The following is a 137455-nucleotide window of genomic DNA, read 5'->3' on the forward strand; positions in this document are numbered from 1 at the left end:
ACAATAAATATATAAAATTGACTCGGAATGGGTCGCTGTATGGTTTGATCCTAAGTGACTGGCTGAGATATTTCAATCTATAGTTGAAACAACATATAAGTTCAAATGAGCATTTTCAGTGCAGCTGTCAGGAATCGACCGTGTGAACACTTTATGTTCTGACCTCATTAATTACTGTCTTCAATTACAGCATGAGGCTGTAATGGAGAAACGCATTAAAACATGCTTCCTTTGGCCGCGTGTCATCTTTATTTTCATTTATTTTCATTTTCCCAATCATTACTTTATAAACCTGGCGTGTCTCCTCAATGAAATGTTATTGTGAAGCGTTGACAGGAAGTCGTATGTTTCCCTGTGTGTGTGTGTGTGTGTGTGTGTTGTGTGTGTTCGTTGTCAGTGGAGGGGCTCTGGATGGATCAAAGGCTCTCTGCGCTCTCTCTCCAGCCGTACTGAGCGCAGTCTGCTCTGAGTCTCCACGGACGCGCCTCTGTCATCGCAGGCTGTTTCCCCCTTTTTTTTTTTTTTTTTTGAAACTCTCTCTTTGGATTATATTCATCTGATGGTTTTCACCTCCAACTCAATGCATAGAAATGGGTAAACTGCACTCGAAACATGGTAAGGTTTCTTATTCCTGAGAGAAAAAAACACAGCTGTAGTTTGTCCTGCTTGGTTCTGCGATACTTTGGAGTAACCGTATTCATTGTCTCCTGTCTTTCTTTCTTTCTTTCTTTCCTTCCTTCCTTCTTTCTTTCTCTCTTTCTCCCAAAAGCCGCTATTTGTAAACCGAGGGAGAGCCCGGAAGGTGAGCGCACTTATCTTTCTATCCTATAAGAAACACTTTCATATTTCCTGAGCATTTTCGGCCAGTTTTTGGGAAGAGGCAGAGCAGTTTTTTTTTAGAGTGAGGCTCTCGGCTCAGATATTACTCCTTGAAGATAGATGGACCTCTAAGTGTAGAGAGAAAGGAATATAGTTTTATACATCAGCTGTAATAACGCGCTCCTTTTGTTTCAGGCGACAGTTTTGTAGTCAATGCCTGTTTGGCGAGGAAGGGAATCGACGACTGGCTCGTGAAGCAGAAATACTACTGCACGAGCTCTCGCCTCGAGCAACAGGACTGTCACCACAAGAATAACTGCGGTTTGACTGCACGGGTGAGTACGACGCTGTCCACGAGGTCCACCTATTTATGGAGAAGCAGCGCACTTGAGCCGCTTGTTAAATTCACATTCAAGTATTCTGTAGCCTCCTCACAGCGTGTGCGCGCATTTTACATTTCATTGAAAATCAGTTTCTCGATTGCGCGCGCCTTGAATTCTCACTTTCTATGTAGTTTGCGTTATACATTGAGTTGTCCAGTCCGCTTTTGCCGAAATCTTTACTCATCTAATCCACTCAAAGCTATGTGAAGACTCTCCTTAAGCTTTTGGTGGCCAGACTTGTAACAATTGAGGTTATCTACATTACCTTTTCTGCTGTTAAGAATTTGCAAGTGTCATCAATCAGTGATGCAAGTAGAAAATGTACACACAACTGCAAACACTCTTGTGTCTCTTCTAGTCTTACCTTTGTCTTTCTGTTTCCTTTTGACTAAACAAAACAATCAGTGTTAACAGTCCTGTCATAGAGGGATTGGAACAAATGTTGCCCATGCAGTGATCTGAAGGTGTTTTTTTTTTAGGTAACAATAGATCAAGCCTGAGTTGAAAGCATTGTAGTGTGACAGTCTGGTGACAAGTGTGGATTGTAAAAAGCTGGGGAGAAATGTTGGAGGTCATGCTTGTTTTGTATTTTGGCATTGCCGTAAACAGTGCTGTTGTTGTCAAGTGGGGAAACCCTTTGGAATTGCTTCAGAGGAGCCTTAAGCCTCTTTGGTTAGCGATGCCTTCCTCAAAGGCAAGGCAAGCATGTTTGAGGAACTGGAGCCCATCAAGACAAAAAATAAATAAATAAAAAGAAAAGGAAAATCGGTTCCTCCACCCACAATCCATGACATTCTGAGCAGAAATACATTTATCTATCGAATGCAGCCGAGGATCCAGGATTGCTGGCGTTTAGAACACATTACAGCACCCCCCCTGTTTGATATCCTGTTGTGATGTGTGTCATGATTCTCATTTTTAAAACTGAAAGTTCCTTTAGTTCATCACAATTTGAAAAAATAAATCCTATCATCAGTGGCGTGGAGGCTGCTTTGTGTAATAAACAGTCAATCATATTTGCTTGTCTCTTTCCTTCTCATTTGCTTTTTGACATTTTGCTCTTACAGCCTGCAGCAGTGCTTGTGTAAAGGTTATGTGGTGCCATGTATTTAAACTGATTATCATGCAAGCAAGACACAACCTCACATGCTGTGTTCTTGGAAAAATGTTGCCTTGGGTGTGAGGATTTATTGGCACGCTGGTGAGGAGAAGGGCAAACATCAAATATGAGGTGGTGACTCTCCGTCTTAGGCAACTAAAATATCTAAAAATTTGAACCCAACTTAGGTCTAAAGTCCACCATTGTTCTGTCTTCTTCCGCAAGGGTAGCCATGGTGTTGCATGCTCCAGTCTGAGGTGAAGGGAGTAATTGAGTTTTTTTTTACAGAGTGCTGGGAGGAGGGCACTGGCTTTACATGTTGCACCCACCTGGTGCCAAAGTTGCTAATCCTGACATGTGCCCAGAGCTGCAATAAACATCTTCATATAGTAACAGGACGCCACTGACTTCAGGCACTGTGTCTCTGGGACATTTTTTGGGGGGATTGGTTCTATAAGAGACACCTGAAACTTGGGTCAGTTTTGCAGTTGCATGTTGATGCTGACTGCAGCAGAAAATATGTGCCATTTACACGGGTTGCTCGTGTGTTAAGTGGGGTTCATAAGCTTTATCGCCATGCAACTACCATATATTATTACCACAAAAACAAACATTCATTACTTTGTTCTTGGAAATATGCATGCACGTCTGTGTAAGTTTTGGCCCAAGATGGAAAAACAGCTGCTGAAAGAGTTGGATGTTTTTGAACAATTTGGAGTTGGCGGAGTTCAGTGTGTATAAATAATTCAAGTCTGGGTGCCTAATGGCTTTTATAGCTCAAAGGGAAAATGAATAAAAGAAGAAAGGTGTTTCTGACATCAATATTTATTTGGTTGCTTTTGTTTTGTGATAATATAGTGGATGCAAAATCTTTCATTTTCATTTCTGAAGTTTAAACAATGTGTTTGTGTATCGCTGTGGTTTGCCAGAATGCATTGAACATATTTATATCATGTTTTTCGACATTGCAACAATCAAATGTCCAGGATTTCTCAATGTGATGATTCCACGTTAAGTCTGTTCTGACATGAGAAATATATTGTCCATAAATGGTTGATTTGAACATTTACTTTGTAGTTGGAAGTTTGGGGCTGCTGGGATTGCCAACATTTTGCACTGCTGTGTAGAGGATTTCTCTCACACCACCATCAATTTTCAATGCACCCCCCCCCCAGCCACACCTCAGTGCATTTTCTTATCAACTTGAACATCAATCAGACTGATGGAGTGCACAAAAAGGGTGGAGTATGTGTGGACGTGCACAAAAAGTATAATTTTGTCATCAGATTTATCAGTAATATGTCAGTGGCTAGTCATTTTTGATTTGTCATAACTGGCAAAAGTGCTATATAATAATATTATAATTAAAATATTTATAATTCCTGAAACAATGTAGGTGTGTAATCAAAAAAAGGAAACAACACAGTAATCATTATAGAAGTCTTAATGTGCCGTGAGAAGTGTTTAAAGAGGCTTCCCAAAACAGAAGCTAACCTCTTAGGTGAGAGAATGCGAGTCAAGTCTCTTAGCTTTAAAAGCTGTTTATATTGTATAGAATACCTGGTGAGATGTTTTTTTTATAGCCGCTGTTCTTTGAGCCCCCCCTCCCAGCTGAACCAGGGTCCCGGAGAATGTGGGTCGGGTGTCAACAGTAGGGAGTCCACGCTTGGAATTCTTTTGATCCGATCCTTTCCAAACCATATTCCCTGTAGGAACAAAGCTGAGTTTTGTTTTTTTTTTATTATCAAAGTCATTGTTTTGTTGAGCTGCTCACATTAGCAGTTGGTGTTAATGCAAAGATAGATTGAGACATGATGGTGTACTTGAAGGCTTAATGATGTTATCTCACAGACGTTGAAGCCATTCATGAGTTCTTGCAGTCAGATATGCTGGCAGTCAGTGACTGAGTGGTGCGGGCAGGTGGATCTGCGGGTCTCAGCATATGAGATCCGGGTCATGTGAGTCTCAGTACACTTTCTCCCATGTGTAGACTGGTGTCCGCACCTAGCCATAAACTTGATATGTTATGTTCGCCCTTGAGTATTATGTCGCTGACACAGACAATGATAGGGCTCAAGGTTTTCACAACTCATGACTTGGAAGTTCAAATTTCTGTTGGCTAGTTTATTAGGTTTGCTCCTGATGCTTCTCTTGGCACCAGTTGAAAGGGAAGTCCAATGTTTTTGTTGCGTGTTAAGAATCACTCCAATAAGAATTTATTTGAATGCTTTGCTAAAACAAATGAGATGATTATTTCCACACCAAGCCATCCCGTTCTATTCTTAAAAATCCTCCGCCCTCCCCCCACCCTCCCCCCACCCTCTCTTGAGTCTCCCTTCTCCTCCTTTCTCCCCTCCTAGACTCCATCTGTTTCTTGCGTTTACCCTGTGGCCCTGTGTTGGTTGTGGCTGATGAAATGAGACTGCATTTGAAGTGGAGGTGTTTGTAGTGACACTGATGGCTCCTCCTCCACCGTGAAGCCCTACCCTCGGTGTAAGTCAAAGGACCCCCCTCCCCCCAACTCACCTCCAGCCCTCCCAAGCCACTGCTCCAAAGCTTACATTTTTTTTTCGTTAACTTGTATGGGACAAAAAAGCAAAGGTGCATCTGACGACAGACTGCAACTCAAAAGTGAATCGCAGTGGAACTTCTGCCTCCAACCCCATTGTCTCGCAGTTGGTTGCCATTTCTTTGATTTCTTCCTGTTTTTTTTTTTTGTTTTTTTTTTAGCGAGTAGAAAAGTTTTTTTGGAAGTACGTAGGCCTGAAGCTTTCAAATGCATTCCCTCAGCCTCCAAGTCTGATAAAAGACATGGCAGGTTTTTGCGCCCCCTTCGTCTTTCGCTTCTGCTGTTGTGCTTTTTCTCTCCTTGTCGTTTTCACAAAGCGAGGGCCCTTGTGTAGAAGCTGAAAGCACCTTTCAAATGCAGACTCCTCTTCCTCTTTCTCTCCTTCTTTCTGTCTTCTCCCTGTGCGTTTTCTTTTCCCACCGGCTGGCCTCTTGTGCGTGCTGTGTGACGTATGCCCCCTCTCCCGCCGGGCTCTACCCCCTCTGTGCTCCCAAGGGACCAAGGGCCTGTTGTTGCTCTTTGAAGAGGCTGGGAGAAAAGTTTGGAGCCACACTCTAAAGAGAAGAAAAGCCTTAGCCTTTGGGGAGGAGGGGTAGCACCTGGCCATAGAGGGGCTCTGTGATTAAAAAAAAATGTTCCCATGAGAAGATGGGGTGGAAGTCTTTAGCTGACGTCAACGTAGCTGGGGGACTGGGAGGTTGGAAGACATGCAGGTGGCTTTAATGTCACATCCGGCATTGTATGTCACATAGATTACTAAAAGCTGTAGGAGTTTCTCCTGTGTGACAAAGCACAGCGGATAACACAGTGAATGGTGCCCTCTGGAAAGGATTTCTGTAAAAGAATGATGGTGGTTTAGAGTAAGGCAAAGCTCTAGTGGCATGTAGACATTTGATCAGGTTTATCCACCTTTTTTTCCTCCTCTCCATCTCTCCAACGCACTGATTTTCATTAGAAATGCAGGATTGAGATTCAGTTTTAGGTAACTGTCGCTTGTAGGTGTCGTTAGAAATAAGACTGTATTTGTCATATTTATAGTAGGAGTGAAATGGTGCGCATGTATGTGCAAATCTGTTCATGCGTGTGCATGTAAGTGTGCAGTGTGTCTGGAGTCAGCTGTCCGGATGCACTCCAGAGATCAAAGGCTTCTGCGGGAATGTGCTCTGAATCTCAGGGGATTAGCAGCTGAGATTGTGCTTTGTTTCCCCAAATATATGCTCAGTTTGCAGCAACGGATAGCTGTTGATCAAAGTGTCTCTCACCAGCTCTTTCACAGTTACATTTAGGCTGGAGGGTTTTGTTCCACATGTGAGGGTGGCATTTATTTCAGAATGTTTAGGATGTTAAGATATTTCGGATGCCCTTGTTTTGATACTGGACTCAGTCTCACATTGAAATGGCTTGCAATTGATTAACGTGTGCATAATAAATAGTATAAATAGTGTGACACTGCAGGCAGATAATCCGTCTAAATATAGATTTCTTATAACTGACATCATTATCTTGCTGAAATGCTCACTTATATTCAACCTTTTGATCTATGTGTATGCTTCAGACATGCTAATGTTTTTTAAAAAGCATCAGGAAAATGTTCCTTCTCCTTATGACTTGAAATATTAAGTTCAAAAGGAGACCAGTTAAGTGATAAATATTACAGTTGATAATGGCCAGTTTCATTCAACCAATGCGATTGAATCCAAGTTATGTAAGAGGGAGTACGTGACTCTATACTCTATATGACTTGGAGCGCATTCAGCTACATTCGAAAACCAAAGTATCTATCACAAGTGCAACAATTCTCATCATTTCCATGTTGACTGTATCATAGTTGGAAAAGCACAGGTGTAACTTATAACATTAACAATGGCTCAGTTCCATTTAGCATCCCAGTAAGCCGAGGATGGTGATGGTGATGATGTTCAGTTTTGTTCTTGAATATGTCATTTTAGTTAGTTAGTTTGGTTAGTGATTTAAGGGGTTGTGTGTGTGTATGTGTGTGCGTGTGTGTATGTATGTATGTGTGTCTAAGTAAATGTGTGGGTCTGGGAGGAACTCTAGGTGACTTAGGCTCCTGTGGTAGCGCTGAGCTCCTCTGAGCTTTCTGTAGGAGCTCAGTGCCCATTTTAATCACCCACTTAAAAGGCTCTGCTGAAGTGGGTGTTTAAGTGTTTAAACCCTGAATAATTATCTCTTGTTTGTTTATCAGGTTCCCCTGCGGGTTGTGCTCTGGCCCGTGCAGTAAGTGCTGAATAATTTGACTGAGCGCTCAAAAGTGGCTCTCAAATAGGACGAGATCAACATCTGCATAAAACTGCTCTCATGAGATGGTGCACATGCACAGGAGCGAGCACACCGCGTGAACCATGAAGCAGGCAGGCACTCACAAATATATACTAGACACACATTACCAATTTGTCCTAATATGTGAATCAATTTATCACTGCTAACAGACACACAGTCGCTGCATGATTCCCGTCCTCTTGTTTTTTCTTCCAAACTGGACGTAAGGAATCACCAGTGATGCACTCCACAGCTTCCATGAGCCCTGCTGTTGTATTTATCGTCCTTGTGTTTGAGAGCTTTGGTGACCAGAGCCCTAAGGCCACCTGAGGTAGAGGGAATGGAGGAAATGGATTTAGGTAAACAGAGCCGGGAGAGCATTGTGCCTCCCACAGACAGAGGTTCCAGGGCTCTTCAGTTCTTCCTGTGGCGCCAGGCCTGGAGGAGGTCTGGATTGTCTGTTAGGGGATGTTTTTTGTGGAAGGAAAACTAAACAGAAGAGCGGCCCTGCTGAAAGGAAAGCTGTCCTCCCCTGGTGTGTTTATGCTCCACAGGTGCCACAACCCAAAGAGGACCTCACCCTGTAGACTCAATGAAGTAGGCCAACCCTGTGCTCCCCAAAGAGCCATTTGCCCTGTCTGTCAAATCCACCACTCCCCCACCTAGTTTTACACTCAAGTTTGGAAAAACAGCAGCCCTGATAGGTATAGAGTTTTAAACTGGATAGGTCAGCGTTTTTTTAAAGTCTTCAGGGGAATGCAATAGTAAATGTAAGCCCCATAAACCTTGCAATACGATACTTGGCTTATAAAATTTGAGTTACTTTGGACTTTTCTCAAAGAGTATGTGAAATAAATTTCTGGTCATAGATGTCTGTTTGTAGTGTTGCTATACCTCTATTAATACATATCAGTGTGTTCTCTCCACACAGTAAACTTTACCTTCCCTAAGTTTTTGTCTCATATGACACAGAATATGTTAAATTTGATCATGTTTTTCTTTCAGCCTTTATTTGCTTTTGTAGATCTAACTTTTTACTTTTTACAGTGTCATACATGATATTAGGTATACTTCCTACTTCCTGTATGCTGATGATATGATTATTTAACTTATAATCAAGACACAATATAGTGAAACCAACACAAGTGATTTTCATTTTAATTGAATTTAGAGATTTATTTGTGAGATCGGACTGGTTCTAACTTTTTTCCTGGTTCTCGGTTTGTTTTGTTTTTGGAGTGTGTAGGAACGTCAGTAGTGGTAGCAGTTTGGTAGCAGTTTGCTCAGCAACTAAGTAACCTACTGTGCTGCAAGTTCATTATGGTGAGCAGTGACACAAGCCACTAATTCCAGTCAGCTATGAATAGAAACGTGCCTCTGGCACCAATGTACTTGTATATAGTAGTTGAAGTGTCTATTTCTGCTGCTGTGTTTACTTGCTAAGTTGAAACACTCTCTGTAATTACCGAGATTTTAGGTCTACAGTTAAAAGGTCAGATGTGACGGATGTTTGGAGGTAGTGGCTTGTGGCTGGCAGGATGTCTGCTCCAAACATGCTGTGTGCATGTGTGAGTGTATGGATATTTGTGTGAACCGGCAGAGAGGAAGAATGGCCACCTTGGTGTTGAGGTCGCTCCCATCTGGTCAGCATGCACACGTCAGAGGTTTTTAGAAATGGCCACCTACCGCATGGAACTTCGCTGACGAATGCAAAGACAAGGTCTTGGAAATAACTGTGGACAGGAACATTCTTAATCCTTCAGATTTTTAAAACAATGGTAGATATTGTGGAAAACATTAAGAATTAAAAATAATATACATTATTTTGGATAGAAATCCTAAGGCTGTAGCCACTGACATTACATGTCACATTAGTGTTTCTTCTCATTTGCCTGCGCTGAAAGGTTGAAGTGCCTGTCACTTTCTCACTGCCCTCAAGGTAGACTTCCTGACTAAAACCCTGTTCCTCCCACACGTTACACCACTTGAGTCTGGCGTCTGAAGGCACCCAGACGACTGAAGGACTGTCTCTCCTCTAAGAGAGCTTTGACTAATTGCTAAGACCCTCTAGACACTGTGTAGCGCACTCCTGTTAAAACACAACACTCAGACACTTAGGCAGTGAGGCAGGCATGTTGCCAGCCATTTGTCTGGACTGTATAATCCATACTCTTTATGCAATCATGATTGACACACGTGCACATGCTCCATACACCCATATCACCTCAGCAGGGCTGCTCTGCCCTTTTTTGCAGAGGAAGTTAAAGGTTCCAGAGATAATTAATTTCCTTCAGCGAGGGTGAGATATCCAATTGCTGCACAAACCGCACTAGCTTTTGGAGATGAGGTGTGTCATTTTGCATAAGACTCCCTCTCTCTTCTCTTTTTCTCATTCTTTGGAACTGAGCTTCACTGTGAATTCGGAGGGCCATAATGTTGTGATTTGTTACTCTTGGCAGGCGGAGACCACCTGTAAATCAAGTCCAAGCGACAGGCTGTCTCCATTCCCTTCCAAACCACAGCTTCCTCTTGGGAATGCAAGGTCCCAAAGTGGAGTTCATTGGCTGGTGGAGAATGTGTTTTAAGGATTCACCTCTAGATCAGATTCCCTGTTAACCCTCTGACTCCTGAGGAAAGTTTAGGATAAAAACAGAAGAGGCTTGGCTGCATGCGTGTGCTTATAAGCCCAACTCAACAAAAAATGGCAAACATTTCACTCAAAATGGCAACAATTTGTCATGTGTCATTTTTGTGAATCTGAGATAGTGCTGCTTATTTGTCTCACTCAATATTTACAAACTACTACAAGAGGAAATAAGAAACCATTTGCGATTGAGGCCTGATGTCTCTCTGATTTTAGAAAATGAAAGCACTGACAGCAAGTGGCGTCTCTAAATTGCTGGAGGGGCGATCATGCAGTTTGACTCTTGATCTTGACACCTTATATCCCCTGTTCCTCTCTTGTGAGATAAGGCTTTGATAAACAGTGTGATAAACGTTAATTGTAGTGGCTATATATTTTTCAAAAGCTAATAAAGGCTGTTACCTTGAGTAACAGGTAGGGTTTAGTGCCTGAGGGGCTGGCTGGAGTTGTAAAAGCTTATCTTTGCAGGTGTAAAAGTTTTGTAAATGGGTCATTAAAGTGTTGGCCAACTTCACACATAAAACACCAAAAAAGGGAGAGAGGGGGAGGGAGATTACTTCAGATCAGCATGTTTCTGAAGCGCAGAGATGAGGGCTGTAAATCTCTGCTAATATTCCACTGAGCCTTTCAGGAGGCAGCCTTTGATGTGGGTGAGGTAATGTGACCAGCAGTGTTTGCAGTGTTAATCTGACGTGGAGAAATGACTGGTGGCTGCGCACTATCGCTCTACAAAAGGAAGGCATCCAATCATTGCACTCGTGGGTCCTGTAAAAAAAAAAAAAAAAAAGAAGAAGTGAATTCAGAGAGCAAACAACACACGCACAAATATTCAGATTCACATGAATGTACACACACACACACACATACACATACACGTGCATGCGATCACACACTACACAGACACGTTGACTTTGCAACCTTTTATCTGGCAATGTCAGCAATGTTCATTTACACAGACGTAGTGTATAATTTGACTTTATATACAGCACGCGGAGCACAAGTCTACAGAGCCACACCTCCTCAATATGTGTGCCTTTAAAAAAAAAAAAAAAAAAAAAAATCTCTCCTCTCTCCTCCGTGCATTTTTGTGTGTGTGGAGAATCTCTCAATGATCTGTGTCACGAACTAGAGTTAACACGGTAAACCCTCTGGTATGCGCAGCTTCCTCAACCCCCCCCCAGGTGTGGTGTTGCTGACCGTGCACACTTTAATCATAGAGCAAGCTTCCTACAACCTGTCTGGTGATGGATCCTAACAATCGTGGCTATGATTTTCTCCCTGGGGTGCAGGAAGTGAAGTGGGTGTGCCGTGACGGAAGGTTGTGGAGTGTGTGACCGCAGAGTCTACAGAGAGGATGTCTGTCTTTGATGCTCCCTCTAAGATGTCAAGTGACACATTAGCCCTCCTAAGCGGGCTCAGTTAAAGACTTTCTCATGATTTATCCAGATTTATCTGCTCAATTCAAGTATTACTCTTTCTTTAGACAAGGTGACAAATGAAAGCGGACAGAGCGGTTGAGACACAGGAGAGAAAGCTTTGGTGGGTTTTGATTGCCGGCCAGCTGCGGCCTACATGTGGTCTCATAGTTGGGTGTTGTAACAGCCTGATAATATTTGCACAATTTTGCTGTTATTTCCCATCTGTCCAAGCCTCTGAATGTGGATTTGGTAATAACTCTGTTTAGCAGTGTAATATTTGCACTGAGAAATAAAACTTGTGCGTTAAATGTACTGTAAGGTGTTTGAGATTAAAGGCGCCCACCAGATAGCAGCTTATGTTGTGTTAATGGTGTATGTGAAGGGCTCAACATCAAAAGATTTACAGTCTGTGACCTCTGGAAAGGCATTAAGTTTCTTATCAAAGGCATAAAATTGCATTGTGAAGCACAGCAGATATGACTTCCTCTGGGCACCGTTGATCAGTTTTATGCATTTTGTTGCAGTTTGTTGCAAGGCGCAGACATTTTAAAAGAACCCAAGCATCTGTTCTACCAGAGCAAATTCAATAAACTACCTCAGTGCATCATGTGATGATGAGCCCTGATAGTCCCTGTGTAAAAAAAACAAAAAAAACACAAAAAAACCAAACAGATTTATCTCCTTGTCTACAGAGAAATGTGGAGATATTCATTTGCCATGGCTCTCAGTCAGGAGGTGTTGTGTAAAAAAATTGGCCCCGGCTTCCCTTCCTCCATAAATGGGACCGTCTCGCGTCAGCTTTGCTATGCTATATGATTATCTGAGATCTTTATTTCATGTGTGAAAACTGATCCCCTTTGAAGCCACACTGAGAGGCAGTGCACTGCTTCACTACCTCACATCAACACCCTCTATCTTGGCTCTATCTCGGGGCGTCATGTTTTACTGCTGCGTGGTGCTTTGAATGAGGTTGTTTAATGTTTGCTGGAAGGTGCACGGACTGGACCCGGGTTTAAACTGCTCTGTCTGATGATGACGGATGGTTCGTTTTGTTTCAGGGTTTTTTTGTGCCTTCCCACCCCCCACCCCCCCCCACCCAACGGCACCACCGCACTTACCACAGATTGCAGGACGGGCGGGCTCTGCTTCAGATAGATTCCTGGAGTTGCTGCTTTCCTCTTGTGTGTCTCAGTTTACTCTTTGGGATAGTGGAGGGGGATGGGTATTTCCTCTCTTGAGTAACACTACATCTATAAGCTAATTTGCAGTTCTAAAACTAATAAGAGTTTTTTTTGTTAATTTAGTTCTTGGTTTTCAACTTAGGCACTGTGTCTGCACTGGAGATTTTGAACATTCCCATGCTATACAGCTGTTTTCTCCATTAGTAATTCATCATCTTTAGTTAATGGCAGCTATCCAAGTTATACAGAATCATTCAGAATCATTTTATTCACCAAATGCACTAAATATATAGGTCAGAGTACAAAGAGACACTCAATTGTATCTTCTGTATTCTGGTACAAGGACAGCGAGACATCACATACAACCCCACTCAAAAGTTTGGACACGCTTTCTCATTGATCTCATTGATATTTCCTTTTGTCTACTGTACCTCTGTATATGTTAAGATATTCAACATGATGTCACTGTGAGAAATGTATGAGATTAATAACTTCTCACCCTCTATAGTGCTGGGTGGGTTATATGTGAGTGTCAGCGATGTCAGCTGTCTCCAGAGGTAGCTGACATATACTTGGAGAAACACCACCACTACTCCCACATTCTCCCTTGTCTCTGTCACTCTGCCTGTCTTGCTCACTTGGCTAAATAGCCTTTCATGTGTGTCGTTCCCCACTTCATGCCGGCACCACAGCTCCCAACGTTGCAGTCCTGAAGGTGTTTTCTTGAGCCGGGTGAGGGACAAAGCAGGAGGCACCCAGCCGCAGTCCTAATGAGATTTTTCCTGGGTTTTGATGGAGTGCCAGTAGCACTGCCATTGCTCCAGAGGCCTGCCTCCACTGAGCCCTGGCGCACGATCAGGGGGAGCTGTCGTCGGCCGCATAAATTGTCAGCCTGTGTGGCGGGTCGTGGAGGCAGACAGCATCGAGACCAAAAAGCCTTGTGGGACTTTCCCGCAATCACATACAAGTACATATTACTTGCACTTTAATGTGCCCTTTCGCTTTCAAACACAGACTCTCAGAAAAAAAATTGGCCCAGTGGGTCCATGTCTGCAGTGTCAGAGCAAGGATGACGCCAGAGGCAACTTTCTGTCTTAACTCACCGCGCTGGTTCTGTGCCAGCATGCGCTCACTGTCTTCCTCACTTTCTCTAACTCACTTGCTTTCTATCCTGGGGAATAAGATAAAAACATCCTCATACAATATGGACCCTGAAATGGCAAAAGCTGTTTAAAAAAAAAATGTAAATCTTGTTTTATTCAGCAGCTCTAAGTCAGTTCAGGATGTGCACAATCATGAATCTATTTTATTTACCTTCATGTTGAATAAAGATGAGCATCCAAGTGATACATTGGCACGGCTGCCATATTTGACTCGCTAGGCATTATAAAAATGCCGGTTTTAAAAGGAATGCAGCATTTTTATTACGTTTCCTTCAGTGGACTCAGACTGACTGTGACTATATGGATGTAAGAGTCAGCCTACAAGTCATCCATTTACGATGCATCTTGAGATGTTTTCACATATGAACTCTGAAAAATATCTGGAGAATCAGGTCTGGACATTTTTTAGAGTTGCCCTTTCACACATGTAACACTGCAGGAGGTTGTCCATGTGAGATGCAGATCTCTGGAAATACACAATACAAAAAGTACCCTGCAGTTACAATTCTTATAATTCTTATTCCATGAGAAATTCTCCCATCAGTGCTAGCTTCACAGCAGAGCATTCAGGTCCAGTCAGTACAATGCAGCTGCTATAATCCAGCGCCAGTCACATGTGTAAAATAACGGCAATGGTTGAGAAGTGAGGTGACATCTGGAAGTCAAAGATGTTCGATAAATTGCTCGTTACTGCTGGATTTTGTTGTATGATAGTGAGGAGTTGTGGCATGCTCACTGAGAATTCTCTGGAGAATTCACTGCTGTATTCACACATGAGCTCAATTGGACATCACACAGACTTTGTACTCGAGTGCTGGCAGGGTAAAGTCCCTTTAATGTCCAATTCGACTGATTCTGACATTTATGTTCACACATATAACTCTTCTCAGTCCAGAAAATTGCAGGGTTGTAGTGCATGTGTGAAAGGGAATTTGGTGAACTCCAGCCTCACTCATGAGATGAAATTACAATAAGTTTGTAACTGCAGTAAAATGCATTGAATTGACTATGTCATGTCCACAATATATATACTATTTACACACACAATGTAAGAAAATTTAAAGCAATATCAATTGAAAACCAGAAAGAGGACATGTTTAATTCAATAAGTCATCTAAATGACCCTGCTTTTTTCAATTGATTATTAGTTTGTTATAAATAACTGTTAAGGTAAAAATGGATTGTTCAAGGGACTATTATAATGACATTAATAAGAAAAACACACTTGATGGAGTAGAATGGTCAACTGGATATAGTCTTAGTAAATATTACTATTCGTAAATATGCTAATCTGTTTTTGGCAAGTCCAAATCCATATTCATAAAGTGTGCCATTGATGCGGTTTGCCAAATAGTTCCAATGGCCAAACCAAACAAGCCTTTAGGCCAGCGAGAAATGTAGATGGGATGTTGTAATGGGGCAGGCACACTGTGTTCTGTGTTGTAGCCCAGCAATAAATCACTTTTGGTGAAGGGGCTTGAACAACTTTAAAACACACAGGGGCCATACAATCCCTTGTCCTAGAGGCCCTGAAGACGCTCTGAAGGACCTGGCTGCTGTTGAAAGCAGAATGCTTTATGCTCTGGTTTCCACAGAACATTTAACATCATGTCTGGAAAATTGTTTTAGCTGGTCCCAAGTGCACTAAAGAGATGCTTGTTTGTGCCCCAAAGCCCGCACCTCTGACCGAATCCTGCAGAGACTCTGGGAAGTGACACCTCACTGTAAGCTTTCATAAAACTGTCTGGACCACAAGCTGTAAAACCGGACTATTCAATTACAAATCCAATTGGACCACATTTTAAAACCAGGAAATGTAGATGGTTTAGATATTTTCAGCAGCCTATTTAAAAACCTTTTGTTTTAGCTTTTGGTGGTGACAAATTTTAAACAAATGCAAATGAATGTGGTGAAAATAGCAACGTTTATTCTTTCACTGACCCAGGCACATCACAAAGTGCCGAAATAGAATAAAAAATTCAAAAGAGAAGTCTCACGAGAGTTTAGATGTTGCAGGAATAAATAATGAGCTAAATATTCAGCCATGACTTTGAAAACCTTTCAGATACCAATAAGCTATGCTTTCTGTACTCTAATACAAACTCTTCCTCACACTCTTCTCTTCACTCCTTCCTGCAACAACTGAACTCTCCCGAGAGCACAATTGAGTGTATGTGATTTGTCCAAGTGGTGTTGCTATACCTACTTGGACAAGGGAGGGAAGGGAAGCCCATCATTGGCTCATTGATTGACCAGATGAGATTGATGGCTGTTTTGTGGTTGCCACTTTACATATAATTTGGTCATAGTGCACACATACCATCTGTGCTGAAACTAGACAGGGTTTTCTCATTGATGGCAATGAGCATTCAGATTCACTAACTTTATAAATGTTGCATCAGTCGAGCCTCTTCTTTACTCATTAGATGAGCAATCACATTAGAGAGGGATGACCAGCATCACGGTTTGAGTAAATCCACTTTGAGCTCTTTCATTTCAAGTGGAACTGAAGAAGTGAGATCAAGCCTTTATTCTCTATGGCTTAATAAACTGGACTGACTTTCTCTCTTGTTTTATGTTTAAAAGCAGCTTCTACATTCATTTAGTACTACTGTTATAACTACTGTTCTGACTTTTTGGTATTCCTAGAATTGCAAATATCAGGAAATATGACTGTAGGTATGTAATATTTGAGCTCTTTACAAAATATATTCACAACATTCACAACAAAATTTTATGTTGTCTTCAGTATCTTGAATGGCATCTGCAGACCTTCCTGTCAAAATCGATCTACAGCCCCCAAAACCTCTATTTTCTAGAGCTGAACAAAGAAATTTGCTTCATTGTTCCCCTGACCCATCGGCTGATGGGAACACAGGAAACCTAGAAGAAAACACAGTTTATTTTTAGAATGCCTGCATGTTTTTTTTTTGGCCCACAATGATCTGATCAGTCATTGGGAGCAACTCCCTGCCAAAGCCTGAAACTAGAGGCCGAATCTTTAAAGTGGTAATGTCATCAGGTCAGTCAGTCTGGAGGTGCTCCACTGAGACTGTATCATTACAGATTATAAGGATGGGTAAGTGAGCACAGTTAGGACCAGAGTGATGGATGTAGTTTTTACTAAAAAGCTATATCATTGGCTGTAGATGTTTGTATTTGTTTTAATGAAACAGGTCTAGATTTGATGGTTCCTTAATCAGGTTGCAAAGATTTAAAAGCAAGTTCCTGCTTCTTCCTCTGCTTCCTTGTCATCTTTTAGAAATTTTGCATGAGAGGACGAGGAAGTGCTCTTGTGTATGTGTGTGAAGTTTAAAAAAAGCATGGGATATTTTTTCTTAACACTGACCAGAGCAAATCCCAGAGTAACCCCAGCATACTAATAATAAGGCTCCCATCCATCACCAAAGACAACAACCAATTAGCACATTCCTCTTCCCCCGTTTCTCATGTTCTTGGCTAACCCCTCAATAATTTTGGATCATACATCAAAAAAACAAAAACCAAACAGAAATACATTCAAGATGGTGTATCTATGTGTGTGTGTGCATATATCTGTGTGTCAGGAATTAGGGGAATGTTGATTGTGGAGTGCTTTTATTTATCTAGGGTGCTCTGTGGAAATGGAGGCCAGTGCTAATGTTACCCCTTTCAGATGGTCTATCTGAATGAGACAACCCGACCATCCTTTTGACAAGGCTGCTGTGCGGCTTTGGCGAGCATGCATATCTGGTGAAGAAGTTACTAAAAATGTATAATTTTGATAATAATACTGAAGTTTAAAAGTAATTTAACCTCATATTTAAAGAGAAATAGAGAGCAGCTCATGTAGCAGCAGTGAAGCAGGAGAAAGGAGAGCTACTTTGACAATGAATATTAGTATATAATATTATTTAAAGCTTATTTTTCTTTCATTATATCACAGTTTATGTGAAAATGCAGAGTTGCCAAGTACCAAAAACTGTATTTCATTTAACATGCCCTTTAAAAATGATGCATTAAGTATGACTGTTGATGGTCAATAGCCATTTATTGATGAGTTGAATGGTTTACTTACGCTCAACATCTATCAAGAAAGCTAATTTCGTTAAGCATAGAAGTTCATTCTTAACCGTGCAAAGGAAAATGAAGTGAAGTGAAACATTCAGTTTTGCTTCAGTTCAAGTAAAGTTAAAGCTGCCTGCATTCTTTTTAGTCTGGCATAGACACCTTTATTTAGCAGTAGACAGACAGGAAACATGGGAGAGAGACAGGGTGTGACATGCAGTAAAGGACCTCCCGGCCGGGATTCGAACCGGGGTCGGCTGCGTATGTGGCATGCGCTCTAATCACTCGACCACCTGCGCGCCAAGCTGCCTGTATTCTTAAGTAACCCTATCGTAATCCTGCAGTTACCATAGAAACTACTTGTGACCCTTTCATCATACCGAAGCTGAGCAGTGTCAGACCTGCATTAAAACCAGCTCAGGATTGGGGTTACGAAGCCGGGCTGGAACGCGTGTTGACCTGTTCATACCAACAACAAACACAGGTTGATCCCGGGGTCCCTGCTTTGGGGTATCAGTCAGTTAGTCCAGTGGTTTACTGCCTTCTCTTCCTCAGGCCACCCACAGCGCTGCAGCCTGACCGGCACTAGTTTGAGGAGGGTCGGATCACACCATCTGACCTTCTACCTCTCTGGATTATACAAAAATCCGTCTGTCATGCTGTCACAGCTTTGCCTCTGTATGACACACACACACACACACACACGCACACACGCACGCACACACACTTATCTATGAGCTTACACGCATACATCCAATAAACACTCACATCCAAAGAGGCACTTTACAAGGTTAATCATTAATGATCAAGGTTGATAAGGTGATAAGTGTGTCTCATTGTTCTCTACTTCTGTTTATATATTCTGGCTCTTCTGGTGAATCTGTGTTTGATTTGTCTACTTTTTGATGACTGAGAGAAATGTTCCTGCAGTGGAAAACTTAAAAATGACACCGTGCACTGATCTTTGAATTTGTGTGTGTATGTTGCACTATGCGTGTACGGATGTGGGCATGTGTACGCATTTGTCAGCTCGTGAGTAATGGTTTTTCAGCCAGATGACTGCCACATGGATACCTGAGCCAGACTTTTCCACAGTGAAACCCATGGATCACATGTCCCTCCAGTCTCTGTGGTATGCACTGACAGACAGAGCTGCCAGGAGATGGGGGCCCGGGTGAATAGAAACAAGCCTCCGAATGTATCGCTGCAACGATAGCCCGCCACCGAAATAGCTCTACTACCAAGCCTCTTTCCCAGAATTCACTGCAGGACAGGCGGCGGTGATTTAGATACTTATTCTTTTTCATAGTCTCAATTCTGAGTGCCAGGCTTGTGCTCAGTTTGTTTCAGTCCTGCAATTACTATCCTCTTAAACTTTCCACTGCTGTGTAAGCTCTGCACGCAGTTGTCAAACTTTGTTCATATATAGACATTTAAACGCTGTAATTTTGACTGGGGCATATCACTCTGTGTTGGAAAGCCGTGCTGTGGATTTGCACCGTTAAACTTGTTTGTTTTTATGTGACAAAAATATGATGCTTCTCCATTATATGACTTGAAACAGTGATATATGAGTTTTCTTTCTTTCTCTCTCCAGGAATCCATGGATGAAGCGTGCGCTGAGCGGATTGGTGATGAACACTACCGTTTAGAAGGTAGGCTACCGCTCATTTGAATGAAATCCTGCAAACACACGTACACAAGTGCATTGCTTATGTGGTTCTTTTTTTTTTTTTTGTTGGCCTCTTTTCCCCTCCACTCCACACCCACTCTTTAAGCCCCAACAATGTGCTGATGAGGTCCCCTTTACCTTCCCTCCTGCTTCTGCACCTCCTCCCTCTCAGATCCGCCCCTCCCCCCACCAATGCTCTGCAAAGTGCCTCCATTCCTCCTGTTTTTTCCCTGCTGTGATGTGATCCTGAATTAAGAACTCTAGTAGGAGAAAGTCTCTCCCTCCCATATAAAGACAGGATTGGACGTGAGGTGCAGGCTGAAATGTAGAGTTGAATGAGACCAGCCCAGAATTTGGAAGCGTGGCAGAAAACTCACTTTTTATTTCACTTCAGCCTTACTGGGTAACAGACAAAAGAGACGAGAGATAACATGACTGATAAATGGAGGCTGGAATGGTGTTTTAGTGAGTGAGATGAACCTGAGTCAGGGCTGTGGCAGGGGCATTGGCTGGACTGTTAACCATCAGCCCAGATTTTTTTCCATCAAAAAACTTTACTACTACCATTATTACTAGTCCTCAAAACCCATATTACAAAGACAATTTCATGAATCAGAGTTACAAATGGGTAACTACTCAAAGTGACTGAGTAAACGTTCATAATTTGGTTGCAAAATCATTGCTAATGAGCATCCTTGATATGAACCACAATTCTCACCATAATGTTGTAAATAATAAAACATGAGAAAATACTATTATCTGTGTATTATCTCCTTAGATTTGGCCTATTTCAGTATTTTTCCAGGCTGCAATATAAGAGGGGAAACAGACATAACGGTGAAGATCTTACACAAGACTAAGCTAGTTTGGTGTTGCTAGCCAAGGGGAGGCACGACGAAGCTATCATTGCTAACGGTTTGGCTGGCCACAGTGCAATGCAAAGTATGTTAGCTGTACATAACTCTGCTCATATCATGTTCACATAACTTGGAACTCATACAGACATTTACACACTTTGTTTTCCTGGCTCAGCTTGAGAGGATGTTTGTACCACTGCTTCAGCTTTAACCCTTTTGCTGCTAAATGATTTTGTTATGTCTGTTTTCCTCACACTGACTGACTGACTGAGTGAGCTCGTGTTTGGCAAAGTACCCTTTTCCTTATAATACATAACTTCATGTGTTTTTTACTGTTAAGCCTCTCTGATTGGTCTCGCCTCTGTTCCGTTTGCTGAAGATTATGAATTACAACAATGCCATCTTTTTAGTGACCAATCACTAATTATTCGGGGCTAAAGAATGATTGCCCAGGCCAGACAACACCCATGGGTTGTGGTTGTCCTCCCTTTAAGACAGATGTTGCTAATTAGAAAATGCTGCTCTGGTCATTCTCTCTGATTAACAGGAGAAGGCATATGTAATTTGCTTCAATAAAACATTCTGTAGTTAAGTTAGGGAGAATTGGAGAAGGTTTGGCTCACCATCTAGGTTGTGGTGAGTGGACAGAAACATCAAATCTTGATTACTTCACGTTCAAGAAATTAGGAAAAGTAAAAAACAAGGTTGCATTTCATGCCTACAGGCTTCTTTCAAGCATCATACCAAAATAACATTGATTTGAGTTTTGATCCATGTTATTCTTTCTTCCTGAGAATTTTTCAAACGTTTGATTTGTAGCCACTGCATTATTGTCCTTTTATAAACTACTTCTAATGAAAACAATTTGTTACAAAATGGTTCTTCGTTTCAGTTTGGAATAAATTGTCCTCATGTTCACATAGCAAGCCATTTTGTACCTCCTCAGGCACACTAAGACCCAAATAAAGACAGCTGTGGAGGATTTATGATGTCCGCTGCATGAACTGCATTTAGTGCAGTGATCACATCCATTGTCCATGGATCTAACAAAGTGGAATAAAGCAAAAGTGAGAGAGAAAACAGGGAGAGCAGAGATGATAGGACAACCGGTGCACTTGAAAGCCTTTCTTTCTCTGGGTTTAAAGAAGCTCTTCCAGTAAGTTTTCTGGGGATTAAAAAAGAACTTGCTGGCAAAAATTGCAAAGGAGGGAAGAAGGGCTCAATGATGAAAGTGTCTTTAGGGTACTTGACATCGCTACTGCAAGCATGCAAGAAGAATAACATAAATGGGTTTATTATTCAGTTCTTTTAACCTTTTGTTACCAAGGGAGGAGTTTACTGATAACAGTCTTGCTTCAGAATGACATGTTAATGTTTTCAGTGCCTTGCTCGTGAGCACTCCATGTCTGGGAGGGGGAGGGTCAGCCCAGTTCTATGTGATACAGTAGCCAAGCTAAGCTGGGTGTGATTTCTCCCAGTATGTGGCAGCTTTCCTGAACTGCCAGTGTTCGCGCGTGCATGTGTTTGTACGAGCGCATGCACGTAAGTGTGTGTAGCTGCAGGAATAGGCTCGGCTGCCCTCGTCTTGCCCCGCAGATCTGATGTGCAGCCAATCCCCTGGCGGCAGTGTCTCTCATAAAGAGCCGGCTTATGTCTGTGGTGGTGGGGGGGTCAGAGGGGGAGGCGGGTGATAGCAGATTACTGTTACTCCTCCCGGCATTTCATTAGCTCCGAGATAAGCATCTCGCCACCATATTGAGCCTGCTACGGAACAGATTTGCCCTCGCACACAATGTTCCCTTTGAGCACCTCAGATGATCAAACAGCAGGACCCCAAATGCTGCTCCTCTCCAAAAAGTTGGTAAAAGCTCCCTGGGATGATGCCTTTCATTTTTGGCATTTTCCCCTACCCAGGGATGAGACAGGTCTGCTTTGATCTACTTTGGATCAGGAGGAAAGAAATTGTGCTGTTGTGTCTGCTCCGTTGGCGAGCAAACAAACAGTGTTTCAGATTTGACTTGGCTTAATTAATTAGTGATTCTGTTTTACAGCCGGTCTGATCCTCTTCCAAAAGGTTTGAGAATGGAACTTCAAAGTGTGGCGGGAGGAGAGAGGAGGAGGGGGGTTGGGGGGTGGGGAGAGAGAGCGGCGTGGTCTGTGTTGGTTTTATGGGTGTGTGTGTGTACGCGGCTTGCAGGGCTGTGATTGGATGGGGTGGGGGCCACTCATGTAAAATGCTAATGCTAAATGATACGCTCATTCCAAATGTCCCGAGGCGAAACATACAAGAGCTGCAGTTGGTTAAAGGCTGCAACAAGCTACAAAAACATATCAACATTTTTGTGTAGAGGTGGATTCTGGGTAACTGTAACTCACAGTGGCTTGCAAAGGAGCCGACATGTACACTCCCCCCAGCCCCCCCCCCCCCTCCAAATCTCAGTTACATGTTGTGTGTAGCTGCGGTCTCATGTGTCAAACAAATGCTGGTTTTCAAAGCAGAGAAGGATATCCGGTTGCATTAGATCTGGGCTAACATCCAACTCTGAAACTAAAACATCGAACCAGACAGTGACAGTTATGTTATTTTTGTCCACCAGTGTGGACCACCTTTCAATACTATGCAATATAAAAATACATCAGCACAAACTGTGGCCTCAAACATTAACATAGTGTTGAAATAACACCCGTCAGGCAGTTTCAACATATAAATGATCAGTTAAAGCTACACTATTTTATTGTAAAGTGTTTTTTGTTGTGTTGTATGTACACCTGTCGCCTTACTCCACAGAGTATACTGTATTCAATGCTTACAGAAGCATGGTAATGGATTCAATTGAAAACTCAGTGTTGATGCATTCATATCAGTGGCATGTGATGCTCTTTCCTGGCTCACTCTCTATGTGTTAAACTAATATTAAATTCTGACAGCTTTACCTCATGAGGACACACTCAGTTTGCATCACATCTGGGAAAAAAAGGGTAGAGTAAAAAATATCATCGACTTCTACAGTTTATCAGGAAGTGGTGTCTGGTTTGATGCAGGTGGGTCTGACCGTGTGTGAGTACCACGTTAACAGGCAAAGTGCATATGACAGATTAGTGCTCCCTGTGGACTGTCTGCCTTTTCTGTACATGTGGATGGTAATGCACGGTGAATGTCATTTCATACAATGATGAGCTCTGCTGCACTGAGCTGGGGACTTTAGGCCTTTTGATGTTCAGGTGCTGTTCCCGTTCCACCATTTATATTTGAATGCAACGTAATATTCTATCGTGTTTTAGGCATGTTATGGCATTCAGTTTCATGTTTGACATTCCATCTCTGTGTGAACCCACTGGGATATGTATACTGTAGCTCAGAGCTTAAAAACTATTACCATATGAGTGAGTGACTGAAGAGCTTTTGCCATTTGAGACTTTGCGCTGTTGCAGCTCTGACATTTTTTTGTTCTCAATTGACATTTTAGATTCTAGTTCCAGACTTCGTTTTACTATACTGACTTTCAAACACTGCTGTTGAATGATGAAACAATGAAATTCTTACCTGACACGAAACTCTGCAGAATAAGCTATTCTTTTAAAAGTTACAACATAGTACAATTTGTCTAATCTGTATGCATTTTCAGTACTCATACAAGATAGAGCCTGAAAATCTTTTTTTAACCTCCCAATTTGCTTCTTACAATATATTTGACATGCGATTTTTACAAAGACTGTGAGAACCAAACTCTGCCACCATTAAGCAATCACAAATACCATGAACAGAACCTAAAAGTTCAGTGCGTTTGAACAACCGAACCCAAATTTAAAATGCTAGTTCTGTGAGCGTTACTGTGTATGCGTCACATATGCGAAAAACACATCAAAGCTCAGTCCTGTCTTCAAGAATATTACATTAATAAATATGATCATATTAAAAATACAATTTCAGAACACACAGGCTGCGAAACAAAAACTGAGAGTTTGGCTGTGGAAGTCTATTTCCAACCAGGAGCACTTGAATGTGTGACACATCTTAATTGCGGCTGCCAAACTCGGAAGTAGGAGCTTACAAGGAACACTTGAAGGCGACGACGTATCCTCAGGTTATGACTGCACCCAACGATTCCATCCTCAGGCTCACTCTTTTATCTTTGTGTGTGTGTGTGTGTGTGTGTGTGTGTGTGTCGCTGCAGTGGCTTTACCCCCGGAGAAGACAGACAGCTGCTGTGTGGAGGAGAAGATGCAGGAGAGGGACAGCCAATCTCCCGCAGGGCCACAGAAACAGCTCCAGTTTGAAGTGAGTGTCAACACTGAACAGGACGTTTATTACTTTCCTTCTGGTTGAAACTAGGGCAGTGGCAGGACACACACATCCAGAAATACGCTCACACATGTACACACTGTATGACATTGATCATCGCTGTGCTGTTTCAGGAGTTGGAGTGCGCTGTGTCTGTGGAGGAGGATAACAGGCAGGAATGGACTTTCACCCTCTATGACTTTGATAACAACGGAAAAGTCACCAGGGAGGTAATGATCTTCTGCCATGAGAGGGTTTAAATACTGAGAAATAAACTGTTAATGAATGACTGAATATGTGAATAAATACAAAACAATAACTGCCAACACCACACATTTGTATATAGTAGAAATCATTTTATTTGAAGCATACTCAGAGAGAGTGCGTTTTTTCCAATTTCCTCTTCTTTTTTTTTTTTTTTACTGCATTTTGAACTGTTTCAAAAGAGTACAGTTTTTACATTTTTTTCCCAAACTCTGGTATCACCACACCCCTAAAAGAAAGTGAGGATAGAAGTTAGAAGCCTCTAACCTAATCTGACTCCCAAGAACCGAATCCCAGCAACGCCTGTGTGTTCCTGCTCCTTGGAGGTACCTTGTGGCTTGCGTCTGCCTGGTACAGATCTGAGAGAACATCCAGAAAGGCCCGTGTTTTTTGAGAACAACTTGAAACAGCGCAAAGAGACTGAGAGCTGTCCTCTGTGTGGTTGGCTGCGCAGTTTTTTTGGCATTGCCTGTGGCTCCACGGCTCATGAGACGACAGGCGGGCGGCTTGGAGGGGGGGGAAGAAGAGCTTTCTTCTCCAACTCTGTGTTTTTTTTTTCATCCTGTCACACAAATAAGAAAGAGAAGGAAACCAAAAATGACACAGGAAGCTTTTATTTCATTTTCTTTCTTTCTTTCTTTCTTTTTTTTCTTTTTTCAGTCTGAAACCAGTATATGGAACCAGTCCCTTTAGAATTCATAATAGCCCATTTTATTATGAGTCAGAGAAGTATAGTTAGTGAAAATCATGCTATTGGAGCCTTTGTATGCGCTAAATTCTCTTTTTTATCTATGAGTTAAAACAATAATGAGATTTGAGATACTACTGAATATGAGTCAATTCATTTCATGTCCATACCAGATGATTTTTAAAAGAATTTTATAGAGAATTAGAATTTGGTATGCAATAAAAATATCTAGCACAGTCGCTAACACGCAAGGGGGAATCATTAGCTCAGTATGGTGTACAAAACCCCCCATCGGTGCAAGATATACTGTCTTCATTATAAACATCCACATGAGACCATGTTATTTCAAGTGCAAACCAAGCAGTCCAAATATGGTCAGTCACCTCTTTCTGAAAAGTTCTTCCCTATTAATGTGTTTTACTTTTCTGTATTTCTCTCTGATCCCTCCTTCTCCTCTACCTCCACAAAGACTCTTAAAATGACCATTACAGTACATGTGTGCACATTTATGGATATAAGGTGCTTTGCATTTAAAAGTGTAATCACTTCAGAGAAACAGAGGAGTTAAATAGCAAAGAATAGATCTCACAGAGCTGTACCTCGATTTGTATCAGGTCTGACATCTCAGTCAGCCTCCTCTGCTGCTGCCAAGGCGTTCCTTGTCATGAATTTATAACTCTGTCTTTACACCCTGTCTGATTGCTGCACTTGAGATGTCAAACTAAAACAACTGACAGTCAGTTTGCCTTTCTGTTCATCGGCGTCTGAGTCACTTCTCTAAATTCATTGCTAGCATGAGATTTATGATACAGACCTTTAATCCACAAAGGTACAGTATATTAAAATCAAATTGTACAGTGGCAAGACCTTTTTTTTGTTGCTTATATGCACTGAAAATCTGCCTCTGCGCTACTCACTAAGAATCTATACAATCAATGCTCCAGATTAACCTCACCTCCACCTCCTCTCTGGTGCAGGATATCACCAGCCTGCTCCATACCATCTACGAGGTCGTGGACGCCTCCGTCAACCATTCTCCCAGCAGCAGCAAGACGCTGCGGGTCAAGCTGTCGGTGGCTCCTGACTCCAGCCAGCGGTGGAGGAGTTGCACGCAGGGTGCTGCAGGTAAAGCTCGCATTAACGTAGCGGGTGGGGGGCGGAGGAGAAGAGAGGGCATTTTGGGGTCCCCCTTGTGTTGCCTGCTGTCAGCTCACCCAGAGATGTGTTTGTTGTCATGCAGAAAGGCGGCTGCTTCAGGCCTGTCAGAGCTTTGTTCCTCGCAGCCTCGGCGTCGCTCCATCTCTCCTACTCAATGGGGTTCATTTTTAATGATGGGGGGAGTGACAGAGCCAAGAGAGAGCCCCCCCCCTCCTCCCCCTCCCCTCAGTGCCTTCAAATACTCTGAAAGAAACCTTAAGAGATGTGCCGAGTCCTTTTGATAACCACAGCCATTTTTCTTTTCTCCAAAGTTCCCTTTTTTTTTTTTTTACCCCCTCTTCTACCCCTTTTCCTTCCCTGTTCTCAGAGCTGCCGGGAAAATATAGCTACATTCAACTTAACTTTTCTCACTGACGACTTGGTAAACAAGTAGTCAGGGAAAAATATCTCAAAAAGTATATATTCCTGCGTGTTTGTGTCCTATTGTTTCAGCTATAAATATCCATCAAGAGATTCAAACAGAGTCAAGCTTTGAAAATATAGCGGGTTGCCTTCATGCTAATTTCAAACTGCATCAGATCTCGCGTCTTTAATAAACTATTTCTGAAGTCTATGGGTTTTTTTTTATTATTTAATTCCATGCCTTATAAGAGGCAGGGAGTTGAAAATAGAATAAATGAAGCATTGTTGTTTTTTCCTTTTCTATAGATCTTCAAAGTAAAACCCCAAAACAAAGGTTGCTTTCTTCTGAGGCTTGTGTGACTGTTGTCGCGCGTGCATGCATGTGTGTGTGTGTGTGTGTGTGTGTGTGTGTGTGTGTGTGTGTGTGTGTGTGGCTGCTCTGTATAGCTCTCTTTGATAATAGCCTCCTGTCTTTCTCACATACACAGACATGTCCCATCCCAGAGAGAAAAATGACAAGTGTATAGAAGACCCCAAGAGTGCAGACAAGAAGACCCGAGCGCTCCTGAGGTAAGCCCACCTCCCCTCTTCACTTTAACCTCTATTTTTTGAGCTGAGTGTCTATAAGAAGAGGAGGAAAAAATATGTATATCATTATTCATATTTAATTTTTTATCGAATCGTAATAAAATCCACTTTTTGAAACAGAAAACTGCAAAGTTTCTCATTGAAAATGCATAAGAAGAGAGGTTGTTTGAGGAAGGATGCACACTTTGAATCCACAGTTAACAGTGGAGGGGAGATTTCAAACACTCCCAGCTGTGGTTTAAACCTGTGATTTTCCAGTCATAATCTCACTTCTCTAACAATTACTCTGCTACTGCCTGATCATAAGGAACACTTGTTTTACTTTCTCCAAACACTACCATACTGACTCTTACTGGCCCAAACTGCTACCTAATGAGAGGTGCCGCTTGTGTCCGCAGGCGCCACCACAGTGACCACCACACCCAGCCGGGCTGCCAGCGCCACTGTGTGGATGAGAACCTGGAACGCAGGAACCACTACTTGGACCTGGCAGGAATCGAAAACTACACATCCCGCTTCGGAGCCGGTGAGTGGACCGGGGCCAGGGGTGTAGAGGGGGAGAGGGGAGGGAGAAACACAGACCGTGGCCCTTTGAAGCTGCATCCAGGGGCCCTCATTACTGCAGCACCTGCTTGGAGCCATTAGGTGGAACTACCAACCCACCGTGCTCTTCGCCAGTATAAACATCTGGGCTTGGGCAAGCACAATACATCAAGTGTTCAAGGCTAAAGCCCATCAGCAGCACTGGCTTTTGTGAAGCGAAATATTAGGTTTAATAAGCAGCAGCCTTGATCTAATGGTCAGTGATGACATGTGATTATTTTAATGTTGGTCCTGTTAGAAAGTGCTAACAGAGATCTGCTCTATGTCACATTGTGTCAGGGCTATCTGCATGAAGAAAGAACCTGAAATGAAGCTGCCAGCATCTTATCATTGACATTTCCAGCTGTTCTTTATTAGTCAGCTGTTAGCACTGTAATTTGCACGTACTGGCTTATTTTCACTACTCCCACATAATGAATTTTGACACTGGACACCAGTCCTAGGACAGCATGGTTGTTTTTTTTCTGCAACTTTGAAGTTTGACATTGCTGATGCTGATTTCTCAGTTCAAATAATTACCTGCATCTGTCTCTCTCACAGCCCCTGCCTCAGAGCCAGCGAAGGCAGAGCCTCAGACCCGCTCATCCAACCAGACTCGTTCTCGCTCCCATGAACCGGAAAATGGCCACTCCCATTCCCACCACCGCCGCTTGCAAACTGTTGTGGACGCTGTCGCTCCGGACAACCTCCACCCCGCCCGACTGCGAGGTCAAGACTCAGGGAAACATGCCCTCCGCTCTCCCAAGACTCACAGCCGAACACCTCCAGCACAGATCAGCAGTAGGGTGATGAGGAGCCGAGGTGTCCCTCCTCCCCCGGCACTACCCAGCCAGACCCCCCCTCACCAGTCCGCAGCCCCCTACCGCAAGCACAAGCAGCGGTCCAAGGAGAGCCAGGGCTACCGCGCCTTGGGCTCTCTGGCAGCTACGGGACCTGTGGTAGAGAAGGAGCAGGTGAGGGACCTACCCAGCGTGCTGCTCTATGATGGGGGGCTAGCACAAGTGGTGCAGCGGCATGAGCATCATCACCACCATGAACACCATCACCACTACCACCACTTTTACCAGTCCTGAATTTCTACCCTGAAGCCCCACAAAAATCCAACCAGGCCAGCAGACACTGACTGCAATGAGCTTCCTCCTCAAACACTTGTGAGATCGTGGGAGGTGCAGCTCAGTGCTGAGAGCTTTTTAACCAGTGTTATAAAGAAGTTGGTCAGACATACAGAAGTTCAGGTATGCAGCAGGACAGTGATGCAGGGCCACAGTATGACCCGGACTGAGGATCATGGCTGGGGCGAGAGAGGAGGCACAGAAGGACAGATTTAGAAAAAGTTCCTCTCTCTCCCAGCCCCCCGAATCCCACTAACTGATGAACTCTGCGGCTGCAAACCAGCACCACAACCCTTCCAGACCACTAAGCCAAAAGGTTTTTAAAGAGAAGGAGGGATGAGAGGAAGAAAGACTGTGATGTAAAGACAAAAATATATGAAGGAGATATTGGTGATAGGAGAGCAGGGCATAGTGTGTATGTGAGCATGTTTGCGTGTGTTTGAGTGTGTGGGTGTAGCAAGAGTGTGTGTGTGTGTGTGTATGTATGTGAGTGTCACGACACTGGTGTCTGTCGAAAACCACTCAAGTGCGCTCATGGGTGCATGAGTATTTAAAGTAGGCTGTCAGCCAGGTTTTAGAAGATGAAAATGAAGATTATGATTTAAGCACGCAATACCCTGTAAGCAAAAGTGGGAAGGAAAATTTTGAAATGTTAAAGTAAAAAAAAAAAAAAGAAAAAAAAAGGACAGAACAGAACAGAGATCCCAAATCCGCTGCTACCTCTAATTTTAACCTAATTGTTGTTGTAATTGTGACTTGGACTAAGCATTCAGAGGTTATTTTCAAATTGCTTCAAAATGTTTTTGAAAGAAGAGAAATCGTGTCATAATCTGCAGTACTGAAGTGTTGAAAAGCTCCTTACTTTTACTAACTTTTACTGTAAATAAGGTATATATTGTTATCAATTTTATAAGCTTTGTTGATAATGTGATATCTTTGTATTCACTATGTTTGATTTCCTTCACAACTGCATTTAAAAGACCACGAGGAGCCTCATTTTGATTAGGATATGTACAACTGTAGTAGCATCACACAATCTCCTTCTCTCCCTGTCTCACACACTCTCCTCCTCAGTTTGAATTTTCTGAGCAGGTGAGCAGATTCACAACTATGGTCAAAGAATTCTAAAAACCCAACTCTCAACAATGCTTTTCATCATTTGACAGAAATACAAATAACAAGGAATTATTCGAAGATGCATGAGTTTAGTATAAAATAGCATATTACTTGAGTTCAGGTAAATTTGGCTGTAATTGAATGGCCTTTATGTAGACTGTTATGTAGTGGTATGTGGGTTCAGTGTATAAATGAATTCAAAACTCCTTCATCCCTTTTGTTTCATACAAAATGGAGAGCAAGATGATGTCTAAAATACCAGCAGTTGGATCACATGTTCTGAGACCCATGATACACTCAAAAAGTGTTACCCCCAGTCAGAGGTAGAGTATAGAGCAGCCCAGTATCAGTGTAATACACACACCAATCCACTAGAGGATACTCTGTCAGTGTCACGTTTTGCCTCAATTATATGTGAGAGTACACGCCTAAATGACTTTCAAATAGCCTGTCATGTGGTGTAGTTAAGGTGACATGCATGTAAGGTGAAAAATTTGTATTCAAATACAAATTTCCATATTTTCATGTGGAAGGTTGGGTGGATGGATAGATCCAAACTTGCAAAAAGTGGACTTAGTTGGAGTAAGCTGCAGGAGACAGCTACTCGCTTCCTGTTTCCAACCGCCACCCAAGACCTTAAAAAAACAAAAAATCTGTAACTATATTTGTTGTGGCACTGTTACCGTGATGGTTGCCTGACTTTAAGAATGTAGCTTTAAAGGTGCAGTGAGGTGTAAACTCAGTGCTACATGCCACTAAATCTTACACACTGGTCCTTTATCCCACACCACATTTACAGTGATAATTTTAACCCAAAACATGTGTTGTTTGTGCCTAAACCTAACCAGTTCTTAACCACAGTGTTGAGCATGATGAAACATAATTATTTTAGGTCCTAACGGGTGCTGGCATGAAAGATGCTTTTCATGCCTTGGTGAGGCAAAATGTGACACTGACATGGTGGACTGGCGTGTGTATTACACACTTTGGCCTGATACTGGGTTTGGCCTTAACTAACTGTTAATTATGCAGGAGAATGTTTTGCTGAGCACACATGTAATTTGTCACCACCACTGTGCTTCAGATTCAAGCATTTACACATATTCTCACCTGGGAGTTGGCCAGAACCGTGGTTTTCTCCATTAACAGACTGTTGTCCAACCCTCAGCCTTGTCGGGGTCACAAGACAGCTCCCTCTGTTTCCATGGCATCTTCCTGTCCCCCAGCTGTCAGCAGGTCTTTCACCGTGCCGCCATGTGGCCTCAGTCCTCAGCCAACAAGGGTCTGTTTGTGGTGCGGCAGGGCAAGGACTCTTTCAGCTGTCTCATTCCTCTGGTGCTGGATAACACTGGGCCCGGCCCACAGTCTCCACTAGACCCATAACTCACCACTGCTGTTCTCCTGCCAGCACCCGACACGCAGAGCTGTCTGTTCATCCTGTCCCATGATGCTCTAGAGGCACTGCCATAAACATACAGATGTTGATGCACCAAAAGGCTAGAATTTATTTTCCAATTTCTGCATGTCACATCTGGTTTAACCAGAGCAGACAGAGGGAGTGAACTGAGTGCTGCAGGTGTGAGGGAGTAAATTATCATGTGCCAAAATTAAGTTTCTCTGGGTTCTCTGTTTTTCTCCCCGGTATTTTTGGTAAGCACACAAGCTCATTTTCAACACTTCCCATCTTCACAGTAATACATGACCTGCCTATTGTGCAGTCTTTTGAGGGGGTTTAAGTGCCTTGTTCATCGGCAACCTCATCCATACAAAAGGAAATGAAAGTTGTGGATGGTGCGTACTAAGATCCATGGCCCACTGGTGTTCAAACTATATCCACTATCTTTTATTGTGTAAGTCGTAAGTGTGCGTGTGTTTTGGATGAGCAAGAATGCTGTGTATGCCAGTCTTGCCCTCAGCCCTGTGGTGTCCTCTCACAGCTGCAGGCCATCCTTTAGCAGAGGCACCAGCCAGACGGGCAATCTCACGGGACCCGCTGGAAACGGCGTCATTCCCTGAGGGGGGCTCACAGCTGCGCTCCACACCTCATACCTCAGCTTCCTCACCTCACACTGCTTTTCCTGTCTTTGCCACTGGAGCCCTCGTAACACTGTAACTCCTTTGTCAACGTTAACGCCTCACCCGAAACGGTGTTGATACCAGCGTGCGACTCCAAATATAAAAAGTGTGGAATTGGTCGTCTGCTTGTGTTAACGGGCAGCAGGCAGGCGACTTTTTCGTCCAGGGTGGTCTAATTCGACACGGTTAGCGAGTTCTTCTGAAGGAATTTGGGGGCGAAAGGCTCGGTCAGACCCACAGCCAGGTTGCAATTTTTAAACTGCTTTTACCTGAAGAGAGTTTTACTGAACACACACCACTAATTTTTTAAAAACTTCCACTTGACATTTACAGAATTACCTGAACTCACACGAGAAAGCTTCCCACAACAAACACACATTATTTGTTGAGGGTTGGGAGAGAGTTTCTTTTCCTCATTTTTGTCAGCCCCTAACTCTGCAAAGTTAACTTCCTTTTGAAACCTTGTGGTCTTAAAATAATGTTTGCTTGTTTTTTCAATTTGTCTTCAGCCAAGTCATGAGCTATCCCTCAAAAAAGTTTTTTTTTTTTTAATTTGCTTTATTTTGAAACACAAATTTCCAACCTTCCACATCATAAAGTTCTCAAGACTCACTGTCCTATTTCCTCTTGTAAAGGACTGTCAGTATTCAGAGCTACTTGTCCATGTTAGTATGTATTGCACCACTAATTTGCTTTGTAAGATCCATGTATCATCATTTTTAAAAATCCGATGTATATAGTGGACTGCAGAACGGTTAAACCAGCATTGTGTAGAAAGAATATAAGGCTTATTTATAATTAAATGTCTATCAAGCTATCTCACTTGCCTCTACTGTCAGCTAGTACTCCCAATATCTGCCATGCCAATCCCACTAAGGAGGGAGTAATAATAATTATATCTGCCTCTAACACAAGCTGTCTTTCTCTCCACATAAAGACACACTTTCACTTGGTGTTTGTTGTAACAGAAACTTCTTTAGCACTAGCTGTTTTTTCCCTTTTACCCTTCCTCCTAATGTTTTTTTTTCATGACTTTGTTTTAGTTTATATAGATTGTATTTGATTAATTGCTTTATTTATTTGATAGCAGATCTGTGCCAGGGGAAAATACCCTTTTATTAAAGTATGAATCTGTTCCTTATAAACACAGACTATTGGAGTCATTTCTTTTCTTCTTTTTTTCCACTGTTCATGCCCATAGTAGTGTGAAGATATAATACTGATACATGTGGGTCTTTCATTGCCTCGCTGTCACTATCACATTTGCTGTTATCATACAAATCATACTTCTTCTGTGCTTAATCGGTTATTTGTTTGATCTATAAAACACCAGAGAACAATGAGAAATGTCAACCATAGTATCCTAGGTCATAAGGTAGCATTATTAAATGTCTTGTTTTGTAGATTGAACAGTCCTAAACCCAAACATATTCAATCTACTATCATGTAAAACCAATAAAAGCAAAACATTCTTATATGAAGTTGAAAGCATTAGATATATGGAGCTATCCAGCCATATACTGTATTATTATCTATACCCACTTATCCTATGCAGCCTCCATTCTAACACATAAAACCTCTCTCAAACCACATGCATGACTACCATAAACCTCCACTTCATGAAACCTGCATGTGTTTGGTTTGAGAGTGAAAATTCATGCAAAATAGAGAGAACATTTACACTCCACACAGAAAGGCTCAAGTCCTCATTGCTGTGAAGCCACAGTGCTATCCACTGAGCTACTGTGCCACTTACGGCCACACAAGGCCTTAAAGGTCAAAACAAGATGACACCAAATTTGGCCTATAGAGAGCCTGTACTATTTGGAAGATTTCCCATACATAGTTGGATTGATGTGAAAGTACATGAGGAAATCTCTGTGTGTGTAATATATGGTCTGTCCTAGGCTACTTTTGGGGACAAATGTCAGACTTAAGAAAGACCAGTTAATTGTGGACAGCTTGTCCAATAGGGGACAAAAGCTATGTCTTTAATTGGGAAGCTGATTTTGGGGTCAGCAGTTAAGCCTAGGATTATGTTAAGGTTAGGGTAATGGTAATGGTAAGGCAAGTAGTGGTGATGGTTAGGGTTAGAGTCTTCAGGAAATGAATATAACTCTATGTAATGTCCCCAAAAGTGACCATGGTCTGATGTGTGAGTGTATGTGTGTGTGTGTGTGTGTGTTTGTGTGAGAGAGAGAGTGTGTGGTGAAGTAAAGATGGTGGTGGTGACTGTGGTGTCACAGAGGGTTCCCAAATCTGGCTGACTACAGCTGCTCACCATGCCACGTTCTCTACATGCACACACACTTTCATCTGCAGCTTAGCAGCTTATCTCTGGTCAGGGCAACCACAGAGTGTCCGCCTCTTGGCAATGTGATATGCCTTCCTCTCACGAACACGGCTATTTGTGTGAGCAAGGCAGCGTAGCCGCAGAACTTGTATCATTATTGCAAATGGTTTCCATCCTAACTTGGCTTACCAGGCCATTATTACCATTGCTTTACACATTTGAGCCATTAAAAGCATTATTCATCCATATGAAGTAAGTGGATACTATTATATTGCATAATAATTACCACCAGTGGTTAAAGTATGTGAAATATAAAATATAACCAGCCAGTCAAATTAATTTTTTTTTTTACTGAGCATCATTCACCAGCATTTGTATAAAAGATGAGATGGATGACTGTACTGCTGTGCTCCAGAGGATGAGCTCTCTTTGAACCGTTGTTGCCTGTTAGCTAAACATTTGTATTCGCCCGGTTGGAAACTAGACAGAGGAGGCAAATATTTCAGGTAATTTAAAATCAAATAGCAGTGTTTCACAAGCACCTGGCAAACCCAGAAAAATCCATACTTTCTCTGCATAATACTGCTTTGATATATTTGCCTAAACTAATGAGAGCCATGACAGATACATTTTTATGTTCTACAGGGAAAACATAAGTTTGAAGACTGGTCATAACCATATATGGACTTATCTCTTAAGGTGAAAGACCCCTGAAGAAATAAAAGTTGTAAAAACACAAACCAAGCAAACAATGAATTATCCTAAACTAGTTACTCCTGATGTTTTCTCTCTGAATCACAGGACTCTGACAGCGTGCATATTGAACTGGAGACACATTGTTTTGTTGTTGTATAAAATGTAGACTGTGCACCCAATCCACCCCAAATCCAAGATTCTCTTTAGCCTCTGGAGTGAAAAATGCTCTTCATCATCTTCATTGCAAAGTCTCACATAACCGAAGGGGCCATTTCTTACTGTATCATCCTGCATCCTCTCTTCTCTGTAGCCTGGGATGAGACTTTTTTTTCTGACATTTTCTTCCTTTTTTTTTTGCTTCTTTAACTTTGACTTTGATCTGCACTGCTTTCAACTCTTCACATATGTTGGTAATAGCCTTGATTTTCGTGGAGTTTTTCTTCTTCGGTGCAGAGTAACGGTGGATAATGTATTCACACCTTTTGAAATGACAGTACTGGAGACAGTGCCCTCTCATCTAAAAACCAGTCTCTGCTGCTCAATCTCTTTGGTTCAGGACTGTGTCAGGTAAAGTAGTGAGGGGTGTGGTCCGTGTTTTACCTATTCCAACTGAAGTCTGCTTTGCAGTTCTGGCGAAAGATAATTTTCACTTGCTTTTTAAAGTTCAAGCACTGCTTAATACAAAGTTACAAAGTTACAGTTAGTGACAGTCTTTTTACTGGAAGCATAGATGATATTCATCTCAGGTTCAACGATAAGTAACATGTACATGAAATATTACCTTAACTAACCTAAAACCACCTTATGACCATACTTTTCAAAGTAGAGTGGAACATTCCTTTAATTTCACCAAGTTGGCTTAAAGTTTGTGACTGAGGCAAAGTAAAAATACAGCACATGCAGGATTTAGATCAAATTATATAAAATGCAAAATGGTCAGGGTAGTCTTCCAGCATCCACTTCATTCTGCCTCCACAGTACAGTCAATGTGCAGAAATTCCTATCTGTTGTTAAAGTTTGTAGATCAACATGCTTTATTATATTTTAAGCCAATTGACAGGTATATTCAGTGGCATTGTGACACATCTTACCTTATCTTACCATCTTACCTTATCTTACCTTTACTACATGCTGCATGCCTTCTTGGTCATGTGCCAAGATTCAGTTGTCTTCTACATATATATCTGCAAAGCTGAAATACTTATAGGAGTGTAATGTTTCATTTTTCTCAGTATAAAATATAGAGATGTTGATAGATTCCTTAATTCTCTGCTGTAATGTGAACAAAGGTCAGTCATGGGAAGTGGCTGTCTGAGAAAAGTCTACATGATCATTTATAGATGAGCACTACCCACAGCAATTACAGTGAGAAAATTACTCTGAGAATCATCCTCCAGAGACCTTTACGCCTTTTACACCGAAGAAAATACAGAGTGGCAAGAGGGGAGCACTCTTTTCTCAGTGCTGCACAGCGCAGAGGTATTTAAGGCTATGATCATTCACTCACTAAATGTTCATTCTCTTATTCTAATAACTCTGCCAGTACCCAAGAGGATATTCATTTTCTAGTTGTTTTATGGTAAGCACATAGTATTAAACTGTGCAGTGTAATTAGAGGTGTCTAACAACTTAATAAAGGTATGAGGAGGGATGGGAATGAGTTCAACACAGTAGGTAGTAGTAGATAACACTGAAAAGGAAGCAGTAGTCAGAGGAGACATTTTGTTGATTATATGTCATTTCACAGAGAATAAGAACCACATCTCTTTCTTCTCCATATATAGGGCAATGAACAGCATGGTGACTATCATGGAAAAATTAAACACCGGTAAGGGCTATAATGGGATAAACCTTTCCTGTGCATGTATACTGTGTTGTGTTTGTGTTGTTGGGAGACACAGGTTACAGGGAATGGTCTTTTTGGGTAGAAATAAACTGCATCTCTGTGTTGCCAGTGGCAAAAAAAGCATTGATGTTGACTTAAATATGGGGAAATGAGAGGCTGCCATAATATGTTCTGTGTGCTTTGTTTCCAGCAGATAGGCAGAGAGCTTTGAAGTGTGGATAGGCACAGCAGGGTGCTAGCTTCTGTAAAGGCAAGATGCTAAACGCCAAGGATGAGAAGGACATGAGGTAGTCTATTACCAATACAGGAGCAAAGAGGAAAAAAAAGGCAAATCCAATGATAATGTACATCTGTTCCAGTGAATTTATGAGCTTTGAACATTTTTTCATGTGGGATAAGTGGATCCTTTTTCTTACAGAATCTCTGAACTTCAAAGCAGATTCGCTTTGGATAATGCAAATGATCGGAATATGCTGGTTTCTGCCTACTCAAGAGCATGAAACGAAAGAGGGAAAAGGGAGAATTAATGCTAATTGGCATGGCAGTCTTTTATGTGCGGAAAGAAGGGCAAAAATAAAACACTTCAATTATTGTCAAGTTCATTCAATTAGGAAACAAGCTGACAGACTGCTAAAGTTCAGTGTGCCCGACCCAGTGGCCATTTGCATTAAATGTCACTTTTCACTGTCGACGTTTCCCTCGTTATATCTGATGAAATTATAATTAGCAGGATTAAATCCACCCAATAATCACCAAGCTGGCACGGCAGAGAGAGGCTGCTTTGTTCAGCTCTGATGCTGTGGTGGATGATATTCCTCCACTAGTCCAATTTTGCTAATGAATACATTTACTAATGAATAACATTTAAATGAAAAGAAATCACTTTGTAAACAAATTCACAGAATGGGGTAATAGAACGCAGCCAAGGCCAAAAACTGGAGCCAGTGTGAAAGTGAGTCAAGATGCACTCCAGCTAATGACCACGAAATTGAGTTTTTCCCCTTAATTTTTATTTTTTTATTTTTATTTTTTATGCTCCCTCAGATTAATGACAGACAACCACAACACGAAAGAGCCACTTGTGTCCGGGGGAGATTTTTCATTTTGTATTGTCTTATATCTGTCTGGCTCCAGGAAAAATATTTACTGTTAGCTAACTTAATCTGTCACCAACAGGAAAAGCTAAGTAAAAACACATTAATCATCTGCAGAAAGCAAGGCTCCATCGAAAATAAAAGGTAATAACTGCAGCACTGGGTGTAAAAAGACACTTAAAAAAAAAACACTTTCAAATTGATGACTTTTACATAGACTGGACACGTTTTGTGTGTGGGTGTGTGTACATGTCAGGTTGAGTATGATCTATATCCTGAAACAGAATTTAACTACTTCCTCAGTTACTGTTCCTCCCACAGTTCTGAAGTGTTGTGGTGTGCTGGTTATACACTATATTTTATATCATTGTCCACAAATCCCAAACCTAAAACCAACAATGAAAACCAACATGAATTAATCCTTCTAACAAGTGCTGTTTACATAGCCAGAGCCCTTTATAGCTCACTTCTCTGTGCCATAGCCCTACGCTGTTATCCAACCACTATTAAAAACACATTAATGAGCCACATCACTGTGCTGGCTCACATGTTGGTTCTTAACAATGAACACAGCCATTATAATTTATTTTGAGAGAGAGGCTGCTTTGTTATCCCTCATACAATCTGTACGTGGTGCTGCTGTTGTTAATACTCGCTAACGCATGCATCAAATGTGTATTCATCTGCAGCTGAAAATAGTCCACAACAGATGTGCTATTTACTTCTATTATAGTAATTTTTTTACTGAAAACTACAGTGTAAAGCTCTTTAAGGAAGCTACTTTTCTCTACTTTGCCAGTGAAAGGGTGAAGGAAACAGGAAAGTATTGAGAGATGGACTAAAACATTCTCAGTTTGACTGCTAAAGCAACTCAATGATTGGTAGACAGACTTGCATATCTATTGATTGGTGACATGAACTTTCCACTTACTACAGCTCAATGTACAACTGTGTACCTTTATTGATTCACTAAACTCGCCACAGTACAAGTACAGCTGCAGTTTCATTGATGACATTGTCTCCTCCCTGAGGAGAAAACAATGGTGTGCTTCCCTATTCATTGACTTCTTAAAAGCATTTGATACCATTGATCATACAATCCTACTTCATAGATGAGATGAAAATTCATTCACTTCATAGATGAAGTTCCACTATTACCTTACAGAGAGACTTAAGACTGTTGTTGCTGATGATACTGAACAGTCAAGCCCTCTTATCATCAAAAAAGGGGTGCCACAGGGGTCTATCCTTGGTCCACTGCTTTTTACATTACACTCCAATAACATAATCTTCTTATCAAAAGTTATAGTTAAAAGTAATGGATGCTTGCTTTAAAACAGGTTTTCTGTCTGCACAGCACTTTAAACATGAAAAAGTGATGGTGCCATGCGACTTATACAAAACCCATTATAAGAAATACAAGGCTGAAAGCAAACCTCACCACTACTATAAAACATGTAGTACATCAGTCTTGTCACAAGTTGTTTCTTCACTTAATTTCTCAGTGAGGACAGTTGAACTTTCCCGAATTCCAAGTTCGGACTTCTAGAGAGTGACTCCAGATTAATGAATAAAACAAGGCTCCAAAAAGTTGCATTGGTTTTTAGTAGATCATTGGAGCTCTTTCTTTTTGCAACATCAAAGGCAGCCGCAGCTCTTTGATGTGGCAGCATGCTGTTTAAGGTACAGAGTGAATGGAGAGATGTCAAGCTGCAAGGTGCCTCTGTAGTTTACGTTGAGTGCTGCAGAGAGCTGCAGATGAAAGGAGCAAACAGAGTTTGATAATGAATGTCCAACAAGTAGGACCCATCTCAGACAGCGCACACGCAGCAGGGTGCCCACGCTAACCTTGAGCGCAGCACCCCAAACCACGGGCGGATACTGAAGACCAGACTCCTTCAACTTGGCTGCTCCTGAAAAAAGGGAGGGGCTCTCAGATGTGAGCTTTAATCTTCCTGTCAATGAAATCCTGATTGACACACACACCCATACACACATGGTCATTCACACATGCTCCTCTCAACCAATTACCTCTAAAAGAGATGCCATGCACTTCCTCTGTTAAATACCTATCTTTTTGGCTTGGAGAGCCCCCTTTAATTATACACTGATCCTTCCAATGTATGAGTCAGTTTGTGGATTGAAAGAGTGCATTGCTATTGCTGTATATAATAATCCTCTTACAGTTAATGTCTCCATTAATGAAATGAGGTAATCTACCTTTATTCGTCAGCCACTCTGTCTCAGAGGTTTGTAAGACTGCAGGTTGTTGTTAATGTGTAATGTACAGCTTATTTACTTTAAACCATTGATAAAGTGGTTGTCATTGCTCTTTGAGTTTTATTACCCCCTGGTAATAAACATAAAACCCTTTCCTAGTGATAAAGGTCTATATATATGTAAATAGACTGGTCAGAGAAATACAGTATTGGTTGCATAGTATGTTAGGAGACTCTTGCTAAGTTTAAGTTATCTATAAATGTTCATTTATTAAAAGATGAATGTGTAGTTATCCTGACTGTAATTTATACTCTATCACAACACCACTCAAAACATGTTAAATCTTAAGTTTATTCCTTTACTTTAACTTACAACAAACACTGTATCTGTACCGAGTCTCCTTCTGGATACACTGCACATCTCTGACCTCCAAATGTGGTTGTTTCCCCTCTGAAAACAATAAAAAAAACACAATTCAAATCTATTAACTTTTTATCTTACATTTCACATACCGTATGAGCAACAAAAACAACAATCTATACCTAAACTAATACATATATAGTACAATAATGTCTCATTTGGGTTAAATGTATAGTATGTGTGGTGTGTTGGTTGGGGTTGTCTCGTGCAATTTTCCTTGCAGGGAAAGTTGCTTGTGCTTTGTTTGATTGATATTGATGAGGGCATTCAATGACATGTTGCTCTGTGTGCAGCCCAGTCATGTCTTCAGTTAAATTTCACAACATCAAGAAAAAAATTATTATTTCTGAGCAACGGGAGAATTGGTTATGCGTAATATCTTGCAACATACATGGAAGATGAGACGTTCTGATTTGCTTCTGGGAGTTCTGTGTCTCTGGAAAACCAATCAGTACACGTACAGTATATCAGTGCACCTGGCCGGACACTGAGCTCAACACATGTGCTTTTGATATCTGCCAAAGAAAGAATGCACAACGATGAATTCACTGGAGCCAAAGTATTTCATCTCTGCTATGAGAGAGGGATGGATCCAGCACTAGACTGCACAGTTATTCATTGACACACAGGTTAAACTGACTTTGTGGGTGATGTTACAGTATTTAGTGCTGTGCAGCTGAACCGACGCCACATGGAGCAAGACTTAACTTTCTTGCCCAATAAAGTGCAAGTTGAGAGGTAGGTCCTCAAGGCCAAGTTTAAGTCAAACTATCTGAGCGTCTATGGTTGTAAGGTAATGAAAGGACTCTGAATTGGTCTTTCTCTTAGTCCAAAAACCTTGATTTTGAAGCCTGTGTTGAGAACATACATAGAACCGCTCTAGGCAGCACAGGCTGATGTCTATTAAAAAGTCAGTTGGGACAATCAAGGCTGACCAGTCGCTGCAGCCTCTGACACTTGAACATTTAATATTATAATTCAACACCTGCCTCCACTTTGCCTCTGATTGGTCCTGATCCGGATATTTATACCCTAACTGTCTCACTCCTCATGCCTAAACCTAACCAACCGAACCAATGAGGCCAGCAGGTACTAGTCAATCAGAGGCAGAGTAGGACAGGTCTTTGGCCAATTTAACACATACACCAATGTGGTTAGACCAACATACATTGGATATAGTATTTATAGTAGTATAGTAACAAAATATCTTATCCAAACTTCCCTAAAGAGTGAAGCTGACTTTTGAAAATACAAATGCACCAACAAAACAGTATATCAAAACATGTGTGTGAGTTGAAGAAAATCATTAAGACTTCATTCAGCACTTATTTATTAATAACTGAGTCGTAGCTATAAAAAGTTGTACAAAGAATTACAGCCTTTGTTTGCCCTATGTGTTTCTTGGCTAGTTTACAGGCCCAATAACAGTTACGTAGTCCAAATGGATGAAGTTGTAGCCACATAACTTTCTGTACTTTCACACAAGCTGTTAAGAATTCTGTTGCAAGAGAGGACAAACATTATCAAAGATATCTTTTGGGATTATATCTGTATTTTCTTATTGTCAATTTCTTACCGTCTTACTTATCTATCCAAACTTGTCTGGACCCCCTGCTGTGATTTGGATGACAGAACTACACACTGGCGCTTCATGTAGGATGCCTGACAGAGTAGTCCAGTACTCTGCTTTACACTCCCCTTGGTAGAGTTGCCTATTTCATAGTCAAGAACAAGACAAAAGAAGAAACTCACTTTAGAAAAAGTTTTATTCTAGTCTGTCTTTGATTACTCCTGCCTTTGTGTGTTTGAGGATTTTCCCCCACAGGGCACAGAGAAGAAGCACAATAAACTAATCATGGCGCTCAGGAGGGAGCTATAATTGCAATAATGATAAATCATCTGACTTTCCAAAGAGTCATTCTTGCACTTACTTTATCTTGACATCAGAAAATATATGGGGAGTAAAAAGCAATCACAATGTGAGCGCTTTCCAGGACTGTGTTTTACATGAACTTTTTGAAGTCCACATCAGAAACACAACATGCTAGCTGCAGGTTCTCAGTTTCTACAATAGAACTAACACTGCAAACATTATTACCATATCAAATAATACCACATTCTGTTTATTTCCAACAAACAATTCAAGCCATACTCATAACAACTTGCAATCATCAAAAGATTGCCAATTAAACCTCTATCAATTAGCGGACACATATGATATTGCAAAATTATTACTGTGTGATCTGCACAAAGAGAGAGAGAGAGAGAGAAAGATGAAATCAGCCTCAGTGGAATGAAGAGAAATCAGGAAATCTAACAGAAGGAAGAATAGATACGTAAGAGATGTGTCAAAAGGGATGAAAAGAAAAAGTGAACATAGCAGTTTTGGTTTATTTAAACAATACCTCCATCAAGTGGTTGAACGACAAAATTGCAACCCATAAAAAAACCACAAGCTTCAACCTGCAGTTTCCCCATTCAGTAAATCTACTGGTATTTCTTGTAAATATGACAAGTTAACCAATAATCCTCAAAACTCCACGAGCTTCTGCTTTTTTAAAACTGTACTTCCACTTTATGTCATGCCCAAATGCCAATTTGGGCATGACAATCACTTTGAAAGCCTGAGGCAAGAGGATGTGGTAATGCCATTACATTACTGTGAATGGTTGGCCCTAGCATGTGGAAAACTGTATTTAACTTCCTCCAAATGTCGGGCCCCCTATGTAATATTGTTTTTGTTCTGTTTTGAAATAATCTGGCAAGCAAATCAAGTGTTACACTGTGGAGAGTGCATACATATACACAGTTTTTTGTTGAAGTCTCATCTCATTTACGTCAGAGTTTACTTCCCATTTTATAGGTGGGGCTTAGAGCAGAATAAGTTTCTCTTTTTGCTGTGGAATGAGGAAGAAAGTCTTGCAGTCTCTGTCCAAAAAACAGATGGAGAGAAGACAGCTCTCTGCTGTGAAGACTCTAACGTGAGTGACAATCTTAAAATGAACATTCTGTTTATTATATGCTGTTGTTTAATCTTATGTGTTTGTACATGTTTTAAATTGGTCAGTGTGTATTGAAATTACTGGTGGGTGCTAGCAGCTTGATGTCATGTCTGTGTTTCTTGTGACAGGATGTGATACTGGCATGTTTAACCAGGAGCTTGTGTTGAAACAACGGGCAGAGATACTGCATGCACTGTGTAGCAGCGGCTCTACTGAACATCTGGAAAGGGTACTGGACATACTCCTGTCCCAAGGGGAGCTCATATGGGAGGAGTACCAGAGCATACAAGTACAGGGTAGGGCACTGTATACCAATGTCAGACAGTTGCTCGACCTGGTGTACACAAAGGGTGAGGACACCTGTGAGTTCTTCCTTGCTGCTGTTAAACAGGTCCTGCCTGAGGCACAGGGAGCTGGCATCACCTTTTCGGGATGCTGTTCAAATCTAGAAAAAACTGGAGAATCTCAATGCACATCAATCCAGACTCTTCTGACACAAAGAGCAAGCCTGGTCACTAAGATACGAGCCTGCATTGATGGCGCTCTAGAAGCTTTGGTGGAATCAGGACACTTCACTTCAGCAGACTGTGATGAAGTGCTGTTACCTATACATACCCCCTCACAGAAGGTACTGTAAATAACCCAAATCTTATACACATCATTAAAAATCTGAGGCTTGATTACTGTTCTTTAGCTATTAGATTGTTTTTGGAATTAAATGAATGCTATAGTTTTGTTATTCCTGGCAACCTGGCATGTTATACAGGAACTAAAGCTGTTCCTGGTTTCATATTACTCACTCTACCACAAGCTTGTGTTTTTGGTAGATTGAGAGTTTTGCTTAAAATAGTTCTTATATTATAATGAAATAAGCTATATTTTACCAGTGTTAATTATAAAGCAATAGGTCAACTGAAAATGCACTTGTCTATTTTCTTGCTAATGAAAAGATTAATACCTTACATTTGAGAGTACTATCTTCTCATCTACTTCTAGAAAAGAAAGCAAATAAATGTATTTACCAAAATGTCAAACTATTTCTTTAATAATGGATCTGTTGCCATTCATATGCCAAACAGGCAAGACGTTTGCTTGACCACGTCAGATCAAAAGGCGAGTCAGCAGCAAAAGTTTTACTACACTACATTCATGAATCAGAGTCCTCACTGAACCAAGAGAAATGGACCCTTTCCAAAGGTTTGTCACTATCATAATTGTGTTGACAACTAATGTACTATGTAATTTTATAGACAGCAATAGGTAACATAAGATTGGACATGCTGAACCTATGAGATGCTTGAAAATTTACTAATTTCCTTGAAAGATGTGGAAATGTGTGGTAGCTCCAAAAATGGAACTTGGTTGAAAAATTACTTGTTACACGATGGTTGTATGATTTTCATTTACTGTAATGTATCTCACATATTCACTTTCTGTCACAGAGTTCTCAAAATATCGGAAGAAGCTCAGCAGTTCTGTGTCTGCCCAGTCCTGCTTTCTCAGCAGCTATGGAGGGACCAGCCACATGCCTCTGGATGAGATCTACACTGAAGGCCAACTGGAACTAGCGAATGGCTGTGCTGATCTCAGTGGAGCTTTAGACCTAGACAACATAGTTAGTGCAGCAGGTACAGTGAATGATGAGGCAGACACGGTGCTAGTATCTGGTGAGGCGGGGAGTGGGAAGAGCACCCTACTGCAGAGGCTCCACTTGCTTTGGGCTCGGGGGGTTGCCCTCAAAGGATTTCTCCTACTGTTTCCATTCAGCTGTCGCAGGTTGAACTCAGAGCAGAGGGAATTATCTGTCCAAGAACTGTTGTTTCAGCACTGCTGCTGGCCTGACAAGGAACAGGAAGAGATTTTCCAGTTCATCCTGGACCACCCACATCTCATCCTCTTCAGTTTCGATGGCCTTGATGAGCTCAAGCAGGGCTTTTCAGATGAACACAGGGTTTGCTGCCCCACTCAGCGTGCACCTGTTCATATACTGTTGTTCAATTTACTTCAAGGTTCCTTAATGAAGGGTGTGAGAAAAGTGGTGACAAGTCGCCCAGACGCAGTAGGCCCTATGCTGAAGAAGCACCTTCGCAAAGAGGTCCTCCTGAAAGGCTTTTCCCCTAGTGGCATTGACTGTTTTGTCAAGAAGCATCACAGAGACCCCACAGTGGCGGCCAAGGTTTTGGAGTCCCTACAGATGAATACAGCTTTGCTTGGGCTTTGTCATAGTCCAGTCCTCTGCTGGATTGTCTCAGAGTGCCATAAGGAGCTGCTGGGCTGTGGAGAGGGCAGCCCACAAACCATAACAGATGTTTACTTAATGATCTTACAGCACTTCCTCCAGCACCAAAGCCCCCTGAAGAGCACCGTGGGGTTAGGTTGGCTACAGGAGCACATAAAAGCAGTCTTGCATCTAGGGCAGCTTGCTTTTGAGGGGATAGGAACATCCTGTTACATCTTTACAGACACAGACCTGGAGACTTGTTATGTAACTGAAAAGGATATCTGCATGGGCTTTCTCATCCTGAGCAAAGATATGTCCTCCACCCACAGCAAACGATATGAATTCCTTCATGTGACTATACAGTGTTTCTTTGCTGCTCTGTTCATTGTTTTGTCAAACAACACTGACCGCTCCACCATCCATAAGCTCTTTGAGCTGCAGAACATGAAGGGGACAGGCCTGAGTAGCACATGGTTCATGGGCTGCATACCCTTCAGTGACCAACAAGGGCAGGGTTTGGAGGGGGAGTCTGTGATAGCAGAAACATCAAATCTGCAAATCACAGCCACGTTTGTGTCTGGGCTACTGTCCCAGCGGCATCGAAATCTATGGTTGCACTGCTGTTCCAGTGCTGTGATGGAGAAGAAGGTCAGACAGGTGGTCAAATGTCTCTCCAAAGGCATGCATAAACACTTCAAGTCTATCCCTCAACCTGTAGAGGGGGAGAAGAAGAGCATGCACGCAATGCCAGGCTTTGTTTGGCTTATCAAATGCATCTATGAGATGCAGGAGTGCAAGATTGCTAAAGATGCTATGAGTAAGCTGGAGGTGGACCACCTGAAATTGACCTACTGTAACATTGGCCCTGTAGAATGCACTGCACTAGCCTATGCACTGCAGTATTTAAGGAAACCTGTTGGCCTTCAGCTGGACTACAATTCTGTAGGCGATGTGGGTGTGGAGCAGCTTCTTCCTTGCATGCATATTTGTAATTCCCTACAGTGAGTATAACAATATTTAAATTCTTTCTCTGTTTATTTCCATTCATTATCAATGAACAAAATTTCCCCAATAGCATTTACTGTAATGCAGAAAATCCATGAAATGCTTAAGTTTCCTGTTTTTTGGGGGACTTTCATCAGCCTCAGAAATAATAACATCACAGATGAGGGGATTCGCAAACTGATTGCTAAGGGTATCCAGTGTGACAACTTCCAGAAAATTGCGTAAGTCTTGTCAAGATGATTGATATACTGTGAAGTTGCAGATGACACTTGGCATGATCATTTTGTTTCTCTTTAGGCTCTTCAACAATAAACTAACTGATGCTTGCACCCTGCACTTTTCTCTTCTTCTGAAGACCAAGCAGAATTTTCTTTCTCTGAGGTCAGCAGATAATTTCAGCACTTGTCAGATGTGGCACTAATATAGAACTATATTAATACAGCACCAAGTTTGTGTAGTTTAAAGGGAATTGCAAATGGCCTTCTCTATTTTCATTCAGGCTAGGCAACAACAATATAACAGCAGAAGGAGCAAAGCAGCTGGCAGAAGGACTGAAATTCAACCATTCACTGCGGTACTTAGGGTAAGGTAAAGGTCTTTCTCCAATATTCCATGTAATTCATTGTACTCATTTACTTATCATTCTTACTATTTCTAGGCTTTGGGGCAATAAGATAAGTGATACAGGAGCTGAGGCCCTTGCCAGTGCCTTAGAAGGAAGCAAAACTCTGGTGTGGCTTAGGTAATATTTGCTTAAAATATTGGTGGCTGATAGGTAGACTGAGGCATTGAGGAAAATACATTAACGATACATAATGCTAGAAATAAAATCTAAAAATATTTGACCACTATATCAGGTCCTTTCCAAATGTATATTTCTACCCCAGCTATACATTTTCCTGCAGATGTAGAACACTATACTTGACAATGTATGTGAAACTAACTGTAATGTTATGTCATGGCAGCTTGGTTGGCAATGGTGTAGGGAGTGCAGGAGCTTATGCCCTCGCCAAAGTGATCGAGAGCAGCACGTCACTGGAAGAGCTTTGGTAAGTCTTGGAGCAGACATTCACAACAGGTCATACAGTACTTGTATTAATGATGCACATGGCATTTGCTGTTTTGACATTTGAGTAGTTACAGTAGTGCTTACATTGCTCTTATTTCTGGTAAAAGGTTGACAGAAAACTGCATAACCAAGGCAGGGGTAGAATGTCTGATTCAAGCCCTGGAACGCAATACTCATGTGAAGTCAGTATGGTAGGTGATTTACAATGAGACATACATGCAAAAATACAATGGTTCTCACTGTTTCTTATGTGGTTTTATAGTAAATACATGTGCTTTAGGGTTGTTTATGTTGTGTGTATGTTTAGACTTTGGGCGATGCTGCTAGCATTCATTTCAACATACACTTTTGCTGTGAACGCTAAATCCTGTTTTGACTTAACTACAATGTTATTTTGGCTTCAGAATGTCCAAACTTGCTGTGCATTGTCATTGATTGATGTGGTGTTTTCCTGTTACACTGCAGGTTGAGAAACAATGATCTCAGTTGGGAAGAGGTGGAGGAGATGACACGATATGAATCAAGACTGATCTTCTGATTTGTGTATTCAAGCTGAGGACTGCATAATGTTTTTATTTATTATACTTTATTAAAGTTTATTTCAGTTTGCTTCAGTTTGTTTGGATTTCATCCAAATATACAAAATAATTCCACCTATGTATGCCTTGCATTTCTTCTTACGTAGTGCATCATATCACCATAAGCACCACAATCACTACAATTACTACTATTACTTTTTTTTACTAATGATATTACAATCTGTACACATTTTTGTCTAAAAATGAACAGTTTGTCTCTACTGACTGGCCTGAAAATGTATGCATTGGGATATATGAAATCTTCCAACACTATGAAGCTGGTAAATAGCACTATGTAAACCAACTGAGAGAAAATGGTCTACATAAATGCCTCATTACAATAATCCAATAAAATCAACATGATTTATATTGTAGAATTACAGTATAACACTCTGAAGGGGGCCTTTTGGCAAATTTTATTTGTGATTGTTAAGCACATTTTCCTGATCAAAGTCCTTCTTTAGTTTATAATATGTAAACATTTGAATGCTATTTAAGGCTGCAACATCTGCCCTGGAAGCTACAATTCAACCAAACTACGCCATTCATGGGGGAAAACCCCACAGAGTGGGACTTTGTAATAGAAATAACGGTAAGCCAATCAGCGCGAGAGAGAAAAGCGCTCGACCAATGCCTGGCCTGGAGTTTCATGACGTTTTACATTCAGTTTAGTGAGGTCGGTCTCCTGTAAATAATATATCTCATAGCTGTAGCGTTACACTGTATGATTTTACGTATTTCCCGTGGAGAACAGGTTCACCTAAATGCTGTTAGCATACTGTGGAGGGTGGCAGTCCTCTGCCGGCCTGCTTTGTAGTTCATTAGCTGGCGAGGCTAACTTTAGCGTGATACTTGGCTGTTTAGGACGCTAGCATTAGCTAGCAATTGAGCTAATCAGAGGTTATCACGGGAGGAATCGCTCTTGTTGTCAGAGGCCTGTATCTAATTAAGATGGACATTTGAAATGACAGTCACCTCTGACATCTAATTGAACTAACGCGTATCAAAGGTAAGGTATCAATGTCGTTGGCGTTAAACGTAAAAGACTTATTGGTGCACGTTAACGTTAGCTACTTCCCTCTCTTAAAGGGCCTTTGACTGACAGTTTTTTTTCTAGATGATGACACACTGCATGTTCATGAAACCAGTCATGATATTACTGTTTAGAGACGCTGGCTTGAATAATCAAAACTGTATCAACGCTGTGGTTGTCACCTGAAAACAACACCCACTGTTGTCTAATCAGGTCAGCGGCGAGCCCATGTCAGGTGGAAATTACTTTCATTTCTCTCCCTGTGTTATCTGGACGTTAATTTGTTATTACACCGACGTTGACGTGCCATCATTCATTGACAAAACTACAGTATGATAATAAATCAAATAACTTAAAAACAACCTTTCACCGTCACGCTAAACTAATTACGGACGTAGTGTGAGTTTTTGACTGTGTCGGGTGGCTGATCATCATATCCGAGGTGTCATCAGGGGAAGTCCACTTGTCTGGTATGCGAGTCTTACCCCTGCGTGCCAGAATAAGTCAACTGTCTGCTCATCGCCTATTTTTAGAATATTCAAATCAGGAGATATGAGCAATTTCACACGAAGTCCTTTAAAAACAGGGGCATTGTACAGTGATGACAGGACTGTAGAGGGGAGAATACACAGCGGAGACCCTCAGGAGTGATTACATTTCACATGAAGAATAATTTAAGCCTTTGTCTGCTTTTATGCAAATGAACCAAACAGTTTGCCGGGTAGCTGGTTTCAGCCTACAGTCTATGGTTTCAGCCTGTGCTTAGTGATGAGATGTACACTGTTACTATCTGAAGTAGTGTTTGTGCAGTGAATTGTGCATTCCTCCTCCTTCATTTAGGTCTTTGTCAGTGTTGTATTTGTGTTTCATTTGTTGTGGGAACACTGTATCCACAACTATAGAAAAGCTTCAAATGTCAAATATCAATGTCAATATAACGGTATGCACTGCAGTGTGTGCAACTGGGTGTATTTGTGATTATTTTGTTGTCGGTTTGCATCCCTCCTGGGTTAAAAACTACACTGGAAAGTCTTGAGAATTAACTATGTTGTGACTTATTCATAATACATTTTTGAAGAATCTTGTATTGTAATTTATTAAGCATTCTCACTTCTGTCTTTTCAGTTGTACATGTTTTAACATGAGCTGGCTTGAATATACATATATATTTTAAATATCAAATGTTATTCTTTATTACAGACCACAGGTCAAGCTTGCCTTGACATTGGACCTCCTGCCTAGCATGCAGCCATGAGCTCTGCCCTGTGGAGCCAGGAGAAGCCCGGTGGGGGCTTCAGGGAGGACTGGCGCTTCTACATGGTGGTGAAGGAGTGTACGGTGGAGAAGCCTCCCCAGAAGACCCTGAGGATCCCCCGAGGAAGCCTCGGCCAGGCCTGCCAGGAGCGCAACAGCTTGGGGCGCACACTCCCCCCTTGCAAGGGCAAGAAAAGTCTCCGTATTCTGGACCAGACCAATGTGGTGCTGAGCCTGGATGAGCGGGACGTCCTGGAGCTGGACGAGAAACTGGCTGAGCTGCTGTTTCCTATTACCAACTGTGAGGAGCGATATGCCCTGCTCTGTAACAAGATTCGACTAGAGCGCGTCCGTGATATTGACTGTGGTTCTAAGGTGCGTGTCCAGCTGCGCTCAGGAGATGACTCTCTGCCTGGTGTGGTCCGCTTTAAGGGCTCGCTGCTCCCTGACAGAGCCCTCTCTGGAATCTGGTTTGGAGTTGAGCTGCTGGTGAGAATTCTTGTCTTTTTTTCTCTATTAATTGGGAGGTAAGTGGGTAGATGCTTATTTTGTGTTTGCTCTGCATTCATTGAGCTCATTACAATAGATACACAGCATAAACTTAAACTGTATATTAGGAAATGTACTCTTGATGTTTATATTTGTTTCAGGATTTTCTTACAATAAAATAGACCAGTGGTTCCCAAGCTTTTTTACGCCAGTGCCCTCCTATCCATTATCCAGGTGCCATTCAATTAAAATGTTGGCAGCTCAACTTTCTGGAATAAGTGAAAACCATTAAGCTTTGCCCAATAACTGTGAGTGATGTGCATGTGCTTCCCAAGAAATAGGACCCCAACCTACCAGATGGTTGCACTGTAATTAATGCCCCAAAATTGAATTTTTGGAAAGGCTACGCACCTCACACTGAAATTTGACACACAAGTCCATCTCAATGTGCTCTTCAAAAAAGCGTCATGGGCCATAAAAGTCTGCTGTGATAACGTGGAAGTTGCATGTTTGACCGAGCAGTATCAGTGAGTGCTCCATGTGTCTACACAGGACAGCATGGATCACCTGTATGTATATTTGGAAGCACTCAAAGCACAGCCCTGTACTGACTGTAGCTATGTATGTAAAACGGAGGAAAATGTGAAAAAACATAAGAAAACCTTGAAGTAGGGATGTCACAATATACCGACATTGATAATAATCCTGATTTTTTCAAAATGAAATATTGATATCCAACCAAACAAAAGGAAATGTGAAACCAAAAGTAAAATTACAAAAATAACCCAAAAACACAGCTCCTACTGTATACACATTAATGGCCTGAGTCTGATGATTGCAGCCTAGCTTTCAAATGGTTAGGGTTAGGGTTATGCCTTTTTATCAGTTAAAACACAGATAGCATCTATATTTGTTATCCAAAACATCAGAAGAAGCCAGGAACAGGTTCTTGAGAATATCCTGAAATCAGGTGATTTGACCCAAATAACGTTTTCTGCATTACGCCCTATTTCCTAACAGTGTTTCACTTACCCCGGCAAATATATAATGTGTTCCTCACAAAAACTTCTTGCTTGAATTGTATATTAAGAGCAGAAGTACAAACATTGCAGTGTACACTAAGCCTTTATTAGTGAAAGTTCTCATGGCAGTAGCAACTCAATGAAGTGTTTATACTGCTCTTCTTAAGAAAGTCAGAGAGGAACGTGTGATTTTGTGAGGAACATTGATTTTCTAGCGTGAGTCCACTGTTTTAAACTTAGTCGACTTTAGTACCTACTTATCTAACAGAAAGGGAAAAAATGCAATGAGTAACACCAGATTTATTCATCCAGATCCTGCCTACACACAAGTGTCTTGCTGCTGTCGTGTGTGCCTCATTAGCTTGTGCTTGTACGGTGTTTGAAAGTTGTAAACACAATACATCACACATTTGGAGAAAAAAAATGGGCCTTGAAACAAATCAAAGTATTTGCTGACTTTTGTAAAGGTATTCTGGTGACTATTTGAAGCTATTTGTATAGAGCACCAAGCAGCACTACTAAGGCAAAATGAAAGGCCCAATGTTCATATTGGTATTGAATTTGTACTAACAGGGTCACATCTTTGCATCTTCTGCATTGTATATGGATTAAAAGTCATTAGTATTTTAGCTGTGTATCACCATATCTGACGGTGTGAAAAGGTTTTTTGTGAATACATTCAAATTTTTGTGTAAAAAATATCTGAAAAAATAGATTTACTGAATCTCTAAGGATATCTGTTGCTGTGCATGACATTTTGTGAAAAAAGGAAAAAGATTTGCGCATTAATATCCGATATGTTAGTGGATAAAGAAGATGGATGCACAAAGGTCTTTAATTAAAAGAAAAGGTTTGCGGTTACACATCAGGTTTGTGGATGAAAAAAGTTCCCACAAGTTTACAGCTATGAATCAAATCTAATGGTGCTTTTCCATTATACAGTTCTAGCACTGTAAGTCGGCTCGACTCTACTCGGTTTGGTACCAGTTATGTCGTTTTCCATTACTTCAAAGTGCCTCCTCAACATGGACAGGGTCGTCTGCCACCACACACAGGAACGTCTGCACCTCGTCAAAGGACCACAATGTAGTTTTGTGCATAGGAGCCATGTTAACTTGTGTGAAACTGGTTGTAAACTAATGGCGCTTTTCCACTATACAGTTCTAGCACTACTCTGCGCGACTCGACTCGGTTTGGTACCAGGAACAACCTTTTCCATTACTATAGTACCTACTCAACGTAGGCGGGGTCGTCATAGCATGGCTGCACGAAACTGCCGTGACTTCGTTTTATACGTGACACAAAACACATAAACAATGGAGGACATGGAGGCGATGGTGTACTTGCTGCTGTATGTGGCTTTTTGTCACACACAAAGCAAGAAAATTGAGCCGTATGGCTGTAACGCTGTTGGACGGTCTGACCCATCAGTGGCCGGCAGTCTGTTGATGTCACATTTAGTATCTGCTCAGCTCGCTTGGAACCTTGGCAGAGCAGGTTAAAAAAAGTACTAGGTACCAGGTACTATCCCTAATAGAAAAGCAAAAAAAAAACGAGTCGAGTCAAGCCGAGTAGTGCTTGAACTCTATAATGGAAAAGCCCCATATGATTACACATCAAACCTACTAGTACAAATACTTTTGTTTCATCAAGCACTGCGTGGGAAGCTTTCGCAAGGGTGACAGCGAAAAGGAATTTTCGTGAGCGTTGTTAAGTTTGGAGCTTAGTTGGGTTATTCCTACAGTGCCTTCAGCGGATATGCCCCAGTGTTTCAGAGCATCCCCACTGGCTATTCAGGATATTTGTAAACCTTGGGGAGTTCTGTGTGAAATTTTTTTCAAATTGGAAAATATCTTGTTCCAAAAAAGTAATGCACAGCTACTTTCTGATTCAAAAATGAAATCTATTTGTTCATATATTTTACATATTCACACATTTAAATGTATCCATACAAAATGTTTTTTAACATATGACCCTAATTATACATGTTGACATGATTATATTCATTTTTTGCTTTAGAACACTTGAATTATGTTCCACAATTTTAATTGTATGGTCAATTTTGGCTGGTTCATGAGTTTTACAGACTGGCTACAAATATTTTTCGAGGAGAATGACAGAGCAGCAGTGTTTTGACAGACATGAGGGTGAGCAAGATAATGACAGCACTTTCATTTCTGCGGCAACTACTCCTTTAATCTCAGTATTTATGCAATTATATGACTGTCATGCCATTTGTTCTGTATGTAAGCAGCACAATACAAAGGGTTGCTTATTGCAGCACAATGTTGTTTTTATTCTACTGAGTTCAGCTGTCGTCTTCTTGAGTGGGCTGATGGAGCTCAAACATTCAAACTGCAGCTCAACATAAAGACTTCAGTTAGCACATGTGCTTCAGATAAAATTCTGATTTAATGCCTCTTGCCAAATAGAGATCTCTGTGTCCTTTTTGTTAATATATGCCAGTAAATATAGTGACTTGGCACTTTTTCATATTTAAAGGAGCCACCAAAATAAGCTCAATATGTAACAGTATGTTTTGTAAGAGCATCTAGTGAATGTATTTATCATCGCAGTAAGCCAAGTTGTGTTCCTGCTGCAGCAATCGATCACATGCTCTCACAGCTCTATGATGTTGACATCCTTTCCCTGAACAATGCTGAGCAAGCAGCTTTTGTACCTGCCCTCCTTTTTATGACAATAAGTTGCTCATCTCTTGCTCCTCTTTCTCTGCTCCTTTCATTTTTACTCCACTTTCATTTTTCTTCCACTTCTTTTTCCCCAGGAGGAGGGCCGGGGCCAGGGCTTCACGGAGGGCTCCTACCAGGGCCGCCAACTTTTCCGCTGTGAGGATGAGTGCGGCGTGTTTGTGGCACTGGACAAACTTGAACTCTGGGAAGATGATGATGACGACAACCTGGGCAAGCTGGAGGTGGACCACGTTAATTTGGTGGAAGAGGACCAGGACTACCCTCCACTGGAGATCAACTCTAGGGTCCTAGTGCAGACCAGGGAGGGACCAGAGAGAGGCACCATCATTTTTTGTGACTTGCTGCCAGGCAATGAGAGCCTGGGTTACTACGTGGGAGTTGACATGGTAAGGAAGGACTCTTTCTAACGAGAGTCTAGGTAACCACAACCCAGACAACCTCCTGTACCTCTAGGCGGGTGCTGGAATAAATACTGAATAATAATGCTGACTCTGGTAAATGGAAAATTTCAAGCAAAAATGCTCAACATCGGCTGCTTCCACATTATAAAATGTGAAGATTTGCTGCTTAATAATTGTAAATTTTGCACCTTTTAATAGTTTTGCAATGTAGTTTGCACAAAATAATTAATTTGAAGTCAATGCTTTTGGCTCTGTGAAATTGATGGATACTTTACAAAATTGTTTGACATCATACAGAACAAAACAATGTATAGATTATACAACAAATTAATGAATAAAGAAAATGATACTTAATTGTGGCTCAAACCAAAGTTAAATGTGAACTTTAGGACTCCTGCTGTCAGTAAGATAGTAGCTATTGAAGTTGGTGAAGGTATTTTTTAAGCATTTGTAAAATGACAGTGTGAATGGTTTCACTAGCTTACAGTACAATGTATTTGTTGACCCTTGGTATTTCATGTGATTTTCATGGTATCATTTGTTGGATGTTAAGACAGGCACATTTTACTGTAGTACTGCAAAAGAGTTGTGATCTTTATTTCAGTCGCTCTCATTTCAGCAGAGGGTGACAACGTGCGGAAAGTTACAAAAATCAGTTTAAAAGTGCAGAGTCAAATGATCACATTTAATTTCAGGTTTTCTGTCATGACATGCTTGTTTTTGTTTATTTTTGTCTTGGTTTGTTATGAGTGCTCACTCGTACGTTTAGGGGCCACGTGTTGTTGCCTGGGATCACAGTAGCTGGTATCTATGACTACTGTTGTCAGGCGGGAGTGCTATTGTAGTCAGAGAAATTGAAACACATAACTGAGGCATTTGACTGCTGATCGTTAAGCAGCAGCACCACCAACAGCAACAGCAGCAGCAGCAGCAGCCCACTCAGTGCATCTGAGCCACCCACACAAAGGCAAGGCAGTCACGCGGGGAGTGAGGTAAAGACTTAGTGCTGTATGACCCAACAGCATGGCAAGGGGCCAGCAGGCAGCTGAGGAGAGCCCACTGCTCTGCCTCACTCTGCGTCCAGCCTCGCCCTGCCTTCTCTCACTGGTGGCACTTGCCTCACACTTACTTTAGATGATCCCGCCGGAGCAGAATCCCGGATTACAAACTCGAGAAGAATAGCATGGTTGCACTTGCAGAGAAAGTAGAGCTTTCAGGTGGAAGATTTTGAGTTGGAAGCTCTATTTTGTGGGTGAAGAAGATGAGATGAGCAGTTGGGTTATCATAATAAGGAGGATCAAGAGTCAATTTTGGATTAGAGTGATAAGACAATACACCTTCACCTCTTTAATCAGCAAGAGGATACTAAGAGAAGGAGCTGCTGTGGGAGTCAGGCATTTGTATGGCACAAGCTTTTACCAAGATGAAGAGCATTTGAGAGAGTTATAAGGTTCTCATGTCTCCAACTCTTTCAGGACAATCCTATCGGGGACTGGGATGGTGTGTTTGACGGGAAGCTGCTGTGTAATTTTGCCAGTTTGGAGCACACTCGACTCGTCCCCATCTGTGACGTAATGCCAGGTGAGTCACCTACAGTAGTATCTGTCCCTGTTTTTGTACCTCGCGCATGTCATCGAAACCTCAGCATTTATCCAAAAAACATTAAGCATTCCTTCGTTTGGAACAGCTCTGTGCTCCTTCCGAGCATTCTGAGTTTGTGTTTTGCTTGCAGCGGGAACAGAGAGCCTTTTGTGTTGATGTCTCACTTGTTTTTGAAAGTCAAGTGAGATACTCAGGCTCTTTGTTCTCCACATTGGCATATTGATTTGTTTATGTGCGCTACTGCCGCCTCTGTGACTATTCAGGCTTACATTCAGGAAATTTAGAGAATCCGGATTGGTAATTTCACAAACATGTCATCTCCCCCTTCCTTTTGCTATCTGTAGACAGGCTACCTGAAGTGTACTTTGTTTCTAAGTAGAGCTGTAAAATACTAGAAAGTTAAAATCCTCATTTGTGAATGTCAACTTTATTTGCAAAGTGGTACGCAAAAAAAATAGTAAAGTTTATCTCTTGTACATGGTCACGTACTTGCAATTAAATACAATATTTTAAGCCTTGGACATTCCTCAAGCAACACACTATTTGTTGTGACTGGCTAATCATCACAGGTTATTACTTCACTGGCTGCAGCGCTACACACCATTACACATGGCAGACCACTTCAGCTACTGCTTATTCCTGTTGCCTGTGTGTAAGAAAACTTCAATTAAGTCTTGAGAACTTTTCTCGGCTATTAAAAGCCAGTCATCAAAATTTGCAAGATATGCTCTTGATTTGTTTTGTTTGACACTTTTGCAGTGTCAGGGAAAGCAATGGGGTCAACATTAATTTACATACATTGCAAGTGGACTGTACAAGAGATACTTTATACTTGTATAGACGTTGTAGTGCATGGTAGTTGAAGGATGACAGGGGTGCTGTGCCTCTAATGTGGATGTATTTCTGGGCTGTGCAGAATATTCCATGCAGGAACAAAGGCTGCAAAAGCACAGTTTTGCCCCCAGAGGCACCAACAGTGACAAGTCGTCCTCTGGCCAAAGCAAACCAAAGAGCAAAGGTACTGCACTGCTGTTATGATATAAACCTAACTGACATACCCTCAGCTTGGTAGAATGATGGTTCTTAAAGGGGCATCCCATCACATTGTCTTGTTGTGATTCAGCAAATATAAACAAGTAGTCGAAAGGCTCTTTTTCTGAAAATGTCTTCACAGATTCTGATTTGGCAGTTCAGATTATCCCTTTTAAGCATTTCCTCATAGAAGGTGTTTTTTTCTTTGTTTCTTTTTTTACATAGAACATCTTTGTGAAACGTGCAATATTTTAGGGAAGCAAAGTGAAGATTAACAACCTTTGAAACATGTTTGGTGGAAAGTCCCTTTAAAGACGTAACACTAACAGAGGGCTTAACTCCATTTTACAGAAAAATATGAGACATTCCGGCTGCAGCTGCACTGATTTGATGTGAATGGAACGTGTCTATATCCTAATTTCTTGTGTTTCTTTTCTAGAGAAAACTGTCTTAAGTTTCAGATTAATTTACCCTTTTCTTAAGATTTTTATTTCTCATTATGCCTACTGTTGAAACACAGAGACAAAACACACATGAACACACACACACACACACACACACACTTACACAATGCACACATGAGCACATATACATTTTGCTTATATCTGTGTGTTTTTTTTTTCATGTACTTGTGTTACTTACAGGATTAGGTCATCAGTGTGGCAGTAGGACCAAGTCTGAATTTTACTATACTTTAAATGGCAGCTCTCTTGATCCTCCAGTCCAGCCAAAATCCAAAAGCACATGGTACATTGATGAAGGTAAAATATGGGTACTTGTGGGATGTCAACCATCTTGGCGGCAAGCTCCTGTTTACAACAAGCTACTCACTGATCTATTTAACAGTTTAACACACTAACATTGCCATGAATGAGGGGTGATTATCAACCCTTAGATGAAAGATGTGTGCACTCTGGTACTGTGGCTTACTCTAAAGAGAAGTATCCTCCAAAACCAGCATTTAGTTGAATCAATTTGTAATAGTTGTAGAAGATGGTATAGACATTAGTCATGAAAAGGAACCTGTTTCTTCCACCCTCTAAAACATGTGGCACATACTTAAAACATTTTTTAAAATGTTTTTTAGTCAGATGACTTAAGGTTTTTCATAATGTTTAAATACAAGATCACAACAATGAGTTTCTAACAAGATGTCACAACTGAGGTACATAACAACATATGTAGTTAATATTTTATAATTTACATTAATACTACATCTAGTATTTAGTGTAATTATGAGGTACAGTCTCTCATAATAGTTTTATGAGAAGATTCTATGAGTTCAGAGTAACTCATAAACAGTATGTAAGCATTATTTAAGAGACCATCTGTCCAAATCACCCCATATATGTGTTGTATTTGATATATGTATACTTTTTGCTTGGAAGCTGACTTAGTAAGTGAGCTTACTAATATGCTTTCAAACAGCAACTAAATGGAGCTGTGGTGCTGAAACAGTGTCTTCACCACGCTGGATAATATCAGAGATACCACCAACACAACTGATCTGATGATCCACAAACAGAAATAGATTTCAGAGGCTTACAAAAGAGAGAGTATATTTTAGACATGGTGTGTAAAAATGAAAAGTGAGGGTTAATGACTAATTCTTTTAAAGTTTTAGGTATATGTCATTGTTAAACGGGGCATCTCCCCAAGTTGTTTCATACAAAATTAAAAAGACTTGGATCATAAAAAAATGAGGGGGTGGTATATGCATACACAACTCTCACAGTTAGTGTAGAGTGACACATTTAGAGAAACTGACTTTTTATGTGGTCTGTGATACATACATCTGACTAAAAATGCTGCAGAAACCTGGGTTGATATGCTTGACTTGAATTCCAGAATTGTGGCATTTCCCCTCCAAAATCAGTAGAAAACCTTAAGTCATGAAAAATAGAGGTTTTGTCCACTAAATCTTTTTCTTTATTAAACACGTGGGAGAAATGGAGTTCCATAGAAGATCTGTTTTAAACACCATGTGTACTATAACGGTCATGTACTGTAATAACTGTGTGCTGTAACAAAAAAATCCTTTTAATTCTGCATAAGCAGGAGGACTGTTACTGTTACTTTAGTTGCTTGAATGCACAGGTAGCAGCAAGACGTTACAACAGGCTTGAAGTAACTAACAGAAAAAGCAGTAGCTTGCTGTAAAGGTGTTTCCACTAGTCATATCCTTCATCACCATTTCAATGTGGAATGCCACCTGCATGGAGTCACTGGTGTTGTCTACGGCTTTTAATAATGCTGCAAACATTGCTGCAGATTACACCTTAACTGGCTGCTGAGCACAGTTAAAAGATGTAACTTTCTGCATGATACTATTTGCTGGTCAAAGCATTAGTAAAAGCCTTCATCTCTGGTGTCAGAGCTGACTAATACAGTCAGCACATTGTGTCATTGTTTTTGTATTTCAGTTGGTGTAGGGGTGGATTTTTAAATTTATTTTTAATCTAAATCCATTGCCCATGTCATCACTGATACATGTCAGTTGTGAAGAATTTGATAATAAGTCAAATCACAGTGTTTCTTGTAGACTAAAGGATGGCAGGCAGAGTGCCACTAAGTGTGATTTACAGCATTCTGAATGTTAACTTGTTACTCTGTTTATAGTCACATTATTGATATGATTCATATCCTAATCATGAATAAATACAAAACTATGAATTTTCTTCAAAACCTGTGAACTTTTACAAAAAAAGAAAGAAAAGTGGGGTAAGTGTGTCAGTTCTCTGGCAAATATGAAGTGACCAAACGCTATAATTAAAACTGATAGTGTAACAATAATTCTAGTGTTGCTATCAAGGCAAAAATAGGTCACTTCAGTGCCTGCAATAGTATTTTAATACTAATACATATAAACTCTCTCTTTCCTATTTGTATTCAATCAGAATGGGTGGGTGTCACAAATAGCTGACTTGGTGTTTTCACAACTGCTTACTCATCTGTGAATGTATAATCATCTTTCTCAGGGGGAATATTTCACCGTTTGAGTTACGTTTTTTTTTCTTTATGGTGTTTTCATTTCTGTCACAAAGCCATCAGGCCAGTCATCAAATTCATGTGGTCCTCTCAACGTGGGAATAGTGTAGTCAATAACTGTCTGTTTGGATATATAAGCTTAAAGGCGAGTGCCACCCACTTCAAGAATTCATGATATTCACGTTATTGTGATCTTGCATCGTTCTTTCTTTAAAGTAAGAAATCAGAGGAAAAACTATGAGCTTGTGATGTCAGTGGGTGACTCAGACAATAAATGCTGTGATGACTTTCTTCAGCCATCAAATACTTTGTGTTGGAATTGTCACACCAGAATTACAAACAATCGTGAATTAAATATTAAAAGATTTATCTGTATTGTTTAAATATAGTTCTTGTGACCATCTGTGTAAAAAATGACATTTATTGACCTTTATTACAGTATGATAATGGTGTAGTGGTGGTCTCATTGCCAGTAAATTTAGCATTGAGATAACTAATGGGACATAATTTCACTAATATCTCACTTCTGCAAAAGGTTATGTGTAAAGTTCCAGTAATTCCACGTTTTGGTTCAAGGACAGCTGGTACATAAATGAAATAAAAAGTACTTTTAGAGCAGCATCAGATATTTATTCCCAGTGACATCACAATACCTCCAGTTTTTATTTTTAGCAAAGATTGTGTCTGTATTGACTCAAATTTCCTTGTTCAAAGATTTTTTCTTGTGTGAATTATTACACAGGGTGGCACTCCCCTTCCACAAACACATTGTTTTACATTGAATAATCTGTATTTTGAAAGGTGTGATTTGTTCCACAAAGCACTTGTGCATAAGTCATACTACATTATCAAAGAAAGAGAATTCCACATGTGACCTCTCTGAAAATTGTGAATGAAGTGCAGCAACACTGTAATTGGGAAAATAAGTCTGCATACCAGACATCACACCTCAAGTAAGGGCATTTTCACACTTAGGCTAAATACTTGAGCCTGGATGGAGACTTGTTCCCCCAAGACTAATGAGGGTTAATCTTTATGAGCTTTGGATCAGTTGTTTTAGCACTATACACATAACACTATGCCATTCCATAATTATCTTTTAAAGATGTTCTTCTCTTTCAAATGTCAACAACACATCCCCTCCCAACTACAGACTGCCACATCACTTCCCCAGCAATGGTGATTTCATATTGTATGTCTGTACAGTATATTGTATGTTAAAACAATCATGTTAGTTCAGCCTATAGTGTGTGGTCTGTCACATCTGGCACTGGCCAGCACAATATCACATACAAAGTGACATTGCTAAGTCACCTTTCTAACCTGAAGAGTAAGTCTCTCCAACTATAGCTAACTTGTGTTTTAAAATAGCTCGAGAATATAGAGACTTTTGCTTGATATTTTTCCAGATATTTTTATAACTCAGCAATAAGTTTCTCTCTGCTGCATGTGATGGCTATAAAACCTTGCAAATAGTAGGCATAATGTGCAAATTGAGCAGCATACAGTAAGAAAAGTTTTCTGCTATGCTGATGAGCATAAACTGGATTAACATGTTACAAAAAGGTTTTATATGGCCTAAGTATGAAAATGTCCTGTAAAAAAAAAATTTTTGGTTGAAATACTTAAAGATGGAAATGTGTCCAGGTTCCCTTCTAATATGGTGTTATTAATGAATAACTGAACACAAGCTGAACATCTTGCTTTTGCTGATCTCCAGTGGTCGTTGCATTAAAGTAGAATTGTTCCCAGTGTGTTCACTGTTACATCCCTGTTACATGTGCACATAAACCAGAAGACCTCAGTGAAACCAGGATTCTCAGCTTGTTGCTAAGTTACTCTTTAAGGACTGACAGTTTACATGATATGAAGGTTGAGTTTTGGTTTCTGGTTTCTCTCCTGCAGTTGGGGAGGACCCTGCCAAGTCACTTACTGACACCCCCCCAGACTTCAACCAGTCCTCACCGCCCTCCAGGGCCCCACCCTCTGGCTCGTTGTCCAGTGACAACAAGTTCCACTCTCTGCCCTTCAGCTTGAACCGGAAGACTGGGCCCATTGACAGCATGAGTCATGGGCCTCTCTCCCTGTCTGTGCAGTCAGTGATGGGAGAGCAGCCCGAGCCCCCATCACCTGCTGCACCTCCCTCGCCGCGGCCGCCGACACCTCCCCGAGGTCAGCCAGGTCTAGAGGTGGGCTCTTTAGTGGAGGTGAAAGAGAATCCCCCACTGTGTGGTGTCATCCGTTGGGTGGGTCTGCCTCCTGGCCTGCTGGAGCCTTTGGCTGGGCTGGAGCTGGTGAGACAACACAGTAATGTAAACTTGAAAGTTCACATATATAGTATCAGATAAACATACATATAAGTGTTAAAAATAATATTGTATTAACTGTTGTGCTTTGTGGCACTACAAACCTAGGCTGTGTTTGTTTGACATTTAAGTAGTCGTGCATGTGTGAGAATGGGCCCGTCTTGGTCATTTCCATTAATTTGTTTCGATGCAGTTTTTCAAGCCTGATTATTTCAGTTTCCCCTATTTTGAACTATTAATACATATTGACAGCTTTAAGCTCTCACCTTGGGTTCAGATAGGAACATGGAGTCATTAATGCAACCCAAATGCCTGTTTCACCACATTTGCAAGATTCAGGCTGTGACTTGCAACATGTGATCCTTCCTTTATTGTTACATTTGACACATTTAACTGATCAACACCATACTTGGGACCTATGCATGAGTAGGTGTGAGCACTGTGGGACTTGCAAGTTTTTCTACAATTTCTGAGTGACGATCAAAAAAAATTGAGAAACAGAGGGCTGGCATTGTTTTCAATCTCTGTGTAAGCAGTGCAAATTTCTTTAGTGAAATCAGATCAGTAGATTTATCTGATTGGCAACTACACACCACACTACACAGAAATTCCCATAACAGAAGGATCAATTTCAATTTCTGGCTTGATACATCTCATTGCTACTGCTGCCGTTACAAGCTGAAATCCCCCCACTCACCACCATAACCTCATGCTTTCGGTATGTTGTTCAGTTGTTTCAGCTTGAAACACTACTTTTGTTGTTGCTATTCACTGTAATGTATTGAAACCTGAGCCTCCCACCCAACCCGCTTATTCACGCAACCTTTACTCGGTTCTGTTGATAACTGCTGCTGCAGCTTTTAACTACTATTACTGAGTCTAACTCTGATTCACATACAGTATGACCATCGTGTTTTTTGTTTTTTACTTAATGGAATCAAAGGTGTAAGGACAGAAGATGTTGTATATTGTACAAATTGCAAAGACAAAATTTGTGATATGTGATATCGACTGACTTTCTCCTCCAGGAAGAAGAGTGTCCTGGTTGCACTGACGGCACCTTCAAAGGTACGCGGTACTTCACCTGCCCTCCCAAAAAAGCCCTGTTTGTGAAGCTCAAGTGCTGCCGGCCCGACTCCCGCTTCCCATCCCTGCACCACTCCTCCAACCCTATAGAGCGTTGTAACTCCATTGGTGAGTCAGCAGGACAAATGAAGATGATTAGGACAGTAAAAAAACATTTGAAAGGCTCCTCATTGTTCCCATTGTTCCCAAATGCTTTGGTTTCATAATTGTATTCTCTGTGTTTATGCAGCATTTGGGGGATACCTGAGTGAGGTAGTACATGAGAACACTCCTCCCCGAACGGAAAATGATGGTCTGGATGTCATGGTGGGAAAAAAGAAAGGCATCCAGGGCCACTACAACTCCTGCTACCTTGATTCAACCCTCTTCTGGTCAGTGCTCTTTTAGTCCAGCAGTAAACACTTTCAGTGACAGTGAATGCCATTTTATATTACATTGTCTTAGGACCTCAGTCATATTGATTGATAGTGTTTCTCAGCCAACAGTGCTGTGTTTGCCCAGAGGCATATTAGTAAACTGTTTTGATTTTGACCACTGACTCTAACAGGAGGGTGTGTTCCAGCTGTGAGCTGGCTGGTGGACAGTGGTGCATCTGTTGTTTCTGCCAATACTGCCAAAGGGCCTTTGAACAAAGCAGTCAACCCAAACTATAGGAGATCCATGCTTTAAATATGCTTCAACTGGTTTGGAGTCTTGAAATGTATCTTTAAATTTAAACAGTTCAGATGTAATAAAAAATACCTCCAAGTCCAAAGCAGGGAAATTCAAGCTACCAAAAGTATATTTTAATTGACTGCACAACAAGTACAAACAAACTGCATTATTTGCTTCGTATGAAAATTAACAATTTTAATACTTTTGGATGGTATATTTTTTTTAAACAAGGTGAACAAGGTGTCAGCCAAGCAAATAGGTTCATCATCATTTAACTTAGATAAATAAGATAAAAGATATTCATTTTTATCCTTTGGTTGTGTTTTCTGCTCTGCAGTCTTTTCTCCTTCAGCTCAGTACTGGACACGGTTCTGCTGAGACCACGCTCAAAGACTGACGTGGAGTATTACAGAGAGACCCAAGAGCTATTACGCACAGAGATAGTCAATCCCTTGCGCATGTGAGTCTGCAGCTACAGAGCTTTTGGGTTTTTGATCTTGACCATATTGTAGGTTTTCTAATCACCTGACTTTTATTTTTTTTACAAAAAGATAAAAACTTCTGTTTTAGCCTTGAATGCTAAAGATTTTTAAATAAGATTTAATACATCACTTAAATATGGATAGATAAAACAACCAATGTGGTTTTCAATCCATAATATTCTTGGTTGCATTATACTTGCTTATTTCTTCTTCCTTATTATCATACTTTACTTATACTTTATCAAACCATGAATGTAACATCGGATGCAAATTGCACAAGCTAATGTCACTAAAATATGCAGCTGTTTAAGTAGCCTGTAACCTCATTGGTCTTTGTCCTCCAGACACGGGTATGTGTGTGCCACTAAAGTGATGAAGCTAAGAAGGATCCTGGAGAAAGTAGAAGCTGCCTCTGGGTTTACTTCTGAAGAAAAAGGTAGAAGCATGAGACACGTCATTTGTTTATCAGTCTTTAAACAATTTCTTATAATGACATATGGATGCTGCAAGTCAGGATAAACAAAAGAAAACGGGCTAAAAGCAATTTTAACGTATACATACATTTAGCATACACAAAATTGTCTGCACTGTATGGCAGCATTTGTACAGAAATGTTGCGCCCGACAGTCTCAAATCTCATCTTGTACTGCAGATCCTGAGGAGTTCCTCAATATCCTTTTCCATCACATACTGAGGGTGGACCCATTGCTCAAACTAAGGTAAGGGCCTTTTGAAAAAAAACAAAAACAAAACCTCTTTGGCTACATCTAGTGGCCAAAGGCACAGAAGAGGTACAAGCACAACCTTGTTTTCATGCCTCTGCTCTGTAGCCGGCGTGATCATGTTTTCGGGTTGTCCGTCTAACCCTAACCCTAACCCGAGTACTTGGAAGGAATATCTTCAGATATTATATATACTTGCACTGAAGGAACTGATTAGATTTTGGTGGTCAAAGGTCAAAGTCACTGTGACCTCACAAAACACACTTTAGCCATAACTCAAGAATGAATACGTTATGACAAAGTTTCCCACAGGTTTCTAATAGGATAAAATGATGATATCTAAAAGTTCAAAGGTCAGCTTCACTGTAACATCAGAAGGGCAGATTGTGACCATATTTCACATTTGATCAGATACTGAATTGATGTCCATTTTGAAACTGTGGTGATTGTTTAGATCTTCTGTGCTGCTGGATTGAAGATGTGTGTGAAGCATCCACGTTTTAGAATGTGTAGCTTCTTTGCAGCAACATCCACATCTGAAGCATCGTCTACTGTCATGACTACAACTTTGAGCTCAGAATCAGCTTTATTGGCCAAGCATCTGAACACATAGAAGGAAAATACACTTAATACCTTTTATTAAATTCCTTCAAAGTCCTCACCACAAATATTATGAGTCTGGACAGACATGGATGTAAACTGCAACTTGACTGGCTGGCAGAGGTATACAACCGCAAGGAGGTATTTCTAGTCTAGTAATGTTTTAGTTGCCAGTTTTACAGAGCAGAAGAAATGCTTGAAATAGTTTAATGATGCATTTATTACTTTTCATACATAAAACCATGTGTATTACAGAGGATACAGTAATGAACATATCTCTGGTTGCCACCCGTTAGCAGACTGCTTAGCAGACTCTGCAAATATAATTCTAAAGTCATCACTGCTAAGCCACAGAAATTTACCAGACCATCTCTAAATCTGTAATATGTACATTTACACAGTCAGCTAAAGTTTCACTTCTGCTGCAGTGATTACACTGGAGATTGAATAGCGGACAGCGTGTGAACTGCAGTGGTTTAACTGTGGGAGTTTTTTGGTCACAGTGTGGAAACTCCCTTTATTGTCACGTTTAAGGATCTCTGTAATTTACATGAGCAGAATAAATAGCCCAGAGAGCAAGAGGTCATGACTCTTATGTGTTGTTATACAGGTTTATGTGGCAAAGTGGTAATTCCATAGTAATTCTGCAGTGAGCCAAAACCCCCCCCAAAAATATGAGTTTCCTCATTTAATAATGCTCAATTTCTTGGAATCATAACCTAAAACATGCAAATATACACGGTCCACTTGATAGCTTGCCATCTTTAAAAATGCAACTTTAAATTTGAAAAGATAAACTAATAAAACATTTTCTGCAGGTCAGCAGGACAGAAGGTCCAGGACTGTTACTTTTACCAGATTTTCATGGACAAGAAAGACAAGGTTGGAGTTCCCACCATCCAGCAGCTCCTGGAGTGGTCCTTCATCAACAGTGACTTAAAGTTTGCAGAGGTGAATTTCATTTTGTTTAAATGTTTTCAACAACTGGTTACCTTGAGATAAAAAGAACAATTGGTCATTTTGTTGCTGGATTTGTCAGACTGAACTAGTAAATAACGATCACATTGGGTCAGATAGTCTTTGAAGCAGATCTTAGCATATTTCTAAAATGTAGATAACTTATGTTTTTTGACAATATGTTGCTTTAAAATTATCCAATCATTTAATTCAATAAAGTTAATCAAATTCAAAGACATTAGAAATAGAGTATGCGATAAGATGTCATTAGAAATGAATCATGTCAGTGAAAAATGTTATTATTCCAGCTTTGCTTTATAACTTTATAACTTTTGTAACTAGTTTAATAAAAATGTAACATTGTTATCCAATAAAAGCAGACAACAGACTCAAGAAGAATGTAAATGGACTGGTGGTGTTTAGGATGAATTCAGAATAAGAAAACATAAGCTAGATGTGTAAAGTAGGGTTCACTTATGGTTGGCTTTGGGCTCTAAGTGTTCAAGTTTCAGAAAACAATAAATACATTGTACAATCCTACATTTCTCTAAAAGTACACCTGAAACACTTTTAGCCTCTCCAGAATGGGTTGTGGGAATTTTTATTTCCTTGATATCCTTGATAAGGATATATACAGTATGTGTAATTGAATCTTATGTAAATCAAATTTAACTAAATAATTCAATCTATTTTGGCAGTTTTAAATGAGCAGAAGGAAAACCTTTTTTAGGTAAGACAGACAGAGAGAAAGAGTTCACACTGTAGTATCACTTCATGCAGATATCTAAATGCTGTTATTCAAAGGGAAGAGCAGAGGGAGTGCTGGAGAGTTAAAACAGTTTCACACAGGTAAGCTTGTCTTCATGATGTCCTGTATTCCTCATAGAGCCAGGAGCAACAGCGTCGTTGTTGTTGCTTCTTCTTCTTCTTCTTTGTATTATTGTTACTTCGAAGTTGGTGTGAGTTTTTATGGGAAAGCAGCGACATAACTAACGTATACGGTGACGTAGCCCTGGAAAAGCAAATTGGTTCTCAACTGGTTCACCGACTGGGAACCAGCACCAGCACTAGAACTGCTTTGGTAGAAAAGGGGTGTGTGTGTCAAACTGGAAATCCCAAAAAGGATACTTCAGTTTCTAATACTGATCAGCCACTTAATGTAAACAAGAAATGTAGAGCATAGATCTCAGCCCAAATCATGAGACAATTTATACAAGTTTACAATTTATATTCCTTCATTTCCTTATCTTTAATTGCCCTCGATAAAGTAACACATTTTCAAAGGAACAAGATTGTCTGTCATCTATATTTACTTTCATATATAACTGTTCATGTCTGTAATGTGATGGATAACAAGTACATTGAGCAAGCTCTGTTCTGGCAGCCTCTTGCTTTGCTGATATCTCCACGCTACTTTGTTGACGACTACATAAGCGTTCTCTTTCTCTGTTGTTTTTTTTTTCCTGACCCCCAGGCTCCCTCCTGCCTTATCATCCAGATGCCCCGCTTTGGAAAGGACTTCAAAATGTTCAACAAGATTTTCCCCTCGCTAGAGTTAGACATCACAGACCTCCTTGAAGACAGTGAGTTGTGGCTAATATATAAATATATATATAAAACCTAATGTATATAATTTATTTTTCCCTGTGTGTAAATGTGATGTGTTCTTGCCGATCAATGGTGATTCAGAGATCTGTCGCATTTTTTAACGAAATTCCACTGTGTTGTCACTGCAAATCAACTGAGATGAAGGACCCTCTTTTTTTTTTTCTTGTTTTCAAACCTGCTGAAGAACTACACCTCTGTGCAGTATGTCAGTAATAATAAACATGTGTGTTTGACTGTTCAGCTCCCAGGGAATGTCGAATCTGTGGTGGCCTGGCTCTTTACGAGTGCCGAGACTGTTATGAGGACGGGGATATCACCGCTGGCAAGATCAAACAGTTCTGTGAAAAGTGCAATACACAGGTAAACAACAGAGGGCATTGTTGCAACATTACCTCAACAAAAATCATGCTGTGTAAAAGTGTTGGTCAGGATGATCCATTTGGTGGCGCCAAATCCAAAGAAATAACACTGTCTTAATGCAGAAGTTATGTTGCAGGAGAGTGGCTTCTACTGTAGATTGTACCACATAGTCAGTTCATTTCCTTTCTTGCCAAGAGTGAATGCTTTTGCTGAAATAATATTGGATTTGTATCTAAATTGCCCATCTGGCAGCATGAATTATCAAATGTTTACTTTCTGTGATTTTTTGTTTCTTTTACCTGACTTATCCCACAGTAATGAACAGTGATCATGATGGTGTGTGTGTCTGCTTGTACTTTAGGTTCACCTCCACCCAAGACGAAAAACCCATCGGCACGGCAAACTGTCCGTCCCCAAGGAGCTACAAGAAGGTACGGGGCGGCAGGGCAGTTTTCCCCGCCAGAGGATGGAGCTGTTTGCTGTGCTGTGCATCGAGACCAGTCACTACGTGGCCTTCGTCAAGTACGGCAGCGCAGATTCTGCCTGGCTCTTCTTTGACAGCATGGCTGACCGTGATGGTAGGTGTCATGGCTCTTTTGATTTTTGGGTTTGTTATGACATCAAACTGATCCTTGAAACAAAGCTGTTTTCAAGATATGCACGGGATTATCACTGGAGAAAATATCTTACAGCACTTCGTGACACAGATAGAGCCTCAGAAGTTCTGTAATAGATTATACTCCTTAATCACTACACCAAACAAACATACACTGTGAATTACTGTTTACACGTTGGACCAAAGTTGTAGTTTGTTAGAATATATTGTATTGTAAGACTTACATTGTGACTTTTCTTCCTATGACATTAAACATGAACAGCCACAGCAACTCTGATAACTACTGCTATCCATTTAAAAAAAATCGTTATCAGGGCTGCACCTAATATTTACATTTATTAAAATGAATCAGTTAATTAATTTTCTGAATAATTGTTGATGCAGTCGGAAAACAAATGATATGTAAAAAATGGCTTATATGAGTGGTACATATCAAACTAGTTGCTGAGTGTTTTAACCCTCTGTGCTGGAGACAGCCGTGGCCAGAGGCATCATTTTTTCCGTATGGACGGATGAACAGACAACATGTGAAAATTATATTTCAGGAAAACTGTCAGGGAATTTCTTCAAATTTGTCACAAACATCCACTTGGACTGAGGGATGAACTGATTAGATTTTTGTGGTCAAAGGTCAAAGTCACTGTGACTTAATAAAAGGCGTTTTTGGCAATAACTCAAGAATTAGCTTTCACAAAATTCTAGTCTAATAGAATACAATGGTGAAGTGATGATATTTTTTTATCTAAAGGTCAAAGGTCAGCTTCAGTTTGACATCATAATGTTCTGCTAAAAGGGGAGATTGTGACCATATTTCACATTTAGTTTGAGACATGTGTTAAGCATCCATGTTTTAGAAATAGTAGCATCTTTGCAGCAACACCCATATCTGAAGCATCATCTACTGTCTTGGTTATAACTCTGTGGTCTGTCAGAATCAACTTTAATGGCCAAACATGTGTACACATACAAGGAAATTACACATACAAATTCCTTCAAAATCTTAACTACAGATATTTTGATTCTGGACAGACACTGATGTAAAATGTAACTTTACTGTTTGGTGAAGGCATAAAAATGGAAGGTGGTATTTCTAGTTTTGTCAACTAATTGATTAATTGACAACAAAGTTTCAGCTTTAATTGTTTTTAAAATTATAGTTATTAACATAATTGCATAGTTAAATAAATAGTATGAAAAAAGGGAATAACTTACCAGTATTAAATAAATAATTTGATATGCATGTCTGCAATTGGAAACTTGTGGCACACTGTGTTTTGATCTGATGCAGTGTATATTAATCATCTAGGATTTCAAACCCTAAGAATCACTTGTGACTATGACATAGTTGCGGCTTCACTGTTTATTATGTTGTTTGTAATAACTTTGCAGGAGGGCAGAACGGTTTCAACATCCCCCAGGTGTCTCCCTGTCCAGAAGTGGAGGCCTACCTGAAAATGACCCCAGAGGAGCTACACGCCCTAGACCCCAAGAGCATCCAAGGCCAGGCCCGACGGCTGCTGTGCGACGCCTACATGTGCATGTACCAGAGCCCTACCATGAGCCTCTACAAGTAGAATCCTCTCTCCTACCCCAGCCCTTCCCCCAAGCCCTTCGGCCACTCCACCTACCCCTCCCTCAGGGAAGGAGATTCCCAGAAAGACCAAAAATGAAAAATAAACTAAAAGAAGAAAGGCTGCCTGCAAGCAGGGTGACCAGTTAACCCTCTCTACCCCACCTCTCCTCAATGCCTCTTCATCTCGAAAGGTTGTGATGGAAGAGAGGGGGAGGAGCCTATTTGCACTGTGCATTAGTTGAAGTGTTGTGTTCTTCATGTAGTCCTATGTAGCTTCCCTGTGTGTGACAGCTGAGCATTGGTGGTGGATGATGAAGCAAAGGTAGGCCTTATGAAGATAAACTCCCTTCTCAGGGAGAACGGAGGAGGAGGTGGGTGGGAGGGCATGTTCGTGTCTGAACTGACAAAACACGTGCAACAAAAACAAGAAGAGCTAGTGGGATGACCCTTGGCCACCTCATTTACCTTAAGAAAAGAGGAGTCCTGCTATTCTTAATCACTGTAAAAGATGGGAGCTTTCCATAACGCCACATTAAGGAAGCAATGCAGTGCGCAAATCCTCATCCAACCTGTGTGTACTGTTCTAAAAACTTGTGTAAAATCTCTTAGTAGCATAGAGTTCTCCAGGTAGTAACATCAACAGTATAGATGTCGAACCTACTGTGCAGTTGCATTAAGACCAGAGCATTCTGCTCTTTGTGAACCGGTTTGCATATTTTCCCATCACACTGTGTAAATGTCTTTACAGTATATGTTTTGCAGAAACAGATGTAGCCATTGTAAAAGTCTCACGTTTTACTGCATACTCGCTCAACCAATGCTGCACTTTTGCTCTATCCCCAAGCGGACCTATCAGGAAACATTTAGGTTTTGCTTATTTCCCCCCCCCCTCTCCCATTGAAAGTCACAGCGAGTGCTAATTTGTTGGTTGGGAGACATCAGAGTTTTGTGTTACAGAATACAAATTTGCCTCTCCTCTGTAGCTGTAAAGAATGGTCTGCATTGCTAATGCAGAGTAGATGCCAGATAAATGCATGAAGGGAGACTTGTACAATGGCTCCTGTTGTAAAGCTGGTCGGTGGAGCACTCCATGCATTCATAGGGTCAATGAGGTGAAATACTGGAAAAGTCTGGCAGTTTTTTCTTTAAAGTAAGAATGCGATGTGAAGAATTTCACATGGAGTGTTTGTTAGTCTCTGACTCATTGTGTTGATGACTAAATCTAAATTATATTTTATGTTTACGAAGCCTTCTCTCTGCCTGTCATGGCGGGTCTGATTTCCTTATGGGTGAAGAGGAGCAAGTATTGATTCTCGCTGCCTTTCATGAAGATGTGACATGCGACGTTCCCAGCCGTGCACCAGATAACAAAACAATTGTGATCAAATATTATTATTTATTATATTCTAATCATATTAGAAACTCATATGTTGTCCCTTTATAAAAAAAGAAAAGAAAATTAAATAAGGTTGTTTGAAGTGAATTATTGTAGTTTACGCTGTCTCAAAGCAACTACTGAATGTTAATAGTGACACGTTGAACAGTGTAGAGTTAACAGTGGATGGGCAATGAAGAGGCACAAGGCTGGTAACCTTGAGGCACAGTGTATATGTATTAAATTAAAAATAAAAAACTTTATCCTTGATTTACATGTATTCCAGTTTGAAGGGATACCATAAGTATACCAATCATACCCTGGATTGAGATATAAATTATATGTTGGTTTTTATATATGTATACGTAACACGGAATTGGATAAAGATAACAAACTACAGATGTTGGCATCAGCATTATATATATATTTTCCTAAATCGCAACTTAATCATGGATTTAGTTGTGAGTATAATATTTGTGTGTACGGGCGTTTTATAAATTTGGTTCCCGCTGACAACTTCCGTTTTGCTCCGTGGTTGCTTCCACTGTCCCAGGGATTCTGACAGCGGACCGCCCCATGTGAACTTTTTCTGCACTGCTGAAGCTTGTCACTGACTGGAGCGCATTCTCTATGAGAGAAGTCTCAGAACCAGAGGATGGGATTTTGATTTTTCTGTTGCATCTGTACAGTATAGACATATGTAACGGGTGGAAATTAATGTCAGTGATGTTCCTGTAAATGTTAACAAAATAAAGCCCATTTTGAAGGGTACTCTGCATTTGAGTAAATATGAGAATGATGGCAGCATGGTGAGATAACAGACCTTGAATATTTTGTGTATTTACACACTCATCAGCAGATGCTTTGGTGTGGAGTTGGTGAGTTGTCATATTGCCGTCTCCTTGTAACAAACATTTATTCACAAAGGACAGTTAATTTAATATCAGGTTTCTTGTTTCAGCATGTATGACACAAGAAATTCAATTATTTCATTGAAACGATACAATGAGAATGAATGGACGTACACATTCTACTGCCAAAATTCTGCTACAGAGTACATTTTTTGTGCCTGAGATCATTCCTGCGCTGTAGTTTTCAGTGAATTGGTGGCTAAAAAACACAATATCATGTTGGATTTAGTAACCAAAATAAATTGTGAAAGAAAATCTCATGTGCATATGATGCTGGAATGTTCAATTCCCAGATGCAATATATTGCTTTAAAATGAGCATGATCTTATTTCACATCAACACACTAACAATTATTTTCATTAATTGATTTCAATGTCAGTTATCTTCTCTATTAGTTGTTCGGCAACAATAGTAAAAAAAAATAGTACAAAGTCATAGGTGACACCTTCAGATGTTTTGTTTAGTCTGACCAACAATTTAGAATCCAAACATAGTCAGTTTGCAATCATGTATGAAAAACATTAAATCTTCACATTTGAGAAGCTTAAACCTAATTTCTGGTGCTTTTACTTAAAGGAGCAGTGTGGAAGATTTAGTGACATCCAGTGGTGAGGTTGCAGATTGCAACCAACTGATTACCCCTCCCCTCAGCCTCCCTTTCTAAGTTTGCAGCAGAAACCACGGGGGACAAAATACATTCAAGGCTTTTTATAGAACTAGTTGTTCTGTTTTTCACATCTGCAGAAACATGGTGGGCTCCTGGGAAGAAGACTCACTCCCTGTGCTCCCTATGTTGCTTGTCCTAAGCTAACGAAAACACAACAATTCTTATTTTCAGGTGATTATACACAAATTAAAATATAAAACACTTGAATGAATCACTATTATATTTAATTCCTGCCAAGTCCGTTCCACTAAATGTCCACTCAATTCTGTAGACTGAACCTTTAAATGACTAAAAGGATTATTCACTTATCAATATGGTTGCTGATTAATTTCTTGTTGATTGACTAACTGATTAATTGGCTATTTTTTGCAGCTCTAACTGAATTACAGTCTGCAGAACCTACAATAAAAAACTATTCCATCAGAAATGAATGAGGACACTCAGCAAAATGTATGTAAGAGCAACTGTACTGTGCACAAACGCACCTGTGACCAAAACCAACAGAAACATTGAACCTGAGAATGTAATGAAATATTACTTTTCAAGAATTAAGTTACTCTTTAAATAATAATTGTACATTCCCAACTTTCCCATTAATCTTAGATACCTATAAAAGACAATACATCAACTGTTTTTACACATTAAACTTAGGCTTAATTTTTTCCCCGGGCTTTATTGTCATGAACAGTTTTGTCACACTGGTTTTCTCTTATGACAGTAAATGCAATGTTGTGTCTTAAAACAGGGAATGGCAGCAATGGTCACCACTGAAAGAGACTTAAGTAGCATTCCTAACTGGGTCTTTAGTTATTTCTACTGAGTTAAGTTCACTGCCCTTCAGCATGTTGCTATATATGGTGCAACAAGTTTCACTGGAGACTGTTGTTCCTAGATTCTGTTACAGATAGTACTGAAAAAGGGGATTGTTGTGTGCAACAACAGGGGGTTTGAAACATAACTCAAACATGTTGACTGCTACACAGTGTTTCTCTGAAATTAACACTTCCTCTTCTACCTTCTCTGATTATTTGTCTGTTAAGGTAAATAAAAGTGTGTTATGTGTTGTAACCCTTAACCCTGAGAGTACCATAAGCAAAGAATGGTGATCCAACTGATCAGCACTGGAACGGAGAGCAGCAGAGCAACATCCAGATGTAATGGGTATACATTTCCAAGGAGATGCAATTCTGTATTGTACTGTTGTATTAAGGCTAAGAATTTATTATTTTTATTATTTATATTATTATTATAAACCTGGCTTTTTGGTTAGTTTTCAGTGTTTAAAGAATGCATTATCCACCCCTAAAAAGATCTGATCTTAATAGGATTACTATGATCAGGCCCAATTTAGGCCTCTGACATGGCGATCATCCACTGACTTGTAAACATATAGCACAATATGATCACAGCCTGTTATGCTTACAGGGGGATGAGAAAGATTACATTTAGTCTGTTTTGATCACTTGGTTGGCTTTGGTCTCATATCTGCCCTATATGCTCAGATTAATTCTATATCCACTGACCCAATTCCCCAGACAGTCTCACAAAGTGATACCCTGGAATAAATCGGCATGTATTATACATGCATCTCCCCCACAGGAACACTATTCTGCACCTTACCCCGTTTAGTTTTCAGTCAAACTTGAAACCAGCTTAGCAAGCTGACTTCAGAAGTGCCAGATAAGTATTTGTCAACAGAACAGCTGGCACACAATGCCCTCTTGTAGCTTTATGCCACAGCATATGCCAGCCGCTCGTAGCGTGTGGTAATTTAGCCGGGGCTGGTTGTACAGGAACAGATGGGCTCAAGTATTGTTATTCTCACTCCAGCTCAGGGCCCCTGGGGGGAATCACTAAATAAAATCAAAGCAGATGGACCTCTCTGGGCTAGGCTGTGTTTATGATAAACAGCCAGTACAACCAGTGTCCATCTAACACCTTAACCCCACCCTCCACACAAACTCACAGGAAACAGGATTACAGTAGTTTAACCTTACCTGCAGCGCTGGGATTCAACTCTCCATTCACCAAAACAGCAGCCAAACCCAAACAGACAGAATTCAGGAAGTACATTATGACATTACATATGCTGTGGATAGTTTCAATGATTTCTACCCACCATAACAAGTAATATTCTTACCCATTTGACCTTATACGGTACAATTCTCTCACAACAGAAACTGAAATATCTGAATTCTTCATGTTCCTTCTCACTGACAGAGGACTGTTTTGTTCTTTTACAACCTTGCCAAGATGTCATTGTGGTGGTTCTCACACCCACTTCATGGATACAGGCCTTGGAAAATGTGTGCCAGCATGGTCATAGTAAACAACATAACACAGCTAATAGCTAAAAGTCTCCTGTTGTTATACAGTACATGGGAATGCACAACAGTTCTCACCTAGCATTGAACTCCAAAGCTACTTTTATTCCCATGGGAAAAGACAGCAATAAACAAAGAAATCCTATCAGGGTAGAAGGAAGGTAAATGTTTAAGGCCATTCAGACAACAGGAAAGCAGTGATTTCCGGCACTAAAGATGAAAAAGAGTCAAACATGAACAGTTGTAAGCCAATCAGTCCTAACTCAATATACCACTTAGGTGTTGTTTTAACTCCATCATGATAACCAGTTTTATTTAGTGTCTTCAAAGGTCAGTTTCTGATGAAGTCAAAGTAGTGTAATCAGCCTAAATGTTTATAGCCAAAAGTATTAACTCAGCAGTTACTCAGTCACTTGGAGCTATCTTAAAATCTTTGTTTTAGTTTTTCTTCAGGCCTCAGCGTACTGTTATTTTTCATCATTAGCCAGATCTGTTTTCTTTCCACCCACAGACACATGCCCCTTCAAAATTGCACCAGTCAGTTATCTATCTCTTAAATTCATCTCTAGGGGGGACACAAGTGCCTCTAGCTTGAATGTTGTCAGGAAACAAAATTAACATTTCTATCTCCTGTCATTGTCGCTTAAAGAAACAACTCTAGGTGCATTCGTTTACAGCTTTATCAGTTTTTATACATTCATTTTCTATATGAATTCAATTCATATTTAGTTAACCAAGAAATAACTTTTTCCATTGGTATTCTTTAATTATTTTACAGTAAAACGTTCTTTCCCCTCACTTCATCATTTTGAAAACACTGAAAAAATAAATGGAATTGCACTTATATAAAAATTCATCCCAAATTGTAAAGTTTCTCTATATCTTTGGATGCTGCATAATTAATTGCCAAAACAAATTGTGACAATATTGACTCATCAGTGGGTATTTGTACTCATCTTATACCCTCTCCCACATTTGCAGAAATGACCCTATTCGCTTGGATGAAGAATTAATTGCCTCTAAAGCAACAGCTACCAGATGTTTTTGCTCCTAAGAGCTAGGTGTGGATAAATTGCATACGCAGAATGTGTGTAAAATATTTAAAGTTGTATCTTTCACTTAAGGTGTGAAGTGTTTTTATTGCCCATCACTGCTTTGAGTATGGGGAGAGGAAAGACCGGCGGCCCCCCTGGGCCTGCCATGTGGGGGCTCAGCACCTGTGGTGTTAAGACTATGGATGGTGAGGCTGAGAGTGAGACTTGGCATGGCAGTGTGTCATGGTGGTGAATGTGTGGGTGTGTGGGTGAAGGGTGGGGTGATGGTTTGTTCATCCACCTGTTCGCCCTCTAATCCCCTCCTGGCTGCCACCTTTAACACTGCATTATTTACAGGTGCTCACTGGATGGAGACACAAGCTGCTGTCAGCTTTAAATATGGATGACTGTGTGTGTGTGTGTGTGTGTGTGTGCGCGTGTGTGCGTGCGTGCTCTGTATGTGTTTTACTACTTGTGAAACAGACTTAGACCATGTCCACACTTATGTGGCCCGGAAACATCAGTTTTTTGATAATTGACTCCAAAGTGGATACATTTGAAACTGCTGAGTTTGCGCTATGTTGTGGCAAGCATTTTGAAAGCTCTGACATATGATTGTCATTTTGTCAACCTTTTACAAACATATGTGCTTAAAAGTCACAGAAATGTTAGGAAACATCTGACACTTTGTTTTATAATCATAGAGTGAAAAATATGTATCTCCAAATTTGGTGACTTCAGTACTTTTCAGACAAAAGGGATGAAAATTCACAAAACTGAAAACAGACTTGTGTTAACTCTTGAAAAGTTGATGTTTTGAAGATACAATGTTTTCACAGGATGAGATGACTGTGTGCATGCTATTTCCATGTACTCATGCTGCAGGCTACAGGTAGTAACAGTGGGAATCGAACCTTTGACCTTCTTCTTAGTCCTATGAGACCCATTACCAATGATATACATACAGTGCTCCACATCACATGCATATAGTTACCATTATTTGTAATAGTTTCAGTTAAAGCCAGCCATTGTGAGGGCAGCATATAAAGAAATTGACCTTAAATAACTTTTGTTTTGGTGTATTTTCATGAACTGCAAACTATCATCCAGTGTAATCAGTAAAAAAATGACTGTGAGGGTTGGATTAGGCTATTTCCTGCTCGCCTCATCAAATACCTTTTATAATCTCCCTCACAATTTTCCGCTCACAAACTATGCAACAATGATCTGATTGGACAGATGTGTTCAAAGCCTCTCATAGTTATCTGAGGACAAAGATGTCCAAGTCCAATCAAAGGATCACTCTGAAAGCACTTATGACTCTGAAAATAGGGAGCTTATTTTTCAGCTCGGTTTAATTAAAGTGATACCCCTCACACAACAGCAAAGTTGTGCATCTCAGTATCAGTGAGCAGCTCTGGACTTTTACTGTGCCTGCCTGGGGACATGTTCATTATCATTAAATTGTATTGTAATGTCATAAACTTAAATCTATACATGTGTCATTAAGCACGATGGTTAAACATTATTATCCACACATCAAAATCTTCCACATCTTACAGTCTATAATAAAATAAATGAAAGGAAACAGTTTAGTCATTCTTAGAAAACATAACTTATCTTTTTTTCCCCATCAGAAGTACTACACGGTACAGAAACTGTCTCTTGGAAAAATGACTCTCTGCTGCCTGCTGGATGGACGAGGTACACCCTGTACAGATAAATGCATAAACACTCCTTGTACCCACACAAAGGCATCAAGCAGGCATTTCATTAGACCATTGTGTGATATGGCAGGCCGCTGCTGTGAATGTATTTATTAGTTTGCGATACATGCCTTTTCCTGTTGTTCCCGGGGCACTGGATAATGCTGGTTTTGTTCACGGCCCAGTGTGAACGGCGCCTCGGCTGCCAGCTGTCAGGGCTGATACCGTCTCATTTGGATTCCCAGCCTGCTTGCTGAATGGCTAATTAGATTTGCCATTTTCAATCCACTGATTGCCATACATAGTAGGACAAAGGAGCTGACAGCATGTAGCATTCAAGTCCAACTGTAACAATTAATAACTGCGGTAATTAACATGTGTGTTGGGCACCATTGATTATGACATTACCTGCAGAACGGATGGCCTGGGCCCTGCCATTTCATTAAGGAGCACAGATATAGATTGTTATTAATAAACTGCTCTCTGCAGCCGAGAGTAGGTTATTAATTACACAAATTAGCGGGTGCAAGGGTAATCAAGTTAAAGCGATTTTGTTCACAATAATTGATCTAATTTTTACTGACCATTCCTGTTGGATCATGTCACATGCCCCCGTGTGAAGAGAAATCACCTCATTAACAAAAGTTTAATCCTAATCATAGTTCTTGGTCTGCCTGGCTTTAAGGTCATATCTGAATGTCAGAACCATTTGAAATTGATTGGTGGTAAATTGAATCAATGTCATGTTTAGAGAAAACAATAACAACTAATGGATGGGGCAAGCCAGCCTCAAAACAAACAGGTTTATTGGGAGGTGTGGGAAGTTGTGTGGGTGTGTATGTGTGTGTGTGTGTGTGTGTGTGTGTGTGTGTGTGTGTGTGTGTGTGTGTGTAGAGGGAGGCTGAGCTCGGTCTGCCACTTTCATAATTCATTATGTCCATAGTAAGAGAAATGTCAGGATCTGGGCAATTAGCAGCAGCTGCAGGGACCTGTTGGTTAGTTGTTGTTGTTGGTGGTGGTAGTGGGCAAGGGGGGGGGGGGGGGGTGTTGCTTACTGGGGAAGAAACAGAGATGGAGCAGAAACAACTACAGTGAGACTGACTGAACTCTAGAAAACACAGTTTCAGTTTCACAATTTGTTTTACGGTTTAAAAATAGTTTCAGTTATAATTCAAAAGTGGCACAAACTTAGATGTCCCATTTAAATACACAGAACTCTATACAGTACATCCACTTGCACAAACAGTAGTTAAGCCATTAGTCAAGGACAAGACAGACAAGGAGAGTATTTAAAAAAAAGTTAGTCACAAAGCTTAGTCTATGAAACAACTGTCAGAGCCATGCAGGTGAGATTTTTGAGCCAACTGATGTAGCAGACATTTGACATTTGGCATCAGTTTCAGTGGACTATAGGCCACAACACAACCCAGAAGTCCCTTTCTTTTTCCTTGGCTTTTCTGTTTCAAGTGACGGGCAAGCTGCCAACAGAAACAAATCCTCTTGATCCTTACAAAGCTGCAAAACATGAAGGGAAATGGCCACTCTCAGTGGTTCTGATGGGCCTACATTGTAGCTGATAATAAAACCTGCATCACCCCATCTCACTCTCAACCTCTTTGCACGTCTACAAATACACATCAGATTTCTATTTCCCCCTCTACCTGGCAAAACAGTAGCCATTTTCATCATCCGGAGCATGTGAATTTTCACACTCATTTTTCACAACACATCTTTTAATATGCACTGCTCCTTTTCTTCTTCCGCTCCCCTCCCGCATATGAGATCCTTCCATTCTTGGCTGCCAGCACCGAAGATGCAGCCAATCATCTCTGAGCGATGGCAGTTACAATTTTCTGTGAACAATTTGCTCCTTTAAGAGGAAAATTGCTTTCAATATAAGCTCCCTTTGAAAGACAACAACAATAAAAAGATACAACTGTAATACCGTTGCCTCTGTCAGCACTTGGCCGGGACAGCTTCAACAGGAACGTATGACTCTGGGATGAGGTGCTTACAAGTCAGCCTTGTAATATCAGCATCTATGTGAGACAGTCCTGGCAAATGAATCCCACTTTGAACATAACAGCTTGGCATCACATGAAAATGACTGCCATGAGCAGTGGTTGTCAGATATGCTCTTGCCATTGTGATGGTGAATTGTCATTTATTATATGTTGTGCCTGCCTCTGTCAGGTCCTGTTGACTGTGTGTATTGATTTGCAAGAGCAAAGGGGTGCAGAGGTCACTTTGATCAACACTCTGCATCGCGCGGGAATCATGCCGAGCTGACATTCCATTACCTGAGACAAAAAGGACTCAAAACAAAGAATATGTTAAGGAACACTGGACTTCAATGCAGCAATATGACTATAATTAACAGAGAAATTGATGGCTTACGTTGAAATGGCTAGAGGCTCTCTGCTCCCAGAGGCTTTTGTACACTGGAGACAAGTGCGCTGTCTCCTTGATATTATATGCTTGACATTTTGTCTCTACCTCTCTCCTAGCGGCCTTGTCACATTTCCTGAGCTTCTTCAAATCAAATATTGCCCTTTGAGCGCTGTGATTGGACCCATGCAGGTACAGACTGAAAACACTATTTTCATTTGCTTGTATTCCACTTTGAGGAATACCTAAAAAACATTTTTACATTCTCAGTAACACCATTGTATGATGTAGAGGATGAAACACAATAGTGTTGATAATGATTTCAAAATATTTTCCGTGCTTAATTTTATCTATTTAAAACAATTGAATATTTATTGCAGTAAGAAAATCAGTTAATCTTTCTCTTTTTTGAATTCTTTGTTGTGGTATAATAACAGCTGCAATACTGCTGTTTTTCTTTTCCTAAGGTCATTGAAATGCTACATTTACAAGGTGTTCATGTTTTTCTTGGACGATCCCTCGTGCAAACAGACAAGAGGGATTAATGGGGGTCATTTTTGTTTTGAGGTCATTCATTATTGAAAAACCATTTAAAATCTAGGAAATAGCATAAATCTAGGGAGTGCTGCTGTCAGTAAGGCTTTATCAACTGTGGGACCACCATGATGTAATTAAGATCTCACTGGATTGGAGTTTATCTGGGAACCATGGAAATATATTAAAGGAAGGTCTAAAATCACTATAAAATTAATACCTCATACTGAAGATAATTTAAAAGTTTTATTTAAGAAATAAAAAATATATTATTATTAATATTTTACAGGTATATTAGTTTTAAATGATATATAAAATGGGGTGGAACACAGGGATTTTCTAGAAGTGAGTCGGGGGTTGGAACCCTGAAGCAAAGACAGTACAAACATTTCAGGTTTGCATACAGTAAGAAAAACAATCTTGCAATCTTTATGGCCTTAAAACAATCTAAATTAACCTGTTTAAAACCAGTGATGCAGTTTTAAAAAAAAAGCACATTTGTTAATCTTGAATCCTAGAAACAAAATGAAGGACCTTTGCTACTGACCTGACAGCAGCCATATGCTTTTATTTAAAGCTGCAGGCAATAATTAGGGATGTGATCGTAGGTGTTTAGTTTGAATGCATTGTTGCAGATGAATCGCGTGTCTCAGTGCTGTGGTTTGAGCAGAGCCTGGTTGACTGGCGTTATTGCGTGGGCCGGCCCTGCTGCTGTCTGTCGTGCCTGTCAAAGTCATGAGAGGATCACTTTATCATCGTTTGTCTGCTGTGTCTGATGCTATTGAGTAGGAGGAAGCCCTTAGGGAAATGGGGGCAGGCTGCTGTATTTGCTGTATGCTCCGTTTTTACTTAGTTGCTAGCTTGGTTTTATCAGGATTATTGTTCTAGCCTGTCAAATTGCTTGGTAAGGTTTGTTACATGGCTCGTAAAAACCAACAGTCTGGCCTCATGTGGTATTACTCAGTATGACGGCCTGTCAGGGCCTCAGTGGCGCTATAACAAAGCTGCTCTGTAAGGCCTGAACAGCTATGGCTGCTATTACACACAATCAAATAATGTGACCGTACAACTCTCATGCAATTCGAAGATGCAGTGTAACTATGCGCATGATTGCTATTGGTTTAGTTTCTCATGGAACATACAAAATAACACAATATTCTTTTTATTTTATTGTTCATAAAACATGATTTATATCTAAGCCCCACTTCGAAAAAGCTAGGTCTAAACTATGTGTGAATAAAAGTTGTGTAACTGCTGGTCTTAGTGGAAAAGTGCATGACTTATTGTATTTCGTGCATATAATGGCAGGGGGCTCAGATGAATATAAAGTTGGTTTTAAATGTTCATGAAAAAGAGAAACTATAGACAAAAAGCAGGCTATAATAACTCACTGGGTAATATTGTGTAATTTAAGAAAACAACAAAACTAAAAACTGGCAGTTTTGTGTGCCATAGGAGGGGTCCAGATAAAAGTTGGCTTGGATTGTCATGTTTATATTTATCATATGACCAAAAGATGATGACAAAATGACAAAAACTGACACATCTTTCATGCACAGTTTGGCCTTTTCACACGGTCCCTAACTTCAGCCCGGCAGTTTCCTGTACAGTCAGGTTGCCAGGCTTCAATATCAGACCATGACATAGAAATAAGCACTCAAGCTTTATCCAACATGGCCCAACAAACATAGCCTTTTTGTTTACGTTTAGGCAAATCTGGATCGTATATAGCGGTACTACTTTCACATTACTTTGTTAGAGAAGAGTCTTATTATCATTTTTTAAGACAGCCACGAAGAGAGAAGCTCAGGGCGTACGAGCAGATGGACAAACATGACTTGAATCCATCTCAGTTTATAAAGCTGTAACGAGGCCAACGGCAGTTTCTCACTATCACTAGCAAAAGATATGAGCAGTGCCCGCCATATGAAAACATGACACAACACTGAGAGCTCATTAGTGCAACATTATGATGCTGAGAAGCAAATTACATGGGCTATGAGCCTATAAGTACAGGAAATCACAGTATTATTCCAATGCATTGCACTCAAGTGAAATTGATGTAGCTTCCTGTGAAATTGAATAGTCATGCTGCGGCCCAGTGAAATGAGGTTAATGAGTTCTGACTGGTTATTAACATTAGCAGACCGTGTCAGCTGAAACAGACCAGTTTGCATGACTCAGACAAACTTCTGCCTGTTTTTGAAAGATTATCATGAGTGGCTCAGTGGGTATTATGAACTAAACGGCCGATGGCAGTTTAAGTTGGACGATATGGATGATTCAGAGTCAGTCACTGAAACACACATGTACCGCTGCCAGTACGCCAACATGTCAGCTGGCTCCATAGATTCTTTGTAATCGTCCATTACATCAATTAAAAAGGTCACATCTACAACTTTGAAATTAATTCCAAGTGAATTTCCAAAGCAAGCAAGGAAAATAAGTTCTCCCCCTAAGTGAAGCCAGACTGCCACCAAAAGGATATCAGGCTGAATCCATGGACCTGCAATGTATCTTGGTATGATAAATGAGATTAGCATTAGAACAAATATCCTTTTCTCAGTAAATAATTGTCTAAAGAAAGGCCAATATGATAACCCTTAGTGATACTGAGTCCTCTGAATGGTGCAGTCTCTTCTTCACTGTTATTATCAGAAGTTTGAGTGAGGAAGCATCTGCGTACATCCATCCCAGCAAAGACACTGCATGTATTACACACTGCTCCGGGGTAATCCACAATGCAAAATTGATTAATATTTGCTTTCAAAATGACACGGCTTGATGCATGGGGGCTCTCCACATGTAAATGAACACTTTAAAGGAGATGAATAGCCTCAACGGAGGATTGTAAAGTTCAAGCAGCAGATTTGCATATTTATATTACAAGTTACTGATAATAAGCAGGGCAGGAAGAAGTAAATGCAATCCGTTTGTCAATGTACAATTCCCACATTTCAAAAACTAGGTTCTTATTAGCTTCTGTGAACTGATATGTTCAATTACTTGCCACAATAGCTGTGCTGAAGATGTATTGTACTGTGTTTTGACTTTATAATACAATTTAGATGAAGGCGGAGACATGAGAGATTGATAATTCATTTAGGATGACACACCGAACACCGTAAAAGAAAATAAGTCTCGTCTCAGCAGCATTATGTTATTTCTTACTCAAGCTGTTTCTGAAAATGAGTAGAAAATTAATTTCACAGACTGACAATTTTATAACATTTATTAAGTATTGAAAGCGCTTTAACTGATTTCTATGTAGTGTACTAGCAGACAGCTTACATTTTTGTACGGATCAGCAGTTCTATCTGAGCAGCTATGACAGTATTCTTTGTAGTCATCTCTTTCTTTAGTTACACTTTGCCTTCAGTGTGGATTTCCTGTCGCTGAGGAGAGATACAAAGACTGACCACCACAAGAGAGACAAACCGCTGTTATGTTTTGTCAAGGTGAAAAACAGGAGGCTTGTGGTGTCCACTTATGTCCAGGATGATGTCACTATTCTCTCCTCAGCAAAGCATTATCCTAGTATTTCCAGTACTCTGTCGTCAATGCTGTAGCTTCATTGGTCTGTGGGAGGCAGCAGCCAAGAACATAAGGGCTTTTTAGATGCAAGTTGTTTGGCTTGATAAAAAAGGCCATTTATTCTGCTGTGTGACAGTGAAGAGACAAAATTCATAGACTTAAGGTATGAAAAGAAAACATGGGAATGGAAGAAATTCATTCAGTTTTATTTGTATATAATTGAATGGTTTGAAAAATGTGTTGCTATGCTATTTTTTAGCTAGCACTGTCGGGTGGTTGGTCTAGCTGTTGGGCGGATTACAATTAAGTTTCTCAAATTGGGCATTAATGCTCCATAGAGGATGAATTCAGTGAGGAGATCATTGTTCTTCCACTTAAGATGAATCATAATAACTTCAATCTTTTCAAAATTTTAATTACTTAATTTTTATTTTGCTTAATGACCAAATAGCTTTGCTGCAAAACTAATGACATTCCCATCAGACTCAGCTGTATTTGTGTTTAGGGCTAACATGCTCATTGGGATGTTATTGTGTCATTGTGAGCATGTTAACATACAGATGTTACCATTTAGCCCGTGGATATATTAACAGCTTCACAGAACTGTTAGCATGACTGTAGACTCTTAGTGTTATAAATGTACAAGGTTACAGGTGTAGAAATGCTGTTAGAGAGATTTTCTCCCTCAACAACTACCAATGAAGTGCTAATAAAGTGGTTTGTATTGTACTAAGCAAAGCACTGAGCCTCACTGGCTCCAGCAAATGTGGATGATTGTTTCAAAATGTGAGCTAGGTAAGTGAATGCAGTTTCAACAAGTGCCCAGTTCACAATATGGTCACAGTCAACTTTTTTTGTTTTAAAATAGGGATCAAAACAGCTGTTTGCCACTCAGAGCTTTGTGGTGCTTTATACAAATATAAAGTGCTATAATAGCTGGTATCAGATACCTCCATGACTTCAATAGCTGGTGTGATGTGAGGAATGGGAGAGAACATATGTTGCATGAAGCCATTGGATGAGAAAGATGATACTGCCAAAACAAAACACAATATATGAGTAATCTAATATGTGCCATATGTTGACCATACATATAGGACCTCCTCTCTTTGCTGAAGTGAAAAATGAAATCAAATATCACAAATGAGGAGAGGCCATTAAATTAAGATGATAGTGACTAACCGTGGTGTAACACACACCATCCTTTGAATGGGACATTTTTGTGTTTAGCTGACACTGAATATCTCAAGTTGGTTTTTCCCCTCTCTCTCTTTTTCATCAGGTGAATTGCCCCTATTGAGCTCCTTAACAAGTCATTATGGTGTGGTGCTGGGAGAGGGCCTAGCCAGGACTGCAGGTGTTAAAACGCACTTGGCTCAGCCAGCAGACCAGACCAGCAGGAGAGTCAGCCAGTTCTCTTCCCCACATCCTCCACTCCTTCACGCTGCAAGGAAATTCCAGGTCTGCTCACACAAACACAAATGCTGCACACGCTCATGCACAAACGGACACACAGACTTTATTTACTTAACAGTAGCCTTAAACCCTAACTGTATAACCACCTCTACTTCAGTACATGCCTAATCTTACTCTTAAGACCAGCAAACTGTCCTTGACTTTGAAGGATTTTCCTTATATTTCTGTTTATATGATGCTCTTCTTATAAAAATATAAGAGCACACACACACACACGCACACACACACACACACACACACACACACACACACACACACACACACACACACACACACACACACACACACAGTCCATAAGTGGGTGGCTAAAACTTATTGAAAGTACTTACTACAGTCTTAAACATGTTTCCTACTAAAACACCAAGCGGACATTTAGTCAAGTACACATTCACTCACAGTACATAATAAGAATGTTAGTTTTACTAATGAATTGGACATAAAAAATCTAACAGCAGACAGATGTAGATTTAATTTAATTTAGTACAATTGCGGTGACTATTGGAGAATGAAATATTTTTGTTGGTGTATTCATGAAGCTGATGTAGGCAAGGACAGACAACAGCTAAGACCTTGTGCTACAGCCCAACCATAAATCTCCATCAATTTAACAAGAAGAGACAGGAACCAATTTGTGAGATTTATGTTTTTATTCCTCTCAAATATGAATCAAGAACAGACATATCTGTGAAGTGGTGATGATAATGCTAAATCTAATCAGAGTGGAAAATTAATTTTAACTGGCTTGTCGTTACAATTTAAGTCTCATAAGGAGCTACTCCTTCTGTCACGTTAATTCAATTCCCGATCACGATGATCTCTACAGAAAGCAGAAACTTCTGAACCATAAAGAGGGGCTTTAAGGGCAAGCGTTGCATGTTTGAGAGGGAGAGATATGTCCTGTAATTGAATAATAAACAATGTCTAAATTGCATTATAGACATCCAGACTAATTGGATTAGAGGAAAAATGCAAGTAAACCACATAATAATAACATATAAAGAAATGGATTGAGAGCAGTATGCCGGTCATTGATGGGACAGGAAAGGTCTGTGCTGCACACTGCTGCAGTTCTGTGAATGTACCACTTTCAGCCTGCCTTGTCTACAATAGAGGTTTCACAGCCAGCCGAATGAACATGGACAAGCTCGCTCACACATGCATGCAAACATAAGTCACACTTTAACTGTAAATAAAAACATACAAAATGAAGTGTCAACTTCAAGTTCTGTGCTTGAAAGACTGTTTCTTTACGGGCTCTGACTCCAGTTTAAACTAATGTCACTATAGCAGAATCCTCGATATAGTTATATATGTGATGTCGAGAGAGAGGAGTATTCGAAAAGTATATTACAGATGAAACAGTTTCTGACCTAATTAATGAAGTACATCTCAAAAAAAAAAGTGTGTTTAAAAACAAAAAAAAGAAAAGAAAGGAAAATCACAAAACCATAAAACAATGTTAACGTATTGAGGTGGAAGAAAATGTGAGGTGCTCAATCCAATCATTACACTTGGGGAGTCATACAAATGTGGTGGAAATAAATCAGTGAGGGAATGCGCCAACTTACATTTCATAAAAACTATTAATTTACTAGGGTAAAGAAAAGTCACCTGCTAGGATATTTGGCAAGGATACTGTATATTCTAGGGCCTCAATCCCAGAGTTTGACCTTTATCTCGTAAAAATGTGTTCATAAACTTATTTCTTACCCACACACAGACACACACACATACACACACACACACACACACACACACACACACACACACACACGTATACTGCACACAGCCACATGCACCTTCACCCCTTTACCACAGACACACCATTTTTCCCACTGGAGGAATTAAAGCAGACATCTCAAAAGAGTGAATACCTCAGCTCGACTCACCCAGCATGCCTTGTCGTGCATGGCGTAATCTGATAATATCAATCATAATTGTGTTAGATGTAATCCATCTGACTTTCAGTTTGTCGGGGTCAGGGTAGGAAGCAAGGCCCCACTTGCCATCAATTATCAGACATAAGAGAGTAGTGGATGGAGCTCTCCTCTATAAATAATATGGTGGGGCCCCGGCGCTGTCGATCGATGCCGTACAGTTCCACTGTCATGGCTTTAATGGCAGCTGGCTTTCTTGGCTGTGCGGATCAATAGCGTGTCTCCTCAGGGCTCAGTCTGGGTCCAGGTCACGCCTGGTGACGGGGACGTAAATGACACCTCTGTTGTGATTGGAAAAATGCAATCCTTTTGGGTTATTTAGTCCCACTACTGGGTGACTTCGTCCATGCGCCTTGAGGGAACACCTGTTGAGATGAGTCTTCTGATGATCTGCTGCTAGTTTCTTCCTAAATATGGAGAAATAAGGATTTTTTTCCATTAAAAAAAAAAGATCGGCCATTTGCATTTGTTTTCCACTACCAAACAGCACCTTCATGTGTATAGTAGACTAATGTTAATCTCTTTTATCAGTATATTTGTCTGATCAGAGTATCTTCCCATTCCCCATGCAAACAAGCTCCACAGTGTCTGAGTAGAAGTCACAAAGTCACAGGAAAAAAGTATTCATATATGTCAATATTTCGTCAGAAAAAAAAAATCCTCACACTGCAGACTTTTATTCCCTATGTTCCCAGGGTGTGTAAACAAGGAAAGTGAGCTCTTTAAATTCCCAACAGGGTGGTTTGAAGTGATGTCTAATTGAAAAACATGAAGAGGCACAGCTGCTCAGTCTGAATGTCAATGGAAGCAAGAATGACAGGCAGCACAGCAGGCAACCAGGCCAAGATTGCTCGGCCAACTTACGAGACACATAAACAAACACACACAAACTGAGTTAACATGGAGACACAGACACAAAGCCAAGCTAGGTAGTATCAACAACAACAACTACAAAACAAGTACAGACACATAAAACCAAGAAGAAGGGTAAGATGGCTTCAAAGAAACACAAGAATAGAGGTTAAAAAAATAACCCCTTAAAACTGCTGCACGCACAGACTTTTAAAGTGTTCCTCCTGTAAAGCAAAACAGGTATAAATCATCAACGTCAGGCTAAAGGAGATCAAGCAAAAATACAATATTTAGCATGAGGAAAACATGTTCTTAGATGTCAGTGTCACATGTAAAATGCTGCAACAATATCTCCAGACATGAGATAAGACTTGTTTTGTGTCACTGAGAGGTCACAGAGCTGACACAAATCTGTGTCCTTGTCCATTTTTACGTGGGAAGTAGCCTGAAGGTAAAGTGTGCGAGTGTGAGCGAGAAACTACATTTGTAATTAACAGAGATATGGGTCAGTAGGCAACAGAGGCCTTGTCTACCGACTGGCCCTTTATGTTGTTCTTTTTCCTCCCTCACTGTTCTTCAGTGGGATAAAAGGAGACATTAGAGTCTCATCTTCCAAACTACAAACATTTTTGCTTCATTTTGGCTAAAGAAACACCCCCATGCGAAAATGAATCAACCTGTGGTGAAGCACTCAGGATGGGGAGGAGCTCCTCAGAGCATGTCTGACTTTGATGTTAACACAATCCTTCTCTATAAACTGTGCTGGATAACTTGTGTTCCAAGTTCAAATGCTTCGACAAAATAGTACTATTCAAGCCTCTTCACAGTGAATACATTTATACTGATACTGGATCAGCTTCATTACACTGTAAAAGACAGAGCAAAGTCTTCAGATACTTGAAGTTCAGTTCCCACTCTGTGACTTGACTATGTTGTGTGGACATGACATGTGGTAAGACTTCCTCGACTGATTGCTTTTTCAGTGATACAATACTTGGATTAAAGTACAAGCTTGACACTGTTCACAGTCAGTGGTCTACATCAAAGAGAACATGCTGTAAAGAGCTCTTGGGGCTTTGGCCACACTAGATGCGAGACTCAGGTACAATTCCAGTGCAATTTTCTCAAAAACTTCTTTCACTAAAGAAAAAGAAAAAAAAACGTGTAAATAAAGTATACATCAGCCTCCACCACAAGACTGTGTTCATTGTCCGTAGACCTCTTTCCCAGAGAAGTAATTGAGTGTAGAGGGTCGGTGATGCCGGAAGAGAAGGAGAGTGTATTTCTGCTCTGCTGCTGCCATCGGCCACTCAGGGCCCAAGCCGTCCCTGGAACTAATGGAGCTTCCTCTGGGCCACTTTTCCCCTCAGATAGGCACAGCTGGGGGAGATCTGCCATCCAGTGTTGGGTTTACACTACCCTCCACACCCAGCTGCTGCCTCCTCCCTCCTGCTCCGACCTCCCAGGTCCTGCTGTGCCAATGCTGGGCCTGAACCTTCAGACTGCTGCACAGGACTCACTGCTAACAGAAGGGGAGGTGAGCGTGGGAGTTCCAGACATGAGTGGACCACCGCGATGAGTACTGTCAGGCTCGTATCTGTCCTTAGAGGATACAGGACGATGAGCGGCTGCCTTGCTTGCCCATTTCTTCGTAGCAGGTCCCCCCACAGGCCAAGAGACGGGCATGCTTAAATAACACAGCCATCTAACGAGGGCAATGAAGCTGGCTGTGTGTGCTCGACCAGAGGGTGGTCGGCCTTTTGATATGCCTCTGTGGAGCAGCCCTGTGGGCTTGCTAAGCCCTCCACCTCTCTGACATTTTACATGGCCTGGGAGACAAGGCCGGGAAAAAAGAACCTGTGTCATAAAAACGTTACAACAGTGCTGTGAAGCAGGCACACAGGAGTGTTTGATGTTTTCACCCTGCATTCTTTGTCAACCAAAAAAAGATGTCCACTTGACTCTGTACCGGCTGCTTGTCTATTAGTTTGCCCATTTCACTCAACTTTACTAACCTCTGAAATATGAGTGCTCTATTATGTGGTATAACCCAATATTGGAATGCTGAGGCCTTCAGTAACGTATACTTTATCTAAATAGTAATATATTGAAACGTTCACTCAATTTAAATAAAACCGTCACAAAACAAAGGAAAGTTTTGTTGTATGTCTGCAGGAATGATCTTTCACTAACAATACAGGAGAGCAAGAACTCCCCTCCCACTTTGTGTGTGACGGATGGTGCGTGTGTGTGAGCAGGTTATAAAAAAGTGTACTTCCACACCGTGGAACTTGTAAAACATAGCAAGGGCTACACCCTCTGCAGCCACACAGCAGGATCCAATTAGGACTCTTATCTACTAATTATGTCCCTTACACATCTGCATTCCAGAATTTAAAAAAAAGCCTGCTGTCCTCTCTCGCTAACAAGCTCTCGAATTAATGAGATTGCTCTGTAATTGAACCTCTTCATGGGTCCCTTGGCAGGGAAAATACGCTAAGTTAAATTTGTATTAACAGAGCATCAATCATAGCTGATCAAACGATAAACAGTGTTGATGATCACAGGCGCAAAGTGGTTGCACCTTTATGTAAATGTGCTGTCCACCTTGGAGCAGAGGCACATGCAGTCAGGAGGATGGAGGTGCTGGGGGAGCTGGGAGAGAGGAAACTTGTCCCACATTTGGCCACTGTGGGGCACTGTGCTCTAGATCACAAACTGTTATAAGACAGGGCTTATGTGAAGACACAAACACATCCATTATGCACATGTTTGTATGTTGTAAGGACACACACGTACTTTTACACACATGCCATTATAGTTATTAATGAAAGCTGAACTAGTTTTTTATTGTCTTTGGATATAATGCTTCCAGACTTCTGTAGATACTTTATGGCAAAGCGACCAGAAAAAAATACTACACACACTAGTAGTGTTATTTCTTTCTTTCCCTTTCTTTCTTTCTTTCTTTTGGCCTTAAATAACATATCAAACCATGCATTATACATTTAGTTTCTATGCATAGATATGATAAAGACAGGACATTTTGTGATACTGTAGATCAATTTCAGTACACTTTTTGAATAAAAATAAAAAGTTCAAGTCACATCTTAAATGTTTTCCATGTGTGCTCCATATTAATCTTAATTAATAGGTGATGGAGTTGAAGTCATAACAAGGTGTTTAGTTCCAGCGTGTAAATGCATGTTTGTGCACAAAACACACAATTTGATCCCTAAGTTAAACAAAGTCACAAGTTTGAGTATGACGAAAAGGAGTAGAGTTCATTCAGGTTTCCATGAACATTTATTCCATGAATGTAGATTAAATCAAACAGGCCTTGTGTAATTTGACCTCTATGAGCAGATCCTAGCAGGCCTGTGCTATGCACATGTAAACTAGATCAACACGAGGTTACATAAGGCTTGATATTTCAATAAATACTGAAGTGACAACAAAAATTAAAACTATATAAGATGGAGCTGAATTTCCTCACAAGACCATTTTACATGGAAAATGCCATAATCTTCCATAACAGTTGCTTTTACACAGATTTACTATTATCCATATTGGCTTTAAATGACTGTAACAGCAGAACAACATTTAATTTCCAGATTCCCATTAAAAAAACAAACAAAAAAACACTTTCTGGTATTTCATTCTAATCATAAAACTATTTTCTGTGTACAAAGATTTTGTGCTTTCCCACCCACACTGTTTTGTTTTAAAATTTCTTTTGAGAACACAGTCATGCAGTCAAGTGTTCTTAGAGTTTAACAGGTGCTTGAGACTTAAGAGAGGGAGACATGCTTACAGTGTGGAGGTTAGCGCAGGTATGTAGAGTAGATTCCCGGAAAAACACCATGAAAAAACAGATGGAACATATCACTTTGTATGCCGTTAAACACTATGCTTTCATCCAGACACTGTGATATTGTACTTTTTTTAAGTCAAACTGGGAAATCCTTGGTGAATCATTGTTTTTCATGACACTGATATTCAAAAAACTACAGACTGTACAATTTGAGAACATTTTCCTGGAACACAACTGGTCAATATAACGACATTAGGAAAATGGGTAATCATTAACAAAACTGTGCCCTCAAATAATAATAAAGAGAAGAAGGGTTTTTTTGTTTTGTTTTTGATATGATATACTTCCTCCCTCTTGCTTTACTGTGAGGAGGAACCTGGTAACTAATAAATGTTAATAGATGTGATCCCTGACCTAGTCTTTGTGTCACTGACAGTCTACCATGTCTCACGTTATGGCTGGACGAGGACGGCAACAAATCTGGAGGTGAATGGAAGGGACAGAGGCTTTCTTGCGAGGTTGAGCTCACTTTATTAGCATTGATTCACTTTTTATGTATTTTGTCACAGCTAACGCTATCGATCAGAGCTGCCACTAACCATGCCCCATTTAAAACTTTAACAAATTTTTGCGCATGTGTGCAGTTTGGCCTCAAAAGTGTCTGATGCCCTTTTAGAGGCATTAATCATCCTTGGAGTGAGATTGTGCTCCTATTACAAAATGAGCACAATGGAAGTCTCAGTTTAAAGTGTGCTATATTGTGTAGACAATGTCATGCCCTATGTATTCATGTGTATTCGAAAATATAAAAAAAAATCTTTTAGTTAGTTTGAAATAGTACAGGTACTGTATGTAGCATTCAAATAAACATCATTCACCTCATACTGTATGTTTGTGATATTAACTTGTTGATGTAGTTATACAGCACACAGCTATTGAGTACCAGCTCTGGCACTAATGGAGGGGCTGAGATAAAGTGCTCTTTCTTTGAGAAGAGAAGAAATGAAAGGAAAGGAGTTGGGTTTAAAGATTTGTAGCAAGTGTCAGTGTCCGCGCTCCTCTCCTCCCTGTGGCCCAGAATGTTGACAGTACAAGCCAAGAGCAGCATCCAGGGATTGAGAGGAGTTCACATGTACCCTCCATCTCAAACAGGATCCCCACTGAGGAGTAGAATAGCAATTAGCATGCTAAAGGTAACACCAATGTGCGACCATCTTTGAACCCCCTCCGTAGCAATCTGCCCATTACGAGTGTTGGTAATAGGCAGATTGGTTCTGTGTTTATACAGCATAATCAAGCATGTGGGGTTTAGAGAGGAGATTTTGGAGGGTAATTTGTGTTAAACTGAGGGTCAGACAGTCAGTCAGGAGCGATCGGAGATGGAACACCATGTAGCAATGTTAAAGTGATTTATTTACTCAAAGAGACCATATTGAATACTACAGTAGACGATATGCAGTAGATAACATACAAAACATTCTTAATATTTAACATTCTCTTTCCATAGCTATTGTGTTCACAAGCTTTAAGACATTATGAAGAGAAATGTGTTTTCTGAGGTCTTGCCTACACTTAATTTTGATCTATTAAAAAAAAAAATCAAGGTAAATGTGAAAATGTTGTTAATGTGTCATATGTGGCAATGTCCACACAAGTGTCTCAGATTGTTTTCTATTTGTTTACTGTCCACATTACAACACTGCAGGTGAGAATAGTCTCAATCTTCTGTATTGGTTTAATGTCAGGTGGCAAATAACAGCAGCAGATGGTTGAATGGATAGATTACTCTGACAAACATTGTTTGGAAACTTTGTTTATTGCTTATTTTGTGTTCTGTTATGGCCATACACACATTAAAATGTCATTTTTATTACATAGCTTTCTGTTTCTGTTGTCAGTCGACTTCTGCTGCTCAGTAAATCCAGGCCAGCTGCACTTAGAACCTTGTTCAAATCACTATTTGATATGTCAGCAGTTGTCTGAAAGTATAAATATTCGAATCTAGCAATGACAACAAATGTATTGTGCTATTAAATATATTCACACACAAAACAAGTGATCACAGAGTGTCTGCGGCAAAAGATAGTAGACATTGAGATTCTCTACCAAAAGAGGGTTGATGTCACCCTTTTTAAGTTTTCACACTACAAGATGAAAATCAATTTACTTTGCATAAATTCTATTTATAGTGGTGAGAAATGCCAGTTTAGTGAGGAAGAAGCTGAAAAATCAGAGAAGCAGATGCATTGTACGTGCATTACAGTGGACATGGGACTGAGTCTCCCGTGTGCACATCAGAGCTGCACATCAGAGACTGTGTGGACTGAGACGAGCTCAAGCGCTCCTCATCAGCTTATGGTAATGTTGTGAACAGTGTGACTGCTCCAATAGAAAGCCAGCTGACAGCCAGTGACATGGCCTGCCTGTCACCTGACACCTGCCAATAGAGGGGGAGGGCCACACACGCATGCACACACACACACACACACACACACACACACATATATACACACACGCACACATACACACACCTGATAATCATTGAATTATACACAGCACGCCTCTTTCACTAACCTCTCCTCTCCCGGGACCCAGCTGTTCATGAAATACCTCCCAGTAAGACAGTGGGGATAGAGGAGAGGGGCAGCTGGGGGAGGCTGGAGGGTGGGGTGGAGAAGGAGGTGGAGAAAAGGGCATAAAAAAAAAAAAACATCACGCCTCACTGGCTCCCAATACCATGCACATTTTTAGAGAGCCAAAGTGAAAAGATACAATTTCACTCAATGAGGCGTGCTGCAAAGGCAGGCACAAAGGAGACAAGATAGTGCAATCTGGAGGTCACTGACACTGCTTCTGCTGTAATTACTACACTTCCTTTAATACTTCTGCAATGCAACTGTTCTCCCAACCCCATCAGCCTCCCAACCACCCCACCACACACACACACACACCTACACACACACACACTTCTTCCAGATGAACATGAACATATCAATACGATCACTGCAGCTCGCTGTTACAGCTGCATTGTGTGTTCTCATTCTCTGAGGATGAGGCTTTTTAATGTGCTGATCTTGTTGATATTAGATGACAAAGCGAAGGTTTCTGACCCTTCACCCCAACCCCTGGATGCTGCAAGAAAAACATGCACCATATCCTCGCTTTTCACTTTGCCGACTGTCAATAGGTGAATAAGATACATAATAATAGTTGCTCTTTGGTTTCTTGTAAGATGACTGTGGCATTAAACTTCACTGCTGAAATAGGTAAACCAACCCTGAGGACACACTAACTCAAATGGACATAAAAGCTATTGCAGATCCATGGGTTTTGTCTGGTCTCCGCTGAAACTTTAAAGTCTATTATTTGGCCTTATTCAGTGTTTGCTCAAAGTATAGGTCTACCACAACTTCCCCTTAAAGTACAGGGTTTCAGTCAGATTAATCTGGAACAGTTTTCTATTGCGATTCAGGTTCAAATTTACAATTTCCAAACCAGAAAGTAATGGTGGAATCTAAAAGGATTCAAAGAGCATCTGTTTGTACACTACTCAACACTTTATCATTTTTCAAATCAAAGTTGTGTCCCACAAGAGAAATTCAAGGGCTGAGCGGGAATGAATCACATCAAAAAGCAATGTATTTGTCTTGGGTTAAGTTTTGATGTGTGTGCTTGTGTTTCTGTTTTAAAGGATTGCAAACTGGGTAAAAGAAAGGGCTGCAGTCAACAAAAGGCATTATATACCGTGCCCAGCCAACCACTTAAGATATCTTTGAAGATGAATCAATCACTATATTATAGTGAAAGTCCACAAGGTGCCTGGCTCATGATCGAACACTGCGTCTGCACTTCATAGCAGTCTACAGGGCATTGATGCTCTGATTGATCGCAGAATGGAAGTGACTGGAAAGAAGAAAAGGATTACGCTTGTCAAACGCAGTCAATACACCAGGCCGGTGGTCAAATGTTTGCAGTAAATCTCAAATAGTGTCTGCAAGGCTAAAAAGGAAAAATAGGCGAAAAAAAAGAAAAAAAAAGAAAAGAAAACCATCGTCTTGCATCCCCACTAAAACTGACAGGCCTGCAAATATGCAGTGGGATGAGTAGCCTAAGGCTTTAGAAGATTAGCAATGCTTTAAACATCAAAACAGCTCTTCTATCATCTCAAGAGGGAGCTGCTATCTAAAACTGAACAGATTCAACTCAGACGAAAGAATATACTGCTTCATACACAATCAATGTGCATTATTGTTTCACATCTGCACGATTGTGATTTCAAACTTTTTTTTTCCCATGATGCTTTGCCTCACACCATAGGTTCAGTTTATGTCTCTTGACAGCATTGGTATTAAGTGTTTCCCCATTTGAAGAAATTATACGCAAAAGTCAAAGAATCAAATCCCTGCATTGGCATGAGGATATTGGAAACAGGTAACAATGATATCTGCACATCAAGCACAGCTTAGCAGGACTGCTATTGGGCTTAGTGTATTCAATGCACCAATAGCTCAAGTGTTATTTACAGAGGGTTTTTCTTTTATGGAAAAATCAAGACGTGATTGATTCAGGTTAAAGTGACTGCAAGCCAGCACCAAGCAGCATTTCAGTGCTCAGGTTAACAGAAAACACTAACTTCCATAAAGTGCTATGGAGATAAATCACTGTTATCCTGACAGTGCTGACAGCAGTTTAAGCAGCGGCAATCATCGGAAGCACCTCGGGAGCCCCTGCGCTGCATTTTGCAAAATGTCATCGGGGGTTGATGGAGGGGGAGGAGACGGGTGGGCTGGCAGAGAGATTTGGGGGGGTGGGGCGCGGGGGTGGCACTGGGAGAGATGGCCATATCAACCACCCATCAGTGTGCAGGTGCTTTACATAAACATCCCAGAGCAGTAAGCAAATTCTGTTGACGAATAAAGGTAATAAAAGAGAGAGGGGATGGGGGGGCGACCAGTCCCCGGTGTATTCCCCTACATTGCGCGCTCACTCACTCACCAGCTCACCCGAGTGAGATTATGGTGTTTGCTTTTATCTGTCAGAGATCAATATTTCAAACGTCCGATAAAAGAGGAAATTGAACTGGGAATAGACTGAAGTGCTGTAAAAGTACAAAGCACAATTATCAAAAAGCACTTAAACTGCCTAATAGGATACACATATTAAAAATGCTCAAATGGATGTCTCAAAGCCATAATGAGGGCTGATTCTGGTTTCACATTCCCAGTAGCCTCACCACTGTCTTTTGATCATAACACAGTGCCCTTCGGGCTGCAGTGGCAGTGGTCAATGCATTCTGGGTCGTATATGGACCCCTAGAGGCTGTGTTCACTGTGTTTTAACACGGCACCATTAGGTGTGATTGCACACTTCACGGCCTTTATGGTAAGTGCATTACAGATTTAAACTTTGCATGAGAGTGCTAACTGACGGAATACAAGGACATATGAGAAGCACTGAGAAACAAATAGAAGAGGATGTGAGTCCATAACCCTGTTTTGTTAGAGGAACTTTACTCAATCACTTGGCTGCCAAGAACTCTTCATGTGATACAACATGGCATCACACTGTTGGGGTTCTGTGTGGGTCAGAGGATAAAACTGGCTCCATGTCCATTCCCAGTGTAACTCAATGGGTAGAGCATGGCACTAAAGCTAGTTTAGATCATTTAAACCAGTGTTATTGTAAAAAAAAAACCCACCCTGGATAAAAATCTGGACATTCCCTGTGTTGTATACGATCTTAACTTTCACCTGTCTCCTTTCCCTGTAATGTAGCAGCACCTCATAGCATTTCTCTATCATACTGGCATTTTCTGGGCAATATTTTTTTACTTTTGTTGTTTGAGTTTTATTTTTACTAGAACCTGCTTTGGATAAGTATATCAATTGTATTCCTTCATCAACTCTGTATGTGACAGTATTTTCAAAGAGTTTGTATGGTGGCCCAGAAGTGCACAAATATCAGTTAAACAAAAATAATAACATTTCATAAAACACAACAGCCATTTAGAAAACACAATGACTTCTCAGAACACACAGTGGTGTTTCAATTTAATTTATCTCCTGAAATGTTGTCGTGTCCATATTTATAACCCTCCAGCAATTGATAACATTGATCATCATTCAAAACAAATCAATATGAAAATATGAAATGAAATTAAAAAAGCTACAGAAGCCACCAGGTCAACTGGAAGATCCATTAATTCAGTGACACTGTTGCTAAGGCTAAATGCTCAGGATTCATGATGAGTTGGGAAAACACTGACTTCCGATCCCAATCATTTTAACATTAAACTTACTCACTTTCCTTATTTTGCTTCAGGTTAAGATAGTTAGATATGGTGTCACAACTCAGGCTTACTGCCAGTTTGCCACAGTGGCCAACCAGAGTATAGCAACAAAAACTGTGGATCCAAAAACTATATTCCCAATAGACATAAAGGAGACATGAAACCAAATTGTTAGCCTACTCTAAGTATTTGACATTTAAATCTATTAATTAGAATTTAGCATTTAATCCAATTTAATTTAGTTAAATTTTCCCAAAGCAAAAGCTACTTTAATATGTGATATACTTCCAATATGAAATCTATGAGCTGACCTGGACCAGCAGGCAGGGCCAGGAAGAGAGACATTGATGCACATGTGCAGTGGGCTGAACAACGCCGAAGCAAACCATGAAGCTAGAAAATCTTTTTGGCTCATATGCTGGATGAGCAGTTTTCTGTCAAATGAATGTGCACTGTCTTCAAGTCTGGAATCCGATGCTGAACATACAACTAGATACTTAAGATTAGGATTATACTGCATAAATTGATGGGCGCATTTTGCAATTTTCTAATGTTACCTTTTGTTGTTAAAAAATACCATTTAACTTCACTGTATCTCATATATATCTCTGTATCTATAGTGCCTAATACTATTTCTCTATCATTTGGACAAAATGGGAAAAATAGAAAAGGGTTTTGAGGGTTTCTTTAAACACAAAACTTTGTAATGCAAAATAAAAATAAATTATAAGCTATTCAACTAAGACACAGAAACTAACACAGACAAAATGAGTGATGGTGCCAACATTTACTACTGTGTTGCAGAAAAGCTGGTAAATACCAAAGGAATGCTGTGGAAAAATCATCCTGGAGTGTATTATATCCCTTTAAGCAGAGAACATTAGATAATCAGAGAGCGATGCAGGCTTCCATTATGAAGATATGGAAGACTTGCTTTTACTGATATCCGGGAATCTTCAGATAAAGACATCCTATTACTCCTTGACATGATATGATATGCCAACCTATTCTTTTCCACCCTATCTAAATGATCCTTCATTAGAAACCTGATCAATATACTCTCTTGATTAAGTGGGTTGAGAGATACTCATTTTCATTTTCAAGCATTTTTTTACTAATCAATGGCAAGATTATCTTCCAAGAAATGACAGGGATGCAAGAAGGCATTCTGAATGGAGGCCAAGAACATCACCTCTCATCATCTTGTTTTTCTCTAACACACACACACACACACACACACACACAGACAAGTAGTGACACTTCACTTTCATGCATAACTTGCCTAATTTTGGGCATACAAAAAACACATAAACACACACAAACACACACGCTCACTACACAGTTGCCGGGTAAATCATGGAACTTGGTAATCACTGGCCTAATATAATTGCAGACAGAGCTTTTAATCTAGAATGGTAAGACATTAAGTAAATTAGTTTTTAAAGATTTAAGATGTTTAAAGATTTCGTTTGCAGATACCTCTGATTCAATGTAGCAAGGGGAATCACTGTTGATTGAAACTGATAGATGGTGGAGTGCTGTAAAATGTGTTGACACTGCAAAGCCTGACTTCATTATGGAACAGTATTTACCTTGTATTTTCACTCTGTATGTTTTTAACCTTCATTTACCCAGTGAAGTGTTTCACTGTGCACACATGCTGTTTTCCAGTAACACTTTGCATGAATATATTTGTGTGCTTGAGAAGTAAGCTGCAAATACAAACATTGTCTTTTAGTTTTCTCTCTAGATCTTCACTGGTAGCCTATAGCTGTAGAATTAGTGTCTCCTTCCTGAGAATGTTGATTGTAGAAATAGTTCAACATTTTTGGAAATAAACCTTTTTGATAAACATTGATACCACTTTCATTTAATTTGTGTGTTACTGTAAGTACAGATGTAGAGTTAGCTTAGCATACCATGAAGATGGCAGGAATAGTGAGCTTTGCTTTCAAAAGTTCAAAAATATCCTACGCACCTCTATAGCTTACTAATTAATACATTATTTAATCCGTACTCGAGTGTGTATGTGCTGTAACTTCAATGTAGCATCTCAGCTTTACTACAGTAGCCTACTCAGTTACTGTCACTGCATAATAGCTCCTAAAACCACAAAGCTGTTTTAAAATTTTTGTTTGTGTCTGGATTAAACACATTCGATATGTATTATTAGTGAACTTGCAGTGTTGGTAGGCATATTTTGAGACCTTGGGAGGAGCTGGCTTGCGGTTTCTTGCTGCTTTCAGTCTTTATACTATGTGACCCTAATCAGACTGTAGCTCCATACTTTATCTATTTCTTGAAAAGCAAATAAGCATATACCCCAAAAGGTTAAAGTTTTCTTTGAAAAAACTCAAGTGATCTGGTCAAGTTTCTCCATGAATTTCCCAGGCTGCTGAGGTATTTAGCTGTTCTCTAAAGCTACTGCTCTAACCTTTAAGTGAGCACAATCAACTTGGCCTTATTACCAAGAAGAGATACTTGTGGTAACGGAAAAAAATACCATATTATTATCAGCCTAGTTCTGTTCAAGATGTTTCTTTTGTTATTCAAGTTCAGGAAGTTAAGTGTTTTTAAGCCCAGCCACATCCGAGTCCTCCTCTCAAGGAGAGAAACGATGAGAAAAAAGGCCCATAAGAGGATACATTTTTTTCCCATTGCTGTTCAGAAGTACAACATTTTATGGGTTGACCCATTAAAGAGGGGGCACTTGAGTCACTCGAGGGACTTCAATTAACCCCGGGGGCAGTTTGGTGTGCTGTTTCAGTGACTTTGAGCACAGCCTCTCCAGGGTTTGCCTCGCCATGTAGCCAGCTGACGGTGAGCTACACAGACTCAATCGATGCCTGTAAAAGACGAGCCAGCAAGGTGGTGTGTTGTCACCCACTGCACTGTTCCTCCTTCTGGCGTCCTTCAGATTAAATTTTTTCCTGGATTCAAATCACATTTTTGATATTTGCTTTATATGATAGAAAACTGAAGAGAAAAATCTTCAGGGAAGAATTAGAGTCTCTGTGTTGGCCTCAAGGGCACTGATCTGTGGCTCAACCTAATTTGGAAAAATAGAAAGGTCTTACTGTGTTATTATCATTTGTGCTGGTGCATTTGATATTGGCCTGCCTCTGGGGGTTGAGCAAACAGACGCCATTGGCAAGAGGCGACATCTTAAAGTGATATTTCACTTTTGTGGACTGTTTTCACTTAGCAGAAGTTCAGGAGCATACAATCTCCAACATTAGCTGCCCAGGGGATCCACTGACTCCCGCCCCCACCAACACACACACACACACACACACACACACACACACACACACACACACACACGCACACACACACACACACACACACACACACACACACACACACACACACACACACACACACACACACAGAGACACACACTTTAAGGCCTTGATTTGATCACAGAAACTACTGTTGTGGATACCTAGCAACTTGCAGAGGAGGCGGTGAGGCCACTCCAAATGTTTCACTAGAAAGTCGACTTTCACTTTAGGTTATGTTTAATGATATTTCTGACTTACAAAAGATTAAGAAGAGTTAAGAGTCTCACATTGTCATCTTGATTGCAGAGAAAGGGGACTGGGTATAATCTTGAACTGGGTCAGATCAGTGTGGGAAAATTCAGCCCTCAGTTCAATAAATTCAAACAGCTCCATGTTATGAGACGTGGGATAGTGCAGCTTGCACACACTGTCTTGGCCCCTTTGAGGATAATTCATTAACTTCCCTAATCCTCTCATGCGGTGTTGCAGCAGAAAAAGATGAAAAGCTCGCTGAATATCAAAAACAACGATTTCTGAGCTTCTCGCCATGGCCCTAGCACTCTTTCACAAGTGACTCTAAAAAAGGATGCTACATGTTCCAAGCATGCACGTCCTCTATTAATGAGCTTCAAAATACATTTTCGGCAGCTTATGGCTGCGCGCACCGCTGTGGGATGAGAACAGCTCAATAAAATATACACAGGAGGTCGAAACGGTAGGGAAATAAAAACCCCTTTTTGACAATGTTAAGCCTCACAGCTGCTTTGAGGCAACTGAAGGGTTTTTATCAGCTCTTCAGATGTTGGATCATAGGGCGCAGAAAGCTTTCCAAGGGTAAGCAAAGTCAGAGGAGTCAGTACTGTACCAGCACATGCCTCTACCAACTTGATTAATTTAACACACATGTCATAGTGTTTTCTTGCACTACTCATCTGCACTGTATGTGAGGCTGCTCTCTTTGGTTCTTGAGTATTTGTGTGCCGGGTATCTTTATGGTCAACACGCAGTGATCTTAATTTGATTTAACCCCCCCCCCCTGCCCAAATAATTTCAATTTGTCTGCTCTCAAGAAATGTTCATCTTTAGATTAGAACATGGGATCAAACCTGTGCATCTCGTTATGGGAAGCTGATGGTAGATCTCTTTCAGGACGGTATAACATATCTGTATAGTGTCTATCTAATCTAGCAGGCTGCTGTAAATGTAGTGCATGCTGTATACTGGAGATAAGATTAAAGTTATTAGTCACACCTTGCTCTAGTAGTATTTGTACATATTTCACAGTGTTGTACTCTAACAGTCTTCTAATGTTTAAACTACTGGGATGAGGTATACCTTGACTATGTGGAAAGTATACAGCGTGCTAGCAGGTTTAGATCACTACAGGAAAACGTACTCTATACCATATCAGCTGACCTATTGGAAACCCTTATGTACTACAGACTTATTTACAAGTAATATTTCTTGTGTTTCCTCCCATAATGTAAGAATGAACTCTTGTGGAAAAAGCTTTGACATATAGGATGAATATTTAAGGAAATGTCACTTTTGGTGTGTGATTTCCTTGTTGTAAAGCATTTGAGCTTTCTTATATGAAAGGTGCTATACAAATAAACTTTTGTTATTAGGTTCATTATTACTCTTCTCAAATCTTGAGGAAATGAGGAAAAAAACACAAATAATGCAGCTAACTACTAAAGAGGTCTAATACAGAAGTTAGGTGGGTTACAGTTGAAAAATACATTCCTTGACCCTTCGTAGCTGCCCAGGGGAGGAGGAAATGAGTTTATCGATGCATGCTTCTGTTCGTGTAGATAGTGTTATAAAGGAGAGGTCAAGTAACAAAAGCTGCTCTCAGAGAAATGTTGCAGGAGCGTTGTATAATGACCTTTCTCTCATACCTCGGAGTAGGTTAATGACTCTGCACCTGGCCTGGGCTCCTAACAATGATTTTTCAGAGGCCGTTGTGTGATGTACGATGCTGTGATTGTTTGGGGTGTGTATAAATTAAAAGAATGCAGTCTCGTTGACATTCTGGATGATGAAATAAGAGGCACTTTAAGTAATTCCTCTGATAAAGGAGCCCGACCCCATGGAGGATGATAGAATCAAAAGCACTTGTGCGGGTCGCTGTCAGGATCATCTGTCTAGTCAGTCCATTAAGGCGGAGCGCAGGGGCTTCGACTCCTTGCCAAGACAGCATGAAGCTCTACCGTCCTAAGTGGGAACATCCTCCATGAACACGAGAGAGCACAGAGAAAGGAAGAGTCTACTGTCTACAGTTCAACAACATAATCTCTAGAACACCACTAATGATGGAGCAGGTTCCTCAAGCACACATTTATGGGACATCCTGCAGCTGAGACATATATTATGACACTTTGCTTATGTGATCACCTGCCAAGGCACAGAGCTGCATGTCCTCTTCCATCTTTCATATATCCTTATCCCAGTTACAATCACGATGAAAGAACCTCTCATCTGAATGGAAATAAAAATGGTCCAATATGATACAGTGTTAACTTTGTTTATCAAGGTGCAGTCTGGTAGACCGGCCTCTCAAATGTAAATGAATGTTGACTTACTACGGGCAATATCCTGTCTACATCCATATCCTGTCCTCTGAAGAACGAGTCTATGTTTGTTAGGAATGGAGGGTGTTTAACATTAGAAATGATGATATTGCATCAAGGCGATAAATAAGTGAGTAAATATGTGGACAGGAAGCAGGATGACAGATAGTGGCACTCGCTGCAGCCCATTAGTTGTTGACAGCTTCTGCAAGGGAAGCAGGCCGGAATCTGTGGCCTGTAATTCTGTCTCATTACCACGCTAGTCTGCACTTCCTCCCACGGACCTTTAATTCATCTCTTATAGTTTTCCTGTCAATGGCCTTTGTTTTATTGTGAACTAACTTGTGTGCTATGATGCCTGATTTATGGCGGTAATTGAGCCCTTGCAAATCAGAGAATATTTTCATTGATTACTTCAAATTGTCTAATCTTTTCTATGTTCTTGGCCCCTGATTGGGTGGTATTTACTGATTGCCTCTTCCTAACTTAAAAATCAATCAGTGGCCACAATCAGAGTGGCTGGATGAATCCAGGCCAAAGCAGCTGCTCCTCCTCCATCAGATAATCTCTGAGGCATCAAATGAATTCTAATTCTTGATGATGTTTATATATGCAGCACTTATCCCCCATACAACAAACTTGAATTTATTGAATGCTTTGTGGCTTTCATTTTGAAATTAACTGTATGCAAATCGATATAAACTGTACAGTGCAGTAAAAGTTAAAATGCATGCTTCTCATCAGAAGACCTTGGTTTTTTTCTTAGGGCATCTGATTGAGGATATATACTCTTTTTAAAAAGTGGCATCTCACCTTCACAGATCCACACATTCCCACCTACAAGTTTCCAAGATAATAAACTTACAAAAATCCATTTGTATTTGAGTAAACCTGCCATTTGTGTTTCTATTGCCATGTTAGTACATGTTAGACGGCCAACACAGGTGACATCAGATTCAGGATCTCTTACGAAACAATGTAGTGACAACCAACAACACAAATTCAGAATTCAGAGAGTGAAATGAAAGCCAGTAGGCCTTTGGTGCAGTCAGACTACATGTTTGCAGGAACACTATTTAAATCTTATTTCACTCCTCTGCAGCTGCTTTGGCCCTTGTCACTATCAGACCCATTTTCCTGACAGTGACCCTAGATTTCACTTGCACTTTTGACATGAGCTGACTTCCTGATACAAGGTGTGGCGGATAATTATAGAATGCATTCAGGGCAGCAGAGGTGTGTTTCTGTCCGGGCTGAATCTAATGCAGTCACATCTGTTTAACTTCACCATGCGGGAGCACCCACAGGTCTAGGGGGGAGAAAACAAAGCGACACAGAGAGGGAGACACTGCCGGTGAGACTGGACAGGTTTAATGCTCTGGCCACTGGCGTCTTGGACGGTATCGACCAACAAGGAGGAATCTGCACGTTTGTGGAGGGGACGTGGGAGCACTGCGTGTGATATGAGTCTGTGATGACAAGTGCTGATTTATATTGAGGTGGACGTGGATGTACAGAGCCCCGAGGGCGGCTCACCTACTCACACATTACCGTCACTGTCAGGAGGGGACAATGAGAGGGAGAGAGAAAAAGAGAAGACACAGAGAGGAAAGAGTTTCTGATATTCACACAAGAGAACAAGACTCAGCACCTGGAAATTACATGTAGTTTTCTTACATTATGATGTAAAATTATACAATATTAAAAAAATGGATAAAAAACTTTATTGTCTACTTCAAGATGATAGAGATGTGTCTTTGTGTTGGCTCACCTAGTACACTATAGGATAAAAACACACACACTGATTTAAATCTTCCATGCTTTTGCATTTTCTTAACACACAGACACACAGAAAAAGAAAAATGACAGCATCAGTTATTTCAGAAAATGCTCAACAAAACTGAGTCTATAGCCATGCTAGCACCTCCATGAGGCTGTACTTAGGCGTAATGATACTTTGAAGTAAATGCTTAAGTCAGCATGGCAACCTGCTCACAACAACAATGCTAACATGCTGATGTTTAGCGGGTCTTATTTTTACCATATATTTTTACCATCTAATTTTTATCTTCTCATTTTATCCATTTGTTACCATTTAGATTATATATGATTAATTATTATGTTAGATTAAAAGTTATGGGATCACCAAGTCATTACACTTCATCCTCAGAGAGACATGAATGAATGAAAAGTGTGATTTGGTTTACTGTATATGTCTGGTGGCAGGAACAGTGTTTGTTTAGAAGAAACATAAATAAAACTGGGTGATTTGGGTGATTAACACAAGCAGTGATAGTCACCATATTGTAGATTGTAAAGACAGAAAAAAGAAACAGAAAATCCACAATGGCCACACTGTGTAGGACCTGGAACTGGAAATGTGGTAAAATGTGACAAATATGAGGCAGCTGTAAGACAGAAAGTATGTGAGGTGTGTGTGTGTGTGTACCTGCTGTACTGTACATGTGTGTAAGAAAGACAGAGGAAGAGAGAGAGAGGCATGGCATGGGAGCAATTACCCTCAGTAATTTCATCTGCTGACATACACATTGTAGGATCATTTTAAAACTGCAGGTCTGAAATGGGAATTTTTAAGCTCAGCCATTAAAATCTAAGAATTCAAATAACTTTCTTCATTGACAATTTTATAGATTCCACATTAAAAATGACCTTGAAAAGAGAAAAAAAAGATACTAATGAAAAAAGTGCTCACTGGGATAGAGTTACAGAGGAGGTTAAAATGGTTTAAAACAGTTGATAAAGGCACAAAGTGAGAACTGGAAGGGCCTGGTTTGACTCCTGTTAAATTAGCGAGGTTCAGCGCCTTTAAAGCTGACTGTATGCACCGACAGCAGCAGTATGTGGTGTACATTCAACAACATTATTAGGTGAAAGGTGCTTACTTGGGAATCTGACTCATCACATGGCAGTGATAATGCTGTGGTTAGGCAGGAATGCAATTACAACAATCAAAAGATCAGTGTGCTGTATCATGTTATCAGACAAAATTACATTATTACAGTTTTTCTTTGATGATATCACAGCCTGTGATCTTTCAAAGGAAAAAACATTATGAACCAAAACTGTTTCATTGCAATCAACCCCTGATGAGTAAGCCATCTTTGACTGATTAAAAACTCCATCATACATTTTTGAGGGACTTCCTGTTTGGTCTGTCCCACATCCCTGCCTAAGAACAGCACCCTGTCTGTTGAGTGTTTTTCTGGTCGCTACATTAAAGTCCTCTCAAATATTTACAGAGCTCCTTTTAATAACTGCATTTCCCTCACAAGTTTTTTTTCTGTCTCTCTTCTTAGAACCATCTCCGCAGCTCCAGACTGATTTTGCTCCATGAGAGATTACAGCGATAAGAAAATCCAAACATCCGCCAGGTTTATCCTTCATAGAGTGTGTTTTCAGTGGCATGCATTGTCTCTGACAATTAGCCCTGAGAAATGGAGTCCTCGGTCGCAGGCCTTGCCTTTATTGTATGCTGACAGACAATTCCCTCTGGGGTCGCAATACTGCAGCCACACAGGGTCAAAAGAAAGACAATAGAAAAGACAAAGCACAGAAATTCACTATGAGAAACAGCATGGCTTTTTAACTCCTTCGGGGGAATAACACCGCCAGTAAGTAAAGGCAGGTACCATCAAGCTCATCCACTGTCCACTTCGCTTCAGTGGCTATCTACTGTTTTCTCCCCATATCACCTCACCAACACCCACCCGCCTCCTCTCCCACCAGCTCAACCCCCACTTTCAGCCGTCCACCCCCGTCAATAAATCCATCTGGGAGATCAATGCTGCAGCGAATCACTAAAAGTTGTCAGCTGAAGCCCTGCCAAATCAGCAAACACAATCACTATGTAAATCCATCTTTACTTCTCCTCCACAAAACAGCCTGCTTTGAGTGTAAGGGAGCTCCGAGTATGAGAGAAGCCACTTTCTCTCAGATCTAAATGTGTGATAGAAATGGACAATATTGGCAGCGCTGGTTGGTTGCTGAACCTCAGCACATTAAAGTAAATGAAACAGAACACAGTTTGCAGCACAGTAGTGAGAGTTTTCTCAGAGCTCTGAGAGCCTCACTAGAATCAACAAACTCCCACACTGGCAGCCCAAAGCAGCTCAATATTATAGACAAATAGACTATGGTTGATTCTTAATGCACAGCATCACATAATGAGTAACTGGCATACCATCAGATGTTTATTCCATCTGTATGATACCAACCATAGCAACACCCACTTTGTATGTTTTCATGTTTACTAGAAAGTTGCCATAGGCTGGTCATTTATATGCTTAGATTGAGCTCTGATGGTGACATCTGTGCTTCTGTCAGTCATGATGCTACTGCGGCCCCCACCGTCCCCATCGCCGCGGGCAAACCCCCCTCTACAGCTCCTCTCTCTCCCTCTCTCTCTTTCAGTTTCTCTGTCTCTCTCCCCCCCGCTCTCTCTCCCCTAGACAGCTTGGTCACCCAGGCCTGCAGGAGAGGGACTCACCGTGATGAAATAGAGGTAGGCAGTTGTTCCTTCAGCCCCAGGGTCATTATTTAAAAAGTGACAGAGACTCCAGTGAGTGAATGTGAGAGAGGTGAGGAAGGAGGGAGGGTACTATGAGGGTGAAGAAGAAAGAGGGAAGGGGAGGAGGGTGACTTGGTTGTGCAGGTGTATTGTCCAGCGGAGGGAGAGGGTGCTGGGAGACAAATGAATCCAGCAGGCATTTGGTACACACCGGAGATTGCTTATCGATCCAGATCGCAGTATTCAGGCCGGCCTGAGAGAGGGCTGAGAATTTTCTGAGGGAGTTAATAACCTGGCAGCTCAGCTGTCTTGTCCAATTCACCAAAGGCAGAGGCCTAATCAGGGCTGGATTCCTTTTTCTGTCTGAGGAGGGGGCTCTAGCCCTCCACCCTCTCTTTCAGCTTTGGCCTCTCTCTCTCTCTGTCTCTCCATCTCTGTTGCCCTCCCCTCATCCCTCCCTCCACAGCCCCTCACTTCCACTCCATCGGAGCTCTGAAAGTGATTGAAATGACAGCCTATAGAAAGAGGCTAATCAAATTGTTTATTATCAGTCTGAATCAATATGTATGGATTGTTAAAACATCAAAGTCAGCCCCTGGAAAAGTAATAGTCGCCGGCCGGCAGCAGCTGCTCAGCCAAGGCTGGGTCCCTGGGAGCCTCGCTCCATTTAAAGCGACTTTCACTCTTACTTAAGTCCCGATGACCCGATGAGGTCAGTTGGCTGAAGGGGATGTACATGGTTGTGCTACAGCACCGCTGCACAAAACCCCTCTAAACTTCCCTCCAGCTACTCAAATACATGTCTGTTCTAGCTGACTGATAAACAATCCATCAACTAAATAAATGAGCCACAATGGAACTGAGATAAAGACCATTGAACACCTACTGTGCTGCAAGCAATATTTTTTAACTACTGGTCATTGGTTACCTTCAAATTCAATATTTTGCACCTATCGTCTCCTTTGAGTCCAACTCTCCTCTCTTCAGGAAACCAGTCTGGATTGCAAATGAGGTCAGGCTGATGAATGAGTCAGCTGAAGGGATCAAATTGCTTTGAGATGGACATTGTAGTTGGTTTCAGGCCGTGAGACAGGCTGGCATGGAAGATTGATGGATAGCCATTGTCCATTCATTGGCGCCAAGTGTGACACCTGATGTTTGGCTGGGGTCCCCCATCCACCTCCAACACCCCACAAACACAAGGCATGTCGTTGCTTGATAGAATGATTAGACACTGAATGATATCTTCTTCTCCAGCTCTCAATCTTGACCACTTTAGTACTACCAAACATTAAGATGGATCACAACGTCTATAGGCACCAGGTCAAATGTGAGAGGATTTCAGCTGCCTTACAGCACACTGAATTATGCAATTTGTTGCTTTGCTTTCTTTCTTCTCTCTGTACATACATCTCTGCATTTCACCAGAACATCATGTCACACACAATTAAATATAGGGCATATTAAAGGTGATTGTTTGATATTGCAGGGATCAAACAGACTCAATAACCACCATGTCCATCTTGTTGCACTCATTTTGCTCCCAATTTTTCTGTCACTCATTTCAGTAGTCAGATTGCCAATTCAATGAGGCCAGGTCACTACCTCAAACAATACAATAATCCACATCACTATAGGAGAGGCTTCCTAATTTGACATCCACTCAACTGCTTATCATCAGCTCCATTACATGAGCCACATTAAAGGCGCCATCATCCATCATACTCCAAATTTGTTCTGTCATTTTTCTTTTGGATGGGAGATAAGGGCCAGGGGGCCATATTGATTTTATAAAAAACATGAAGCTGAGACTCCAGAAGTGGAATGTTTGTGTGTTATAGATAATTGTTCTAATAACCATGACAGACAGGAACAAAAAAGAAAAGAAAGAAAAAAGAAAAAAAGAAAAAGAAAAGTACATCTGGGTCTGACACCCTGAGAGGAAGCGATAGGTGAGAAATAATGTTCTTATTTATGGAACATTTTTGATTTTATATGCTTATCTATATCTCACATTTGTGTTTGTTCTTGCCTCTGTGCTTTTTAGGATTTATTTAGATTTACTCACTGTTATGTTTAAAGGCAATGAACTACAATAGAGGACTTACAATGAGCATATATGATATCTAGTCCCCTTTATTTTTCTTTCCCCATATCATATGTAGTTTCAAGTTACAATGACACCAGAATTCAGGGTCATCTTATTAAATGTGATGTACAGTAATGCTTCAAATATGATGCCTAATATGAAGTATGCTGGAACAATACTGTCTATCTGGGCCATCTACAACAATTAAAGGAGCATTCTACTGATTTTACAAATGTGGGAATTAAAGGATTCAGTGCTGTTGGGACTTGATACTTGATACTAAAAGTCAGGATATCTTGGGCACTGCTGCATTGATTTTGGCCATTTTTTAAATCTGCCTCTTGTGAGTCTCCAGACCTAATGAAAGTGCAATGCTAAATTGCTGGCGTAGGAGAAGGTTAATGCATCAATAATGTACCACTCTGAGGGGAACCATCATTTAAAATGAATGTACTATAGATATTTAAATATATTGTGTAACTAATACTTCCGTGCTTGTACTTAAGATGGTTTAAATGTAAGACCTAATATATTAATAGTAGTGTTCTGTTGCAGTATTGCAACTTTAACAGGAGGGTTAAAAAGATCTTAAAAAGATTTGGTTTTAAGGGAGTTTTGCAACTTTTATAAGGAGAGTCAGAAAAACTAATGGATGCTATTTCTATGTCAGTAATTGTAGATGAGATTAGGGTTAACTAAACTTTCAGCATTAATTACACAAGATTACACATAGCTTAAATATATATTTTGTGTGTATTCAGTTAAGCAAGAGAGATGGCAAAATTATTATTTATTTGTTTCATCCATGTAACATAAAAGTTTTGTGGTTTATTTTTAATTTTTCTTCAATGACCACACGTGCACAGAGTATATTGTGATTTAAAATGTAATATATAAAAATAACTGCTAAAATATACACTAAGTCAGAAACTATAGCAAATATCGGACATTGTGAAATTTGTACTCTCCTTCTTTTCGTCTCTCTTCTTTCTCACCCTCTCTCTGCCCGCCCACCTCTTTCTCTCTCTCAGGCTGAGCGGTAGCTGATGGCAGGGTTACAGTAAGGTTCTTGCCAAAGTAGTGCTGGGCACGTTGCTGCATAGTAAACACCCAGGGCTCCTTCTCTTGACATGACGGGGGTCTCTAATTAAAGAGTGCAACGAGACACCCCTAGCCAAAGCTCTCCCTATCAGCCCTACACCCACAATTAAGTCCTCCATGGGATCCAAGGCGCTGCATTATTGATGGAGCAGAACGTTTGATTAGAAACTCTTAACACAGCCCCGGAACAGAACAGCCAGTCCATTGTCATTAAACACCACTTAAACCAAGTCAAAACATACCAGTTGGACATGCTTCTTAAACATCCGGGTTATGATGGAGTTGGGAGGAGGGGGGGGGGGGGGGGGGGGGGGGTCAACTGGATTGAATATCAATGCTTTGTGCAATACCTTCTGGGAGCATGTGCTGAGGGGTTTTAGCTGTACAGGATAAAAAGGTAAACAATATACCTGCAGGGGAGTTAACAGAGGTTTTCTTGATGACTTGCAGGAAAGAGGAAAATAGTGGATTTCACATCCAGGAAACACATGTAAGAGATAAAAAAATGTAAGTGAACCGCAACAATGTCAGCGCTCCATATGATGAGTCAGTGAATGTTTAAAATTATAACAACCTCTTCACCAGGAAATATGTACTTACATCAAAGCCAGGCTCCTCTAAGTGGGGCTAAACAGTATTACCGGCCCATAGTCAATCAACTGTTGCCTAGTGCGTAGATAATGCATCACTTCATATCAAAAGCCCTGCTAATGAGAACAGGATGATGTATACAATACCAAAATGTGCATACAGATGTGTAGAGTAACATGTAGATGGGGATGTAATGGGGTGTCAAATTAAAGCATGCAACATGCTGGATCGTGTAGACCAAGGTGTAGGCTTCACTTTAAACACGTATGCTTTTCCCCCCTAAAATAAACTGCACTCTTACACAGCACAGGAGGCTTGTGTTTGTGCTGGAGTGAATTTCTGCAGGAGGCTATTAGTGTGTGCGCATGTGTGTCTGCAGGAGGGTATAGAGGGAATACTGCAAATTCGCCCACTTCGCCTCTGCAATAGGCCTAATTAATACACACTCAAGGGTTGATAACATTGTGGCTGAAAGTAGATCTCCTTAAGAGATACTTAATCCAGCTAAAGATTGCACTGCTCCCCTCTCTTCCATGGCATCACAATCAAAGGTATTGGGTGGGTCTCTAGTGGACTCATTAGTGGACTGCTCAGTGGTGGGGGTCTAGACTTAGGCTCAGCAACCCCCCCTTTCCTCCTGTCCCCCTCCATCCCTCCAAACACACACACAGACACATCACACCACTTGCTGACCTGAACAATCAGAGGTGCTCGTATTATTATGACATTCATTAAGCATCACTGATGGAAACCCTACACACTCTCATCAGCACTGTGATTAATCACCACCTTATTGGAAAGCCTATTGCTATCTGTGTGAGTTGGTGGGAGTGTGTGTGTGTGTGTGTGTGTGTGTGTGTGTGTGTGCGTGCGTGTGTGTGTGTGTGTGTGGTTGAGGTCTCTTCTTACTATGGCAGGGGTCAGATAACAGGGACAGTAGTGATCAGTAGCTACTCACTAAACATCATCCAGGCTAATAAATGTTCTTGCATCACATGAATGCAACTGTTACCACCTAAATGTACGTCACAGCAATGAATAAAACACCTTACCTGACCATTAGGTGTTCTAAGATGTCTTGCCTGTGAGCTACTACAAGTACAGTAGTGTATAGTGTATCTATTGTGTATGAAAACAACAACAAACAAACACATTTATAAAAATTGACTTTACTATAACATGCATTCTACCTCTGTGTAAAAGTCAGCTTCTGTGTTCTTTTTTATCAGGAATAATCTGTGTATCTATCCTTGTACCTGATCTGAATTCATAATACACCAGGTTAGTAAGTGAGATCAGGTTAAAGAGTGCTGAGCCATGTTAAACCACTGCAACACAGGAGCATGCATCATGTCCACGCATTAATAAAAGGCAACTATGCTATCATTATAAACACCATACGTGCCTAGGCTTCACTTCCTGGCCGCTCTAATAGCTAACTGGTCAAGGGTGATTTATCTGATAAACTGCTTTTGTGTTCCACAAGCCTGAGAGATGGTTTAGCTTAGCCTAGTCTGCCATAATGTGCTTTATAAATACAAAAACAAATCGTTGCCTAGGGAGGAGGAAAGATGTAGCTTGTATATTTGTGTTGGGTGGGGTGGGTGTAGGTCAAATTGTATCCTCTAGTGCCTTAGGGGGAGACAGGAAAAGCCTGAGTTATAACTCTTCCATCACCTGCCTTTTGCTTCCCATGCATTACTCAGGATATAGCGCAAATTGCAGCCGGCATCCATTAGTTCTTTTCAGGGTTAATATTGATGTAGATATCATTCCTATCTGCTGTGTCATTTATTTGAAATACTATGTGCGAGGAGTAGCTCCGGCAGTGAATCAAATCAATTGATAGAGCAGTTAGCCTTGCAGCCTGGGCTGCCTGGGAGCTGCCGAGCGAGCATGAAATATTATGGAGATTGTTCTTTAAAGTGATCTCTTCATCATCATTTGTCTGCAGCCTGGGCGATCCTATCCCCCACTGCTGCGTTCCTCTTGGGCACCAGCTGTCATAACTAAATCAGCCGGATAATGCAGTCGTGCGCACAGTTCTAACGCATGCCCCCGCAACACCCACCTTCAACCCCCCACCCCACCCACCACCTCCCTCCTCCTCCTCTGCTCCCTTCATCCCCTCACTGCCGCAGCCACACATGTCAAGGAGCATCCAGAGAGTCGCTCATCACCGCCACTGATGGCCCTCCTCTCTGGGGCCTGCTTGTTTATGTCATTTCCTATGTGCGGGGCTGCTAGTTCATGTCACCCTGTGTAGCAGGGGAGGGCACGCCTGCTGTTTTACTTCATGTTTGGCTGCTCGTGACAGGCAGAGCAGTGCCTCGGAGCTCGGTGACAGTCCTCCTGGATGTTATGACAGCGAGTTGAGCTGCCAGTCTGCACTATGCTGTAAGTGAATATGATGGAGACAGTTTTTATGGTGCTCTTCACAGTCTGTTAGCATGCGGCTGGATGTCTGTTTTTACTGCCCATAAATGGAGTGGCGTGCATATTTTCTGAGTCATTAGGAGGACAGTCAGGAGACATACTCAGAGGGAGACGCACGCTACTTAGGTCAGGCCGTTTACCATTGTAAAAAACCTCATCACCGAGCCTCTCAGACTGATGTAAACTCTTACTTGGAGAGCATTTCCATATGTCAGTGAGAGATGAGATGAGAGGATTTCTTCAGTGACAGGACCCAAAGGACACATGGCCCCAGAGGAAAAAACTACATTATTCAGAGTCAGGACACCCAGTGCCAGTCGTGCCATCCTGATCACTGCTTCATAGCCTACTGATATTACAGTGGGTATGACACAGTGCCATGCTTAACTGAACATGTTTCCAAATTACTGCTGAGAGGACAGACTGTATACATTCACATACTCAGAATGTTGTTGGCAGGGCTGTGAAAGGGTCAGCATGTACATAAGAAAACATATTCTTGACCATTTGAAAAGAAAAGGCTGGATCCACCCCAACACACACATACACATATTTACACCACCCCAAAAACTGAACAAAGCCTGGATATTATGCCCTGACAAAATAGTATCAAGTCATACATTTATACCAATTATCTGCTGATAAAATAGGCATCTATATTGTTGAGACAATGATGTCAGACTACTGCCCGTTACATTTATATTTTCTAAACAAGTCACTCTGAGCAGGCTGGGCAGGCAGTGACATCTGCATGACTCTTAGTCAGAGGAACAATGAGGCCTCTTAGCAGAGAACAGAACCGCTATTTGTCACTGTACACTGATAAAATTCATACAGGGGCATTGTATGGGTCTGAAAATGGATGTTAAATCCATTAATCAAAGACAGATGGATTATGTGCTCTATGGTTTATGTCCTGTTGCTTACTCCAGGAGATACAGAGGTTTAAAAGGCCATGGTGTATATGTATGAGTGTGTGTATATATGAGTGTGTGTGCGCTTACATACACGTGTACTTGTGTGTGTCAGTTCCCAATGAGTGATGATGACCACTGGCCCACCATATTGATCAGGAGAGCTCGAGGAGCGGTTAGAGATAGATAGCCACACACCAACAAGAACAGCAAAAACATCTCTTCATAGAGTAAAACACAGCTAGGGGGAGAAGGCTCATGTGTAGCTCACTGTATTTAGGGTGTTTAGTTTAGGTTTTGTTATTATTTCTTTTTTAACATAAGATTAAAAGCAGCAAGATAAAATCAAAACAAGGAGGTATGCATGATGCTTAAAAAGAGAAATTAAGGAGGAAAAAGGGATCAAGCAGGGTGCAAAGAATGCCAGGGTTAATAAAAATAATGGTTTAAAATACCACTGAGACCACCCATCCTAAAAATGTCAGTTATGCACTCACGCCATCGTAAGATACTGTTGGCATATGTTATGCAGATGTAACCATAGCTGAGGACCCGTGTTATAGGACTAAGCTGAATTTGGGCTCCATTTCAGCAACAGCAAGCAAACGGTTCAAAATATGTTAAAATATACCATTTTGTGCTGGTAAACAAGTGAAAAGCATTTTTGATCTCTAAAGCAGGATGAATGTGTAGTTTTCACATCTTTTTAAAGTGAGGTTTTACTTCCTACCACATTGTTTAGCTTCGGGTTTTTGCCTGAAAGACAAGTCTGCATGTATATAATAATACAGAACAAGTATATTGGGCAATCACCAGGCTGCAGCACCAGCTTGTGTTGGGTTTATGACTCATACTCCAACACCAGCTGAATGCCATCCCCACCCAGTTTCCTAGTTCTGATTGGACAGGTAGATGCAAGGAGTGTGTTGCTTCTCCCTGCAATTTTCCACAGATTCAGCAGAAAGTATTTTATAGTGCATTTTTTTTTTTTTTTTTTGTCTCACCAATCCAAACAATGTGTGTGTGCTCCATACCGTCATACACATGGCTCTGGTTTGGCTTAGCAAAGTAGATTTCTCTCTCTTTCTTCCTGTGGTTATTAATTATACAGATATTGTTCTGGCGCAGTATGTAAGAGGGCTGCTAGATAGCTTTGGAGGTCCATCTAAAGTCTGACTCTGAAGTTTAATTTCAGCGCCGGACTTTAATATCCCTCTGCGTGGTCCAAGTGGTGCTCTGGTCTGTCTCTGTCGGCTGTACAGTCCTGGGACATGCGGTGCTCTGGCAGAGGGGGAACAGCCGATGTAGGACGGCCTCTCATAGTTCCCTGGGGGCAGTTCTTTGCAAACTACACTACAAATTACACAGTGGGTTGCTGTGCACCCCGAGCCAGTGTAAACAACAACACCATTTCCCCTCTTGTACTATGAATCAAACTGAACTTATATGACCTATGTCTGAGTCCACACCCATACTTTGTACGCCCCCCAAACCCTTTTAATGACACACCTACGTAGTAGTGTTCAGCCCCGAGCTAGCTTCCTCTCTCCTCCCCCTCCCACTGACTTCATTCATGAAAACTCCTCCTCCCTACGCCCCACCGCTCTCACTGTGTCACACTCTGCAGCTGTTTCATTTTAGGAACCGGGGACTCCAGAAGTTTGCCTCGCAGCCGCCACACTGCTCTCAGAGCCAATTGGAAACCACAGCCAATACTTGTCCGAAGTGCTCTGGCAAAGTTAAATATAGAGCCCCTCAGTTGTTGTAAGAGATTTAATAAATTCCTCCTTCAAAGTTTGCATAATGCGCTCTGGTTTTAAAGACCAAAGTCCCCTCGCTTGTTATTTCCCAGGCCTATTTGTTGATCTCTCATTGCTGGAATATAGCATTTCAGTAATGGTCTGCTGCAAACCAGCTGATGTGTTTAATAAACTTTACTGTGCCTCAGTCTGGGAGCTACCTCCCACTTAGTTACAGACACCGAGGAAGGCAGCAGGCCATAGCAGTGGAGAATGATTCATTAACACTGCCTTAATATGTTATTCAGCAATTAAATGATCACAGTATGTAAGCTATAATCACTAACCTATTAGTCATAGCTTGAAATGTTTATCATCATTTTAAAAAATCTGCAGAAAATAGTCCTTTGATGCATTTTCTGTATATTATAAAGCAATATGGAGTACATTTAAAATCTGAAATGAAATGTACTCTTAGCCACACAGCTGCCCCGTTAAGGCATTTTATTTATTCTGATTAAATGAATGATAATGAACAATATTCTATAAATAACTTTTAATAACATACTCAAAATGTCCTTACATAATACATCTATGGTGTCCTTTAATGCATCACATATTTTACAAGGATGAGTTTCAACAAAATAATCTGAAAGAAACCAAGTGGTCAGATTGGTCCAAGATGTGTTGTGCAGTCATGTATCAGTTGCCATGCCAACTCACGTGGTAAACAGGAAAATGTAGCAATCACCATTGTTTTCAGCAAGAAAACAAAACATTGGTGAAAACAATTGTGATTGCTACATTTTACCAAAAATACCACTACAGAATTTTCTTACTGACAGCCAAAATATGCCTGCGAGGTATTTACATTTTGTATCAAAATCTAAGCTAATTTTACCCTTCAAAAAAAAAAGAAAAAATAGAAATGCAATCACAAACAGCTTGTCATTTATTTTAAGAATGCAACTGGTCTTTAATTGTAAGTAATATCATAGCATATAATAAATAGAAGAAAAAAAGGTAGATGGGCAGGGTAACTTTATTGAACAACAGTAAAACAGACATGAGTGTTTTTTTAAGTAAAATATATTTTTATTTATTTTGTTTTTGTTTAAATTGCAATTAATCATCAACTGAAAGTCACAGTTTACTTTACTTTAAAGTCCTTCCTGTGTATTTATGACCTTTTGTGATCTAAATTCTTTCTCTGAATATTTAAAAGTTATGTTTTCATAATTTTCAGGAACTCTTTAAAAACCTGCAACCAGGGCAGCACATATGGACACATCCTCAGATATCAGTAATACTTGGCAGACTGGCAGAGTCCTCCACCAATATGCGTACCAGCTGCAGGCCCAGCCTGGCAGTGTGCTCTGCTTCAGACAGAGGGGGCTCTGTGGTGGAGGTCTGTGTCACGCCATCAGAATGTGTGGCAGTGTGCTGTGGGTCCTGAGAAAAGAGCCTGGAGTTTTCTATTATCAGCTGGGCTGATAACAGCATGGAAACACTGAGGCCAACAGGAAAGACATGCAGGGATCCTTCCCAGACCTGGCCACTGTTCTCTTTTCACTGCCAATAACTTTTGACACGGCTGGTGCTGAGAAAATCTCTTGCCAGGCTGTTAGCAAAGAAACTGGTGCGTGAATGCAGGTTAAGGGGACTCTGTGGGCAAATGTAAAAGCCTGTGGTCAGAAATGAAAGTATGATGTCATAAAGCCACATGTTGAGCTTCTTACAAACTTTGTTTCATCCAAAAAAATAACAACAGAAGAGGAACCACTTCAGTGTTTTGCTTCTCCAATATAGCAAATCAGTTTTGGAAAAAAAATTAATGAAATTTTAGCAACTCAGGTCAAGTATTAGTTGTTTTTTGTTTATAATTTTAAAATTATGAATATATTATTATGACTGTTTTTTTAAAAGTTTTGCTATAATGTGTATTTTATATTTCTCTTTTTAAAATATGTTATTATTGATATATATGTCATTTTCAAAATATTCTTAAAATACATTTTGTAAATAGCACACATTGGGGTCAAACAGCTTGATGTGAACATCAGTGAATTAATAGGATGTGTTCACTCGCCACGTGGAAAAACAGCCCCCCCACACCCCGCTCCTCCTATCCCCAGCTCCACATTAACTTGTGGAGAGGAGCCGAACAAAACGCCCCTCTGCTCGTCTCCCCTCCCATCTCTTCCTTCTCAGAGGGGAAGAGTGCAGATGTGAGGAGGGTCAAATAAATAGCCGTGATTCAGCCGCAGATCCACTCTGACATCCACTTAGCCTCAGGTTCCCTCTGCCAGCAGCCACCTGTTGCTCTTCTTTAAACACTGCCTGGTGAGGAGGAAGTCCTCTCATGTGGAACTGAGCCCCCCCCCCAATATGCTCCCAGGAACTGTGATGAATTAAATAAAATTGAACGGGGCCTCGGCCTCCACGTCATTCGGGCCTTTTACATGCTTCAGAATTATGCAGACAGAAAAGGAGAGAAAGGGGAGAAAGAAAGTGGAGAGGGCTGAGAGAGACAGAGTGAGATTTAGCCATGTGGCCAGATGCTAAGGCCATCAGGCCTGTGTGTGAACAGAGACAAGAGGGATCTACTGAACAGAGCTGGATATAAAGTAGCAGGATACAGACATCTGGTATGATTTTGCTCTGTAAAGCAAGGTCAAATAGGAAAAGAGAAAAACATGCACGTTTCATTTACTTTGACTAGTTTAATTATTATAACCAAAATGCACATTTTCATAGATTTTATGAGTGAGTTGACATATTTATAAGTGAGCAGGTTGGGGTTAAGTAATTTACATAAAGGGAGATATAAGAATATAAATATTCAGTTGGATACACACTGCTGTGGCTGCTGCTGTGATCAAACTGGTGATGCCTCAGTTGGGTGTTGGCCTCTCAAGCTACTCGGCCTCCCTGTGACAAAATGCAAAACACTGGGCTTAAGGTTATTTTTCATGTCAGGGTTTTTATAGATGTGCACTGACTTTAGGGAACTTTGCACTGGTAACTTCAAATTACTTAAAATGCTCTTTTGATCAAACCTAATTAAACACAAGGCAATTATCAAAGTGAAATTAGCAACATTTAAATGCACCCATTTACTTGATTAAAGTTAGATGATGAGAGTGAGATAAGTGAAGACCAATACTAGAGGAGATGAAAGCAATAGGTCTAGATATTGGGTGTCAGGTGAAGCGCACACAGACTCAAAGTGGGACTGTGACAAAAAAAAAGAAAAAGAAAAAAAAAAGAACCAGCAGGTAAATAAATGAAGAGCGATGACCGTGTCACATCCTCCCGGTCGAGCTCGACTGGGTATCGTGTAAGGCTCAAAGCTTTGCCCCAGAGTGTCATATGCTCCCACATGGGCCCCGTCACAGATGCACAGGGCCTCTGGTTACAATGCAGAGAAATCCTGCCTGTTCAGACCCAGCTCTATTACTGAGGCCGGAACAAAGATTGAAGGATAACTGCCTACCTGAAGTAAACGCAGAAGCATTTAGATTTATGGAGCTGAAATGTGTCAGAGAGGCGCTCTCTCATGTATGATGCAAGGCTGACAGGGCTAATTGTGATCCTATTAGCAGTGCTGTCGTCACTACTTCTTCATGAACCTGTGAACCAGGTATTTTACCAAGCGTGCTCATGTTAACCAGCGGCTGGACAAAACAAGCATCAAGAGATGAGCCTGTTTTGTTACTCTGCAGTGCCTTATTGGCCGGACTGCTATGCATGAACTGTATGTGTGGGCTATTGCTACCCCTAGCAGGAGAACAGTATAGCATCTGTCACCCCTTTGATATCCCCAAAGGAAAGAAAAGCAAGTCCACAGTCCATTGGCTTTACTCAGAGCAGATGTCATAAAAAAAGTCCCAGGACATTCATCCAATCAGTAGCATTTAGCAGAGCAACTCCGTCTAAGCAATAATTAGCTCAAATTGACCTGTTTCTTCCTTTCTCTCCTTGCCTCTTTCTCTCTCTCTTTTCAGGCACTGATATGAATAATGAGGCAAGGGGTTAACGGTGGGTCACGCAGAGCTCCCTATCTGCCATGTTATTTATTCAGTGGAATGAGAAATTGATCACATTATTGTGTTAAGAGGGACCTGATTCGTTATAATCAGCCTGGTATTGGCAGGCCAGGCCCGCGGGCCTCACTATTGCATTAGGAATGCTCAGGCAGCCATAGGTCACCCCCACTCAGGCCATTTTACAACTTCACGTCACCTCCCTGACCTTTTGATGACCACTGACAAAGAGAAAAGAAAAGCAATATATGACGGCGCGATATTAGCTGCTGGTTGAACACAATGCATCTTCACTGCAGGAGACCACATGTCAAGCAACACATGGACGATCACGTCTCCCACAACTATTCACGTGTGTTTGCAGACATCTAAAAACAAACAGTGTGTGTGTGCCAGAGCTACATAGAACACTAGTAGGCCATGACCTATAAGCCATATTTCTGTCAAAAAGACTGACATTTATTAGAGAGGCAGTGCCAAGATTAGCAGAAACTCAATCATTCAGCTATTTAAAAAATTTACAATTCCAAGTAGTGGTTGGTTTGAAACGGTGTCTTTGACCATTTGCCCCTCAACACAGCATTTTTCCAAATGAATGAAAAACTGTGTAAACGACCAGGTGCACTAACCTATTTCCCCCCATGGTTACATCATGCCAGCTCATTAATCAAATGAGCCCGCTGCTCTGTTTGCACTAGGCCAGAACGTATTGGTTAGTGCTTGTTGATTTAACCATAACACCTCAGCACGTAAAAATGGCCTTGGATCCGAGTTTAATCTTCAACAAGACTGCATCATTTTTCATTTGCATTTCATCTGCAGCCACCAACCTGTTAATCAGCTTAACATGGTTACTGCGCTTTAGGTAATGCATCAAATCTGTGAAGTTTTATTTTTTTCATACAACTTAACACAGTATGTTAGTCTATAAGGTGGTGGAAAATAAAACACATACACAAAAGACACCACACTCTGCTTGTCTTCATAATTATTATTTAGTATATTTAAATTAGTTCATATTTGTTGGTTATATATGTTTTTATGCATCTATATCAACAGCTCTATCTCGGAAGCATCAATCTTTAACAGCTGTTTTTTTTAAAAAGGCATGTTTATAGGTACTGTATTTTGGGTTTTTGGTTGTTTTTTACAACTCCATTCTGAAGATTATGTGAGTTAATTCAACTTCAACTTTAATTGATAAAATCTAGGATTTCTGGGATCACTGAAGTCTAAACCATAAAGATTGAACTGATATTTGTTGTACACAACCCACTTTTACTGAAGGTAGCTCTTAGTCAGTACTAACTAACGAAGCTGGTTAAAAACCCTGTTGACAAGAGCTTAAAGGAGTCATTCATGAGTCACCATATTACCATTTTATCTCACGGTATTATTTGCATACAACAATGCAGGCTGTCTTTTGTGCACATTTATGAAGTTTAATTTCAGTGTACAGTGCTTTTGAAGATCATTCTCTTAAACTCGAGCCACTCTGTGGACTAACTTACTTTGTTTTAATTAGAATCTAAATGAAGCAACACCACTGCCGCTCAAGCAAAATATTTCAGTACGTTTTCCACCTCTGGAAAACCTTCCTCACTCTTCCCTGACGCCTGCTTTCATCCTCCGACTCCCCCAGATTGCTACGGCTGTTTACAGTGAAAAACATCTGCATTGAAATTATTCCACTTCCTGAGGCTTGAATAAAATCAAGTCTCCACAAAACAACAACAGGAAGAGAGCCATTTTTACAATAGCTGTGTTTAAATATGTGCAAGAATTTGGTGACGCCTGTGAGCAGATACAGTAGATACTGTGTCAGCAGGGACTGGTGCAAAATAACACCCTATTTACACATTAGCAGACACTAGGAGAAATATCAGCCCTAAAACAATGTCTGTCTTTGACTTTTTGGGGCTTTTTTGTTTCCAAGCCTAAGAGTATGTTTGTTTTCAACCTTTAACTGTTGACAAATCAGAAAAACACAGAAGAAGTTTCTTAGAATTTATTGAATATTATTTCAGCATAACATCTGCCTCTGTTCTGCATCCTTAACAATAAAATGTGTGTAATTAAGTCTAAGTCTAAATTAATGTAATGTAACATTTCAATGAACCTTTTAAATTATGTTTTTGTCCTGTTTCTGCTTTGTCTCTACTGCATGTCTGTCAGACTGTGAGTCTACTTCCCAAGCGGACATGGAAAGAGCACTAACTGGTCAATCATTAGCCAATAGCAGCCTCTGTCTTACCTGAGGCGCTTAAACACACATAGGTTGCTCCTCGATTTTGCTTCCCCACTGGGCCATGGAGAAGAAAAAAAACACAACTACAAATGCTGCATCTCACCTTAGCACCAAATTATTTTAGGTTGGTACACAGATGCACAAAGTCAAATAAGACAATTGTGTTGATTAAAAAACAACAAGTGAGTGATGCATAGTAAAAATAGAAGGTTATTTATTGACTTGACTGTAGGATAACTAAACATTTGTACAATTTATTGAAGGTGTGTCCAAGGTCACTAAAGATTTAAGGGAATATCTTAAAAAAAAAAAAAAAAAAAAAAAAAGCTAAGCTAAAACACAAAGCTCAAAAGCTGTAAAATAATCATAAAATGGAGCAATCTTTCCCCTGTAGCCATTCTGTCCATTCTGTCCATTTTCCAACTTCCTCTTTTTTCCCCAATTGAACCAAGCCAGCCTCAGGACATTGAGCTTCAAAGACAGGACTGCAACACTAAAAATGCTGCAGGTACTGGTCTAAACAATCCCCGTCACTCTTCACGCTGCTTGAAACTTGTTTAAAAATGTCTCAGCGTCACCCTGAAACGTTTACACAAGCAATTGTGCATGCAGAATTAATCTTACGGGCTTACAATTAAGACATTGAGGAATTTCCCTCGACATGAGATGAGGCTGGCAACCTCATTCTCTCCCCTAACAGTAGCCTTGAGAGAGTGTGTGTACATAAACCTCCTGTGGTTACTCAAATGTTGTAAACTGTATAACTAAAGCTTAGGCCTCATTCATAAGCTGTTTACCTTGTCGATAAATCACGGCGTCCCTCAAGCGACAAGTAGTGACAGGAGGCTAAAGAGAAGAAGGGTGGATTTGAATTTTAAAACCTGGGTCAAAGTAAACCTGAATGGATAGAAGTCAGTTACCTCTAAAAGTTTTTTGTTTGGATTGTATTAGCTGCATTTAGAGACCTGGATACGTTGAGTCTGAGACAACAAATAGAATTTATATGTGTTCAAATAATCACATTAAAATCCAGATGTGTGTTTGGGCACAGAGGAAAAGGCTGTGAAGTGTTGGGCATAAAATACAAGTATAACTGCCCCAGCTCTCTCTTTAGTCCGCATGCTATGTGGTTGTCTGAGGGTTCTGTTAAATGTCACCATTCACATTATGTGGGCCTAGGTCAATCTTATGTAGGTGAAGCAACATAAAAATATCAAAAGTGTGTCAAAGTTTGAAACTTCAAAAAGCACTTCAAATTCACTCAAGTTCTGCAAACTGTAATTTCACAAAATTAAACTTCTAGTTTTGGAGCATTTTGGAGTCTGCGGTTGTTTCTGAAGCGGTCTGTGGGCATGTGTGCGTGTGTGACTATGTTTTGTGTGTTATTTTTTGTACCAGATTAAATAAAGTTTATATAATTCCTATGTGCCAAAAAAAAAAAAAAAAACAAACTTTCACACCAGCGAAATAGTAAATTTGACTTACTTTGGCTGCTTCAACAGTTTATTTAAATGGCGAAGCAACAAACTATAGTATTTGTTTCACTGTGTAACACTTTTGTACTCCACACAAGAAGCACCTTCTTGCGGTTGTTAATGCTGCAGCTTTTATTGCAGCGTCACTGCAGCGTTACTCACACACTAATGGCTCTGTTTTTACTCATTGCATCTCAGCTTGTCACCTCTGTTTTGAACAACACAAAACAGTGTCAGTTGTTGTTTTGTTTTTTTCCCATTATTCTGAATTAGAAAGTGATTTCTATCAGATGGCATAGCACTGAAACAAAGTGTAGAGAAAGCCCTACTCCTAGACAGACTGAGGTGTGTTTACAGGCCGGTAAAAAGGCCTAATAGATTCCTTAGAGGGAAATTTTTCCTGCTAAGGGAGAGAACAGATTATACTATGGCACATTCCCCGAGACGCTGCAGTCTGCTGGACACCACGGTGCTACATTCCTCATAGTTGCAAGTAAGTGTTCACTTGATACCCTCTTCAAAAGGATAGCATGGCAGACCTGCGCCACGCGTCATGCATGGAGGTGATGGATGATTCAGACATTTTAAATGGGTTTTTCATCCCTTCATAGAGAGCTGTATTCTAACCTTTAATCTGTTTCTTGTGCCATGATTGTTAAGTGACAGAGTGCATTATGCAGCACTGAATTAAGTGCATGTAAAACTGTCAATGTCACAAACACACCCATGTCTAATTATTGACACACAACAGTATGATATGCTGGTGTATCCTTATGCTGTGGCTCAATCACTCCTCTGAGGAGAAGCACCTGCTGAGACAGAAACCACTGGGGTCGCGACACTGAATCTCAGCTACAGGGGGTGACGAGGGTCAATTTGTTTCTCTAAGCGTTTCCTCAGTCACCTTCAGTAACCCCAACTTGGATCAATGATGCTTGACCCAACTCCACTGAAAGTCAGTCAAGTACACAGAAAGCAACAAGAAAATAACAATTTTGACATACAGAAAAAAAGTAATTGCAGCTGTTGGGTGCAAACATAAGAAAGAAACACACACACACACACACACACACACACACACACATACACACACACACACACACACACACACACACACACACACACACACACACACACACACACACACACACACATGCATACATGGGCACAAAGACAGATGTTCCCTTTACCTGTACCCAGATCCAAAGTTGCATGTTCCAAACACAGAAATGTATAATACCATTGTCCACTTTTGTTATTGTTAATATTTTTTAATTCATTTATTATGAGGAATAACACAAGAGTTACACAACAGAGGTGAACACAACACAACATACACACTAAAAACAACAATGCCAACAACAGTCTATCAATCTATTTGAACATGCTTACCTACAAGGGGCCACAAATATTTATTTCCTGTCGGTTAATAAACTGACAGGAAATAAATTATCAACTATTTTGATGACTGATTAATCATTTGAGTCATTTCACAAGCAAAAATGCCTAACTCTCTGAGGTTCCAGCTTCTCAGATCTGAGGATGTGCATTTTTTCTTTGTCTAAACTAAACTACATGTCGTGAAGTTTTGGAATGTTGGTTAGGCAAAGTATTTAAATGTGTCACTTTTGGCTCTTGTGATAGAGACAATATGTTCTGACATGTTATAAAAGAATGATTGATTGCAAAAATACCAACAAATTAATAGATAATGAAAATAATTGTAAATTGTAGCTGTAATACAAAGACAAAAATGCTTATTGTATAGATGCTGGTTGTTAGGTAGTTCAAACAAAATGATTCACCTGTTGGCAAAGATTTAGGAGTTATAAACAAGTAACCAACTTTGAGGGTCCTATATAAGCTTTGGAATTATAACAAATTAACTTAGAAACTGTCAAACATGCACATCAACCTTAACTGCTGAATAGACCATTTATAATCATACAAAAAAACGTACATTATGTTCAGTCATGCTCAAAGACTTTCTCCTCAACTCACTGTCAACACTGATGATGATGTCATCACCTATTCAGCAGGAGCTTTGCAGGATTTACTTACAGCAGCAGTTATTAGAATAACAGCAGCAGCAGTGCCAACACCAGTACTATAGTACAAGTAACTGTAATAATTATTTAAAGACAAAGATGATGACTCCTTCACTTACTTAATGTGAACTTGGCAGTCTGTCTCACAGTGTTAATAACAGAAGCTTTTGCCACAATGATAATAATGGAAGTAATTCTAAAAATGTGACTTGGTTTAGACAAAAGGGAAGCGGTCATTGCCATCAGTATGTCCTTTAACTGACTGTGTCAGTTATCACTTGATATGTCAAAAGCATATGCTATAAGAACAGTCCATTTACCATTTAGAGTAAGAAGAGCTTTCATTTGTGGCATACTACTTCTAAATAAAGTTTTTATAAATAATTTACAGGAACGAAGACCACACCTCACTCGCTCTCATTAATTCAATCACCTGTGTATACCTTTAAAGGCGTGTCTAACCCCTTTCTCTCCCATTTGTCTCATCGCATCTCATAGACCCCCCCGTGCCCTTTTAGTGGGTGGCACGGAGGCCCAGTGGTTAGCACTGTTGCTTCACAGCAAGAAGGTCATGGGTTCAAATTCTGGCTGTTCCAGGTCCTTTCTGTTGAACCACAGGGGGATGATGAAGCAGAAAGCTCATCGAGACGTGCCCCCAGTCTTGATCTGGGTTCCTAGATGCTCCAACCACATCACAACTCTGCCCCCATACATCCCCACCCATTCCAATCATCCTATTGTTCATGGCCCTGATTGAGTTCTTCCTGATTCCTGTCGCCAATCCAAATAAACTTTTAAAAAAAACAAAAAGAAAAAAAAAAGTACAAATGCCGTGGTCTTTGTTAGTGAATACAAATGTCTGGTGACGCTTACTCTGGTAATGAATATCTCATTCTCAGAACCTGCTCTCCAGACATGAGGAATTAACAACAGAAACCACCGTGCAGCAGGCCTGCCGCTGTGTGTATTTTACACCAGCAGTAATAGTGTTTTCACCTGGTAAGGTCACCCTGTAGCCCACACCGAGTCTGGCAGGGCCGAGGCAACGTGAGAAAAAAGATACCCAGTCCTATTTACGACGGGCCAGCCCAGTAAAGCTGGAGTCAGTCTCCAAGTGAAGGGTGGAATAAAGGAGTTTCTCAGGTTTAGAAGGCCCAGCTGAGAGAACTGAGGCCCCTGTCCCACAGAGAGCTATGCCTCTGTGAATTACACTCACACTACTCAATTAATCTATAAACTTTGTGATAACTATATGACACACAACTGTTTCATACCCAGTAAAAAAAAACAAAACCTCAAGCTTTAAAGCCATTTGCCTCAAAGCACTTGATTCTTGATTTAAGTTGAAAGTTCACACATTCTGGTATCATAAAATATTTGAGGGAAAAACAAATAAATATTTTCCATAAATCATCTGAACCCAACATCAACAAGTTAAAATCCAGTAAGTGTTTATCTTCAAATACCTGTTATTGCAACATATGGGATTACATGAATTACTTACGAAGCAAAAGTGCTTACAAACACTCTTTCATTATGTATGATATCACTGAGAAAGTATGTAAGTGGAAACGACTAGTTTTACATTTTTGGTCATGGAACTCTGTGGCGGCACATGGCCCCTTTGTCAGAGCAGGATTATCAGGAGCGAGCGCTCACAAAAGGAAATGCTTGTGGAGCTACAGTAACAGAAGGATAAAATCAGCCGTGTGATGATTGGGGTGACACATTTGTTTGGCTGTAATGAAAATAAGCCCATTGATGGTGCATTCAGTCATAGGCCCGAGCCCCCCCACCCCCACTCCACATCCTGTCTCTTTATCCTTCATACAAGTGGCAGACAGATAGCGGCTCGGGGGATATTGCGGCAGCCAGTGTGTGAGAGGGGCTCAGTGTATGTGTGTGTGTGTGTGTGTGTGTGTGCAGACTTGTCAGCCTGTCACTTTGCATACACTGCTGATGTGTATGACGGAGCTGTCTCTGCCGCAGCCTACCAGCTAATCAATTTATGTTAATCTGCAGGACTTTAAGTACTTTAGAATACCACACAGAATGACACGAGTGAGATGAAAACAAGTTAATATAGTTATTCATTCTCATACTTATTCAACTTTAGTGTACATTAATGAAAGTTAAAACAAAACCAAATACATGTCACCCATTGTAAGGATGGAGTCATACTGCTAGAACAACATATACAGCAGTAATTGTCTCTGTGCAATGAAAGTTGTGAATTATTCAGCATTTCACATTTTTCCATCATTTATTCTTGATGACAATCTAATCCCACCAGATTATCACCATTTATTATGAATAAATTTAATTTAGTTACAAAATTATTTTCATTCGGGTTTAAATAAAAGAATAAACTAAACACAGTGCGAGCAACACACCCATATGAAATGTTAGACTGCCTTTTGGCACAAGGCATTCGTGAGACATTGCAAAGACGTAAAAGTTCAAAATGACTCAGGGTTGTAGATTTTTTTAGATAAGAGGATGAAATGCACAGTGTTTGCTTTTAGAGTTTTTGGGCCTTCTTGCCATCCTTATCACAGTTTCCCTCTTGTGCCATGGCAGAGGACCACAATGCTGATAAAACATCAGGCATGATGGTAAACCCAGGGTCCACTGGAAGTGTTTGATCCTGGGATAGTGGCTGTGACTCACCCGTCTGTGTCTCAGCCACTGGGCATATGAACACACACAGTGAGAACATCCCTACCGGAAACCTGCCTTCAATGTACCACAGGGCGACTGAATGACTTCAGACTAACTGTATCCATCAGAAATCTAGCCTGCTCCACTAAAGCCTGGGGCTCAGACATGCCACACACAGGATTCAGATCAGTGTTTAACATGCACATGTTCACACTGCCAAATGTCTCAGTAGCTGTGTGCAGCTGTTGTACAAGGACTACTGAAGTGGCTCAGAGAACATGATAAAGAGAGCAGCGGGCCTTCAACCACAGGTTTTTGATCTGGTCTGGTGAACAAGACAATCCACATGTCTTGATGTCCATGTGTTCTGTCTTTAACACTGTGCTCACACAGATTCTCTGTCAGATTCTTAATAAAGTATGAAATTATTAATATTATCACATTACACAACATAAGACAACAGCTTGGCTGTCTTGAAGCTCAAAGCTGGACTTCTTCCACTTTAGGCACAGAGAGGTAATGTGTGCCTGAAATCTGCTTCCTTTCTGCTAAAACTCCACTAACAGCCATCCTGCAGTCGTTGCAGCAGTGACTGTTATTTAAGAAAACATGTTGACTTTTTCTTTATATTGAATTGAATTCAGTCCCATAGACACGGTCAGTGGTGGTTTCTCTTAACCACAAAGGTGATTATCTTCCCTATAAATGTTTCTTTGGACCAGTCATATAGGTCACTTTGTAAAATGTGAAATATAATCTGTTTTGTTGTTTATGTATATGGACTGGTTGGATATTTATATAATCAAGCATCCATTTAGCTCCTCTGTAGAGCTGATTAACGTGATTGGGATCCAACCAAAAACCTGTTTATGAAAACGTTTATGTGCTGTTCTAAAAACCCGGGGAGGTTTTCATTGTGAAAAATCCTGAGGCACACATGAAGTGATTTGCTTTATGTGTCTGGCAGAAGAAGAAGGACGACTTAATAGTTATCATTGGCATGAAAAGCCATCATAGCCGTACAGACAAAAAGAGAGTGACGCAGACAAAAACTCAGCAGAAACAATGCAATGACCACTTTGTAGAGCTTAGTAAAACAAATAAAATATATAACGGTTTCACAGAAGAATATTTGCACATGTTGAGGGAGGCTTTTCTGTGCTTGGGCATCTCCTAACACCAGCCCCCACCTTTCCACCCCCAAAATGTCTGGGAACGCTCTGACATCGTGTTGGTGGTATTAGGTGTTACACAGGGGTCCATTTCCCTCTCAGTTGTCTGAGTGGAACACACCCGCTGCGGCGAGGCACCCCCTCGGCTCCATGTGTGACAGTAATTTTACACAGCCGGGGCCCTTGGTCCCGGAGGTTGGCCATTAAAGTTCAGGTGAGGTTAATTACAGAGAATTGTTAAGCCTGCTGCTGTGCGCTGGGCGGGTGGGAGGGATTTGACGCCTCCAATGCTGATTTCTGTGTGACACGACTCCGCTGGCTCCACGGGTGTTCAGCAGCAGATTTACACACAACACCTACAAGCGCCAATCATCCGCTGAAACAGCTCGAAATTAAACCCCACAACACAGCCACATGAAAATACTACAGCTTGTTATTACACTCGACATTGAAATTACCACACACAACATGCGATTCACCACATGAAATACACAAAAATTGAGTCTAACTGCCTTTAAATAAACAGCCAAATTTAGGAAAATTTTGCATACAGGATGAAATCTTTCATTTCTGCCGAGAGGTTATTTTAAACCTGAGACAAGCCAAAAGATGGAGGTGGAAAACAAGCAGGAAAAGAGTGACTCAAAGACGCAGTCTGCTGTGTTTGAGTAAGGATGAGATTATATTGGATTAAAGGGGATTTTTGCAATGCAAATGAATGCACCTCAAATCAATAAGGCCTGTTCTACTCAATATACAAACTAATTAAGAGGTAATACAATCAAACCAGAATAAAATAGATTGTGCAGCTTCCTCAGAAAGAAATCCAATCAAACCTTTTTATGTGAAAAGATAAAATCTAAAGCGATCTTTCTTTGTACAAATAATGACCTCGGCTTTGTGTCCATTTAATAAGGAAAACTTGTCTTAAGAGGTTACGCTCAATGTGCATATTCTAATCAATATGAATTACATAGGGTTTTATCTATGTTATCTGCTCCAGACTGCTAAGCTAATTAATGTTTTATCGAGTGTTTTAACTCAATTATTTCGCAAAGTCAAAGAAGTTCAACACAATTTTCTATGAACAACCGGAACATTCTCAGTGAAGAGGAAGTAGCTGAGTTCTGCAGCCTTTAAAAGAGACACAGCTACCACAAGACACGTATTTAAGTTAGAAATATTCACTTTAAATGTTTGAATTAAAATTGTACTTCAAGGAAAATAACAGAAAGCAATTCACAACGCCTCTCTAACACAGTGTTACACTTTGCGTTGTATCTGCCGGGTATCATTACTAAAGTTTGGACGAGTCCCCCCTCCTCTTGCGCTTCATTCCAGCTGATTGCTCATTTTCTAATGCTAATGGTGCTAGGCTGGGGCTAGGGTTTCTCCCCTGTCAGCTGGCCACTGGGGCTGTGGGACGGATCTAATGGGCTCTGACAGGAGGGAACTGATCTCATTGAAAGGGGATTTGATATGTGGCATGAATGTGGTGACCCTCAATGGACATATTAATGACCGTTATCATTCACAGACTTTGTGCCATTCATAAAGCCCCTTTCTGTTGGATGCACCAGTGCTGCGCCAAATGCCATGACTTATGGATGAGCTGGCCATATATTGTTTTCACTGCCTTTTAGGTAACACGTCAAAGTGACTCAGAGCTCGGCTCCTGTGGCAGAGGCGGTGGCTGGTCGAACGGTTTGAGCAGCACAGCGCAGTAAATAATAACATGGTGGGTGTTGTTTACAATTCAATTACGACCACATGCTGGTGGAGAAAAAGACAAAGGCCTACAGTCACAGGAGACATTAGTATGAGTCACAGAGTCAATATTTAGCCTCCCTCCACTGCTATTTATGACTGAGGTGTCTCTTCATGCATTCAAAGTATTGTTTTTCCTAATTTTTCAGTATTACCTCCTCTCCCCAAGGTAAGAAAACAACACCACATAAAAAGAAATGAACCAACAAGGAAAACAAAAAAGATCAGCAAGAGTTTTTTATTGAATGATGGCAAGGCAATTGCTGATAAATCAGATCAAATTCTTACCTTGTGAGGAAGCTGGATGAGAATTCATCTCGTCAAGCTTCAAGTTATGCACTTCGGGCTGAACCACTGGTGGTTTGGACCAATCAGCATCCTATGAGGAACTACTGGCAGCTACGGGCGTGGTTTAGGTGTGACAACAGTGAGAAGCAATTGTTTATTTGAAAGCAACAATGGCGACTCCTAAAGAGGTTAGCGCAGATGCTGCTATAACATGTGTTATATCAGAACAGCAGAGTGTTTATATAACTGCACTGACTCGCTTGCTAGTTTTGCTTAGTTTTTCAGACTGCAGCATGTTGTTGTGTTTCCTCTTCGACAGTCTCCTTCTACGTCAAATCGTCTGTTGATTTGATTGGTTGAAGTTAGCAGTGATAGACGTGATAGACAAATGGTTCATCCAATCACCTGCCAAGTATTTTTTGAAAGTGCTTCCCCTTTTCCAAACAGATTCCAAGGACGACATCTCAGATGGTTCGGGGTAACAAACCATCTGGCGCTTCAGGTTAATAAAACTCAGCAGTACATGCTAAACAATTACTGATTGGTAGAAATGATCAGGAAATGAAAAGTAAGTTAATGATAAAACACAGTTTTGATTGAGATTAATTATTGTATAAATAATAATCAACATGAAATATATCTTAAAGAATGCTTGTATATTCACAACACTATCCAACAAGGTTCATAAGCTCATGAAAAACATGACTGGGCTAAAGGAAGGAGAAAAAAAAGGTTACAATCAACATGTGGACGCTTTTGAATAAACAAGTCTTAAAAAGGCAGAGCATTGCTTGTGCACAAAATGGAGCAGCCACAATTAAATGTCTCGGGCAGGATGTTCATCAGAGTGTGGTTTTCCAAAAAATCCCAAACAAATCTAGCCCGTCTATAAATGGGAGAACCAGCCTTAGAAAGTCATATTCAGCCATATGCATGCATCCGGTGAGAAGTGAAGAGGACTGATTCTTCATTACACAAGGGCAACCACTGCAAACATATGTGGCCCAGTGGCTGCAACTTGAGCTATTTTTCCTGGTACCTGGCTAGGATATCTGTCAGAAACCCATGCAACCGTCAAAAGAACAACAAGCACATGATGCAACATTCAAAGGTTCACGCATCCTGTATTAATCAACAATCAGAGAAAATATATTCATCATCTGTCATAATCTATCTCTTTTTTTAGCAAAAGGAAACAAGCAAAAGAAAAGAAAAGGAAACAAGCAAAATTAAAGTATGCCTTGAAATCAAAGAGATGTGTGTGTGCGTGTGTGTTTGCGTGTGTGTGTATGT

At 40.6% G+C, this 137455-nt stretch overlaps 3 protein-coding genes across 5 annotated transcripts; all 3 read left to right on the top strand.

Moving 5' to 3' along the window:
• Positions 1-590: 590 nt before the first annotated feature.
• Positions 591-29205, top strand: nkd1 (NKD inhibitor of WNT signaling pathway 1). Its single transcript, XM_053321026.1, has 10 exons — positions 591-615; positions 770-802; positions 1015-1154; positions 19201-19258; positions 24308-24411; positions 24549-24644; positions 26344-26491; positions 27415-27496; positions 27913-28040; positions 28658-29205. Exons 1-10 carry the CDS (start codon positions 591-593, stop codon positions 29188-29190), a joined length of 1347 nt encoding a protein of 448 aa, XP_053177001.1. The 3' UTR covers positions 29191-29205.
• Positions 29206-44134: 14929 nt separating this feature from the next.
• Positions 44135-48892, top strand: nod2 (nucleotide-binding oligomerization domain containing 2). Of its 2 annotated transcripts, XM_053316850.1 has the most exons (10): positions 44135-44620; positions 45072-45189; positions 45435-47214; positions 47356-47439; positions 47516-47599; positions 47718-47801; positions 47877-47960; positions 48184-48267; positions 48395-48478; positions 48753-48892. In XM_053316850.1, the coding sequence occupies exons 1-10, from the start codon at positions 44135-44137 to the stop codon at positions 48823-48825; spliced, it is 2961 nt and encodes a 986-aa protein (XP_053172825.1). In that variant the 3' UTR covers positions 48826-48892. The 2 variants fall into 2 exon arrangements, with proteins under 2 accessions (XP_053172825.1, XP_053172834.1); XM_053316859.1 differs by lacking the exon at positions 47516-47599.
• A 656-nt stretch (positions 48893-49548) lies between these two features.
• Positions 49549-74501, top strand: cylda (cylindromatosis (turban tumor syndrome), a). 2 transcript variants are annotated; one of them, XM_053318221.1, is made up of 16 exons: positions 49549-49874; positions 51099-51641; positions 55449-55760; positions 57251-57356; positions 58294-58395; positions 63303-63691; positions 64732-64897; positions 65019-65160; positions 65781-65903; positions 66270-66361; positions 66578-66644; positions 68066-68198; positions 69679-69787; positions 70054-70172; positions 70534-70750; positions 72178-74501. In XM_053318221.1, the coding sequence occupies exons 2-16, from the start codon at positions 51150-51152 to the stop codon at positions 72360-72362; spliced, it is 2754 nt and encodes a 917-aa protein (XP_053174196.1). In that variant the 5' UTR covers positions 49549-49874; positions 51099-51149; the 3' UTR covers positions 72363-74501. The 2 variants fall into 2 exon arrangements, with proteins under 2 accessions (XP_053174196.1, XP_053174203.1); XM_053318228.1 differs by lacking the exon at positions 58294-58395.
• Positions 74502-137455: the final 62954 nt, after the last annotated feature.

This window comes from Scomber japonicus, chromosome 1 (assembly GCF_027409825.1).
Source record: "Scomber japonicus isolate fScoJap1 chromosome 1, fScoJap1.pri, whole genome shotgun sequence".
Lineage (NCBI taxonomy): Eukaryota > Metazoa > Chordata > Actinopteri > Scombriformes > Scombridae > Scomber > Scomber japonicus.

Bases quoted from the DNA above. Each gene is read 5' to 3' on its own strand.
- nkd1 (XM_053321026.1), top strand. From the start codon at position 591: ATGGGTAAACTGCACTCGAAACATG. The intron at 803-1,014 runs GTGAGCGCACTT...CTTTTGTTTCAG, and splicing joins ACCGAGGGAGAGCCCGGAAG to GCGACAGTTTTGTAGTCAAT. The intron at 26,492-27,414 runs GTAAAGCTCGCA...TCACATACACAG, and splicing joins TTGCACGCAGGGTGCTGCAG to ACATGTCCCATCCCAGAGAG.
- nod2 (XM_053316850.1), top strand. From the start codon at position 44,135: ATGTTTAACCAGGAGCTTGTGTTGAAACAACGGGCAGAGATACTGCAT. The intron at 44,621-45,071 runs GTACTGTAAATA...TATGCCAAACAG, and splicing joins TACATACCCCCTCACAGAAG to GCAAGACGTTTGCTTGACCA. The intron at 47,961-48,183 runs GTAATATTTGCT...ATGTCATGGCAG, and splicing joins AAAACTCTGGTGTGGCTTAG to CTTGGTTGGCAATGGTGTAG.
- cylda (XM_053318221.1), top strand. From the start codon at position 51,150: ATGAGCTCTGCCCTGTGGAGCCAGGAGAAGCCCGGTGGGGGCTTCAGG. The intron at 66,645-68,065 runs GTAAGGGCCTTT...CATTTTCTGCAG, and splicing joins GACCCATTGCTCAAACTAAG to GTCAGCAGGACAGAAGGTCC. The intron at 69,788-70,053 runs GTGAGTTGTGGC...TTGACTGTTCAG, and splicing joins CACAGACCTCCTTGAAGACA to CTCCCAGGGAATGTCGAATC.